At 59.5% G+C, this 109,387-nt stretch overlaps 6 protein-coding genes and 2 non-coding genes across 16 annotated transcripts; 4 read left to right on the top strand and 4 right to left on the bottom strand.

Moving 5' to 3' along the window:
- The first annotated feature begins 2,296 nt into the window (after positions 1–2,296).
- On the top strand, positions 2,297–52,219 carry DCTN1 (dynactin subunit 1). Of its 7 annotated transcripts, none has more exons than XM_066185145.1 (32): positions 2,297–2,358; positions 14,703–14,948; positions 17,503–17,581; positions 19,995–20,026; positions 21,867–21,887; positions 28,251–28,268; positions 32,210–32,230; positions 35,069–35,257; positions 36,765–36,962; positions 37,655–37,859; positions 38,164–38,242; positions 38,820–38,979; positions 39,458–39,562; positions 39,723–39,914; positions 40,521–40,637; positions 41,673–41,825; positions 42,993–43,153; positions 44,052–44,220; positions 44,586–44,654; positions 45,059–45,121; positions 45,862–46,011; positions 46,725–46,886; positions 47,648–47,779; positions 47,906–48,034; positions 48,346–48,488; positions 48,771–48,937; positions 49,334–49,348; positions 49,662–49,795; positions 50,286–50,475; positions 50,970–51,046; positions 51,293–51,382; positions 51,854–52,219. In XM_066185145.1, exons 2-32 carry the CDS (start codon positions 14,721–14,723, stop codon positions 51,989–51,991), a joined length of 3,786 nt encoding a protein of 1,261 aa, XP_066041242.1. In that variant the 5' UTR covers positions 2,297–2,358; positions 14,703–14,720; the 3' UTR covers positions 51,992–52,219. The 7 variants fall into 7 exon arrangements, with proteins under 7 accessions (XP_066041242.1, XP_066041238.1, XP_066041240.1 ...); XM_066185141.1 differs by lacking the exon at positions 2,297–2,358 and adding an exon at positions 9,374–9,490; XM_066185143.1 differs by lacking the exons at positions 2,297–2,358; positions 28,251–28,268 and adding an exon at positions 9,374–9,490.
- Positions 52,220–52,912: 693 nt separating this feature from the next.
- NOP56 (NOP56 ribonucleoprotein) lies at positions 52,913–57,212 on the top strand. The gene is made up of 12 exons (XM_066185168.1): positions 52,913–52,930; positions 53,149–53,238; positions 53,391–53,505; positions 53,580–53,741; positions 53,905–54,103; positions 54,369–54,556; positions 54,634–54,785; positions 54,973–55,073; positions 55,252–55,400; positions 55,672–55,793; positions 56,355–56,492; positions 56,612–57,212. The coding sequence occupies exons 1-12, from the start codon at positions 52,928–52,930 to the stop codon at positions 56,840–56,842; spliced, it is 1,650 nt and encodes a 549-aa protein (XP_066041265.1). The 5' UTR covers positions 52,913–52,927; the 3' UTR covers positions 56,843–57,212.
- On the top strand, positions 55,484–55,556 carry LOC136291559 (small nucleolar RNA SNORD56). The gene has a single exon (XR_010721623.1). It is a non-coding gene; the product is annotated as a small nucleolar RNA SNORD56 (small nucleolar RNA).
- Positions 56,216–56,284, top strand: LOC136291568 (small nucleolar RNA SNORD57). Its single transcript, XR_010721632.1, has one exon. It is a non-coding gene; the product is annotated as a small nucleolar RNA SNORD57 (small nucleolar RNA).
- Positions 57,213–57,289: 77 nt separating the features above from the next.
- IDH3B (isocitrate dehydrogenase (NAD(+)) 3 non-catalytic subunit beta) lies at positions 57,290–70,122 on the bottom strand. Of its 2 annotated transcripts, none has more exons than XM_066185172.1 (12): positions 70,041–70,122; positions 69,205–69,285; positions 67,875–67,967; positions 66,932–67,052; positions 65,395–65,461; positions 64,624–64,756; positions 62,969–63,102; positions 61,896–61,998; positions 60,392–60,538; positions 59,004–59,098; positions 58,862–58,922; positions 57,290–57,416 (listed from the first exon to the last, which is right to left on the bottom strand). In XM_066185172.1, exons 1-12 carry the CDS (start codon positions 70,074–70,076, stop codon positions 57,336–57,338), a joined length of 1,152 nt encoding a protein of 383 aa, XP_066041269.1. In that variant the 5' UTR covers positions 70,077–70,122; the 3' UTR covers positions 57,290–57,335. The 2 variants fall into 2 exon arrangements, with proteins under 2 accessions (XP_066041269.1, XP_066041268.1); XM_066185171.1 differs by lacking the exon at positions 57,290–57,416 and adding an exon at positions 57,597–58,415.
- A 604-nt stretch (positions 70,123–70,726) lies between these two features.
- Positions 70,727–90,669, bottom strand: VPS16 (VPS16 core subunit of CORVET and HOPS complexes). Its single transcript, XM_066185153.1, has 24 exons — positions 90,523–90,669; positions 88,444–88,532; positions 88,268–88,362; positions 87,202–87,330; positions 86,754–86,898; positions 86,062–86,177; positions 85,205–85,327; positions 82,564–82,619; positions 82,357–82,446; positions 81,050–81,144; positions 80,291–80,367; positions 79,756–79,887; positions 79,532–79,659; positions 79,418–79,453; positions 78,321–78,429; positions 78,025–78,159; positions 76,155–76,263; positions 75,193–75,290; positions 74,190–74,294; positions 73,275–73,352; positions 72,432–72,601; positions 72,028–72,124; positions 71,274–71,377; positions 70,727–71,029 (listed from the first exon to the last, which is right to left on the bottom strand). The coding sequence occupies exons 1-24, from the start codon at positions 90,573–90,575 to the stop codon at positions 70,885–70,887; spliced, it is 2,514 nt and encodes an 837-aa protein (XP_066041250.1). The 5' UTR covers positions 90,576–90,669; the 3' UTR covers positions 70,727–70,884.
- Positions 90,670–91,076: 407 nt separating this feature from the next.
- NAT8 (N-acetyltransferase 8 (putative)) lies at positions 91,077–94,289 on the bottom strand. Of its 2 annotated transcripts, none has more exons than XM_066185184.1 (2): positions 93,294–94,289; positions 91,077–92,221 (listed from the first exon to the last, which is right to left on the bottom strand). In XM_066185184.1, exon 2 carries the CDS (start codon positions 92,211–92,213, stop codon positions 91,557–91,559), a length of 657 nt encoding a protein of 218 aa, XP_066041281.1. In that variant the 5' UTR covers positions 92,214–92,221; positions 93,294–94,289; the 3' UTR covers positions 91,077–91,556. The 2 variants fall into 2 exon arrangements, with proteins under 2 accessions (XP_066041281.1, XP_066041282.1); XM_066185185.1 differs by lacking the exon at positions 93,294–94,289 and adding an exon at positions 93,066–93,087.
- An 880-nt stretch (positions 94,290–95,169) lies between these two features.
- Positions 95,170–108,094, bottom strand: CPXM1 (carboxypeptidase X, M14 family member 1). Its single transcript, XM_066184896.1, has 14 exons — positions 107,482–108,094; positions 107,263–107,367; positions 106,654–106,763; positions 105,363–105,502; positions 105,201–105,285; positions 103,292–103,442; positions 103,018–103,106; positions 102,791–102,914; positions 102,052–102,248; positions 101,333–101,512; positions 99,325–99,622; positions 97,421–97,560; positions 96,002–96,104; positions 95,170–95,456 (listed from the first exon to the last, which is right to left on the bottom strand). The coding sequence occupies exons 1-14, from the start codon at positions 108,092–108,094 to the stop codon at positions 95,206–95,208; spliced, it is 2,586 nt and encodes an 861-aa protein (XP_066040993.1). The 3' UTR covers positions 95,170–95,205.
- Positions 108,095–109,387: the final 1,293 nt, after the last annotated feature.

Raw genomic sequence — 109,387 nt, 5'->3', positions numbered from 1 at the left:
CCGCAGGCTGAGCTGGCGCAGGTGTGGCAGCAGCAGCAGGTGCAGCGCCGCGCGCGACAGCCGCCGGCTTGTCCCCAGCAGCTGCAGCAGCTCCTGCACCAGCCCGCCGGCTGGGGGCAAACGGGGAGGGGGTCAGCGAGGAGGCCTGGCACCCCCAGCTGCCCCCACGGGGGTCCCGGTGGCCTGAAGCACCCCCTACACCTCACCCAGGTCGTTGAAGGGGCCCACGACGAAGCGGAACTCGTACTCGTCCAGGTAGTTGTCGCTGTAGTCCTTGGCCCAGAGGCTCTGCATGTGCTGGGCCAGGCTCTGCAGGCACAGTGTGGTCAGCGTGGGCACTGCCCGCCGCTGGGGCATCCCTGCAAGGGGACAGGGACAGTCAGGGACAGCCACCGTGGGCACTGCCTGCCGCTGGGGAATCCCTGGGACAGGGACAGTCACCATTGCCCCAAAATCTAAGTTTCCAGGTTTCAACACATGGGCACTGCCCACCACCAGGGTATCCCTGCACAGGGACAGGGACAGGGACAGTCACCATGGGCACTGCCCGCCACCAGGGCACCCCTGAGACAGGGACAGTCAGGGAAGGGGAAAGGGACAGTCACAGTCAGGGACAGCCAGCAGGGCACCACTTGGGGATAGGGACGGCGACAAGGACAGTCAGGGATTCCCTGCTGGGGCACTGACTGGGGACAGGGACAGACAGGGACAGCCACCGCGGGGGGATGGGACACTCAGAGACACGACGAGGCACCGCCACCCGTCACAGCCCGACCTCATTTTGGAGTCGCCTCCCCCAAACCGGCTTAGAAACCGCCCGGTGCCGGTTCCCGTTCCGGTTTCACTCAATTCCCGGCGGGAATCCCGCCGCGATCCAGGGATGAACCGGCACCGGGTACCGCGGCTCAGCCCCCGGCAACTCCTGCGGGACATCCCGAACCTCCTCACCCGCAGCTCCCGGCGGGCACCGGCGGCTCCGGGACGGGATCCCTCGGCTCCGGGAGTTATCCCGGTGTTAACCGGGACGGGGGACGCCGGGGCGGTGGCGCTGGCTGTGGTGTCCCTGGAATTCAGCAAGAAACGAGGGGATGAATCCTGATGGGATAATCAAAACCTCAGTCCGACACCAAATCCCGGTTACTGGGTCCCTCAGAAAAAAAATCCCAGTGGGGTGGGGAAGGGTAACTGGGATGGGGAGAGGGGCTGGAAACCGGAGAAAGGGAGCCGGGGACCGGGAAAAGACCCTCCGGGATGCGGAAAAGATCCCTGGGATCACGAAAAGACCCGCTGGGATGGGGAAAAGACCCTTTTAGGATAAGGAAGAGGTCCTCGGAGACTGGGAAAAGAGCCCCGGGGACGGGGAAAAGACCCTGTAGAAAAGGAGACGCCCGCGGACTGGGAAAAGAACGCCGGGAAATGGGAAAAAACCCCTCAGGTACAGGAAAAAGACCCTCAGGAACTGGAGAAAGTCCCTCCGGGAGCAGCTCAGGCACGCAGCGGAGGGAACGGGAGGGGCACGGTGAGTAATCCGGGCAGGGCAGGGCAGAGCTGTGTCTCCCCGTCACTGTCACTGTCACCCGGGCACGGCCACCGGGGCACTGCCGGGGACAGCAGCGGGACGCCGGGATGTCACCGCAGGGGATTGGGAGAACCGGGATGGGACACCGGGGAGGGCGCGGATCCCGGGGGAAGAGGCCAGACCCTTCCCGGAGGGACCGGATCGGGTCCAGCGGGGAAATTCCAAGGGAGGGGATTCCCTCTTTTCCATCGGCGGCTTTGGGGACCCCCTTCCTTGGGGACCCCTCCTGGAGGCAGCATCTCCTTGGGGATCTGTCCTCCCTGGGGGACCCTCGGCCACCCCCTCTGGGGATCGCCTCTCCCCAGCCCCATTCCCGAGACCACGTCCCGATCCCAAGCAACGCCAGGAGGTGGGAATAAAACCACCCCGTTTCCATGGCAACACCTCCTCTTACCACCACCTCCCCCTTCCTTTGCTGTCGGCGGGCGGTGCCAAGTCGGCAGCGCTCACCGAAGGCTCCCAGCCGCGTCCCGTCCCGATCGATCCCGTCCCCGTCGCGCTGCTTCCTCCTCCCTCTCCTTTTCCTCCTCATCCTCCTCCCCGGGCCTGGCCCCGCCATGACTCGCCCCTCCCTTTCCCTTGGCTTCACTCTGCGCACCGCGCATGCGCAAACAGCGAAGCCCCTTCCGCCCTTATTGCCCCCGCGGGCTGCCCCACGCCGTGCCTGACGCCCAGCGCGGCCGTACGGCCGCGCTGGGCGTCAGGCACGACGAGCGGCAGCCCGTGGGGGGCCTTTTTATCGGGCGGGGTCGACGGTACCGGGAGCGGCCGGGCCGGAGGTACCGGGGGAGGCCTGAGGGGGTCGGGGGCTCCCGGAGCGTCCCGGGAACGGGGCCAGATGTGAATTCGGGGCTGGGGAGAGAGAGGGAGGTGCCGCGGTGTCGGCGGGACGCCGAGCGTCCTTCGTTGTGGGGGTGTGAGGGATGCGAGGGGGATGTTTGGGGGGGGGGGTCTGTGTGAGGGGGTCGATGGAGATTTGGGGGCGTTCGAGAAGGTTTGGGGGTTTATGGAGGGGATGCCTGAGCGGTTTGAAGGGAGTTGGGGGCTCTGTGTAGGATTTCTGGGGGTGTCCGTGCTCTGTGGGGTGATGGGGGGGTTTTGTGTGAGGCATTTATGGCGCTCTAAAGGGCTTTGTGGGGTGCTTTTGGGATGATTTAGGGGCGTACGGGGTGGATCTGTGGGGATGTTTGGGGTCCGTGAGCAGTTTATGGGGGTGTAGAGGTGTCTGTGGGGGTGTTTGGGGGGGGATTTGGGGGTGTTTGAGGGCATTTCGGGGTCTGTGGGGGCGTTTAGCGGTCTATGGGGTGTTTGGGGGAACTTAGGGGTATTTGGGGGGGATTTAGGGGTCTTTGGGGGGATTTAGGGGTGTTTGAGGGCATTTCGGGGTCTGTGTGAGTGTTTGGGGGGGATTTAGGGTTGTTTGAGTGTTTAGGGCATTTAGGGGTTTATGTGGGTGTTTGGGGGCGTTTTGGGGTCTATGGGAGCGTTTGGGGGGGCATTTGGGGGTGTTTGGGGGGCATTTCGGGATTGGGGGGGTCTGCAGGGGTGTTTAGGGATGTTCGGGGAGGATTTAGGGATGTTTGGGGGGTTTAGGGGTGTTTTGGGGGGTTTAGGGGTGTTTTGGGGGCGTTTCGGGGCTCTGTGTGAGGAGCGCTCAGTGATGGGCTGAGGGCGACACTTCCCCCTCGGGATTTCGGTGTGGGATCGGGAAGGTTTGATCCCGAATGACTCAGCCCCCGGGGGGTAATTAACGCCCGGGCTAATTATGGGGGGAACTCATTAAGGGTAAGCAGGATGGATATTCCCGATCCTGGATGCAGGAAAAGCTTCCCAGGATCTTCCAGCAGGGGATTCTGTGTGCTGGGAATTGTGGCAGAGCACGACCCGCCCTCATTAGCATTAGTATGAATAATTAATGAATTGATAATGATTAATTACGGGGTGGAATGCAGGCGGAGCCGTTTATTTACCTGCGTGAGGTGCGTTGGTCCTGGTGGCTCCGCTGGTGCCATCCCCTCACTCTGGACTGGTCAGGGAATTCCAGAATTCCCGAATTCCCGTCGGGAGGGACCTTTTCCCGGGCTGTTCCACTGCAGACTGGCCCCGATTTCACGCAGCGTTTTTGGGTTTCCTTGTCGGTTTTTAAAAATCCCTGCTCTCATCGGGAATTCTTGGAATGTGGGGCTCTCCTGGCAGGTTCTGTGCCGGGTGTTTTTCACCTGCCCAGGTGACCTTGGAGCGGTTTTCCTTCCTCCCTCCATTCCCGAACGCGGAGCTGGGTGGTGGCTTTGGGAATAAAAACAAGGATTCGGTTCCTTTGGTGTATTTAAGGAAGAAAAGGAGGGATTTTCGTGGATTTCAGTGTCGGGAGCTCTGGATGCTGGGGTCGTCCCGGGGTGGGGTCACGTTGTGCTGATTCTCCAGAGCCTCAAATCCCACCCAGGAACAGCTGAAGCAAAAATTTGGGAAGGTTTTCAGTCTCAGAGGAAAATGCCTAAAGAATGGAAAAGAGGGAAGGGCAGGGGGTGGTGAGGATGGCAGGGATGTGGGGACTGCTCTGGCTGAATTGTCCCCTTGGCGTGGTGCAGAGAGCTCTGCTCCCAGCTTTTCCAGGGATTGGGAAAAGGATTGGATGGATCGGGGTATTTTTGGAGGGAATGGGGTTTGGATGGGTTGGAGTTTATGGATTATGGAATGACTTGCAGCCCTGGATATTCCTCCCCGCCCCGTGCTCCATGCCCTCGTTTTCCAGCCCTCTGAGGGAAGGGGGCCGCTCAGGAATTCCATAAGGGAATAAAGTTTAAAGCTGGGAATCGCTGGGAGCAAGATCCGAGAGGGGTTTGGGATGGTGGAAATCCAGGGATTTCGAGCAAAGTCCCGCTTTGGAACGAGCAGCTCTGTCTCACCCATTCCCCGAGCTGGGTTAAATCAGCTTTTCCCGGGAACAACATCCCGGTTGGGATCAGCCGGCAAATCCCGCGGGCTGCCGGAGAGGTGGGGACGAGCTGAAAAATCCAAACTGACCTCGGCGTCGTTGTCCCGGCGTTGCTGTGGCTACGGAGGAGCAGCTCGGATCCCAGGGGCGGCGGGAAGGAGCCGGGAACGCGCCGGGAATGCGGCGGGATGATCCCGCGGGGTCGGGGGTGGGAGGGAGGCGGCTGCGGGGGCTGCGGTGCCGCGGTGCAGCCGAGCAGGGCGCAGGCTCCAGCGCCGGGTCCTAGCGCCGGCACCTGGAATGAGGTCCCCGAGGGGGGAAAAGGGGGATTGGAAGGGAGCTGCTGGTTCTGCACGATTCCCCTTGGAGGAAGGGTGGAGTCGGGAAAAGTCGGGTTCTGCTGGCAGGGAACGGCCTCGAGTTGTGCCGGGTTCAGGTTGGACACCGGGGGAAATTCCTTCGTGGAAAGGGTTGTCCAGCCCTGGCAGTGGGAAACTCCCCATCCATGCCCGCGGGGATTTAACACCCTGTGGATGTGGCACCCGGGGACATTCCCCCAGCACTGCCAAGGCCACCGCTGACAATGGTTGGACTCTGAGGGGTTTTCACCCTAAACCATTCCGTAATTCCATGGGAATTGGTGTGAGAGCCCAGTGGGTGTCACTGTGTGTCCCCCCCTCCTCCAGTTTGTGTCGTTCCCAAGTGACCTGGCTGGGTGACCTCATTTTGGGTGGAGGATCTCCCTAATTTGGGGTGGAGGGAACTGGTCAAGCTCTGCAGAGGGGGACTTGGCACAAGGGATGGAGGGACAGGACACGGGGAATGGCTTGCCACTGGGAAAGAGGAGACTGGGGTGAAATATTGGGAAGGAATTCCTGGCTGGGAGGGTGGGGATGTCCTGGAGTGGAATTCCCAGATTTGCTGTGGCTGCCCCTGGATCCCTGGCAGTGTCCAAGGCCGGGCTGGATGGGGTTTGGAGCACCCTGGGACAGTGGAAGGTGTCCCTGATCATGACAGAGGGAGGCACTGGATGAGCTTTGAGGTCTCTTCCAACCCAAACCATTCCATGACTCCAGGATTTGGATTCCCCTCCACAGGGAGACTTTTGGGGTCCCCTCGGAGTGTTCAGGGCTTGGAGCAGGATTTAAAAAGCCTTAAAAGCCTCTGCTCTGGATTGATTTTGACTCATTGAAGACCAAACCCCAAATGCTAGTTTAGGATTTCTCTCCCTGAACTCAGTTTCCTGACAAACTCAAGCTGCCCCCCAACCCCAAAATCAGCTTTTGTGGAGGAATTTCCACTGGGAGATTTGTGTATAAAATAAATCCAAATGCAATAAGGTGGAATTTTGCTGCTGCTGGATAAACGGTGGGAACTTCTAAAAGTTTTTTTCATCTCCCTCCTCCTCCTCGTGCTCCCTGAGCTGGGGGTGTTCCAGCTGCTCAGCAGGGGGCTGGCGTGTATCCCAGATCCCAGGGAAAAACCTGGAGGTTGAGGGGGGATATTTCTGGACATCTTTTCTCTGTGATAATGAATTAGACAGAGAGTTTGGGCAGCAGGAAATCTGTGTGGAGCCTGCAGAGCTATGGCTGGGCTGGTTTGTGGGGGGATCCGTGGCCTGGGATGTGACGGGGCTGGCACTGGGAATCCCTGGAGGTGGAAGGGGTGGCACTGGGAATCCCTGGAGCTCTGTGACACTGGGTTCTTCCTCCCAGGAGTGTGAGGATCGCTTCAGCCCCAACCAGGTGTGACCCTGAGGATGCTCTGGGCTGCTCCATCCCAGTGTCCCTCCCAGTGTCCCTCCCAGTGTCCATCCCAGTGTCCATCCCAGTGTCCATCCCAGTGTCCATCCCAGTGTCCATCCCAGGACACGGCTCCGGAGACTCTCTGAGCAGGAGCACAAGGCAATGCCTGTGATATTCCTGCTAAATCCCAAAATACCTGGGAAGGGGCTGGGATTTGGCTCCTGCTTCCTTTGCCAGGGGTCCCCTGTGCCAGTCCCATCCCTACTCAGTGCACCAGGAAATTTATTTCAGAGGTTTAATCCCATTTTGGGTGTGTTTCCCTGGAAAAGGGGATGCTGGAGGTCCTGGAAGGCCCAGGAGGGTTTGTTTATCCTGGGGATTTTTTCAGCTGGAGCAGCAGTTTGTCCCAGTGTTTAGGGGAAAATTGGGATTGTTCCCCTTTGTACAGAGCAGGTTTAGCCCCAAATCCGTAGGTTGTGGCGAGGGTGGAGCAGCCAAAGCCCTGTTGGAGGTTGTGGTGTTCCCAGAGGGCTCTGGGTCATCTCACGGAGTTTTAATTACCAAAACTTCCCAAATCCCAATAATTCAGGCACTGACAAAGCTCCTGCCCCACCTCAGCTTCTTGTTTAAGCACAGGATCCTCGTGGGTCTTTCCCAGCTCAGGATTTTCCAGGATTCTTTCCCTCGGGGGTTCATTTTCATCCCAAATCCAAGCTGTAAATAAAGCAGGAGGTGGCAAGTGGTACCTGTGACTTTGCTGTGCCGAGAAATGGGATATCCTGGGAGGTGCCAGTGGGATATCCATGATTTGAAAAGGCTTTTCCAACTTAAAGGATTCCACCATTCTATTCCATGATTTTCAACACAGATTTCTCAGAGGTAGCTGTGGCTGCTCCTGGATCCCTGGAAATATTCCAGGCCAGGTTGGAGGGGACTTGGAGCCACCTAGAACGGTGGAAGGTGTCCCTGCCCATCCCAAACCATCCCACGATCCTGTGAAATTGTGTTGGTGTGGAAAAAAAAAACCCCGTAAATTCAGTTAAACGTGGAAAACTCCGACTGAGGCGGAGGAGGAGGAGCCGTGTGACGTTTGTAATTTTCTTTTTAAATTAACAACTCCTCTTCTGCTCCACCTGGGAGCAAAGCCTGGCTGGTTTTCCCTGATATTTTCCTGGTTTTCCCTGATATTTTCCTGGTATTTTCCTGGTTTTCTCTGGTATTTTCCATGTGTTTTCCTGATTTTCCAGGTATTTCCCTGGTATTTCCTGGCATTTTTTTTGGTTTTCCCTGTCATTCCCTGGTATTTTTCTGGTTTTTCAGGTATTTTCCTGGTTTTCCCTGGCATTCCCTGGTATTTTCCTGGCATTCCCGGTGTTTTCCTGGTTTTCCCTGGTATTTTCCTGGCATTCCCTGGTATTTTCCTGGTTTTGGGTTTGTTCCTGCTATTCTCTGTGGGAAGAGCAGTGAGGAGTTGCCGTGCTCTGAGGGGATGCTCACCCTTCCTCCCATCTGAATTCCTGCTGAAATTCCGTGGGTGTTTCCCGGTTTTCCTTGCTCTTAGAGGAAGCTTTCTTGAATTTTGAGTTCCCTCTTGGCGTTCCAGCCTCTCCTCGGAACACAACCCGCGCCGTCGCTCCGTGGGCTGAGCACCTTCCAAGTGTTTGTGTCCACGGCTCCTGTTCTGCTCCCAGGATCCCAGAGGGGAGGATCCTGCAGGGGAGGGGAAGAGCAGAAATCCTTTAGAATTTAGGAATTAGGAAGAAATCCTTCCCTGTGAGGGTGCTGAGCCCTGGCACAGGGTGCCCAGAGAAGCTGTGGCTGCCTCTGGATTCATGGAAATGTCCAAGGTCAGGGCTTGGAGCAACCTGGGATAGTGGAAGGTGTCCCTGCCCATGGATGGGGTGGAATTATTGGGATTTAAGGTCTTTTCCCACCCAAACCATTCCGTGAGTCTATAAATAGGTGATGATTGCTCCCAGATTCTGGCAGGGAAGCACGGTGAGCTTCCAGTGCTGGAGGAGGTTTCTCCTTCTGTGGGTAAAATAATCCAGATTTTCTAAATCTTCTGAACTGGTTTAGAATTTGAGCCTGAAGGGAAGGAGCTCGTCCTCTTTGTAGCTTTTTGGAGAAGTTTGTGTGGATTTTGGGCGTGTGAAGTTTCCTTTAAACCAGCGCGGAGAGGGGAAGCCGCTGGAGCACCGATGACCAGCAGATACCTGAGGTGACTCTGGTGGAGTTCCTCGTGGTCCCAGTGAGAAATTCCCAGTTTCCAGCTGGGTTTGGTGGTGTTTATCCCAGCTGCGCCTTGTTAAAGCTCCTTGAGGAGCATTCCCAAGGCTGCCAGAGCTCCAGGAGTGTTTCAGGGACAGGGTGGGATTGTTGCGGTTGCCCTGTGCAGGGAAGGAGTTGGATCCCTGATCCCGTGGGTCCGTTCCAACTCGGGATATTCCATGTGTTGGGATCCCGGGCTTGGAATGTCGGGCAGTGGCCAATCCCGGTGGCTCCCAAATCCCCCTCGGTAGCCTGATTAGCCCCGGGAACGGTGCCAGAAAAGAGGGCTGAGGGCGTTAATTTGGGATCTGTCAGCTGGGCCAGGAACAATGGCACACGGTGTCACCTGTCACGGCCAGGAGCAGGACAATCAGCGATCATTCCAGCCGCCCCTGATTAACCTCTTGGGCTCCATCCGCGCACGCAGGTGCCGCTCCCGGGGGATTTGGGACGAACCCCCCGCTGCAGGGCGTTGTTCTCCCTCCAAATTCCTCCGCGAAGGAGAAGAGCGACTGGGGGCAAACCTTGGCTGGGGTCACCGTGCGGGAGGAATTTGGGGTGTCCCTGCCCGGTGGCCACCACAGGGCGAGCCGGAGGAGAGTGTGGCCGTGCCCGGTGGCCCGGTGCCTCCTCCTGCTCGGGGAGCTTTAGGACCCAGCGAGCCGCCGGCGCCGTGACAAGTCTGGAGCGGCACTGGCGCAGAGTGGCTCCATCGGCAGCGCTGGAATTCTCTGTATCCCTCCCTCGGAGCATCCTCGCCCAGAAAAGGGGTTCCCTCCCTCTTGTACCGCCCGGGGGAGAGGAGGGGTTGGGGGGGGGGGGTGATGCTGGGATCGGTCGGGACGCTGGGAAGCGCCGCTGGATGCTGCCGGCCGTGAGCTGGGAGAGCTGCTGTCTGCACATCGGGAATCTCTGGAGCGCGGCAGCATGGCCCAGGGCAGGAGGCACGCGTCCGGCCGGGTAAGGGAGGGGATTGGGGGGGGGCTGACTCAACACCTCCTGCCTCTGCCGGCTCCTATCGCGACAGATCGCGACGCTGTCGCAGCGAAAACAGCTGGGGGTTTGGTTTTTTTTTGTCGGGGAAATCTCGATTGTGCTGCCGTGTGCCTGGAATGTGGCACCTCTCTCTCGCTGACAATAATGCCGGGAGGGGAGGTGGATGCTCCGGCTTGCACCAAGGGCCGGGTTTTTTTTGGCCGGAGTTACCTGCCCGCGTAAGGTGATTAGCCCAATTCATCGCTGCGATTAATTACCCCCGCGGGGCGTTAATTACTCCGTCTCAGCCCCTTGGCGGGGCTCCGGCACAGCCTTGGCGGGCACAAAGATCCCGGCGTGTTTTCCTGCCTGCCGCGGGCTCCCCTCCCTCCTTCCCTCCCTCCCTCCGGGTCGCTTTTCCAGGCGGGCCTGGCAAGCGCTTCCAGGTTTTTCCGTATTGCAGCTACCCCTGGGCTGTGCGGTGCCAGCGGCCCCCGCGGGCCCGGGCCAGGCCTTTCCCGGGACTTTCTCTCCCTGTCGCTGTGTCCCTGTGTGGCCGCCGCGGTGACATTGTGTCCCGGCCACCCGCTGGCGCGTTTGGGCCTGACTGTGCCAACTTGGCAGAGGCTCCAGGATGGGGAGCTGGGGAGGGCAGACCCTTCCCACCTCTCCAGGGAAGCCCCAGACCCTCCGTGGGCACCGTGTCGTGCCCGCTGTGAGATATTCCAGGCCCGGAGCTGGAGGGATTTGGGTTGTGGCCGAAGGGATTTGGCTGCTGAGGGAGCGGCTCAGGAAAACTTCCCAGCCTGGAGGAGCCTTTTTTGCCCACCCCAGCAGGGTCTGCCTGTGGCTCCAGATGGGTTTTTGGGGGCTGGAAGCCCCCCAACCTGCCCGCCAAACCTCCCTGTTTTCCATGGGGGAAGTGAAATTCCAGCTTGAGTCCTGACAGCTCTGTCACAACAACCTGGGAGGATTTGGGGGCTCCAAGGGGGTGGGAGTGCAGGGAAGGAGCCAAACGCTGGCTCCAAGGAAGGGCTGATGGAGACGTGGCTGAGGGAGCAGTGGCAGGACTGGGAATCCTGGGGGTTCCAGGGGTGCTGGGGGGTCCCAGGACAGCGCTGTGAGTGGATTATCCCTGTTTGGCTCACATGGATTGTGGAATGGGCACTGCAGGGACCAACGCTGTGCTGGCCTTTCCTGGCCTGGAGCCACTGGCCACCCTGGCTATGTCCCTTCTGAGTTTTGGGGACACCCAGACCCTCCCAGTTTGGCAGCCTGGAATCCAGTGCCACCGTGGTGCCACATCCTGGTGTCACCCACGGCAGCCACCCTCAATGCCAGGGTGTTCCCTCCTTTCCGCAGGGATGTTGTTGTGGCAGCAGCACCACTGACTCGGTGCTGACCAGGCTTAAACCCGGAACTCTTCCCAAGTCTTTCCCTCCTCCAGCTTTGTGGGATGTGCCTGGAATTTGGATCTTGTCAGAGCTGGCTGCTCGGGATTCTCCCGGAACTTTTTTGATCTGAGCTTTGAGTGGCAGTTTGAGGCTCCATCAGTCTCACCTGCCTGGGGGAGGAGCTCCTGGAGGAACCTCTGAATATTCCTGGGATGGAGCGGAATGCTGAAGCCCTCAGGTTCAGGTGGAGCACGGGGCTGACCCAAATCGCTGGGAATTCATCCCATTTTCAGTGCCTTGGCACCAGGAGCTTCACACAGCAGAGCAGGCAGTCTATGGATGTCTGTCACGCTGCAAAAAACGAGGGAAAATGGGAAAAGGCCGGATTTCGGAGCGGCGCCAGGCGGGAAGTTGTGGGGAGCAGTCTCTGGTGGTGGTGGCAGCACAGCCACGTGCTTGTCCCTCACCTGGTGTCCCTGGAGTGGGATGGGAGCTCTGGGATGGGGGACAGGCTCCTCCTGTGCTGGTGGCTGCTCCAGGGGTTCAGCATTCCTGGTTGTTCCTCTGGCTGCCCCATTCCCAGCACCTGTGCCCCACGTGGATCTCCTTAGCTGGTCCCCAGTGCCTTCACTGTGAATCCCTGGATTTCTCATCTGCTGGGATTTAGGAGCTTATTCCCCTTCCAGATCGTCACCGTGAGTGGCCTCAGCCCTTCTCTCTTCCCACAGTTCTGCTCCTCCATGCTCTTCCTTTCCCAGGACTGGGGTATCCCGAGTGTGTTCCGCTGGGAAGGAAGGTCGGCGTGGCAGAGGGGATCCACGAGGAGCTGGCCTGGGAAGCCGAGGGAATTCTGGGCTGTGGCACCAGCTGCTGTGCCGTGGTGTCCCCACGTTTGTCACCACGGCCAGCAGGTGTGACCACAGGCGTGTCCGTCTCTCCTGGGGTGGCCACCAGATCCCCAGGCATGATCACGTGGCTGGGACAGTGGCTAGGAATGCCCATCCCACCAGAGGGGACAGTTCTTCCTCTTGTAAAACCTGCATTAATCACGTTGGGTTGAATCTCTGTGGGAATTCCAGTCGGGGGTTTATCCGTTGGATTGGAGCTTCCAGGTGTCTCACAGCCCCAGTTTCTGATGAGCTGGAAACAGAAGGTGGAGACTCAGTGCCTGGTCCTGAGGGATGGGGTGGGGTGGGGGACTTTCATTCTGGGCTCTTCTTCTTTTCCCAAGTGCAGAAGACTCGGGAAAAGTTTCCATGAAATTAGTGTTGGTTGGCAAATGTCCATCAGGAACAGGCTGGGAGAGCTGGGAATGTCCAGCCTGGAGAAGAGGAGGCTCCAGGGAGAGCTCAGAACACTTCCAGGACATAAGGGGCTCCAAGAGGACAGGACACAGGGAATGGCTTCCCACTGCCAGATGTACCCCCAGGGCTTGGAATGTGTCACATCCAAGGGATTTTACCTGGCTGCAGGTGCCAAATGGACACCAGGAGGGATAAAAACTCCTGCTCCAGGAACTTTCCCATTTACTGGGGATTTGGGATTTTCCTTTGGGCTTCTTGTTTTCTTTGGGCTCTGCTCTCATTTTCTGGAACACCTGGAGCACGATTTCCCAGGGTGTTGCTCCCAGAACTTTGGGAGATATTTGCGTCTGGAGCATCAATTTTTCTCTTCAGGTCTTGAGTTTCTTCGTTGTTTGATGGATTTGGGGTGTTAATATAACACTGTTTTGTGACTTCTGCCAGTAGTGTTTGGATGAAACCTGGAATTCGGGCTTGTGGGAAAACCCTCATCCCTAGTTTTAGGCACAAAACCCCAAACTCTGTGGGTTCACTCTGCATTCCAGCCTCAGGAAGTGATGTGCAAGGGAAGGGGGTGGTTTGTTAGGATTCCAGGAGTTTCCAAAGTCCCCTGGGTTCTTCCACAGGCTGCGGATTCCCTGAATCTCCCAAACCCCCTGTGGTGTCCGGCTGTCACCGAGGTGTGTCCTCAGGGCCTTCCCAGCCATTCCAGATGAAAGAGGCTCTGTTTTTGTGGGATAAAGAAAAACAGAGCTGAAGCCAGGCCCAGAGCAACCCAGAACTCCACATTTCTGCACCATGACCACAACCAGTGACACGTGGGCTGGGGGAAATGCCAAACTGGTCCCGTTTTGGGCGTTGCTGGGAGGTTGGGATGAGCGGGAAGATGGAGCGGAGCAGGACAGGGGAACATCTCTGTCCCCTCTGGGATTGAGGCAGTGGGATTGAAAGGTGTCAGGGTTTCGAGGATCTCCAGAAGATCTGGAGAGGGGCTTTGGACACAGGCTTGGAGTGACAGGACACAGGGAATGGCTGGTGAAGGAGAGATTTGGGTGGGATATTGGGAAGGAATCCTTCCCTCTAAGGGTGGGGAGGCCCTGGCACAGGGTGCCCAGAAAAGCTGTGGCTGCACCTGGATCCCTGGAAGTGTCCAAGGCCAGGCTGGATGGGGCTTGGAGCACCCTGGGCTAGTGGATAGTGTCCCTGCCCATGGCAGGGGGTGGCACTGGATGGGCTTCAAGGTCCCTTCCCACCCAAATCATACCAGAATTCCATGGCTAATCTGTTTTCCTCAGGCTGATTGCAGAGCAGGAGGCATTGGGGGTGGATCCCAACAAATTCTCCTGGGATTTCAATAATCCTGAGGGTCTCCATGGACTTCCTCATATCCATCACCTCACTGCTGCTCCAGGATCAGCTGGGTGACCCCACCTGAGCCCAGGTGCATCCCCGGATGTCACACTTGGAGTGTCCTGGTGCCCGCTGAAATATAAATATGGATGTAAAGTTTATGACAGGATCATGGAATTGTTGAGGTTTTAAATCCCTCCAAGGGAGGGGACTCCACCACTGCCCTGGCCTGGAGAGCTCTTCCCAGGAGGAATTTTCCCAATATCCAGTCTAAACTTCCGCTGGCACAACCAGAGACCGTTTCCTCTCTCCTGGATAATGACAATCCCACCTGGAAAGCTGCTGGACTTTCCCACCCGCATTCCAAGGTGGGGTACCCTGAGTCTGGCCACAGAGGCCACCAGATCCCAACAATGTGAACAGATGGGACAACGACCTGTGTCCCAAACAACCACAGGATTCCCGGGCTGAAAAACATTGGGAATGCTGATAAAATGGGAAAAGATGGTGAAGGCTGACCGACCGTGCTGCTCTTGTGTTTTTTGTGTGTTTTTTTTTTTTTTTTCCCCCTCAAGGCTTATAAAAATATTATAAAAGGGGATAAATCAGGTTTGTGAGGCACTGACGGTGGCCATGCCATGGTCTGTGTATCCTGTTGGGCAGCGGAAGGAATTACCCCAAATAAAAAAGGGACGGAGGAGGCGAGCGGGGACGGAGGGAGAAGGACTGAGGGAGCTGGGGTTGTTTATCCTGGAGAAAAGGAGACTCAGAGGTGACCTGATCACTCTCTACAACTCCCTGAAAGGTGGCTGTAGACAGCTGGGGGTCGGTCTCTCCAGGCAGCACTGACAGAGCCAGAGGACACAGTCTTAAGCTGCACCAAGGGAAGTATAGGTTGGGTATCAGGAAGAAGTTTTTCCACGGAAAGAGTGATTCAATACTGGAATAGTCTGCCCGGGGAGGTGTGTTTAAAACGAGACTGGATGTGACACTCGATGCCATGATCTAGTTGAGGTGTTGGGGCTGGGTTGGGCTCGATGATCTTGAAGGTCTCTTCCACCCTACACACTCCGTGACTGTGTGAACCACCCCGATATCCCACCCTTATGTCCATCCCACCTTTCTGAGGCAGGCTGTCCCCTGTCCCCCCAGGCCTCCAGCACGCCCAGGATGAGCTCCGACGGCGGCAGCAAGCCCCTCAAGGTGGGCTCCCGCGTGGAGGTGATCGGCAAGGGCCACCGCGGCACCGTGGCCTATGTGGGGGCCACCCTGTTTGCCACCGGAAAATGGGTCGGGGTCATCCTGGACGAGGCCAAGGGCAAGAACGACGGCACGGTGCAGGGCAGGAAATACTTCACCTGCGAGGAGAACCACGGTATCTTCGTCAGGCAGAGCCAGGTGGGTGGGATCCCTGGATCCCTCTTGTTGATTACAAGGGAAACAGCCCCCGGGGGATTTGGGGAATCTCCATCTCTCTCCAAACCTGGGTGGGATCTCACGCTCTGCACAGGCCTTGAGGTTCTGGAATGACAACAGGGTGGTGAATTCCCAGTTGTTCCATTCTGCCTCCCAGTGAAGTGCCCAGCCCTGGGGTTACCACCTGCAGCAGGTGGATTTTGGGATTGATCTCAGATGTTTACCTGGAAGTAGATCCAAGGAATTTTAATTAAATCGTATTTACCCGGAAGGAGATTAAACACATGGTGTGGGTGTAGCTCCTGAGGTTTGCTGCAGCAGGAGCCAGGAGCTCCCTCCAGAGCAAACATCCTCCAAGTTAATTCCCTGTGTCCCTTTCCAAGGGCAGAGAGGTGACACCAGAGCCCCCCAGGACAAAATGAGGGCATTTAGGTCCTGGAGTCCATCCCAGCATCTGCTCTCCCATCCATTGGAAGGGCCTTTGGATCATGTGTAGTCAGAGGCTGCAGCAATGGCTCATCCAGGAGAGATTCCAGGAATCACTGAGGTTGGAAAATGCCTTTAAGAGCAGTCCAGCCATTCACTGCTTCAGTCCCTCTGTCACCAGCTCGAGGCAGAATGAGAGAAAATGATCCCCATCCTTTAAATAACGGGATAAACACAGAGCTGAACCCACCAGAGCTGGAGGCAAACTCACCAGGAAGCTTTTCATGTTTTCATCCAACCCAGACGTTGTTGGTGTGTAGGAATTGCTGGATGGAGCTCTGCTGCTCTCCTGGGATCACCATGGGATTCCCAAATGTAATTCCACCACACTCCCAGTTCCCCACATTAAAACTGGACATGGATCCAGCTCCTTTGTCCGTCTCTCTCGGCTTCTCCTGCCAGCTGGGAGAGGCTTTGAGGGCTCTACAGGGAAAAAGTTGGGTCTGCAGGACCAGGAGGGACCTCAAAGCCCACCCAATGCCACCCTCTGCCAGGCAGGGACACCTTCCACTGTCCCAGGCTGCTCCAAGCCCCATCCAACCTGGCCTTGGGCACTTCCAGGGATCCAGGGGCAGCCACAGCTTCCCTGGGCAGCCTGTGCCAGGGCATCCTCACCCTCACAGCCAGGAATTCCAAAAATCCCACCCAAATCTCCCCTTTCCCAGTGGGAAGCCATTCCCCTTTTTTTGTCACCTCGTCCTCTGGGTTGGGTGTGCAATGAGTGACGCTTAACCCCCACACCCAAATTCCAGAGCTGGGGAATGGCTCGGGACACCCCTGGAGCAGAGACAGGAAGCAGGACGGACAAACAGCCCCCAAATCCCCCAAATCCTCCGTCCCAGAGCAAAGCTGTGGGTGCAGGGCTGTCCCTGCAGGTCCAGAGCTGGCCCTGAGCCACCCCGGGCCACAGGGAGGGTCCCCGGTGTCCCCAGCCCCCACCTGGAGGGCACAGAGGGGGGACCCCGCCCCTGGCACCCCTGGGCAGGGGCAGGGAGGGGCAGAGGGTGCTGGCACAGGGCTCTGGATGCATCCCCCATCCCTGGAAGTGTCCAAGGTTAGCTGGGATGGCACTTGGAGCACCGTGGGACAGCGGGAGGTGTCCCTGTCCATGGCAGGGGTGGCACTGGGTGGGATTTAAAGTCCTTTCCCACCCAAGCCGTTCCAGGATTCCCTGATGGTACCTGGCAATTCTCAGCATGGCAGTTCCTTTTTCTGGTGTGTGGAAATCCCCGGTGCTGATTTTGGCATCACCTGGAGCTGCCTTTCAGCTCCTGCCTGGCAGAGCGGCTCGATGGCCACGATGTGCCCAGTCTGTGGTGGCAGTTCCCAGTGTCACCCTGCATCCAGCCCCTCTCTGTCCCTGTCCCCAGTCTCTCCAGCAGCTCTGGAATTCCCTCCTAGGCTGTACCCGCTGGGTGATCCCCAGACCACTCAGAATTCCCACCCTGCATGGCTGCAGGTGTCATGATTCCCTCGGCATCATCTTTTCCTTGGTCTCCTTGTGGCTTTTAATTCAGTTCTCATCATTCCTGGTGTTGGGGATCTTCCCAAAATGGAATTCCTGTCTGACAGCTTCCCAGGTTATTTTGATTTTTGAGCTGAGCTCGCAGGTGGGAGGTGGTGTTGGATCAGGCAAATTCCTGCAGGAACGATTCGGGAGGTGCTGATCTGAGGCACAAGGATGGTTTTCTCTCAGGGATCTAATCCCTCCCAACCTCATTTTCCATGTTTATCCAGCAAAAACGCGTCCAAAAATAGTTCACAGAGAGAAATCCCTGAATCTGGTACGGATGTTCTGGGCTGTCACATCCAGAGCTTTGACTTTCCTCATTGCCTGTGTGAATATTCCACGTTCCCAGTGGGAATAAGGATTTGTGTGGCTGTTTTCAGGGAGGTTGATGGCAAAGCCAGAAGGGTGAAATTAAAAATCTGTGCCAAAACCATGGGATCTGCTCTGCTGAACCCACTCCCGGAGGGATTTATTCCCTGGTCTCCCTGTTTAGGAATTTTGGGCGAGGATGGGTTGTTTTTGTTTTTTTTTTTTTTCCAGATCCAAGTGTTTGAGGATGGAGCGGACACAACATCCCCAGAAACTCCAGAATCTGCTGCCATGAAGGTCCCTAAGAGAGGTATGGCCCAGCTGGGAAATCCTTCCCAGAGAGGTGGAAATCCTCACTGGAGGGGATGGGAAATCTCTCCTGGAGGATTGTGAAATCCCTCCTGGAGGGATGGGAATCCTTCCTGAGGAAATGGGAAATTTTTCTTGGAGGAGTGGGAATCCCTCCTGGAGAGATGGGGGAATCCCTCCTGCAGAGGTGGGAAATCTTTCCCGGGTAGAGATGGGAAATCCTTCCTGGACAGACAGGAAATCTCTCTTGGAGGGGTTGGGAATCTCTCCTGGAAAGCTGGGCAATCCTTCCTGTAAGGAAGGGGGATATCATGGAATATTTAAACCCCCCTGAACTACTCTGAACCTGTGGAATTGCAACATTCCTGTGGAACTGGAGCATCCCTGTCTCCAGCCTCTTGCTTTCCCATTCCCAGCCGGGAGCAGGGATCCCTTCCCGCTCTCCTCTGAGCATTCCTTCCCCCGTTTCCCACATCCGCCGGCCCCGCCAGCCCTGGCTGCGGGCCCAGACAGGCTTCCCTCGCTCCCCCTGAGCTCTGCTTTGTCGGGAATGTTTTCCCCACGCGCCGCGGGATCCCGGGAGCTGCCGGAAGGGGCTCTGCCAGCTTCCTGCCTTGGCTGCTCCCTCGGTTCCCTGTGCCAAGCCGGGGGGAGCTCCGTGGTGTGGGAAGCGTTTGTGGGATCGGGGCTGGGCTGGGGGTTGGTGGGTGTTGCTTGTGGGTGGGATTTCTCCTCTCCCGGGAAGCGGGAGGTAAAATTAGGTGGGAAAAAAAAAAAATGGAACGGAGCCTTCCTTGCTCTCTGCTTTGGATGCTGCAGTCGGAGTAGAATCGTGGAATTGCCATGGAATCATTTAGGCTGGAAAAGCCCTCGAATTCCCCAGAACTGCCCAGGCCACCAGTGTCCCTTGTCCACAAGTGCCACGTCCACAGGGCTGGTAAATCCCCCTGGGGATGGGGACTCCACTCCTGCCAGTCCATGGGGAGAAATGGTTCCCAAGCCCCGGCCACAGCAAAGGAATTAAAGGAATTCCTGAATTCCTGCGGCTCTGTCAGCTGCTGGTGAGCCCCAGGAGGGGTTGAGTGGCCCAGAGGGGTCCCCAGGTTTGGAATGTCACCATGGAACTGTCTGGGGGCAGGTTGGGTGCAGGGCAGGGACTCACGGAGTCATGGAATTGTTTGGGTTGGGAAAAACCCTCTGAGATCATCGAGTCCAGCTCTGCCAAGGCCACCAGTGTCCGTGTCCCCAAGTGCCACGTCCACAGGGCTGGGAAATCCCCCCAGGAATGGGGAGTCCACCCCTGCCAAGGCTAGACAGCCCTTTCCAGGAAGGAATTTTCCCAGTATCCAATCTGGCACAGCTTGAGGCCGTTCCCTCTCCTCCTGCCCCTGTTCCCTGTGAGCAGATCCCAACTCCCACCTGGCTCCAAAAATTCAGGGAGTTGTGCAGAGTCACGAGGTCCCCCCTGATCCCCCTTTTCTCCAGGCTGAGCTCCCTCAGCTGCTCCTGGAGCTCCAGCCCCTTCCCTGGACACGATGGATGCTGGGTCGGGACAGATGGATACCAGTCCCAGCCCCCCCATCCCGGCATCCCGGAGCAGGAGGAGCCCGGGCTGCAGGTGGGGTGTGGGATGGTGCTGTCAGGGATGCAGGGCTGGGATGTGGCTGCCTGCCAAGGGTTTCCATGGAAACAGCAGCTGCTGCAGCAGCACTGCAGTGGGGGGAGCAGGGATGGCTCTGCCACGGATCCAGCACGAGAGGGGACACGTGGGGGGAGCTGCTGGTGACACCTGGGTGAGGGTGGGAATCCAGACACACCTGCCACGGAGGGACAGGACGCAGGGACTGGCTTCCCGCTGGAAAAGGGGAGATTGGGAAGGAATTCCTGGCTTTGAGGGTGGTGAGGCCCTGGCACAGGTTTCCCAGAGAAGCTGTGTCTGCCCCTGGAAGTGTCCCCTGGAGCAACCTGGGATAGTGGAAGATGTCCCTGCCCGTGGCACGAGGTGGGGTTGATGGGATTTACTGTCCCTTCCCACCCAAACCATTCCATGGTTCTGTGTCCCCAAGTGCCACATACACAGAGGTTTCAACTCCCTCTGTGATGGTGACTCTGCCACTCCCTGAGCAGCCTGTGCCACTTCCTCTGGAACCCAGGAAATCCAGGGATTCAGCCCAAGGAGAGCACTGGAACTGCCCCAGCTCCGAGGTGTATCCGAGTGTTTGCCTTCCTCAGCCAGCAGCTCCCAGAAGGAATTCCCTGTTCCCCCACACTGCCATTTCCTGCCAGATCCTGACTCTGCTTCACTCCCACTTTCCCAAAATTCTCCTGTCCCCCTGCTGGGTGCCCTCAGGGACACTGAGATGGGGACAGGGGTGTCCCTCAGGCTCATGGCTCTGTTTCTGCTCTCTCCACAGATTCCCTTGATGCCACCAAGGCCAGCAAACTGGTGAGTGACCCCGGCACGTTGTCACCTCTGAGAGGTTTTCATCCCTTTGGGAAGAGCACACGGACACTCTTTGATGGGATAAAATGCTCACGGAGAAGTGAATTTCTCCTGAAACCCATGGGGAAACAAAGTGTAAAAAATGTTATTTCCAGCTACTGGCCAGGAATCAGTCGGTTCCTGAGGGATTATCCAGCGCAGGTCCCGTGTCACACATTTTGGTCTGAGTTCAGCAGCATTCCCTGGCTGCTTCCTTCAAGCCCTGACCCTCATGGAATCCTGGAAAGGATCTCAAAGCCCCTCAGTTCCTGCCGTGAGCAGGGACACCTTCCACTATCCCAGGTTGCTCCATGCCCCATCCAGCCTGGCCTTGGACACTTCCAAGGATCCAGGGGCAGCTCTAAGGACCCTCCCCTCTGAGTGTCTTCGTCCAGGAGCTCCAGTGGCTCCTGGGACATGGATAGGATCGTGTTGTACCCAGATGTGAGGGGTATTTCCTAAGGAATGGGAATCTGGAGCGGGTTCCTGTCCTCGGGAACGGCCATACAGATGTGGGGTAGTGAGGAATCATGGAATGCTGAGGCTGGAAAAACTCCCTTGTGACCCATCAGGTCCAGCTGTTCCCCCAGCACTGCCCAGGTCACCCCTCGTGGGGGCCAAGGATGGAACTGGGTGATCCTGGGTGGGAAGGTTTGTGTGTTTTGGGGTAGAAACTGGATTTTCCATGGGGATAAACTGGCCCAGCTGGGATGTGGGCAGTGTGGGAAAGGAAATGGTAGGGACAAGGGGCTTTTGTGCGTGTGGCACCTGCCGGGCTGGGTTGGGGCACTTGGGAGCCCAGCCTCCTGTGCTGCCATTCCAGATAATTCCCAGGAGTTGGAATTCTGCTCCCCACCCTGCTGTGGATGCTGGGTGTGGGAACAGCACCTGGAGGTTCACTGGGCTCAGATCCTAGGGAATGTGAGCTCCAGCCAAAGGGGAAGATGGAAATGGATTCCCGGCCCTGTGTTAGAGGGATTTGGGAAGGTTTTTGGCTTTTCCTGCTGTGTGGGGTGTGATCCATCAACCCCCGGCACTGCTGGAGCCTGGGTTCTGTGTGCTCCCTGCCTGCTCCTCCTGGTTTAATTCCACCCTGGAATTCATTAGGAGACAAAGAGAATATTTAGGAAACCTCAGTGTTCTTGGAATCTGGGAATGGGGATTGTTCTTGGAATTTTTCTGTGCTGCTGGTATGGAGATGGGGTCAGGACAGGAGCTGCTGCTCCATGTGCAGCCACATTCCAGGGCATTCCTGCTGGTTTATCATGGAATCCTGGAATGGTTTGGGGTGGGAGAGACCTTAAAGCCCATCCAGGTGACATTTTTCACTATCCCAGGTGACTCCAAGCCCCATCCAGCCTGGCCTTGGACACTTCCAGGGATCCACGGGCAGCCACAGCTTCTCTGGGAATTCCATCCCAGCCCCTCCCCACCCTCACAGGGAGGAATTCCTTCCCAATATCCCACCCATCCCTGCCCTCTGGCAGAGGGAAACCGTTCCCCCTTGTCCTCACCTCCCCTTCCTCCTGCATCCTGGGAGATCCTGGCCCCCCAATCCCTCTAACCCGTCTTTGCACCATGAAATGATTTACTCCCCTCTGGATGTGTCCTGACTCCCCAAATTCTCCGTGCCGGGGTGAGCAGGAGGTGAACCCGGAGCGAGGGGATGACTCCAGGGCACTTTTCTCCTTAATTTATTGAACTTTCCCTGATTATATTTCCCCTCCTGCCTTTCCTGCAGCCTGGGGGGTGTTGGTTCCTAGGAGAGCCTGTCTAACGTTCCTTCTGTTCCCTCCTCACGCAGCGCGGAGCGAAGCCCAAAAAGGTGCCGTTTGTCCCTTTCCCGCGCGCGGCCGCATGCCGGGGCCATCGTCACCATCCTCACTGTCCCCATCCCGCTCCATCCCAGCGCTGCATGGCTGTCCCTGCATGTGCTCCCAGCCAGGGAGGGGACATCACATCAACGTGGGATCCTGGAATGTCTGGGTGGGAAAAGCCGCCGAGGCCAGCGAGTTCCCCCTGGCGCTGAACGGTGTCCCTGAGTGTCACACCCGCAGGGCTGGGAAATTCCTCTGTCCCCCTGCTCTGGGCAGCCTCTTCCAATGCTTTCCAGCTCTTTCCATGAAGGAATTTTCCCCCCGTCTCCAAGTTGAATCTCCCCCGGCACAACCTGAGGCAGCTCCCTCACAGATATTTTTGTAAACCCTAAATCCTTCTGGTGACTCGGGGACAAGTGGCTGTCCTGTCCCTGGGCTCCTCTTGGGGACACTCAAACCCACCTGGTTTGTGACAATTATTGAAGCCAAAAATCTTTTGGGCAAGGATGAGCTGAAACTCCAAAGGTCTTGGCAAAGAATCCCAGAGTGGTTTGGGTTGGAATGGATGTTAAAGCCCATCTCATTCCGTGTCCCCACCACAGGCAGGGACACCAAATCATCATTCCCTGCAGGAAATCTGGGGATTTTCCCCCCGCCCCGGGGAATTTTGCCAAGAGAAAAGCCAAGGTGGGCGCTGGAGACGTGGGAGAGGGGAGGGAGGTGATACCTGTGCACCCTTTGGTCCAGATTTGCTTTCCAGCCGCTTCTGTGTCGATTTTTGGATGGAAAAATGTTCCAGAGAGCTCTGTTTGTCCATGGGAAGTCCAGAGGAGAGGAGCAATGTGGAATCTGCTGGGAGTTTGTGGAGAGAGGCCGGGAGCATCTGCCCCCACGAGTCCCCTCCTTGTGTCCCCCCACATCCCGGTCTCTGCACGTCCCCGAGGCTTCAGGGTCCATGTGGATCCCTCATCCCAGTCTTGGCAGCTGCAAGGGGCTCTGCTGGGATGAAATTCCTGTTAGGAGTGTTGGGTTCTTCCCTCCCTGTCCTTGTTCTGGTGGGTTTGCAGCTGCTCCGTGTCCCCGCTGTGTCCCCGCTGTCCGCTCGGAGCTGCGGCGGGGATTAGGATCATGGGGGTGTGACAGTCACTGTCCCGAGGATCATGGATCTGTCACTGCCCTGGGCATCTGGGGCTGTGACTGTCACTGCCCTGAGGATCATGGATTTGTGACTGTCACCGTCCTGGCAGTTATGGGGGTGTGACAGTCACTGTCCCGAGGATCATGGATCTGTCACTGCCCTGGGCATCTGGGGCTGTGACTGTCACTGCCCTGAGGATCATGGATTTGTGACTGTCACCGTCCTGGCAATTATGGGGGTGTGACAGTCACTGTCCTGAGGATCACGGATCTGTCACTGCCCTGGGCATCTGGGGCTGTGACTGTCACTGCCCTGAGGATCATGGATTTGTGACTGTCACCGTCCTGGCAATTATGGGGGTGTGACAGTCACTGTCCTGAGGATCATGGATCTGTCACTGCCCTGGGCATCTGGGGCTGTGACTGTCACTGCCCTGAGGATCATGGATTTGTGACTGTCACCGTCCTGGCAGTCATGGGAGTGGGACAGTCACTGTCCTGAGGACCATGGATCTGTCACTGGGGATCTGGGTCTGTCACTCTCACTGTCCTGGGGTCCTGGATCTGTGACTGTCGTGGAGATCTGCATCTGTGACTGTCACTGTCCTGGGGATCGTGGGTGTGTAACTTGTTCTGGGGATCCTGGTTGGGTGACAGTCACTGTCCTGAGGATCTGGATCTATCAGTGTCCTGGGGATTGTAGTGACAGTCATTCTCCTGAAGATCATGCATCTGTCACTGTGACTGTCCTGGGGATCTGTGACTGTCACTGTGACTGTCCTGGGGATCTGTGACAGTCACTGTCCTGAGGATCTGGATCTATCACTGTCCTGAGGATTGTAGTGACAGTCATTCTCCTGAAGATCATGCATCTGTGACTGTCACTGTCCTGGGGATCTGTGACTGTCACTGTCCTGGGGATCTGGATCTGTCCCAGTCCTGACCCTCATCCTGGCCATGCGGGCACACCTCACACAGGGACGTCCCCATTGAGGGACAGCCCTATGTCAGGCCCTGGTGTCCCCTCGTTATTTAACCTTTTCAGCCATTAATGACCCCGAGAGCCCCTCCTGCCTGAGTGGATGTGCCATCCAGGGGGGGAACCTGGCTAATGAGAGTAATTAGCGGGTAAATCCTCGTTCCGGAGATTACCCTGGCTCTCGTGTGTCAAATATAGACTTTAATCGTGTCCAGAGCTGCTGCCAGATGGGCCTTGCCCCCCTGCTGTGGTCCTTCCCTGTTTTCCATGGATTTGGGAGTGGTGTGGCCACTGTGGCTTTTGGGCCCTGCTGTTCCCAGGGCTCGGAGCAGGGGCCACGGGACACTGGGGGTCCTGTCCCTTGGCTGTGACACTGTGTCGAGGTGTCCTTGTTCTTGGACCAGGAGGTCCAGGCTGTCCTCAAGAGGTGCTGGCCTCTGTCCTGGGCCAGGCTGGCTGGGAAGGACCCCAAAATCTGGCTAAAGAGCAGGAAAAGGGTCTTTCCCAGGTAATTTTTGGGATGAAACGGGTTGTGTTGTCTTCATCCCCGTGACAACGTGTCAGTGGTGGTGACAGGCCAGGCCCTTCTCCTGCTGCAGTGCTGAGTGACACTGGGTTGTGGATGTCACCTCCCAGGGACACGGAGGTGGCAGGGCTGTGGTGGGAGCAGAGAGCTCCCAGGGATGCAGGGAAAGGATCCAGCAAAAGCTCTGCCTTGCTCAGAGGTGTCAGGGTGAGCTGCTGGCGTCCAACCCACTTCTGGGATTGTGGAATTGTGGAATATTTAGGTTGGAAAAACCCTCTGAGACCACTGAGTCCAGCTGTTCCCCTGGCACTGCCGAGGCGATGTCCCCAAGCGCCACATCCACAGGTGGCATGTTGCTGGTGCTGTGACCCTGCTGTTAAATCCTGTCCCGTCACCTCAGGTCTCACCTGTCCCCTGCAGCCAGTTTGATCCCCGGGATTTTCCCTCGGATGGATCAGGTTTGTCCCCCTCCAGTGACATCCCTGTTCCTTTCATCCTCCCAGCGGCATTCCATGTGCCAGGGCTGGATTCCCACGGTGTGTCCTGAGGCTGGACCTCCCTCTCTGCTGGGCACCTGCTCTGATCCCATCCCAGGGTGACCGGTCAGTGGCTGGGTCAGTGTCCGGTTGTTATCCCAGTGTATCCTGTTCTCCATGCAGGAGTGGCCCGGTCAGTGTCCGGGTTGTTATCCCGATGTTATCCTGGTTTTATCCTGGTCTCCATGCAGGGGCAGCCAGGTCAGTGTCCCGGTTGTTATCCCGGTGTTATCCCAGTCTCCATGCAGGGGCAGCCAGGTCAGTGTCCCGGTTGTTATCCCGGTGTTATCCCAGTCTCCATGCAGGGGCAGCCAGGTCAGTGTCCGGTTGTTGTCCCGGTGTTATCCCGGTGTTATCCCGGTCTCCGGGCAGGAGCAGATGGCCCATTCCAGCCCGGAGCAGATCCCAGCTGCTCTGCAGAACGCAGAGGGGCCACCCCAGGCCCCGTTAATCCTTTAAAGGAACAGATAATCCGATCAGCTCCAAAAACCCACCTCATCCCAGCTGCCCCAACCGTGTCCCATGGCAGGGCCTGGAGGAGCCCAGAGCTGATTTTCCAGGCACTGCTGTTCCTCAGGCCAGGTGACACCTCTGTGGCAGCTCTTTGTGTCCCCAAGGGAGTCTGTGGCGGTTATTTTGATGTGACCCTCTGGGGCCAGGAGCTGAGCAGCATCTGGTGCTGCAAATGGATAACTCCATGAAAAAGAGCTGGAGTTAACCCTGGCATCTCTTCTCCAATCCCCCCCAAAATTCTCCCATCTGTGGTGGAGCCCCAAGCTCCTTCTCATGGATTTAGGGTAAAAAACCTCCCTGTCCCTGGGGAAGTTTCAGGGACAGCCCAAAGCACCCGACACCATTTTCCCAGGGTTAAATTGCATTTTCTCTCTGCTGCCGCATTTATTGGATCTTTGTGTGGGAAGAGTTGATACATTCTGGATTTAGGGAGCGGAGCTATGTGCGGGGAGAGGAGCTGGTTCATTAGAGCAGCTCTAATACCCATAATTATCTTAAACTTAAATCCCTGTGAGCCTGCACGTGGCTCCTCCAGAGATGGACACAGCACTCGGATCATTCCGGGGCTTAAAGCCACGGATCCAGGATGATTTCTGCTGGAAATGCTCCATAAAGGGTTCCTTTTCCCGGTGGTTTGGGCGAAGGCTGGTGGGAATGGGAGAGGGATTCTGTTGGAATGGATTTGGGTGACGCCAAGAGCTGGGTCTGGGTCAGCTCTGGCTCCTGAAGGGGTTTGTGGTGTTCAGGGTGATGGAGCTCGGGGTTTCTTCGTTAAGAGATGGGATCACAGCTCCCAGAAATGTCCCTTGGGAATGCTCCCCTGCCCCCAGCGCCTGCCAGCAGCCAGAGGGAGCTGCGGGAGAGCAGACCATGGAATGGTTTGGGTTACAAGAGACCTTCAAGCCCATCCATGGACACCTCCCACTATCCCAGGTGGCTCCAAGCCCCAAAGTCCAGCCCAACCTGGCCTTGGACACTGCCAGGGATCCAGGGGCAGCCCCTCCCCACCCTCCCAGCCAGGAATTCTTCCCAAGATCCCAGCAATGTCCCCTTTCCCAGTGGGAAGCCATTCCCTGTGTCCTGTCCCTCCAGGCCTTGTCCCAAGTCCCTCTCCAGCTCTCCTGGAGTCCCTTTAGGCCCTGGAAGGGGCTCTGAGAATTCCCTGGAGCCTTCTCCAGGGGAACATTCCCAGCAATCCTGACTCCAGAGCAGAGGGGCTCCAGATTTATGGAATGGTTTGGGTTGGAAGGGACCTTAAAGCCCATCCAGTTCCATCCCATGCCACAGGCAAGGACATCTCCCACTATCCCAGGTTGTTCCAAACTCCATCCAGGCTGGCCTTGGACACTTGCCCCACAGCTGCTGGATTCCCTGATCCAGGCTTTTTTCAGGAATCAGATCCCAGCACAGATCAGTTGGACATAAGATTTCCCCAGCATGAAAACCTTGGCGGGCTGCTTCCAGGGAATGTCAACCCTTGTGAAAAAAAAAAAAGAGAGGCCTTTAAAGGCTTTTTCTGGGAGATTGGCAGGATTGTGCTGAGGGTCTGGGAATACTGGAGGTAAAATTCCCTCTGGGTGTGGAGGGTTGGGTGTGCAGGGGAGCCTGGGGCACCCTGAGCTCCTCTCCCCTCCAAGTGTGGGAATATTGGAAAATAGCACAGTTGGAACGGGAGCCGGATGAGGTTTGTGTTCATGTTACATAATGTAAGATAATATATGGATTTTAAGGTTCGTGCATGTAAAAGGGAGCTGCTGTCCTGGTCTCCAGCACTCCCTGGGGCAGGACAGGGATTCATGGAGAATTTGGAGCCGGTGCTTGGTGACATCCTGTGGGTTCCCTGCAGAGTTCTTGGGAATGCCGGGCAGAAATTGCAGGAATGGTCCTGGCAGGGCAGCGAGGCTCAGGACGTGCTGGACACCACCCTGAGTGCCCAGCGCGTTCCGGAGGGGCGTTTTTAGGGCAGGGATTTTGGGGCAGGGGCTCTCCGAGGCCCGGGGGGGTCTCTCCGCACCCTCAGCCGTGCGGGGCTTCCCTGAGCTCCCGGCAATCCGCCCGTGTCGGCCGGAGGTGCGGAGCTGGCGCTGGATGGCAGCGCGGCAAGATGGTCCATCTGTCCATCTGTCCATCCCCCCGGGCTCGGCGCCCTCCATCTGTCCATCCGGGCTCCGCTCCCTCCGTCTGTCCGCTCCCGGGGGATTCGCCCGGCGCTCGCAGCCGCCGGCGCGGGGCGGGTTTGGCTGGGGGGGATGCCGAGCGCAGCCACGGAGCCGCCCGCACCGCGGAGCATCGGGCTCGCCCCCGGCGGCTGTCGCGGGGGTCTCTGAGCCGCTGAGAACCCCCCCCCATCCCCTCCCCGAGCGCAGCATCACATCCGCACCATCCTCATCCCCATCCTCATCCGCACACCGCCCGGCTCGGTGCAGCGCCCGGCGGTGCGGCCCCTCCGCGGTGATGTCATGAGCCGCCGGGGCGGTGGTTGGAGCCACCGGCGGAGCGGGGACGAGCGGCCGCGGCCGGGGGGGGCTGCCCTGGACCCCCTGAGCCCCCGCCGAAGCCCCGGGCAGGACCTGGCGAGCGGCCGGCGGCGGCCGCGGCCATTTGCCGTGTCCGGCCGTGCCGACTGACCCGCTGCTCCGTCTCCTCCCGCTCCGGCCGTCCCTGCGCGACGATGAGGCAGGCCCCGGCCACACGCAAGGTACGGTCCGCGCCCGCATCCCCCGGCATCGCATCCCCGCTTCCCAGCCGCCTCCTCGCTCTTTTTTTTTTTTTTTTTTTTTTTTTCCCCCCCGTTTTCCCCGTGTTGATGCTGCCGGGCTGTAATTGGGAGCGTGACGGGCTCGGGGAGGAGGGGGGCGGTGGGTGAGCATCGGCTCATGGCTGGCTTTGCCTTCCGAGCTCCCGGAGTCCCCTCTCCGTGTCACCCGGCCAATGCAGCGGCTCTGCGGCTCTGCCGGGGCCCTGTCCCCGCTGCCGGTGCCATCCCTGCTCTTGGGGATGCTGATGCCATCCCTGGCCCCGCTGCCGGTGCCATCCCTGCCCTGGGGGATGCTGATGCCATCCCTGTCCCCACTGCCATCCCCTCTGCCTGGGGGTGTCACTGCTGTCCCTGCCGCCTGTGGTGTCCCCGCTGCTGGTGTCATCCCCACTCCAGGGGTGCCAGTGCCATCCCTGCTGCTGTCCCTGTCCCCAGTGCTGGTGCCATCCCCACAGCCTGAGAGTGTTAGTGTTGTTCCTGCTGCCGGTGCCATCCCTGCTTCCAGTGCCACCGGTGCCCACCCTGGGGAAGCTGCGTGTCCATAATCCCGGTTTTCCTGCCGGCCAGGCTGTTGGGTTCAGCCTTTGGCATTCCCAGAGGCTGGCAGTACCCGGGTCCCTGCCAGGCTGCCATTCCCGCAGGTGACAGCGTGGGCACTGGCCTATATGTTTATTTTTAGTGTAACCACCGTGTCACTGCTCAGCTTAAAGAGAAATCCTGGGAATTTCTGGCTGATGGCAGGGAATAGACCCGAGTTGGTACCTGGCAGTAAATGCTCCTGGTTTACGCCTGCACCTCCCCTGAGCTCAAACACCAACGCTCCTCGTCACGTGTCCCCGTTAATCCTCTTCCCCATGGAAAGTTTCGCGGATGCTGCTTTCCCTCTGCCCCATTGGAGTGGGGTGTGGGGGCTGCTGGTGCTCAGCCCCACGCCTGGATTCCATCCTGCTTTTCCTTTTGCTCCTTTCCTCACCCGTGGAATGACACCTGTGAGACCGGGTGCCTGCTGGGTGGTGCTGGTTGTTTAAAATGCAGAATTCCCAGCAGTATCCCAGGGAACCACACCCTGAGGGGCTCATCCTGCTGCCGGGGGATGAGGCAGCTCCAGCAGAGGGGAGGTGCCTCCGAGGGGCCAAATTCCCAGGAATTGAGTGGGTTGGCATCAGCGTGGACCAGCCCTGGGTCAGTGCTTGGGCATCACCTCTGGCACTGCCTACCCCACTCAGGAGCTGCTGCCAGTCGGAATCCTCCTGGAAACTCTGGGAATCCTCCACAGCAGCAGCCACAGTCTGTGAAGTTCAGACTTGAAGCCTTGAAACCGAATCCGGGAGAAGGCTCCAGTGACACCTCCCCTGCCCTGCCTGCTGGAAGGTGACATTCACACATTCCTGCTCATCCATCCTGGATCGGGATTCCCACACCTGGAGCAGAACCAAATCAGGAGGGACTTGTGGGACCCCACGTTCAGGGGGCAATGCTGACCCCACCACAGCCAATCCTTGGTATCCAGGAGGATTTTTCCAGAGTTCCTGCTGCCACAAGCTGAATCCATCTCGGAAGTGCGCCAGTTCGGAGCCCCCAGTGCTCCCCTGGGAGCAGAGGTTTTGCAATTCCATCAAATATTGATGCAGCAGCATTACACAGCAGAGCCTGGAACCTCCAATGGAACATCCATCCTCAGGGGAGGGGTCAGAGCATCCTGGATCCAAGAAGGTCCAGGTGAAGTTGGAGCCTCTGTTCCCAGCACTGGCACAATGCCAGACACCAGAAAATCCACGTCCCATCCTGTCACCGGCTTTTCCAGAGCTCAGGGATAACCAACTGGGGACAGATGGATGGACAGGAAGGTGCCACCATGGAGGGGAGCCCTGCCATCCCCCATTCCTGATGGAGAGAGCAGCTGGAGCATCCCAGAGCATCCCTTTGCCACAGATCCCGGGGGTCTTGGAGCTCCAGCTTTCAGTGGTCTGCATGTGGCATCACATGGAGGGAACCGAAACTGCGAAGGATGCACAAAGCAGGATTACTCCCTATCATTCCACGCGGCTTTAGGGATGGTTACCAGGAGGCTTCTCCCTGGTTTTAGGGTTTGGTGTGGTTTGAGTAGGGCTTTGAGTTGGTGTCCCCCACCCCATGGCCAGGACAAGACTCAGTGTCCCCTAGGAGAGGACTTTGTCATCTCGGGTGATACTTCCCCCATCCAAGGACTCGGTGGTCGGTGTGGGCCCCCCTCAGCCCTCCTGAGTCCCCCCACGTGTGAGGGGACATCACCTGTGGAATTCCTGAAGAAGGCGTTTTCCAAGTGTTTCCCAGATTTTCGTTGCTGCTCCATGTTGCTTAGTTGGACTTTGGGAAGATGCTGGAGAGCTCCTGAAGGGCATCCTGAGGGTTTCACCTGAGGGTCTGGATCTTCTGCTGCTGTCATTCCATTTTCCTGACAAATTTGGTCACGCAGGAGATGTTGTGGAAGATGGGAGTGTCTTCCCTCGGGATTGACATGGAATGCAGCCTTTGGGAAAAGGCTGGAAGTGAGCAGAGCAGGATTTAGCTGAAGCAATGCCAGAGGTGATGGGAAGTTTGGAAGTGCAAACACATCCAGGTTTACGTTGAAAACAGGGAAATAGATCTCCGAGGTTTCCCGAATTCTCAGGAGGGTGCACGGCTGTGTTGGATATCGGCTGGAGCTGCCGGTCCCTGGTGGGCTCCATGTGCCTCATGTCCCCATCCTGGACAGGGGATCATGTGGCAGCGCCATTATCCATCTGTTCTGCTACTGCTTATTCCCAGCTGGGATTAGGTCATGGAATCAGAAATGAGGGAGAGCATGGAACTGCTCCAAGGCTGCAGCTGGACAGATGTTCCCAATGCCTGTGCCAGGGGCTCCTGCCCACCCGCTGTCCCCCAGGACCAGCCTGGTCACTCCTCTTTTTCCATCCATTAGGGATTGTCTTTAAGGGGAAAAATACTAAATAATTTCATTTGTCTCTTTTCTGGGCTGGGCCCCGTGGCCTCCCCTCCCTGAGCTGCTGGGAGCTGCTGCATGTGCATGGAGGGGTGGGGGGGGTGGGGGGGTTCTGCCCCAAAATCATGGATGATTTAATTCTAGCCATGAAAGGAAAAGTTGGGAGTGTGGGATCAGCTCTGTGGTGTCCCTGGAATTTTTGGTTAAACAAAGCAGAGCCTGGGGGCTCTGGGGCAGCTGGTCCAGGGTACTCTGGGCCCTTTGGAAAACCAGAGGGGTGAGGAGAGGAGAAAACTCATGTTTAAGATTAAATCCTTTCCACCTTCGGCTCCGGGGGTCTCTGGGAAAAGTGTGGGAGGTCAAACCCCCCATGCCCAGGGAGCCTGGAATGCCCAGCCAACCCAAACCAGGCTTTGCCTCTGAAGACCAAAATTCCTTGGAAATACAAGATGAATCTGCCCTGGGGTATCCGTGGGGTCGGGATGGGGGTTCAGGATGTGCCCTCTCTCCCCACACCAGGAGGGATGGGGGTGACCAAGGGCTGTCCTGGCTCTGGGCTCTGCTCCGGTGGTCCCATGGGAGCTGTGCCAGGGGATCCCACAGGAACTGTGCCAGGGGATCCCATGGGAGCTGTGCCAGGGGATGCCATGAGGTCTCTGCCTGTGGATCCCATGGGAGCTGTGCCTGTGGGTCCCACCCAGAGCAGCCCTTGGAGCAGATTAATGAGTCCCCACGCTAACGAGGCCGCACACACCCGGTGCCACTGGGCACGCTGACGATGCCGGGCGCACTAACGATGCCGTGCTGTCTTTTGTCTCCTTTCCCTGCTCTGCCGCTCCGGCCGCCGCCGGCTGTTCTCTGCTCCTCTGTCCCTGTGTGACTGTCTGTCCTCTCTGCTTCCGCTCCCGCTGTCCTCCAGAGCACCGCCCGCCGGCCCAAGGTGAGCAGCCATGGTGGGGGCACCGAGCGTGGGGGGCACCGGGCACCCACGGCCCCCTGGGTGCCAACGCCACTCAAGGCATTGGGTGTCATCCCTGTCACAGGCGTGGATCACCGGGTGCCAACAGCACCACCAACAGGATCCATTGGGTGCCAACCCCACTCAAACACAACCTGTTGGGTGCCAACACCGTCTCAAACACGGCGCATTAGGCACTAACCCTACACAAACACGACCTGTTGGGTGCCAAACCCACCCAAACATGACCCGTTGAGTGCCAGCCCCACCCAAACATGACCTGTTGGGTGTCAACAGCACCCAAACATGATCCATTCATTGCCAACCCCACTCAAACACCAACCACTGGGTGCCAGTACCATCTCAGACATGGTGCATTAGGTTCCAACCCCACTCAAACACAACCTGTGGGGTGCCAGCACCATTCAAACACGACCTGTTCATTGCCAACCCCACCCAAACATGAGTTGTTGGTTGCCAACCCCGCTCAAACACAACTCGTTGGGTGCCAATCCCACTCAAACATGATCCACTGGTTCCCAATCCCACCCAAATATGATCCGTGGGGTGCCAACACCACCCAAACATGATCCATTCATTGCCAGTCCCACTCAAACACAATTCATTGGTTCCCAATCCCACCAAAACATCATCCGTTGGGTGTCAACACCACCCAAACATGATCCATTCATTGCCAATCCCACTCAAACGTGGCCATTCTTGTGGATGCCGACTCAAACCGCAATCCACTGTGTGTCAACCCCACTCAAACACAACTCGTTGAGTGTCAGCCTCATTCAAAAACCATCCATTCATTGCCAGTCCCACTCAAACTTGATCCGTTGGGTGCCAGTGCCACCACAAACACGATCCATTTGATACCAACCCCATTCTAACAATCCATTGGACGCCAGTACCACCCAAACACGATCCACTGGGGGCCAACCCCACTCCAACCCAACGCACTGGGTGCCAGCCCCACTCAAACAGGACCCATTAGTTTCCAACCCCACTGCGCACTCCCATTGTATTTCCACCTCATTGTGCGGAGCCCAGAGGAGCTCACAGGGGAGATGGACTCCTCTGGAGCAGGTCCAGATCTTTGGGGACTGTTTCCCAGGATGGAACAGCCGTGGAACAGCGTGAAATCCATGTGGCAGTGCCCAGGCTGTGCCAGGGGGTCCCTGCAGGGGTTGCTGCTCCTTGACTGTCCCAGCTCGTGCCGGGTGTTTTGGAGCAGGATCTGAGAGAGCCTGAGGTGTCAGGTGGGGCTATGTGGTCCCAGCTGGCCCTCAGGGGCTGCTCCAGCCAGCAGGATTCACCTTGGGATGGGACTTGTGGCTTGAAGGGAGGAAATGTGGGAGAGAAATCCTTAAGGATTGAGTTTGGGAATGGAGAACTCTCCTGTGCCCGGGCGCGGCAGGGAGGGCTCCGTCCTCACCATCAGCACCTCCGCCCAGGCAGGGATGGATTCCATCAGCCCCAGGGCTCTGGGATCCTGTCCCATTCCCTAGGTTTGAATGGTTCTTGTTGATATCTCTGCAGGGATGTCCTGTGGGACCTCCTGCTCCTTTGGCCTCGCACCTGCGCTGGGCAGGGAGATGGAGTTGGGATCCTGGAGTCGTGGAATGGGTTGGGTTGGAAGGGACCTAAAGCCCATCCAGCTCCACCCAAGAGCACCTCCCACTATCCCAGGTTGCTCCAAGCCCCATCCAGCCTGGCCTTGGACACTTCCAGGGATCCAGGGGCAGCCACAGCTTCTCTGGGCACGCTGTGCCAGGGCCTCCCCACCCTCACAGCCTTGAATTCCTTCCCAATATCCCGTCTAACTCCGCTCTCTCTGAGGGATCTGTGACCCCAAAAGCATCAGGAACAACAAAGATCTTTGTTTTGAGTTGCATCTGGAGAAAGCGTGTGGGGCTGGGTGCCACCCAGAAACTCCCTGTTCTCTGTGCCTGGGAGAACTGGGATCATCCCAGGAGGGCAGGCTGCGCCTATCCAAGAGGTGCTGGACTTGCTGCAGTCGAGTTAACTTGGATTTGCCTCAATTTTGGGGAAAATAAGGGCAGAGGGTGAATGTTTCTCCTTCCCAGCTTTGCCCGTGGGTGAAACCACACACTTGGTGAACCCTCATGGCACCAAAAGTCCCATTTCCAGGAATAAAATTAAGTCAGGAAATGTAATTTACACAGTCAGAGGTGAGTGGTCCAGAAATAGGGTCGGTGAGGAGACCAGTGGAGGGCACCTGCTGCTTCCCCCACCCCTTTTCCCACTGCCTGGGTTCAGACAGTGATTAATTAACAGCCTCATAAGCGCTAATGAAGCAGCATCAGGCCCCACTGGACTCTGGCAACTCACTCCTTGTTGATTTTCTCGGTGCTCCCCTGAACTGGGTTCTTACCTTGGTGGGGTCTGAGGTTTTGCTGTCTTGCCCTCTGGAGCTGGGACCTTTAATCCAGGAATCCTGGAATGGTTTGAGTTGGGAAGGACCTTGGAGATCATCCAGGGACACCTCCCACTATCCCAGGGTGCTCCAAGCCCCATCCAGCCTGGCCTTGGACACTTCCAGCCACAGCTTCTCTGGGAAACATGCGAAGTCCTTCCCCGATGGATTATCCATGAATTCTCTCCCAGTCCAGAGCAGAATTCCTGGGGAGGTGGTCCTAGAGTGACACAAGTCAGGGAGTCCCCACTGTCACCACACTCCAGGTTTCCCCTACTGGAAATGGGAATCTGGGGTGTCGGGGCGGGAGGCTCTGGGAGCGGCATCCCTTGGGATGTCCCCCCCGACTCCCCGTCACCCGTGCCGGTGTCTTGCAGCCCACCCGGACCCCCACGTCATCGGCGTCCGGCGGCACGGCCGGGCCCTCGGGCTCGGCCTCGGCGTCCGGCGGGGAGATGAGCAGCAGCGAGCCCGGCACGCCCGCCCAGACCCCGCTGGTGGCTCCCGTCATCCCCACGCCGTCCCTCGGCTCCCCGGGGGCACCCCCGGTCCCCTCGCCCACCAAGGTGAGCTGTGCCCAGGTGAGCTCTGCCCTGAGCGGGGGTTTGCTGCCCCCTGACTGTCCCGGCTCCTGCCGGGTGTTTTGGAGCGGGATCTGAGAGAGCCTGAGGTGTCAGGCGGGGCTGTGTGGTCCCAGCTGGCCCTCGGGGGCTGCTCCAGCCAGCAGGATTCACCTTGGGAAGGAATTTGTGGCTTGAAGGGAGAGAAATCCTTAAGGATTGAGTTTGGGAATGGAGAACTCTCCTGTGCCCAGGTAAGCGCTGGGCTCTGTCAGTGCTCCCCAGCACTGGGAGGAGGAGGAGGAAGAGGGGAGGAAGAGGTGCCCTGGAGGGTCACTGGGCTGTGGGAGGAGCACTGGCACATTTTGGAGCTGGCCGGGACAGAGGCAGAGGCAGCACGGTTGGGAGGCCACTCCCAAAGAGAATTCCCAGTGCACCTCCATCCCTTCCCAGATCCCTGTGGGACACGGGTGGCATCAGAGCAGTTTGGCAGAGTTGAGGCTCTGAGTCGGAGCTTGATCCTGTGAAATCCAGAGGGCCCAGTTGGCAACACCCACTAGTGCTGGGAGAACTGGGGTGGAGGGACAGCAGGGGTGCACTGGGGGCCCTCCTGCCTTGGGATGCAAAGCCCTCCTGGAAAGATCCAGGATTTCCCAAATTCAGGGATTTTTAATCATTACAGAGTTATTCTCGTTTTGATCTTTAAAATACTTTTTCATCATTTCCATCCTGCTTTGATTAATGAATTAATTAAAGCTTAGGAGTGATTTGGGGCACAAGGCCAGGGAGGGAAGAATGGGACAGGACAAGGCTTTGGGATTGTGTGTGGAAGGGAGAGCTGGAGAAGGTACCCCGGGGTGGGAATAGGGGATGTCCCCACCCCTGTGTCCCCATTCCCAGGGCTCTCTGGTAACTGGTTTCTGGGACTGGGTGCAGAAGTGGCTTTTTTGGGGACATCAGAATGTCCAGCCTGGAAAAGCAGCAGAGGAGGAATCCATGGCATGTTCTGGATTTTTCCAAGACCTGTTCCTTGCTGTCACCCACCTTTGGGATTTGAAGCTTTAGCCCCTGTGGCTGCTGCCAGGGAGGGAGGTCACATCCCTTTGTCCCTGCAGCCCTTCCTGTGGGAATGCTGGCATCAGCCTTCCCCTGCCCCGGGAGCTGAGCTGCTGGAAAAGGACCTGGATCAGTTTTCCCTGGGGGGAGATCACCTGGAAATGATGTGGATGCTGCAGTGGGATCAGGCAGCCATGGCTTCTCTGAGCAACCTGCGCCAGGGCTTCACCACCCTCAGAGGCAGGAATTCCTTCCCAATATCCCATCTAATCCTGCTCTCTGCAGTGGGAAACCATTCCCCCTTGTCCTGCCACTCCAGGCCCTTGTCTCTTCTCAAACTGCCCCAAATATCGATGACAAAAGTCAGGCCAGGTTCCTTGGGCTTCCAGGAACATCCCCGGAGTTCTGCCTAAAGGATGTCTCCACTTCTTCCCTAATTCTTGGCTCGGTGTTGTAGGAGGAGGAGAATCTCCGTGCTCAGGTCAGGGACCTTGAGGAGAAGCTGGAGACGCTGAAAATCAAGCGGAATGAGGATAAAGCAAAGCTCAAGGAGCTGGAGAAGTACAAGATCCAGCTGGAGCAGGTGCAGGAATGGAAGAGCAAAATGCAGGAGCAGCAGGCTGAGCTCCAGAAGCGCCTGAAGGAGGCCAAGAAGGTGAGTGAGTGTCCCTGGGCATGGGGCAGTGCCCAGAGAGGTGACTCCAGGAGGAATTCCAGCCTTGACAAATTTTTCTGGGATGAAATTATCCAACTAAATCTCCCCTGGTGCCACTCGAGGTCCTTTCCTGTTCTCTAAATCGACATCAGATGTATTTGGGAATCAGGCTGAGCCAAGGTGGGACCTTGGATTCCTTATTCCCTCTCTTCCCAGGTGCTTCCCTTGTCCTTCTGTCTCCAGATGTTTCCCTCTTCTCTCTGTCTCTCCAAGTGCTTCCTTCTTCCCTCTCTCTCTCCAGGAATTCCAGGTGCTTCCCTTTCCCCCTCCCCTGTGCCTGCAGCTCTCAGGACTCCATCCAAGCAGCCGAGGAGCATTCCCTTCTCCCTGCCCTACTTTTCCACGGTGGATTCCTGGTTTCTTTCCCCAGGGATTTTTCTGTCTGCTCCTGTATTCCCTGTCTCCTTACCTTTGTCCTCACCTGCAGATGGTTTTCCTGCCAGGTTCTCTGGGTGTGGAGCAGGGAAGGAGAGGAGTGGGACACCCTGGAGCGCTGGGCCATCCCCTCCCATCCCAGATAAACCGGTGTCCATTGGATTTGGGAAAGCCTTGAGGAAGAATAATTTCCTGAGGGTTGTTGTGGGGTCTCTCCAGCGTTGTGGGGTGCCCTCACCTGCTGTCCTTGCCCACAGGAAGCCAAGGATGCCCTGGAAGCCAAGGAGAGGTACATGGAGGAGATGGCGGACACGGCCGACGCCATCGAGATGGCCACGCTGGACAAGGAGATGGCCGAGGAGCGGGCAGAGTCCCTGCAGCAGGAGGTGGATTCCCTCAAGGAGAAGGTGGAATACCTCACCATGGACCTGGAGATCCTCAAACACGAGATCGAGGAGAAAGGTGGGAAGGGAGAGGGACTTTGGGCTTGGAGAATGGGGAATGGGGCTGGGGTTAGGTGGGATATTGGGAAGGAATTCTTGTCTGTGAGGGTCCTGAGGCCCTGGAATGAATTTTTTCAGAGAAAAATGTGGCTGCTCCATCCCTGGAAGTGTCCAAGGCCAGGTTGGATGGGGCTTGGAGCACCCTGGGATAGTGGAAGGTGTCCCTGCCCATGTCAGGTGGTGGGAATGGGTGGGATTTAAGGTCCCTTCCCACCCAAACCAGTCTGGGATTCTGGGATTCTGATTTCTCCCTTCCTCCACAGGTTCTGACGGAGCAGCATCCAGCTACCAGGTCAAACAGCTGGAGGAGCAGAACGCCAGGCTCAAGGAGGCTCTTGTCAGGTAGGAGCCCACCTGTGCTTCCCAAAATTCCTTTCCAGGCTTCCTGTGCTCCCTAAGTCCCAGAGCACCAATCCCAATCCTTCTCTGGAGCAGCCCATGTCATTCCTGCTGATGGATCTGAGATTTTTGCTGAGCTCTTAAAGCATCCACAGGGAAGGGAGCGTCCCTTGTCACAGGGGATCAGTGGGGATGGGGACAAAATGAGCCACTCCAGACCTTTCCCGTGCCTCATTCCCTATGGGTGTGGTGCTTGGTATCCCAGCACTGTTCTCCACACCTGCCCAGCCCTGAGATCTGCCTTTCCCTGGATGATCCCGCTTTCCAGGGCTTGAGGCTCAAGGGCTTTTCATTTGGGAATCCACAGTCAAGAAGTTCAGCTGGGACCCATCCCTTGCTGTAAATGAGCTGAATTTTGGGAACGTTGCTCATGCCCCCACCAGGGAGAGGTTGATGGGGATGGAGCTCTGTTATCCTGGCTGGAGCAGGTGGGGGCTCCTGGCTCTCCTGGTGCCCCCCACAAGCAGTATCCAGGTGTGTGCTCCTGGGCTGGCCCTGAGGGGATCTGTGGCTGTCCCAGGATGCGAGACTTGTCCGCCTCGGAGAAGCAGGAGCACGTGAAGCTCCAGAAGCAGATGGAGAAGAAGAACACAGAGCTGGAGTCGCTGCGGCAGCAGCGGGAGAAGCTGCAGGAGGAGGTGAAGCAGGCGGAGAAGACGGTGGATGAGCTCAAGGAGCAGGTGAGGGACAGGTGGGATGGGATATTTGGGACCGTTTGTGGACATTCGTGGCAGTTTGGGGACATTTGGGGCGTTGAGACTCCTGGAGAGCCACGTGCAGTGATCCCACTGCAGGGACCAACACTCCTGGTCCCGTATTCCCTAATTCCAGACCCTACTCCAGCAGTGGGGCTGTGCTGGGCTCTGCCTGGATGTCGGTGACTCCTGAGCACAGGGCATGGACAGTGTTCCGTGCCCACCCATCCCACCTTCCTGCTGGGATGATGATGATGATCCTTCCTCAGAAAGCCCCTGGGAAGGATCCCTGTTCCTGCAATCCCTCCAGGCTGGGTCACACCTGCCATGGTTCAGGTGGGCTCTTGGCAGGGCAGAGCCCCCAAAATCCCCATTTCTCCACTAAAACTGTGCCGCCACATGCCGGGATGGATTGGGATGTGTGTCCTGGTGCACGGATGGATTGGGATGTGTGTCCCTGCAGGTGGACGCAGCACTGGGAGCCGAGGAGATGGTGGAGACTCTGACAGAGAGAAACCTGGATCTGGAGGAGAAGGTCCGGGAGCTGCGTGAGACCGTCGGGGACCTGGTAAGGCAGAATTCCCTGGGATAACAGCTGCTCCAGGGGGTCAGGATGAGGGGCTGGAATGACGGAGCTGCGCAGCCGGAGGGATTTGGGGACGCTGAGTGCTGGGACACGCCTGAGCCGCGCCGTGTGACTTTGTCCCCGCGGGGCCACCTCCCGGCAGGAAGCCATGAACGAGATGAACGACGAGCTGCAGGAGAACGCCCGGGAGACGGAGCTGGAGCTGCGGGAGCAGCTGGACATGGCCACGGCGCGCGTGCGCGAGGCCGAGAAGCGCGTGGAGGCCGCGCAGGAGACCGTGGCCGACTACCAGCAGACCATCAAAAAGTACCGGGAGCTCACGGCTCACCTGCAGGTGAGGCCCCCTGGGGACACCCCCAGCTCCTCCTGGAGATCACCTGGTGGCCAGGAGAGACAGGGGGAGCATCCTCTGGGAATGTCTGGTGGACCTGGGCACGGGAGGACACGGCTTGGAGCTGAGTGGGTTCCTTGTGGAGCTTCCATGAGGACCCCCTAGTGCCTTTTCCAACAGGGACAGGCTGGGACAGCTGGGAATGTCCAGCCTGGAGAAGGAAAGGCTTCAAGGAGACCTCAGAGCCCCTTCCAGGGCCTTAAAGGGGCTCCAGGAGAGCTGGAGAGGGGCTTGGGACAAGGGTTGGAGGGACAGGTCACAGGGAATGGCTTCCCACTGGAAAAGTGGAGATTTAGATGGGATATTGGGAAAAAGTTCTTCCCTGTGGGGGCTATGCCAGCCCTGGGCTCGGGTGTCCTGGCAGGGAAGGGAGCTGGGGAATGAGCCTGTGGATATTTCTGGGCTGGAACACGTTTGGTGCCTCTCCCTCTGCCTTCAGTGGGTGTTGCACAAGGAGCCCCCCAAGGAGGAGGTGCTGGGAGGTTTGGGGAGGGCTTTGCTGAGGGTCCCTGGTCTCCATGTCCCCGTGTCCCATCTCCTTGTGCCCAGGACGTGAACAGGGAGCTGATGAGCCAGCAGGAAGCGTCTGCAGAGAAGCAGCAGCAGCCGCCCCCTGAGATGTTCGACTTCAAGATCAAATTTGCTGAGACAAAAGCCCACGCCAAGGTAGGGCCAGCAGGAGACCTGGATGGGCTTATCCATGCCCTGGGACAGGCTCCAGGGTACTCCCAGAGTTGTGGCTGTCTCTGGATCCCTGGAAGTGTCCAAAGCCAGGCTGGACAGGGCTCGAAGCAGCCTGGGATAGTGGGAGGTGTCCCTGCCCATGACATGGGGTAGCACAGGATGGGCTTTAAAGTCCTTCCAACCCAAACCATTCCATGATTTTGGAGCCCTTCTGCTCGGCAGCCAGGCTGGGAGAACTGGGAGTGTTCACCTGGAGAAGGGAAGGCTCTGGGGAGACCTCAGGTCCCCTGTGAGAGCTTAAAGGGGTTCCAGGAGAGCTGGAGAGGGCCTGGGGACAAGGGGATGGAGCTCCAGGACACAGGGAATGGCTTCCCACTGCCAGAGAGCAGGGATAGATGGGACATTGGGAAGAAATTCTTCCCTGGGAGGGTGGGGAGGCCCTGGAATGGATTTCCAAAAGAAACTCTGGCTACCCCACCCCTGGAAGTGTCCAAGGTCAGGCTGGAGCACCCCGGACTAGTGGAAGGGGCCCATGGCAGGGGGTTGTCGTCGTAGGACACGGAAGAAAGATGAGAGACTCCAAATATTTCAGAAGGCAAAGAGCATGGAAAAAAAGCTTCATTGTCTAATTGTACCTACCTTTTATAAGGTGTTCCCATACAGACTTAACATGCTTGGTGAATAGGAACAGCACCTCTCTAATGCCGTTGGTTAAACTAGAGAAACAGCAAAAACTCCACCTGGACAAAGACTGTTTTGAGAAAGGAGAGTTGTTGGCCAAGATTCTTTTGAGAAGAAGCTTTCTTGGGAAGTTTTTCCTTGGGAAAAAGTTAGCAGCTGCTAGCAGGCGAAAATCTCTCAGACCCAGAAATATCAGGCCCACGGGGGGTGGCCCTGGCTTGGTTGGGAGATCCCAGACAGGCATTGAGGCGTTCTCCGAAGGAACAGCATCCCATGATTTATCCCCCCTGAGCTGGGGAGGCTCCGGAGCAGCCGTGTGACCGCGTGTCCCCTCAGGCCATCGAGATGGAGCTGCGGCAGATGGAAGTGCAGCAGGCCAACCGCCACGTGTCCCTCCTCACCTCCTTCATGCCCGACAGCTTCCTGCGGCACGGCGGCGACCACGACTGCGTCCTGGTGCTCCTGCTCATCCCGCGCCTCATCTGCAAGGTGGGACAGGCTGGGGACAGCCCAGGCTGGGAAAGGACACCTTTGTCCCCAGGGGGATGTGGTTCTCCCATCCCACATCCCTTCTTTCCACGCTGCTGAGCTGTGGAATTAAGCACCACCAGCTCTTTTTGGGGTGCTGTTGTTACTTCCGTTTAAAAAATGGAATTCCCGGGGGAACTGGGGGTTTTGAGTGTTTACTGTTCCCAAAGTTTTGAGTGACTGGAGTCGCCATGCCTGGAGGGGTTCAGGTGGGATATTGGGAAAATTCCTTCTGGCAAGAGGTGTCCAGCCCTGGCACAGCTGCTCAGGACAGTGGTGGGGTCCCCAGCTCCGTGAATGTGGCACTTGGGGACATTGTCAGTGGTGGTGCTGGGGGAACAGCTGGGCTCAATGGTCTTAAGGGACTTTTCCAACCTAAATAATTCCGTGGTTCCACGACGATGAAGTGGTCTGTGTGGGAAACGGATTTGTAGAGAATTCTCAAAGCCTGACAGAAGGCTCCCAAAGTTTACATACAAATACATACAATGTGAGTAGGTACTGCATCCTGCATTCTTTTATTCCGTTTTCAGTCTCACGTGAAGGGTGAGACAATGCAGATGTTATAATTCACGCCATTATAATCAGAAGCCAAACTATTTCCTAATCACAACACATTATAAGCATTTCTTGGCCTATCAGCTTCTGCCACACAATGTTGTTGATGCCCTAAAGCCAATCATCTAAAATTACCCCTCGTGCGTCCTACTACAATGCACCTTTCGCAGTTCTATTTCTCCAAAGCATCCAGTCTTATTTGCAAGGCCGGAATTTGAAACTTGTTTCCAGTTCCATTTCTCTCTCGAACAATGCCTGTCCTATTCCATGGTATTTCTAAATCAGCATTTCTTATCTCCAAGTTTGCATACAGATGCATCCTATGTGAGCCTTCCGTCAGGCTTTCAGAATTCTCTACAAATCCATTTCCCACATTCTGGGAGAAGAGAAGGGGAGGAAGCAGCCCCGGGGCGGTGACTCAGCGGTGGGAGCGCTGCTCCACCGCCGTGCCAGTGGTCACTTTACAAGGACACGTCACTTTTTGGGGGCTGCAGGGGCTGTTATCCGTGGCTCAGCGGGACACAGAAGGGAAACATGGGATGCCCTGAAGGATTTCCCTGTCCCCCGCAGGCCGAGCTGATCAGCAAACAGGCGCAGGAGAGGTTCGAGCTGAGCGAGAGCTGCGCGGAGCGGGCGGGGCTGCGAGGAGCCGCGGGCGAGCAGCTCAGCTTCGCCGCCGGCCTCGTCTATTCCCTGAGCCTGCTCCAGGCCACGCTCCACAAATACGAGCAGTGAGTGCCCGCCCCGGCCCGTCCCTTCCCTCCCTCTGCGCCCGGAGTTCCAGGGATTTGGGGAGCCGGGCTGGGAAAGGGGGGTGGGATGGATTTTATTGCCTCGCCATGGGGTCATTTCTCTGTGACCCTCCTCGTGTGTCTGTCCCAAGGGGTGACATGGAAAGGGAGTTTGGGAGCTGGGCTAGGAAAAAACGGAAAACCAGTGGGATCCCTTTCTCCGTGACCTCTGTGTGTCCCCCAAGAGATCACACAGGATCCTGGGAGCTGGGCTGGAACAAAGCTGGGGGATCTGTCTCTCCAGGACCTCTCAGTGTCCCTCTCAAAGGGTGGCAATGGAACGGATTCTGGGGGCCAGAATCCCCCTTATTCCCTTGTGAGGATCCACTTCTCCATGGCCAGTCTGTGTCCTTCCCAAGGGGTGACATGGGAAGGGATTTTGGGAACCAGGCTAGAAAAAAGCGGTGGGATCCCTTTATTCCCTTATGAGGATCCTCTTCTCTGTGTGTCCTTCCCAAGAGATGGCACATGAAGGGATTTTGGGAGCCAGTCTAGAAAAAACCAGCAGGATCCCCTTCTCTGTGACCTCTCAGTGTCCTTCCCAAGGGGTGCCATGGGAAGGGATTTTGGGAACCGGGCTAGAAAAGAAGGCTGGGTTCCCCTTCTCCTTCCCAAGAGGTGACACATGAAGGAATTTTGGGAGCCAGGCTAGAAAAAACCAGCAGGACTCCCTTGTTCCCTTGTGAGGGGTCACATCTCCCTGAACCTCCCTGGGAAGGAGCCAGTGCTCCAGCACCAGCCAGGTCATGGCTGTGTCCCTGTCCCCAGGCCGGCAGGGCTCCAATTTGCCATGTCCTGCCCGGAGACACACTCATCCCCTTTGTCCCTGTCCCCTCAGGGCCCTGAACCGCTGCAGTGTGGAGGTGTACAAGAAGGTGGGGACCCTGTACCCCGAGATGAGCGTCCACGAGCGCTCCCTGGACTTCCTGATCGAGCTGCTGCACAAGGACCAGCTGGACGAGACCGTCAACGTGGAGCCGCTCACCAAAGCCATCAAGTACTACCAGGTGGGGCTGGGGGGGTGACACTGAGGGCAGGTGACGCCTCACCTGTGGGATATCCAGCCCCTGGGCCGTGGATCAGCTGGGATTTAGCTCCTTTTGGCGGCCCTTTCCTTTGGGTGATGTCCCCTGCTCTGTGTCCCTGGGGGATCTGGTTTTCCTGTCCCACATTCCTCCCTTCCACGCTGCTGACCTGTGGAATTAAGCACCACCAGCTCTTTTGGGGCACTGTCGTTACTTCCATATTAAAAATGGCCCAAACCCTCAAAATTTGGGGTGGGTTGGTTTGGTTTTTTTTTTTTGAGTGTTCCCACACTGGATTTTTCCGTGTGTGCCAACACCTGTGGGTGCTGATCCTGCCATTCCCACAGCACCTGTACAGCATCCACCTGGCCGACCAGGCTGAGGACTGCACCCTGCAGCTGGCCGACCACATCAAGGTGAGTAGGGACAACCCTTCCCTGATCCCTCTTTTCCACCTTTGTGTCCCCCAGGATCCCTGTGGGAGGGGAGGTGCCCCTGCTGCCGCTCCCCAGTGCAGCCACTCTTCCCCAGTGGTGGCACTGGGGTCAGGGAATGGGGACATGGGGACGAGAAGAGCGGGAATGGGGATGTGGAGACCCTCGTGTCTCAGGGTGGGGGTTGTTTCCTGGATTTCCCAAGGGAAGAACCAACATCCTGCATCCCCTGGGTAAAACCAAAACAGACCAAAAGTTACCTGACTGCCTCAGCCCGTTTCCCTGCTCCTGAACATCCTGGGGTGGTGGCAGGCTCCATCCTGGAATTCCTGGGACCCCTCCTGTCCCTGTCCCTTTGCTGAGGCTCCCTGTGCCTGTGCCCACAGTTCACCCAGAGTGCCTTGGACTGCATGGGGGTGGAGGTGTGCCGGCTGCGGGCCTTCCTCCAGGTAGGATCTTCCTCCAGGTAGGATCTTCTCCAGGTAGCACCTGCCAGGATGGCTGGGCACGTCCCAACTTCCTGCTGTCCCCGTGTCCCTCTGTCTGAGATCCCTTCTCATCCCTCTGTCTGATGTCCTTCTCTGTCTCCATGTCCCTCTAAAATCCCTCTGTCTCCTCATGTCCCTCTGAGGTCCCTCTCTGTGTTTGTCAGAGCTCCCTCTGCCTAAGGTCCCTCTGTGTCCCCGTGTCCCTCTGAGGTGCCTCCATGTCCCTCTCTCTCCCTGTGACCTTCTGAGGTCCCTCTGTCTACAGTCCCTCTTGTCCCCATGCCCCTCTGAGGTCCGTATGTCCCAGTGTCCCTCTAATGTCCCTCTCTCCCTGTGTCCCTCTGAGGTTCCCTCCATCTGAGGTCCCTTTGTGTCCCCATGTCCCTCTGTCCCCATGTCCCTCTGAGATCCGTCTAAGTCCCTCTGTCCCTGTGCCCCTCCCTGTCCCTGTGTCCCCTCTGAGGTCCCCATGTCCTGATGTCCCTCTGAGGTCCCCATGTCCCTCCATGTCCCTCTGAGGTCCCTCTCTCTCCCTGTGTCCCTCTGAGGTCCCTCTCTCTAAGGTCCCTCGTGTCCCCACGTCCCTCTGTCCCCATGTCCCTCTGAGATCCGTCTAAGTCCCTCCGTCCCTGTGCCCCTCCCTGTATCCCTCTGAGGTCCCCGCGTCCCGATGTCCCTCTGAGGTCCCTCTGTGTCCCCAGGCCGGGCAGGAGGTGGCCGACCTGGCCATCCTGCTCAAGGACCTGGAGACGTCGTGCAGCGACATCCGCCAGTTCTGCAAGAAGATCCGGCGCCGCATGCCGGGCACGGACGCGCCGGGAATTCCCGCGGCCCTGGGATTCGGAGCGCAGGTGAGCAGGGCAGGGACGCCCCTCAGGCACAAACTGGGAGCTCTGAGATGCACTGGGCTGGCAGCAAACGCCCCGGGACAGCTGGGCAGCAGCTCAGGGTGGAGGGAAGTGGTGGGAACTGAGCTGGGATCGTGGAATCAGGGATTGGTTTAGGTTGGAAAATCCCTCGGAGATCACCGAGTGCGACTACCCTGCCAGCACTGCTGAGGCCATCACTGACCACGTGATCCGTGTGGATGTTAAACCCCCCAGGGATGGGGACTTCCCCCTGTCCTGGGCAGTTGTGCCAGGGTGGGACAGCCCTTCCCAGGAGGAATTTTCCCAATATCCAAGCTGGCACAGCCTGAGGCCGTTCCCTCTCCTCCTGTCCCTGTTCCCTGGGATAAGATCCCAAATCCGCTCCCCGGCTGCCGCCTCCTGTCAGGGAGTTGTGCAGAGCCACAGGGTCCCCCCGATCCCTCTTTTGTCCAGGCTGAGCCCCTTTCCCAGCTCCCTCAGCCGCCCCTGGAGCTCCTTCCCTGGACACAATGGATGTGTCATCTGGATTTTGTGTTCCCATCTCGGATGGACACCTGGATTCCCACCCAGGACCTGGTTCCCCTCCACCTTCCCGTTATTTCCCCCAATCCCAGCGACGATCCCGGGGCACGTGTGGATTCCAGGAGCCCACAATGTCCGTGTCGTTCCCTCTCATCCCGTTTTTCCCCTGCCAGGTGTCGGACACGCTGCTGGAATGCCGGAAGCACCTGACGTGGGTGGTGGCCGTGCTGCAGGAGGTGGCGGCGGCCGGGGCGCAGCTGATCGCGCCGCTGGCCGAGAACGAGGGGCTGCCGGCCCCACGCCTCGAGGAGCTGGCCTTCAAAGTCAGCGAGCAGGTGGGACATCCCTCCTTTTCCTTCCCATTCCCTTTCCCTTTTCCTTCCTTCCTTCCCTCCCTCCCTCCCTCCCTCCCTCCTCCCACCCTTCCTACCATTCCCAGCTGGAATGCTGCCAGGGAATGCCACGTGCACGGTGCCTCGTCCTGCAGCTCCGTGGTTCTCTCTGAGGGCATGTGGTGGGGTTTTGCCAGGTGTTTGCAGGGTATCCCATCCGTATTCCCACATTCCATCGCCATTCATAGGGAATGATCGTGGGGAATTCTTGTAGAGAGAGGAGAAGTCCCCCCCTGAGCCTCCGTTTCTCCAGGCTGAGCCCCCTCAGCTCTCCAGAGCCTTTTCCATCTCTTTCCCTGGGCACAATGGATGTGGTGTCTCGGGATTTTGTGCCGATTTTGGTGTAATTGCGGTGAAGGGACAAGGGGTGGGGGTTCGTGTAAATCGTCCACTTGTGGTCGGTGTTACGTTGATTTTTGCGCGTGGAATTTTTTTGCGTTCTGTCGGTTGGATTTGTTGATGGAAGTGAAGGTTTTGTCTTGGATGTGGATTTTAAGGATGATTCTTAAACATCCGAGGGACACCCTTAAACATCAGAGGAACATCCTAAACATCCGAGGGACACCCTTAAACATCAGGGAGACACCCTTGAATATCAGAGGAACATCCTTGACCATCAGAGGGAAACACCAGTCGTGGGATGTGGGTCAGGGGCTGTGAGCCCGGCCCAGGGCCACCACCCACATCCTTCCCATCTTTCCCAGATTTACGGCTCCCAGGGCATCAATCCCTACGAGTGCCTGCGCCAGTCCTGCAGCATCCTCATGGCCACCATGAACAAGATGGCCACGGCCATGCAGGAGGGCGAGTACGACGCCGACCGCCCGCAGAACAAGGTGGGTTGGGCTCTGTTCTGTCACTGCCCACGGTCACCAGGGGGCTGTGGGTGACCAGCACAGGGAGCTGGGCAGCTGCAGGGTCTGGGATTCTTCCTAAAATCCCGATTGTCCCCGCTGGTCCAGCCCACGCCGCCGGCGGAGCTCCGGGCGGCCGCGCTCCGGGCGGAGATCACGGATGCTGAGGGGCTGGGGCTGAAGCTGGAGGACAGGGAGACGGTCATCAAGGAGCTGAAGAAGTCCCTCAAGATCAAGGTGAGGTGCTCCTCACTGATCCCTGCCTTCCTGGCTCCTCCTCACCCATCCCTGCCTTCCTGGCTGCTGTGGGATTCACCTCCACACTCCTGGTGACATCCTACCTACGGAGATGCCGATCCCAAGCCCCCATCCAGGTCTCCTGGGGATGTTTTTCCCGTGGGCAGGGAGGCGCTGCCATCCAGATCTCGCCCCCACCGTGTCCTGGGGTGCACGGGGTGGGAGCTGGGAGCTGTTGTGGGTTCCAGCTGTGGGTGCTGGTGATTTGGGGGCTCCCCGGAGCTCCCTGATTCCCTTGCCTGCCGCTCCAGGGCGAGGAGCTCAGCGAGGCCAACGTGCGGCTCAGCCTGCTGGAGAAGAAGCTGGACAGCGCGTCCAAGGACGCGGATGACCGCGTGGAAAAGATCCAGACCAAGCTGGATGAGACCCAGACGCTGCTCAAAAAGAAGGAGAAGTGAGTTTGGGGGTGTGCAGCTGGTGGAGCTCATCCAGAGGAAGCCACGGAGCTGCTCCAGGAGCTGGATTCCCTCTGCTCTGGAGCCGGGCTGGGAGGGCTGGGAATGTTCCCCTGGAGAAGGGAGGGCTCCAGGGAGAGCTCAGAGCCCCTTCCAGTGCCTAAAGGGGCTCCAGGAGAGCTGGAGAGGGACTGGGGACAAGGAAATGGAGGGACAGGATGAGGGAGTCCTGGATCAGGAGCATCCCTGGCCTCACACATCCCTCCGTGTGCTCCTCCCAGGGAGTTTGAGGAGACCATGGACGCTCTCCAGGCTGACATTGACCAGCTGGAGTCAGAGAAGGTGGAGCTGAAGCAGCGCCTGAACAACCAGTCCAAGAGGACCATTGAGGGGCTGCGGGGGGCCCCGGCCTCGGGCGTGGCCTCCATCGTGTCCGGCATCGCCGGAGGTGAGTGACCAGCGGCCCTGGACACGGCTGGAACGGGGCTGGGCTGTCTCCCTGGCACAGGAGTGACCAAGAATTTGGGAAAATGCTGCTCCCACTGCAGCTCCTGGCTCTCGTGGAGCCACAGCCTCTCCCACATTCCCCCAGTGGTGGCTTCCAGGAATGTTGCTGGCACGTTCTCATTCCCAAAGGAGCAGGAGCGGCCTGGGAGCTCCGTGCCAAACCTCTGGCTCTGGGGGAGCATTGCAGGGGTGCTGCTTGGGTCACTCCCAGCTGCTGGGAATGGGGTCAGCCCCAGATTGTCCAGTGGGAGCTCCAGCCGCAGCTCTTCTCCTGCCCAATCCGGGCCTTTAATCCTGATTTTTCTTGTCTCTCCTGGCCCCTCTCTCTGTGCTGCAGAGGAACAGCAGCGAGGTACGGACACACCCTGCATGCAGCCCCCAGTGCATGGAGGGGAGAGGAAATCCCGGGACACCCAAACCCTGGGACACGGCTCCGTTTGGGAGCCAGGGAAGGATCCAGGTCCTGCTCGGATGCTGCTGGCCCTGGTTGGAAAGGGAGGGATGAGCATGGAACTGTGGTGGATGCGGAGTGGGGTGACCCCCACCTGGAGAGCCTGGGGAAGGGGCACTGGGAGTTGGTGGGACTCCTCCAGGGAGGTGACAGCACGCTGTGTCCCTGTGCCACCGTCACGGGTGGCACCGCTGACGTGGGCGCCCCTCCGCAGGTGTCGGTGCCGGGCAGGTGCCGGGAGGCGGCTCCGGACCTGTCCAGGTGAAGGATTCACCCCTCCTGCTCCAGCAGATCGACGCCCTCCAGCTCTCCCTGAAACACCTCAAGAACGAGAACAACCTGCTCAAGGTCGGGGGGGAATGGGACGGGATCCCTGTGGGATGTGTTCCCTGTGGGATGGAATCCATGTGGAATGTGGGATGTGATCCCTGTGGGATATGGGATGAGCTGGAGAACAGGCTCTCATCTGGAGGGTTCCAGGGGAAGGGGCTGAGAGCGGGCTCAGCACTGGGAGCTGGGAATGCCGATGGAACTGGGGGATCTGGGGGTGCTGGTGATGTCCCTGCCAGCCCTGGTCCCCTCGGTCCAGACACCACTGAATCGGATTAATTGATTCATTGATTAATGAACACCCCACGGGGCACAGCAGCAGATAATCCAATTACCCAACTCTTGTAACGGATATTAATTCATGGGCGGGATGCAGCAGCTCGTTAACAGCTCCCAGCTCCAACCACCCAAAAGTGCAAGCCCCGTGTCACTTCCATGGCCGTCCCAGGGCCTTTTCCTGGCGTTTTCCCTGTTCCCCGTGTCCCTGACTCCGGTTTTTGGCTCCCAGGGCGCCCAGATGAAGATGGAGCTGGCCAGCCTGGCCCCGCTGCAGGTGCCGCGGGTGGCCGTGGCGCGGGACCGGCCGGGCGAGGGGCTGCCCACGCAGAGCCTCTACCGCAAGACCACGCAGCTCCTGGAGACCCTCTACCAGCTCAGCGCCAACGCCAAGGTGGTGGACATGAGGCAGAGCAAATCCAGTAGGTCCTACATTAAATTCCTTGGGCTGGGGACGGGTTGTGGCGTCCCCGTGTTGTCCTCCTGCCCGCAGAGGGGTTGGCAGCGATGTCCCATCCACTGCGGGGTGGGATCCAGGGTGAGGGGTCTGCTCTGGCGGCACGGTTGGGGTGTCTGGGTTGAGGGGGACAGCCCTGTGTCCCCACAGAGCCCAGCCCTGTCCCCCTCAGGGCTGTTGGTGTGTTGGGGACGTGGCTCGGTGTTCAGGGGCTGAGCTGCTCTGGGGTGGCTCAGCCTGTCCCTGCTGGGGAGCCCCCAAACCCCTGAAACCCCCCTGGAACTAATCCAAGGAGGTCAAAATCCCCCTAAACCCACCCGGTACCAACCTGAGGAGATCAAACCTCCTGAAATCCCCCGGTACCGACCTGGGGAGACCAAACCCCCTGGTGCTGACCCAAGGGGGTCACAGCTGTGTCCCTGTCCCCACGGCTCATCCCTCCCTTCCCGTTTCCCGCAGCGAGGAGCTCGTCGGCGCGGCTGCTGGAGCAGACAGCCCGGCTCTGCGCCCTCAAGAACTCCATCGACGCCCTGAAGGTGAGGAAGGGTCTTCTCCGGGGTGGGGGACCTGGTGGCACCCCCAGCCCAGCCCTCCAGACCCCCAGGCTGAGGCTGGTGGCACCTGGTGGCAGTGAGGGGACAAGGTGCTGCCTGTTCCCGTCCTCCTCCCAAACCATTTGAGTTTGACCCCTCTGCCTTGTGACCTGGGTGGGCGAGGGGCTCTAGGGGGTGACGAGGGTCTCCATGGGGTGGGTTTTGGGGTGACCTTGCTGTGCCCCCCAGGACGACACGCTGAGGGAGATGGTTCAGCAGCAGCCGGGCGCCGGCGTCTCCACTACCTTCGGCACCTTCCCGTCCTCTTCCTTCCTGAAGGTGAGACCCCGATCCCGAGGGACCCCCAGCTCCAAGGGGCCCCAATCCTGAGGGACCCCAATCCCAAAGGAGTCCCCCAATCTCCAGGGACCCCCGTTCCTGAGGGAGCCCCGATTCCAAGAGACACCAGTCACAAAAATCCCTCATTCCTCAAGTCCCCCCATTTCCGAGGGACCCCAATCTCAAGGAACCCCCAATCCTGAGGGGACCCCAATCATAAGAATTTCCCATTCCCAAGGGGCCCAAATCAATCCCAAGGAGCTCCTGTTCCTGATCCCCAATTTCGAGGGACCCCTGCTCTGACAATCCCCCAATCCCGAGGGATCCCCCATTCCCAAGGGATCCGCCAGCACCCCGTGACCCACAACAGCCACCACATCCCGTGCCTTGGGGACACGGTGGCGGGGTGGGGACGCCCAGGAGAGCAGCGGGTGGCCCGGGGACACTGAGGGCGTGGCGCTGTCCCCGCAGGCCAAGCAGGAGCAGGCGCAGGGCCCGGCGCTGTGCGGGCGGGTGACGATCCCGTGCGCGCCGGGGCACGGCCAGGCCCACCGGGTGCTGCTCACCCCCGACCTGCTCCAGCACCTCCGCCAGCACTTCGTCGCCTGAGCCGCCCCCGAGGGACCCCGACCCCGCTGTCCCCACCCTCGGGACTCTCCGCTTCTCCCCCAGCCCGGCCCCACTCGCGGGTGGGAGCCGGAGCCGCTTCCCCCGGGGGGATCCGGGCCTCCCCCCGCGCTGCTCTCGGACACTACAGACCCCCCCCGGGACCCCCGCGGGGCCGGGGCTGCGGCCCGCCCGTGCTCCCGACATCCAATAAAACTTCCCTGGATGTGCTTCCTGCGCCTGGAGCTGGGCACCGCCGCGGGGACACCGCGGGGGACACGGGAGGGGACTGGGGGGACACGAGGGGCTCCGGGTGCGACACTGGGGAGCGTTAAAGGGGACCGGGGGGGGGGGGTCACAGGGAGTCCCGGGAAGGGACTGAGGACCCCGAGGGTCACAGAAAACCCCAGGATGGAAGCACGGGGACATTTGGGGATCCTGGGATGGCACCGGCAGCACCGGGAGACATTTGGGGGTCCCGGCTGGGACCAGGGGAACACTTGGAGGGCACTGACGGTCCCAGGAGGGGATCGGGAGGGCTCTGGGCGCCCCGGGAGGGGACACGGGGCCATTGGGGGGTCCCGGGATGGCACCGAGGGGACACTGGGGGTGCCGGGTCCCGCCACGTGCGGCCGCGCGCGCAGCGAACAGCGCGGGAAGGGGCGGGGCTGGGGCCGCGCGCTCAGCTCCCATTGGTCGGCGCGCAGGAAAAGGCGGAAAGAAACGCCCCCTCCCGGCTCTGATTGGCAGGAGCCGCCGAAGGGGCGGGGATCAGCCCCTCCGCTGCCTGATTGGCTGCGGGGCGGGCCCATGGAGGGTGGCCCGCGGTGATTGGCGGAGGGCGCGGCGCAGTGGGCGCTGACTGGTGGAGGGAGAAGGAGGCGGGGTTCCGGCGGGAACAAGCCGTCAGTTCCGGGCAGCGGCGGCGGCGGGGGCACCATGGTGAGTGCGGGACGGGCCCGGGCCGCATCCGCCGCCATCGGGAGTTGGGGGTGGTTCAGGGGCCCCCTCCGACCGCATCGGGCCGGGCCGGCACCCGGGGGAGGCCGGGGGAGCCGCATCGGGCCGGGCCGGGCGCTCCGGTGGGGCGGCGGGCGCGGGGATGGGCGGGAGCGCGGCCGGGGTGCCGCCCCCGGTGAGCGGAGCCCTCGGTGCCGCAGGTGCTGCTGCACGTGCTCTTCGAACATGCGGCCGGGTACGCGCTGTTCGCCGTGCGAGAGGTGGAGGAGATCGGCCTCCTGCTGCCGCAGGTACGGGAACCGGAACGGGGGAACCGGGGATCGGAGCGGGGGAAGGACGAGGACGGGCAGGGGACGCAGCGGGAACGGGGAGAGGGGAAAGGCCGGGAGGGGTCGGGGCACTCCGGGGCTCGTTCCCCGTGGTAACCGGAGCCCCCGCGCAGGTGGAGGAGAGCGTCCTCACGCTGGGCAAGTTCCACAACGTGGTGAAGCTCGTGGCGTTCTCGCCGTTCCGCTCGGCGCAGAGCGCGCTGGAGAACATGAACGCCGTGTCCGAGGGTGAGCGCGGGGCCGGGGCACCGGCACCCCCCGGGGGGCTCCCCGGGCCGCCCTGAGCCCTCCGTGTCCCGCAGGAGTCCTGCACGAGGACCTGCGGCTGCTGCTGGACACGGCGCTACCGCCCAAGAGGAAGAAGGTGGTGCTGGGGGTGGGCGATGTCAAGATGGGCGCGGCCGTGCTGGAGGAGCTGGGGGTGCAGTGCCAGACCGGCGGCGTGGTGGCCGAGCTCATGCGCGGTGAGTGGGGACAGAGGGGACGGGGGACATCTCGGTGGGGTCCTGGTTTGGTCAGGATTCGTCTGGGAGGGGCGAGGAGTGGCGGGGACGCGGTGGCATTGTTGTGAGGTGTGCCGTGGTGGCAGCTCAGTGTCCCCACGTGGTGAGCCCCGTGTCCCCGCAGGGATCCGGCTGCATTTCCCAGCCCTGGTCCGAGGCCTCACGGCGCAGTCGGCGGCCAAAGCCCAGCTGGGGCTGGGCCACAGCTACTCCCGGGCCAAGGTGAAGTTCAACGTGCACAGGGTGGACAACATGATCATCCAGTCCATCAGCCTGCTGGACCAGCTGGACAAGGACATCAACACCTTCTCCATGCGTGTCCGGTCAGTGGGGACAGATCTGGGGGGGGGGGTTAAAGGGTTTGGGGGTCTCCCCTCCCCATGCTTACCACAGGCAGCTGACACTGCTCCAGCCGCCTGTACAGACCGGGGAGGGACAGCAGCTCCCCAAGGGCCACTGGCCGGGCCACAGGGCCACGGCACGGACCGGGGGGGACATTTGGGAACGTGGTGGGGTGGCCTGGGGACGCACAGAGCCGTGGTGGGGCTCTGTGTCCCTGTGCTGGTGACCGTGTCCCTGTCCCCGCAGGGAGTGGTACGGATATCACTTCCCCGAGCTGATCAAGATCGTCCCCGAGAACTCCACGTACTGCCGGGTGGCCAAATTCATCGGGAACCGCCGGGAGCTGAGCGAGGAGAGCCTGGAGGGGCTGGAGGAGATCGTCATGGACAGCGCCAAGGCCCAGGCCATCCTGGAGGCCTCCCGCTCCTCCATGGGTGAGAGGGGCTCTGAGGGGCTCGGGGGGGGCCTGGCCGCGTGGTCAGTGCTGCCGCTCACCCCGTGCCGCCCCCAGGGATGGACATCTCCCCCCTGGACCTCATCAACATCGAGAGCTTCTCCCGCCGCGTCATCTCGCTGTCCGACTACCGCAAGGGGCTGCAGGAGTACCTGCGCTCCAAGATGAGCCAGGTGGCTCCCAGCCTGTCCGCCCTCATCGGGGAGGTGGTGAGTGTCCCCGGGGTCGTCCCCCGCCCCGTCACCTCCTCAGCCGCGGAGATGATGTCAGAGTGAATCTGTCAATCCACTGAGCTGTGCTGCTGATGCTTCCACTGCTGATCCCCGGCCCGTGGAGGGCTCTGTGTCCCCTCAGGGGTTTCAGTGCCACCTGTAACCCCCCCGTGCTGTCCCCTAGGTGGGCGCCCGCCTCATCTCTCACGCCGGCAGCCTGACCAACCTGGCCAAGTACCCGGCGTCCACGGTGCAGATCCTGGGCGCCGAGAAGGCGCTGTTCAGGTACCGCCGGGGAGTCGCGGTGATGGCAGACGCGGGCTCACGGCTGTGACTCTCCCGGGGCCGTGAGCAGCCGGCCCCAGTCTGAGCGGCCCCCGGAGCACGGCGGGCTGGGGAGGGGCTCTCCGTGGGTGGGGGCTGCGTTCAGGGGGGTGCTGACCACCGCCCCGGCCCCTCGCAGGGCGCTGAAGACGCGGGGGAACACCCCCAAGTACGGGCTCATCTTCCACTCCACCTTCATCGGGCGCGCGGCCGCCAAGAACAAGGGGCGGATCTCGCGCTACCTGGCCAACAAGTGCACCATCGCCTCGCGCATCGACTGCTTCTCAGGTGGGCTTGGGGGGCGCTCCTGGGGGGCTTCAGTGGGGCACAGACATGGCCAGAGTGGGCACCAGGGGGGATTCGGGGTCGCTCTGCAGTGATGGGAATATTTTTCGTCAACAGCATCTCACCCTGTGTGAATGGTGACTCCTCTGGGCTGAGCAGAGCACGGGGGGGGCTCTGGGAGGATTTGGGGGTGACTCGGGGGGGTTTGGGGGTGACTCTGGGGGGTTTGGGGGTGCAGGGTGAGTGCTGAGCCTCCCCCGTCCCCTCCCTGCAGAGGTCCCCACCAGTGTCTTCGGGGACAAGCTGCGGGAGCAGGTGGAGGAGCGCTTGGCCTTCTACGAGACCGGGGAGCCGCCCCGCAAGAACCTGGAGGTGATGAAGGAGGCCGTGGTGGAGGTGAGGAGGAGGAGGAGGGGATGCTGAGGGATGAAGAAGAGGGGTGAGGGAGAGATGGGGGAGGAGGTGGTGAGGTCTTGGGGGAGATAAAGATGGAGGTGAGGTGCTGGAAAGGTGAAGAAGGTGACTGAGGCGAGGTGCTGATGTGAAAATGGTGGAAGTGTTGGGGTGATGAAGATGATGGAGTTGAGGTCTTGAGGGAGATGAAGATGGCAGTAGCGAGGCACCAGGGGATGAAGGTTGTGAATGGGAGGTGGTGGGGGGCAGTGAAGGTGGTGGAGGTGATGAATGTGATGGTGAGGTGCTGGGAGCTCTGGGAGGCTGATGATGATGGTGAGGTGCTGGGGGATGAAGGTGATGATGGTGAGATGCTGTGGTGATGATGATACTGAGGCGCAGGGGATGAAGCCCAGGGCCCGTGTCGGAGGTGATGTCACTGTGCCATCCTGACCCGCTGTGGAGGCCAAAGACTGATTTAATGAGTCTGATCCGACCCGTGCCGGGTGTGGGGACAAACCCTGTCACCTGTCCCCTCGCTCACGTCCCCACGTGTGTCCCCAGGCCAGCGAGGTGGTGGCTGAGGTGAAGAGGAGGCAGGAGAAGAAGGAGAAGAAGAGGAAGAAGAGGGAGAAGCGGCGGCTGGAGGCCCTGGCAGCGGCCGCCGAGGAGCTGGCGGAGAACTCCCTGATGGAGACAGAGGTGAGGGGGATGAGGGTGGGACACTTGGGGGGCCTGGCCGTGTCCTGGATGCTCCTGGTGCCAGGGGGGTCCCTGTGCCCCTAAGGGATGGGTCAGAGCTGATGGGGGGCTCCCCACAGGACAACGACGTGGGGGCCAAGAAGAAGAAGAAAAAGAAGAAGCAGCAGCAGCCAGAGGAGTCAGAGCCTGAGGAGAACGGGGTGGAGGAAGAAGAGGAGGAGGAGGAGGAGCCACTGCCCAAGAAGAAAAGGAAAGTCGTGGCAGAGCCTGAGCAGGAGGAGGAGGAGGAAAAGAAGAAGAAGAAAAAGAAGAAGAAGAGGGCAGCAGCTCAGGACTCTGAGGAGGATTAGGAGCAGAGATCAGTGAGCACACGGACTGACAGACTGACGGACAGGCAGGAGCCAGGAGCGGCCACTCGCCCATTCCCGTGGTGGCCCCAGCTCCGTCCCGTGGCACTGTGGCCACTCGGAACCTGTCACAGCCCCTCGTGGCCGGGGCGAGCCCCTCTGGCCGCCAGCAGCCCCTGGACTGTGCCTTACACAGTGGAACTTCCAACCCCGTGTCCCCTTCCCCGGGGACCCTGGGCTGCGCGGGGCTGTCCCCAAGCCCTGTCCCTTGGGGACCCTGGGCTGTCCCCAAGCCGCGTCCCCTGTGCAGCGCAGGGGGCCCGGCCCCGCTCGCGGTGCCCAAACCCCAATAAAGGGCTGAGGTTGTTGCTGATCCCTCCTGTCCTGCTCTGTGGCAGGGGGTGCCCAGGCTGTCCCCAAAGGGGTCACCCTGTCACCGAGGGACACCGACACGGTCACGCCTGAGGCCGCTTTATTGGAGTCAGCGGGGCCGAGGTCACTGCACCTCCAGGGCGTCTATGACCGCCTCGGTGAATTCCATGGAGGTGGAGTAGCCCCCCATGTCCGCCGTGCGCACCTGCAAGGAGACGGGAGGTTAGGGACAAACGGGGACCAGGGACAGCGCCGTCCCCTGACCCCAGTGCCGTGGGGCCGAGCTCCCTGGAGCCCTGTGCGCCCCTAAAACCATCCCTGTGCCCCCACGAGTCCAGTCTGGGCTCTGGTTCCAGCGTTGCCCCCCCAGTTCAGCCCCGGAGGGAAGCGTTGGACCCTTTATTAGCAAAGCAGGAGTACAGAGCACGACGCGGTGACACCGCCCCGGGGTGGCACCAGGCCCGGCCCCGCGGGGTTGTGGGGTCAGCTCCCAGGTGTGGCTCAGAGCCAGGTAATCCCCCAATTCCCGTGGATTGGGGGGCACAGAGTGCGGCCCCTCCCCGCCCTGTCCCAAATCCGGAGTGTTTCCAAGGTCACCCCGTGCCGGGATTGTCCCTGCACGGGGACCCTGTGCCAGCAGCTGCCAAGGGGGAGCAGGGTGGGGATGGCACCCTGGTTATTGCTGAAAGCTGGATGGGATGGCTCCCATGGGAATGGGGGCACGGGGATCCCACAGTCACACTGGTCCCACAGTCAGAGGGATCCCATGGGAACTTGGGATCCCACAATCCTATTGGTCCACCAGTCACAAGAAGCCCACAGGAATGGGGTCCCAAAGTCCTTTCTTGCATGGATCCTACAGGAATGTTTCTCCATTAACAGGCATCCATCCCGTGGGAATGGGGGTCCCAAAGCCATGCTGGGTGGTCCCAATGTCCCCATGAGCTGCCGATGAGTTTGGGGCGCTGCCCCATCCCCCCCCAAACCACCCCAGTGAACCCCAAAATCCACACTGGCCGCCTCCATGGAGTGATCCCTGCTGGGGGATGGGGTAAAGGATTCCTGGGGGGCTCTGGGGGGGCAGGGAGGGGGCCTGGGGGGGCTGCCGGGGGTCCTAAGCCCCATAGTGGGGGTGCAGGTTGTCAATGACGGACTTGACGAAGTCGGAAGTGGTGGAGTAACCGCCCAGGTCCCGAGTCCGGACCTGCAAATCCAACACAGGGAGGGGAGAAATGGGAGAGAGGAGCTGGTGAACGGAGGGGATCGCTGGGAGAGGGACAGGAGAGAGACACAGGAGACCCTCCGCAGCCCTGCCAGGACCTGGCGTGGAGATGGGGACATGGAAAAGTTCCCTGAGAGCCCTGCCGGGACCTGGGATGGAAACGGGGCTGTGGAACATCCCTGAGAGCCCTGCCAGGACCCAAACAGGGACAGGGCCATGGAAGATCCCCCAGCCCTGCCACAAGTCCCTCCCTCGCCAGGACACGACCACAGGGGCTGGACACAGCTGTGGGGCCGGGATTGTAGCTGGAGAGAGAGGAGAGGAGCCAGAATTCCAGTTGGGAAAAGGAGAGGAGCCAGAATTCCAGCTGTGCAGAGGAGAAAAGCCAGAAAGGTGACACCAGCCCTACCCATTTTCCCCACACTCACTTTTCCACCTTTGATCACCTTCTTCACCGCGTCCGAGATCATGTTGGAGTGGTATTCCAGGCTGGAAAAGAGGCGGAAACAGGGAGTCAACCCCTCAGAAACCCCAAAAAACCCACCCCCCCCTTTAGATCCCGGCACGTACTTGAGGTGCCTCAGCATGTTGGAGGCGGAGAGCAGCATGGCCGTGGGGTTGGCGATGTTCCTGCCCACGGCCTGGGCGAAGGGGTGCCGGGCTCCCTGTGAGGGGACAACAGGGCACGGTGACACGGTGACAGTCCCCATGTCACACAGTCACGGAGTGTGTAGGTTGGAAGAGACCTTCAAGATCCATCGAGTCCAACCCAGCCCCGACACCTCAACTAAACCATGGCACTGAGTGCCACATCCAGTCTTGTCTTAAACACCTCCAGGGATGGTGACTCCACCACCTCCCCGGCAGACCATTCCAGGATTTAATCACTCTTTCCGCGGAAAAACTTCTTCCTGATCTCCAACCTAAATTTCCCTTGGTGCGGCCTGAGGCTGTGTCCTCTCTTTGTTCTGTCAGTGCTGCCTGGAGAGAGAGACCGACCCCCAGCTGTCTACAGCCACCTTTAGGGAGTTGTAGAGAGTGATCAGGTCACCTCTGAGTCTCCTTTTCTCCAGGATAAACAACCCCAGCTCCCTCAGCCATTCCTCACAGGGTTTGTGTTCCAAGCTCCTCACCGGCCTCGTGGCCTCCTCTGGACATGCTCAAGTGTCTCAATGTCCTTCCTAAACTGGACACAGCACTCAAAGTCCTTCCTAAACTCAACAACACTCAAGGTGTGTCACCCTGCCAGCCTTGGCAATCACCCCGCGTGCGTTGGAACCCCGGAGGCTGGAAATCTCAGGCTCTCTGAGCTGAGGGGTGCTGATCCTCGGGCAGGCATCTCATTTGACTCGAGGCCTTGGAACAGACTCCCGAAATTGTGTGCTAGCACAGGGATGTGGGTGTGTAGTTGCAATGGTGGTGTGTGATCTCAGTTTGGGGTTTTGGTACACAGCAGTGTGTGTAGGACAAGATGGAAGATTCAAGGTGATGTCTGTTCTTCACGGATCTGAGCGGCTTTCTGCAACTGACTAAAAGATGTCTGCACTGCGAACACCGAATAGTTCAAAATGGGTCAAAACCATAAATAATGTGTCACTTCAGTATTGAGTAACGATCTCTTAAACAGCCTTGGCGAAAGCCAGAGACGCTCCGTTTTGTCTCGTTCCTCCAACCGCCAAGCTGCAGCTCAAGCTGGAAATACAGTAATTAAAGAAGATACAATAAACTGTCGCCCTGATCCTTTTCAGCCTCCTGACGTTTGCATTTTCCCCCTGGAGTTTCTCACGGCTTTTCCCGTCAACCAAAGTCACGTTTTGGTACAAAACCGGATCCCGCATTTCCCGTGGCTCTCACCCTGACCTGGGGCCGAGATAAACCTTCCCGCGTCATCCATCCTGAGATGAAGCAGGTCAAACTGCGCTCCCAGTGGATTGGGAAGGGCCCGGGGTGCTGCTCACCAGCTCGAAGACGGCGTACTCGGCGCTGTAGCTCTCGCCCGGCACGACGCCGGCGCCGCCCACCAGCCCGGCCGCCAGGTTGTCCACGATGTTCCCGTACAGGTTGGGCATCACCAGCACGTCGAACTGGTAGGGGTTCTGCACCAGCTGGGAATGAATAATGGGAATGATTAATGGGAATGATTAATGGGAATGATTAATGGGAATGATTAATGGGAATGATGGGGAGGGCTGGAGCACTGGGGGGAAGGTCAGCCCCAGCCCAGGACAGGGGTGGCGGGGATGGGTGAGCTCCGAGGTGAGCCCAGATCCAAACTGCGCTTGGCACGACTGCCTGGAGCGGCAGTGATGGGACTGGGGGAGGTTTTTAGGGATGTGAAAGGGAGTTTTGAGGGATATGAAGGAGTTATTAGGGATTAAAAGGACTTTTTAGGGATATGAAGGAGTTATTAGGGATTAGAGGACTTTTTAGGGATATGAAGGAGTTTTTTAGGGATATACAGGGGATGTGAAGGGGAGGGTTTTGGGATGTAAAGGATGTTTTAGGGATATAAAGGGAGTTCTTAGGGATGTGAAGGAGAGTTTTAGGGATATAAAGGAGAGTTTTTGGGGACAAAAAGGAGTTTTTATGGATACAGAGGGAGGTTTTAGGGATATACAGGGGAGGTTTTAGGGATAAAAAGGACTTTTTAGGGATATACAGGGGAGTTTTTAGGGATATAAACTAGTTGTTAGGAATAAAAAGGACTTTTTAGGGATATATAAGGGATTTTTAGGGACATAAAGGAGTTTTAGGAATGTAAAGGGGAGTTTTTAGGGATGTGAAGGGGAGGTTTTAGGGATATAAAGGAGTTTTTAGGGATATAAAGAGGAGGTTTTAGGGATACAGAGTTTTTAGGGACACACAGGGGAGTTTTTAGGAATGTGAAGGGGAGGTATTAGGGATGTGAAGGGGAGTTTAGGGATAAAAAGGAGTTTTAGGAATATAAAGGGAGTTTTTCAGGATATACAGGGGAGTTTTTAGGGATATAGAAAGGACTTTTTAGGGATTAAATGGAGTTTATAGGGATATAAAAAGGACTTTTTAGGGATTAAATGGAGTTTTTAGGGATATAAAGGGAGGTTTTAGGGATGTACAGGGGAGTTTTTATGGATATGAACACGCCCAGCCCCAGGGAGGCTGCAGGAACACAGATGTGCATCACCTAACCCCCCTGGATTCCCACAGGGAGCAGCACTGGGATGGCCCCGGAGCCACAGGTGAGCCAGAGGTGGGAATGTTGGGAATGCTGGGAATATTGGGAATGCTGGGGGGTCTTCTGCCTGGCACAGGGACAACCCTGGGGTCAGGTGGGCTCGGTGTGTCCAGGCTTGGAGGTTCCATCTCCTCAGGGAGCAGCAGCAGGGGGGATGGGGGAGTGACCAGGGATGGGGACACACCCATGGGTGTGGCCCGAAGGGGCGTGGCCAGCCCGAGGGCGTGGTCCGAAGGGGCGTGGCCCACCTGCATGCAGCAGTTGTCGATGATCATGGTGTCGAATTTGATCTTGGGGTAGAGCTCGGCCACCTCCTTGCAGCACTGCAGGAACAGCCCGTCGCCGAGCTTCCTGCCACGGGGAACACCGGGAGGGGTCAGGGCAGAGCAGGGAAATCCCAAAAGCTTTTCCTGCTTTTCCCCCCCTCCTCTCCCCACCCGGGGATTTGTCCCAGGGGAAACACGGGGTGGGAGGTGCAGGAGGAGCTCTCCAGGTGCTCCCACCAGCAGGGCTGATTCCAGAGCTTTGGGATTTTTCCTGCAGGGATGACCCCGAGCCAATGATCCCACAACGCACGGGGTGAGGTGACAGGGTTGTTACGGAGGTGCTGCACTGGGAATGGCTGGTTAATCAATAAATCACGAATTGATCAATAAATCTGATCAGCAGCAGCTCCAGAGTCAGGGATTCCAGAGGCAGCGAAAAGCCCCAGTTCCTGGGAAATCCTGGTGTCCCTCACCCACAGCAGGATCACAGAACTATGGCATAGTCTGGGTGGGGAGGGACCTTGAAGTTTATTGATTCCATGAGCAGGGACAGCTCCCACCATCCCAGGCGGATCCAAATCCATCCAACCCGGCCTTGGACACCCCCAGGGATCCAGGGGCAGCCCCAGGAAATCTGGGAATTCCAGCCCAGGCAGGAATTGCTGCCCAAGATCCCAGCCCAATGTCCCCTTTCCCAGTGGGAAGCCATTCCCTGTGTCCTGTCCCTCCAGGCCTTGGCCCCAGCCCCTCTCCAGCTCTCCCGGAGCCCCTTTGGGGACTCTGAGCAGTCCCTGGATTTTTCCCTTCTCCATGTGACCATTCCCAGCTCTCCCATCACCCCTGACCTCACCCCCCATCCCTAAACTTCCAAAACATCCCAAACTCTGGTACTTTTGGGGGTGGGAACGACCCTTTTCCGGAATAAGGCAGTCATGAACATCCCATCCCAGCCAGGAATTCCTCCCCAACATCCCACCCCAAATCTCTCTTTTTTTCCACCTCGAAGGGGAAATCCTGGAGCCCCCGTGTGACCCTGAGGTGACGGTGGCACTCACATGATGTTGGCCTTGTGCACGGCTGTCACCTTGGCCCGGCCCTTCTTGGTGGCGTAGTCGAAGGCGAACTTGGCGATGCGCTGGGACTTGGCCCTGGTGATGATCTTGAGGCACTCGATCACCCCCTTGGCACTCTGGGGACACACACGGGGGTGACACCCAGGCCAGGCCACCCCAGAGTGTCCCTGACACCCCTGCCCTGCCTTGGGCTCCCTCTGCTTCCCAGCAGAATTCCGTTTATTATGTTAAACGTGCTATGGTGTGTGTTACTCTCACACGGGTTTGTATTATCATCATCGTTATTTTTTTATATTAAATATTTCTTATCGTTGTTTTTTCAATTAAATATTCCTTATCATTATGATTCTGTCCCTATTACCAAATATTTCTTATCATCACCTTTTAATGCCAATTATTAAATTGTTCTTAGCGTGGTCACCATTTTGTTTCCATTATTAAATTGCTCTTATCCTCGTGACCATTTCGTGTCAATTATTAAATTGTTCTTATCATCACAACTATGTTCCAATTACTAAATACTTCTTATCAACATTCTGTTTCAATTATTAAATTGTCCTTATTATCACCCCCTTTTAATGTCAATTATTAAACTCCTCTTATCATCACAATTTTGTTCCAATTACTAAATATTTCTTGTCACCACCTTTGTATATCCATTATTAAATTGTTCTTACCGTGGTCACCATTTTGTTTCAATTATTAAATTGTTCTTATCACCACCTTTTCATGTCAATTATTAAATTGTTTCTTATCTCAACCCAGGTTTGCCTTTTCTTTCCAATTCTCCTCCCCACTGGGAAGTGGGAGGGAGGTGTCTCCATTCCTGGCCAGGGTTAACCCAGGATAAGATCCCTGTGCCAGGAATTATCCATTATCCAGGTATTGTCCCCCCTGCGGCCTCCCTGGGGGCTGGGAGTGTTCCTATCCCATAATAATCCCCCAATTCCACTGCTCCAGGCAGCTCCAGGCTGTGCTGAGCAGGGAATCAGGGAATGGGGTGGGTTGGAGAGACCTCAGAGCTCATCCCATCCCACCCAGGGACAGCTCCCGCCAGCCCAGGTGGATCCATGTCCATCCAGCCTGGCCTTGGGCATTCCCAGGGATCCAGGGGCAGCCCCAGCAAATCTGGGAATTCCAGCCCAGCCAGGAATTCCTGCCCAATATTCCACAAAAATCTCCCCTTTCCCAGTGGGAAGCCATTCCCTGTGTCCTGTCCCTCCAGGCCTTGGCCCCAGCCCCTCTCCAGCTCTTCTGGAGCCCCTTTGGGGACTCTGAGCATTCCCTGGATTTTTTCCTTCTCCAGGGGAACATTCCCAGCTCTCCCAGAGCAAAAGAGCTCCAGAATCTTGGAATGGTTTGGCTTGGAAAGGACCTTAAATCCCATCCCATTCCACTTCTTCCATGGACAGGGAGAGCTCCCACCATCCCAGCTGGACCCAACCCGGCCTTGGACACCGCCAGTGATCCAGGGGCAGCCCCAGCAAATCTGGGAATTCCAGCCCAGGCAGGAATTGCTGCCCAAGATCCCAGCCCAGTGTCCCCTTTCCCAGTGGGAAGCCATTCCCCGTGTCCTGTCCCTCCCCTGGAGCCAGGATTCCCGGGATTTTCCCTTCTCCAGGATTCCCAGCTGGCACCTCGTGCTCCAGGGAGCTGTACTCGCCCTCGGTCTGCTCCCGGATGATCACCAGGTCCAGGTTGTTGTGCCGGGTCTGGTAGCCCGGGAGGCTCTTGACGTGCACCACGTTGGCAAACAGGTCCAGCTTCCTCCTGGGGGACACGGGGACAGCGTCAGCCTGTCCCCTCTGGGGGTGGGGGACACCCCTGGGGACACCCAGGTGAGCAGGGACAGCTCCCGGCCATGGACGGTCCCTCAGGAGTTTGGTTCTCCCAGTAACTCATTAATTATTAATTAATGGGGTTTTCCATGTGACAGGTTCCGGGGGGCCACCTCATCATCTCCAGAACTTCCAGGGAAGAAGGATCAATCAAACAGGATCAGCTCCTGGTCATGGATCATCCCTCAGGAGTTTTGCTTCCCAAACACTCGTTAGTTATTAATTATTAATTAATGAGGTTTTCTCATTGACAAGCACTGAGGGTCACACCACCATCTCCAGAATTCCCAGGGAAGAAAGGATCAGTCACCTTGGGGACATCCCGGCCGTGGCTGGTCCCTCAGGAGTTTACCTCCCAATAACTCATTAAGTAATACTGAGTTATTAGTTAATTAATCATGAGTTAGTAATTGAGTGTTCCCTGCCAGCCCCAGGGGACACAGCTGGGGTCACCCCCAGTGCAGGACCCCACGGTGAGCAGGGACAGCTCCCAATGGCCCCTCCGAGGTTTTGGCTCCCAGCCTCATTTTCCTCCCCTCCCCCAAATTCATTAACGATTAATTAATTAACCTGAGCCTCATGTCGTAGGACGCCAGGTCTCCCTTGTGGGACATCTCCATGGGAGTGTGGATCTTCCCTGCAGGACAAGGAGCGGGGTGAGGATTTGGGGGAATTGCCCCAAAATCCCAGAAAACCTCCCCGGGGACAAATCCCAGCCCAGGGTCCCCAGCGCAGGGGGAGGACAAGGCCAAGGCCACTCAAAAATGGGGTTTTATACTAATAAATGTTGAATAGAATGTTATATATTAAAAATATTTATTTCTAGTCATAATTTTCTTATATAATATATAATTTTTCTTAATATGTATTAATTAAACGATCTCTTAAATTAAACCTATTTTACCTTTTTCTCCCCCTGGAAAAAAAAAATTAAAGACTAAAACCAGTCTGCTAAATTTAAATAAAATGAAATTGAAATAAGATAAAATTGAAATAAAGTGAAATTGAAATAAATAAATTGAAATAAAATTGAAATAAAATGGAATTGAAATAAAATAGAATTTCAATAAAATAAAACTGAAATAAATACATTGAAATCAAATTTCAATAAAATAAAATTGAAATAAAATACAATTGAAATAAAGTGAAATTGAAGTAAAATAAAATCAAATTTCAATAAAATAAAATTGAAATAAAATACAATTGAAATAAAATACAATTGAAATAAATGTCAATAAATAAAACTGAAACAAAATGGAAGTGAAATAAAATAAAACTGAAACAAAATAAAATTTCAATAAAATAAAACTGAAATAAATAAATTTCAATAAAATCAAATTTCAATAAAACAAAATTGAAATAAAATAAAACTGAAATAAAATCAAATTGAAATAAATTTCAATACAATAAAACTGAAACAAAATGGAAGTGAAATAAAATAAAACTGAAACAAAATCAAATTTCAATACAATAAAACTGAAATAAATAAATTTCAATAAAATCAAATTTCAATAAAATAAAATTGAAATAAAATACAATTGAAAGAAAGTGAAATTGAAGTAAAATAAATTTCAATACAATAAAACTGAAATAAATTGAAATAAAATAAAATTTGAATAAAATAAAATTGAAATAAAATACAATTGAAATAAAGTGAAATTGAAATAAATGGCAATAAAATAAAATTTGAATAAAATAAAATTGAAATAAAATACAATTGAAATAAATAAATTTAAATAAAATAAAATTGAAGCAAAATCGAATTGAAATAAAATAAAACTGAAATAAATAAATAAATCGAAATAAAATAAAATTTGAATAAAATAAAATTGAAATAAAACACAATTGAAATAAAGTGAAATTGAAGTAAAATAAAATAAATTTGAAATAAAATGAAACTGAAATAAAATGAAGCTGAAATAAAATAAAATACAATTGAAATGAAATAAATTTCAATAAATTAAAATTGAAACAAAATCAAATCTCAATAAATAAATAAATTTCAATAAAATAAGATTTCAATAAAATAAAACTTCGATAAAATAAAACCTCAATGAAATCCAACTTCACCAACTAAACTGAAATCAACTCAAAGGCAGGAGCTCACCGATGAGGGCCACCTTGCTCTCCTTCATGGAGTCCACCACGCGGTCCAGCTTCTCCTCGGACGCCGTGTTCTGCACCTCGCTCAGGTGGTGCTCGTCAAAGATCACGGGGACATTGCCCGCCTGCCACGGGGACAGGGCCACCCGCGGTCACCTGGGAGCCACGGGGACACCGCACAGGGGACACCACGGTGGGGACAGCGCACAGGGGACAGCACAGAGGGGACAGCGCACAGGGGACACCAGAGTGGGGACACCAGAGTGGGGACACCACAGCCGGGATGGCACAGAGGGGACACCACAGACACCTCAGTGGGGACACAGAGCTCTGGGACAGCCAGGGAGTGCTCGGGGACAGGAGGGGACAGAGATCACTGGGGACTGGGGTCACTGGGGACTGGGGTCATCGGGGTCATTGGGAATCGGGGTCACTGGGAATAGGGGACTGGGGTCATTGGGGACTGGGGTCAGTGGAAACTGGGGTCATTGGGGACTGGGGTCAGTGGGGACTGGGGTCACTGGGAATAGGGGACTGGGGTCATTGGGGACTGGGGTCATTCGGGACTGGGGTCATTGGGAATTGGGGTCATTGGGGACTTGGGTCATTGGGAATTGGGGTCACTGAGAACTGGGGTCACATCGGTGCCACTGGAACACAGGACATTCCAGTGACAGTGCCATTGTCACTGGAACAGTGACACTGATGGGATCGTGGAATGGTTCCCTCGGGAAAACCCTCTGAGGTCCCCTCAGCACAGGCCAGGCCACCACCTGGGATGTCCCCAAGTGCCACATCACAGCAGGGCCGGGAAATCCCTCTGGGCATGGGGACTCACCCTCTGCCCGTGGGGAGCAGCACTGGGGACAGAGGGCACAGGGACACTCAGGGACACACAGGGACACTCAGGGCCAGCTGCTGCTGGTGTCCCCTGGATGTGGCCGTACCTTGAAGACCTCCTTGACGGCGTGCATGAGTTCGGGGCCCACGCCGTCCCCCGGCAGCATTGTCACCTGGAATGTCCCCTCGGCCTTGTGGGACTGCGGGGACACAGCGGGGTCACCCCAAACCCAGCCCCAAACCCTGAGCAACGTCACAACACAGGGACAGGGACATCTCGGAGCTGTGGGGTCACGGAATGTTTGGGTTGGAGCGCCAAGGCCACCTCTGAGTGTGTCCCCAAGTGCCACATCCCCGGGGCTGGGAAACCCCTGCAGGGATGGGGACACTCCACCCTGTCCTGGCCAGCTCTTCCCAGGAGGAAAATTCCCAATATCCAACCCAAACCTGCCCTGGCGCAGCTTGAGGCCATGTCCCTTTGTGCTGTCCCTTGTCCCCAAGTGTCCCCTCCTGTCAGGGTCCTCCCTGATCCCCCTTTTCTCCAGGCTTTTCCTCCACAACCTTCCCCAAATCCATTCTTTTCCCTGGACACGCTCCAGCCCCTCCCACTCTTGTCCTGAGAGGCCCAAAGCCAGGCCAGGATCGAGATGTCCCCTCCTGCCCCTGTCCTGAGGCCACCCCGGGGGTGACACCAGCCCTGAGCACACCCGACACCCCCGAGAGCCCTTCTCCTCACTCAGCACTTCCAGAAATAACCTCTCCCTCTGAACTCTCAGAGGAATTCCCGCCAGCTCCCGGATTCCCTCACTCCTGCTCCCTCAGGATCCCACGGAGTTTTGCCAAACTCCATTTCATTCCTGGCACGTTCCGCACGTCCCCTTTCCCCCCTTCCCATTCCAACACTCTCCACTGATCCCACTCTCCCGAGGCCAAAATTCCACAGGCACAGGGAATTTCTCCCAGCCACGCCAGGGAAAACTCTGGAATCCCAGCGGGAGCAGGGAAAGGGAAAGGCGAGCTGAGAGTCACCAATCTGGGAGCTTTAAATACCCCGGAATGGAATTTCCAAGGCACAACCCGAGGCTTCTGAGCAGGGATTAAATATCAGCAGGGAAGGGCAGGGCTCAAGGTCAGGCACACACTCGGGGCTGAGCTCTTCCCTCTGGAAATTTCCCAAGGAATTAGGGAATTTTCTGACTGGGAAAAGCCTCAGAGATCCCCCCGCAGCACTGCCAGGGCCACCACTGAGCGTGTCCCCAAGTGCCACAACCCCCCCAACAACGGGGACTCCACCTTCCCATGAATCCCAAAATCCCACCCAAACCTCCCCTGGCACAACTCGAGGCCGTTTCCCCTCATCCTTTCCCTTGTTTTCCTGCCAGGGAGTTTCCAGACCCCTTTTTCCCCCCCAAAAAACCCCCCTCAGCCCCTGCTCACCTTGGCCTGGGCTTGCTGCAGGAGGGCGGCCGAGCTGCCCAGCCCCCGCCAGGCCCCGAGGCTCTGGGCACGCAGGAGGCCCTGGAGGGGCCGGGGTTGGGGGGTTCAGAGGTCACAAAGCCCCGTCAGGGGGTGTCCCCCGCCCCCCAAAATCCTCCCAGAGCAAAGTGACCCCGGAGCGTCACCCCGCCAAAACGAGCCGCCACATAAACCCAGACTGAACATCCCAGCCCGGCACTGATCTCACAGTCTGCCCCAGGCTGAGCCCCCAGACCCAAAATGAGTCCCCAGACCCCGTCTGACTCCGCCCGGCCCTCACCGACCCCTCCCGGCCCTCACCGACCCCTCCCGGCCCTCACCGACCCCTCCCGGCCCTCACCGACCCTTCCCGGCCCTCATCGACCCCTCCCGGCCCTCAGTGACCACTCCCGGCCCTCACCGACCCCTCCCGGCCCTCAGTGACCCCTCCCCGCCCTCACCGACCCCTCCCGGCCCTCACCGACCCCTCCCGGCCCTCACCGACCCTTCCCGGCCCTCAGAGACCCCTCCCGGCCCTCAGTGACCCTTCCCCGCCCTCACCGACCCCTCCCGGCCCTCAGTGACCCCTCCCCGCCCTCACCGACCCCTCCCGGCCCTCACCGACCCTTCCCGGCCCTCAGAGACCCCTCCCGGCCCTCACCGACCCCTCCCGGCTCTCAGACCCCGTCTGACCCCTCCCCGACCCTCCTAAGCCGATGTCCCACCCCCAGAGCGATCTCCCGCCTCATCCCGTCCCCTCAGCCCCCACCGCTGAGCCCGTTCTCCCCTCAGCGCCCCTTGTCCCGGTGCCCCCTCACCGCCGCCGCCGCCCGTCCTGCGCTGAGCGCCGCCATCTTTACGGGCCCACAATGCACCGCGGTCTCGGCGAGGCGCGGGTCACGTGACGACAAAGGGGCGGGGCCTCGCCGGGCCTGCGGCGCCCCCTGCCGGACGAGCGAGACAGCGCGGGGAGCGGACCCCCCCCAATGTCCCCAAAGGGACTCCCAATGTCCTCCCCAATGTCCCCCAAGGGACCCCCCAGTGTCCCCCCAGGGACCCCCCAAATATCCCTCCAGGGACTCCCCGATATCCTCGCAGGAATCCCCCCAAAGTGCCCCAAGGGACTCCCAATGTCCTCCCTCCAGGGACCCCCCAATGTCCCCTCAAGGACCTCCCAATGTTCCCCCCAATGTCCCCCCAGAGACCCCCCCATGTCCCCTCAGGGACCCCCCAATATCCCCCCAGGGCCCCCTCAATGTCCCCCCCTGCAGGGACCCTCCAGTGTCCCCTCAGGGGCCCCCTAATGTCCCCTTTGATGTCCTCCCAGGAACACCCCCCAAGGTCCCCAAGGGACCGCCCAATGTCCCCAAGGACCTCCCCAAGTCCCCAAGGGACCCCCAAGGTCCTCCCAAATCACCCTTGGGGTCACCCTTCCCTGTGTGTCCCCTGACCGTCCCCTCCCACCCCCTCCCGGTGTCCCCAAAGCCCCCAGGTGACACAGGACTCGGAGCTCTTGTCTTTATTGCACCAGAAGGGAGGGGACCCCCGTGTCCCCAGCGGTGTCCCAGTGTCACTTTCCAGCCTCCAGAGGCCACAACCACCCCGGCCACCGCTGGGGCCGTCCCTGGCGATGTCCCCAGCGGTGTCCCCGAGGCTTTGGTGTCACTTTTTGAGCAGCTGTGCCCGGGCCCTGTTGAGTTTCTCGGCCACGGCGCCGTCGGTGGCAGCCGAGCACCGCGACAGCACCAGGCTCATCTCGGCCTCGTTCTTGCGCTCGATGGCCGCCTCGGCCGCCTGCTCCAGGTCCCTGCCGAGCGCCGGAGAGCCGTGTGGGGACACCATGGGGACACCACGGGGACAGGGGCCACCCCCAGGGTCCCATCACTGCGCCACCACCCCCCAAAGCGCCACCCCGGCGGCTCCCGCTGTCCCCAGCCCCTCCAAATCCCCGTTGCTGCCACCCACCCAGGGGAGTTCCGGCTGTCCCTTCCCTGGTGGCAGCGTCCCCTGGGGGTCCCCTGGGTGTCCCCAAGCCCCGGGACGGCACGCACCCCACGAGGACGAAGGCCTTGACGCGCTGCTCGGGCGGCACGCGCGGCGCGTACTTCCGGGCCTCGTAACGGTTGTGGTGCTTCACCGCCACCTCCACGAAGGGCTGGGGAGGGAGAGGGGTGAGGAAGAGCAGGGAGAGGGGAGGAAGAGCAGGGGAGGGAGGGAGAGGATGGGAGGGAGAGGGGAGGAAGAGCATGGGAGAGAGGGAGAGGGGAGGAAGAGGATGGTGGAGGTGGAAAGGGGAGGAAGAGGATGGGAGAGATGGAGAGGGGAGGAAGAGGGTGGGAGGGTCAGAGAGAGGAGTGAAAGGATGGGAGAGAGGGAGAGAGGAGAAAGAGGATGGTGCAGGTGGAAAGGGGAGGAAGAGGATGGGAAGGCGAGGATGGGAGGGCTGGAGAAGGGAGGAAGAAGATGAGAGGGTTGGAGAGGGGAGGAAGAGCATGGGCGGGCTGGAGAGAGGAGGAAAAGGATGGAAAGAGGGAGAGGGGAGGAAGAGGATGAGAGAACTGGAAAGGGGAGGAAGAGGATGGAAGGCAAGGATGGGACCTCTGGAGAAAGAGGATGGAGAGTTGGAGAAGGGAGGAAGGAGGTGGGAAGGGCAGGGAGGGGAGGAAGAGAATGGTGGAGCTGAAGAGGGAGAGGGGATGGCATTGGGAGGAAGAGGATGGGAGGGCAGGGAGGGGAGGAAGACGCTGGGGGGACAACAAGGGGGTGACACTGCTGTCCCCCCCCTGAGCAGCCCCCAGCCCTCACCAGGTACCCGATGGGCGACTTCTTGCTCTTGGAGAACTTCTCCACCTCCTCCCAGTCCCCACGGGTGGCCAGGGCGTTGATCTTCAGCCACCAGTACCTGGGGACAGGGGACAGGGGGACACTCAGGGCTGTCCCTGGAGCCCCCCCCAGACTCCCCGGCACGGGTTGACACAGTTTGGGGTTTAAAAATTCCTCTTTTTCTTCTCTTTAGTGCGTGTTCACAAAACCAACCTGGTTTCCACTTCCCAAGCCGAGCCCGCTTTTGCCCTTTTTTATCCTCCCCAAAATCCCATCTCCCAGCCAGCCAACAAAATCCAGCGAGCGTAAAAACCACCACCCAAACGGTGCCAGGACTCGGAGAAGCCAAACCCACCCCACGACCACCCCCCCGAGCCCGTCCCCACCTCTTGTCTGGGATCCTGAAGTCCCGGTAGAGCTGCTCGGCGCGTTTGTGGTGCCCGTCCAGGATGAGCGTGGCCACGGTGTCGTGCAGGGACAGGTCCACGTAGGGCTTGTCCAGCTCCTCCTGCAGGTGCCTCTGCAGCCTCAGCAGCTTGATCTGCTCCTCCGTGGCCTGGGACACGGGGACAACCCCGGGGTCACTGTGCCAGCCTCTGTGTCCCCGGCCCTGAGGTCCCTGTCACAGCCTTGGGGTCCCTACCCCAGCCTCACAGTCCCTGATCCAGCCTTGGTGACCCTGTCCCAGCCCCAGAGCTCCTGTCCCAGCCTCAGTGTCCCCACCCCAGCCTTGGTGTCACTGTCCCAGCCCCAGAGCTCCTGTCCCAGCCTCAGTGTCCCCATCCCAGCCTTGGTGTCACTGTCCCAGCCCCAGAGCTCCTGTCCCAGCCTCAGTGTCCCCATCCCAGCCTTGGTGTCACTGTCCCAGCCCCAGAGCTCCTGTCCCAGCCTCAATGTCCCCATCCCAGCCTTGATGTCCCTGTCCCAGTCCTGAGGTCCCTGATCCAGCCCTGTCTCAGCCTCCGTGTCCCTGTCCCAGCCCTGAGGTCCTTGTCCCAGCCTTGGTGTCCCTGTCCCAGCCTTGGTGTCCCCATCCCAGCCCTGAGGTCCTTGTCCCAGCCCACAGTCCCCAGCCCAGTTCCAGCTTTGGGGTCCCTGTCCCAGCCCCGATGTCCCCATTCCAGCCACGCCCCTGGACGGCCACCCACCCCCAGCCAGCCTTGTTGTCATCCCCGGGGCAGGGTGAGGTGACCTCGGGTTTGTCCCTGGTGTCCCCGGGGCGGTCTCACCTTGGCAGCGAAGTCGTTCTTGGCCTTGTAGAACTCGTCCAGGGCGCTCTGCAGGGCGGCCACGCGGCCCTCGATCCGCTGGGAACGCCACGGGCACGGACACGGACATGGGGATGGCATGGCACAGACGTGGCACCCGTGTGGCACGGGTATGGCACGGCATGGGCACAGAGATGGATCCTGAGCCCCTGGGTGGGATCCCTGGACAAAACCTGACCCCCTGGGTGGAATCCCTGGACGGATCCTGATCCCCTGGGTGGAATCCTGATCCCTTCGGTGGGATCCTGATCCCTTGGGTGGAATCCTGACTCCCTGGACGGGATCCCTAGATGGATCCTGACCCCCTGGGTGGGATCCTGACCCCCCTGGGTGGGATCCTGACCCCCTGGGTGGGATCCCTCGATGGATCCTGATCCCCTGGATGGGATCCCTGGACAAAACCTGATCCCCTGGTTGGGATCCCTGGGCAGATCCTGACTCCCTGGGCAGGACCTCAGGATAGATTCTCATTCCCTGGATAGATCCTGACCTCCTGAGTGGGATCCTGATCCCCTGGGTGGGATCCCTGGATAAATCCTGACCCCCTGGGTGGGATCCTGATCCCCTGGGTGAGATCCTGATCCCCTGGACGGGATCCCTGGATGGATCCTGATCCCCTGGGTGGGATCCTGATCCCCTGGATGGGATCTGGATGGATCCTGATCCCCTGGGCGGGACCCCAACCTCTTTGGCACACTTGGCACGGGATGGGCATGGCCCCCCCAGCTTTGGGGAGCCCCTTGGGAGTGTTTTGGGACCGGGGAGAGCCCCTTGGGGACATTTGGGGACCCGGGGGAGCCCCTTGGGGACATCTGGGGACCCGGGGGAGCCCCTTGGGGTCACTTTGGGGTGTGTGCGCCCCCAAACGCCGCTGACCTTCTCAGAGTAGCCCGAGTGCACGTGGAGGTTGCCCAGCTCCTGGTGGTTGTCGTCCTGGTTGTACAAATCCTTCAGCGTCTCCCGCTCCTGGTGCCGGCAGAACTGGGGGGACAGCGGGGATTGGGGGGGCTGGGGACACCCAGGGGACACAGGGACACCCAGGGGGACATGGGGACACTTCGGGGGACATGGGGACACCCAGGGGGACATGGGGACACTTTGGGGGTCATGGGGACACCCAGGGGGACACGGGGACACACAAGGGGACACAGGGACACCCAGGGGGTCATGCAGACACCCAGGGGGACATGGGGACACCCAGGGGGACACGGGGACACCCAGGGGGTCATGGGGACACCCAGGGGGACATGGGACAGTTTGGGGGTCATGAGGACACTCGGGGTCAAGAGGACACCCAGGGGGTCACAGAGACACCCAGGGGGGACAATTTGGGGGTCAGGGGACACCCAGGGGGTCACAGGGACACCCAGGGGATCCTGGGATGATTTGGGGGTCATGGGGACACTTTGGGGGTCAAGGGGACACTTTAGGGGTGAGGGGGACAGGGCTTTTAGGGGATTCAGGGCTGTTTTGGGGTCTCAGGCTGTTTTGGGGTCTAAGGGCTGTTTTGGGGGGTGTCTCAGGGCTGTTTTGGGGTCTCAGGGCTGTTTTGGGGTCTCAGGGCTGTTTTTGGGGTCTCAGGGCTGTTTTGGGGTCTCAGGGCTGTTTTTGGGGTCTCAGGGCTGTTTTTGGGGTGTCTCAGGGCTGTTTTGGGGTCTCAGGGCTGTTTTGGTGTCTCAGGGCTGTTTTTGGGGTGTCTCAGGGCTGTTTTGGGGGTGTCTCAGGGCTGTTTTGGGGTCTCAGGGTGTTTTGGGGTCTCAGGGCTGTTTTTGGGGTCTCAGGGTGTTTTTGGGGTCTCAGGCTGTTTTGGGGTCTCAGGGCTGTTTTTGGGGTCTCAGGGCTGTTTTGGGGGTGTCTCAGGGGTTTTGGGGTCCCTGACCTGGCGGTACAGGCTGAGGGCCACGGGCTGGTTCTGCAGCGTCATGAAGAAAGTGCCGCGGTTCAGCTCGTTCTTGAGGTGCAGCACCACCGTGTACACTGGGGACAGGGACAGGGGACACAGGGGGGACACAGGGGACACAGAGGACACACAGGGGACACAGAGGGACACAGGGGGACACAGGGGGACACAGGGGGACACAGGGACAGGGGGGACAGGGGGGACAGAGGGACAGGGGACAGAAGTGTTTTGGTTGAGTTTTTTCCTGCACCTCCGGATCCCCTCTGTGCCCCCCTGACCCTCCATGTGATCCCCCAGATCCCAAAATGTCCCCAAGGGGCTCCCTCAGACCCCAAAATGTCCCCAAGGGGCTCCCCCAGACCCTGGAACTCTCCCAAAAAACTCCCCCCGACCCCAAAACACCCCCCAAAAGGCTCTCGCAGACCCCAAAACGATCCCAAGCAGCTCCCCTGGACCCTATAACTCTCCCGAGCAGCTTCCCCTGATCCCAAAATGCCACCAAGGTGCTCTTCAAGACCCCCCAACACTCCCAAGGGGCTCCCCAAAGACCCCAAAATGTTCCCAAAAGGTTCCCCCAGACCCCAAAACGTTCCCAAGGGGTTCCCCCAGACCCCAAAACGTTCCCAAGGGGCTCCCCCAGACCCTAAAATGATCCCAAGGACTTCCCCCCGACCCAAGAACATTCCCAAAGGTCTCCCCCAAACCCCCAAAAAGTTCCCAAGGGGTTCCCCCAGACTCAAAAACATTCCCAAAGGTCTTCCCCAGACCCCAAAATGCTTCCAAAGGGCTCCCCCAGACCCCAAAATGTCCCCAAGGCGTTCCCCCAGACCCCAAAAAGTTCCCCAGGGGCTCCCCCAAACCCCAAAATGCTCCCCCAAACCCCAAAACATTCCCAAAGGGCCCCCCCAGCCCCCCGAGGCCCGCGGTGTCCCCGGGCTGACCCAGGTCGGTGTCCCCGCTCTCGATGGCCTTGCCCAGGGCCAGTTTGCTGCGCTTCATCTTCAGCAGCAGCGGCACCTGCTCCCCCGAGCGCGGCTCGTACTCCAGCAGCTGTGGGGACAGCGCTGTCACCTGGGCTCACCTCACCGGGACACCGCTGTCACCTGGGGTCACCTCAATGGGACACTGCTGTCACCTGGGGTCACCTCACCGGGACACCGCTGTCACCTGGGGTCACCTCAATGGGACACTACTGTCACCTGGGGTCACCTCACCGGGACACCGCTGTCACCTGGGGTCACCTCAATGGGACACCGCTGTCACCTGGGGTCACTTCACTGGGACACTGCTGTAACCTGGGGTCACCTCAATGGGACACTGCTGTCACCTGGGGTCACCTCACCGGGACACCGCTGTCACCTGGGGTCACCTCAATGGGACACTGCTGTCACCTGGGGTCACCTCACCGGGACACCGCTGTCACCTGGGGTCACCTCAATGGGACACTGCTGTCACCTGAGCATGGTCTGTGTCCTCACCGGGACACCGCTGTCACCTGGGGTCACCTCACCGGGACACTGCTGTCACCTGAGCATGGTCTGTGTCCTCACCGGGACACCGGTGTCACCTGGGGTCACCTCACCGGGACACTGCTGTCACCTGAGCATGGTCTGTGTCCTCACCGGGACACCGCTGTCACCTGGTGTCCTCTAAATGGGACACCGCTGTCACCTGAGCATGGTCTGTGTCCTCACTGGGACACTGCTGTCACCCAGTGTCCTCTCAGTGGGACACTGCTGTCACCTGGTCATGGTCTGTGTCCTCATTAGGACACCATTGTCATCACGTGCCCCCTCTCCAGGACAGCTCTGCCACCTGGTGTCCCCTCAATGGGACACTGCTGTCACCATGTGCCCCCTCACTGGGACAGCGCTGTCACCTGGTGTCCCCTCACGGGGACAGCGCTGCCACCTGGGGGTGGCCTGTGTCCCCATGGGACAGCACTGTCACCTGGGCATGTTCTGTGTCCCCACCGGGACAGCACTGTCACTTGGGGTGGCCTGTGTCCCCACTGCAGTGTCACCTGGGGTGGCCTGTGTCCCCTCACCGGGACACCACTGTCACCAGGGCATGGCCTGTGTCCTCAGTGGGACAGCAGTGTCACCTGGGGGCAGCCAGCTTGTGTCCCCAGCTCATGTTCCCAGCTGTGTCCCCACCCTGATGGCCACCCCGTGTCAGTGTCCCCCGTGTCCCCACCCTGATGGCCACCCCGTGACAGTGTCCCCTGTGTCCCCACCCTGACGGCCACCCCGTGACCCCTCCCTGACGGCCAGCCCGTGTCAGTGTCCCCCGTGTCCCCACCCTGACGGCCAGTCCGTGTCAGTGTCCCCCATGTCCCCTCCCTGACGGCCAGCCCGTGTCAGTGTCCCCCGTGTCCCCACCCTGATGGCCACCCTGTGTCAGTGTCCCCCATGTCCCCACCCTGACGGCCAGCCCGTGTCAGTGTCCCCCGTGTCCCCTCCCTGATGGCCACCCCGTGTCAGTGTCCCCAGCCCGTGTCAGTGTCCTCCGTGACCCCACCCTGATGGCCAGCCCGTGTCAGTGTCCCCAGCCCATGTCCCCAGTGTCCCCCGTGTCCCCACCCTGATGGCCAGCCCGTATCAGTGTCCCCAGCCCGTGTCCCCAGTGTCCCCCGTGTCCCCTCCCTGATGGCCAGCCCGTGTCAGTGTCCCCCGTGTCCCCACCCTGATGGCCAGCCCATGTCAGTGTCCCCCGTGTCCCCACCCTGATGGCCAGCCCATGTCAGTGTCCCCCGTGTCCCCACCCTGATGGCCAGCCCGTGTCCCCAGCCGGTGTCCCCCGTGTCCCCACCCTGATGGCCAGCTCGGCGCGGCCGCAGTCGTAGGCGCGGGTGGCGATGTCCGAGTACGAGATGCCCGCGGTGTCCCCAAGCTTCTGGTTGATGGCCTGGGCCACCTCCTCGTCCGACTTGTCCTTCTGCTGCACCTGTGGGGACAGCCAGGTGTGTCCCCAGGTGTCCCCGAGGCAGACCCAGCCTGTCCCCAGGTGTCTCTGAGGTGGGTTCAGCCTGTCCCCAGGCTGTCCTCACGTGTCCCCAGGCTGCCAGCTGTCCCCGTGTCCCCCCAGGTGTCCCCGTGTCCCCTCACCTTGTAGCAGGCCCAGTGTGCCAGGATGCGGCTCACGCCCTGGATCTCCGGCAGCCGCAGGAACTCGCAGATGCGGATGGCCAGCGGGTACAGGCGGCGCAGCACCAGCCTGGGGACAGGGACATCAGGGAGGGGACACGGGGTCAGGGGACATCAGGGGGACACCAGGGACATCAGGGGGATCAGGGGACACCACGGGGACAGGGGACACTGGGGGATCAGGGGAACATGGAAGGGTCAGGGGACACATGAGGGGTCAGAGGGACATGGAGGGGTTAAGGGGACATGGAGGGGACATGGGACACATGAGAGTGTCAGGGGGACATGGAGGGGACGGGGGGACACAGTGGGGGTCAGGGGACATGGAAGGGGACAGGGGACATGGGGACATGAAGGGGACAGGAGGACATGGAAGGGTCAGGGGAACACATGAGGGATTGAGGGACATGGAGGGGACAGAGGGATGTGGAAGGGTCAGGGGGACATGGAGGGGACAGGGGACAGCAGAGGGATCACGGGGACATGGAGGGGTCAGGGGACATATGAGAGTTCAGGGGACACGTGGAGGGGACAGGGGACACCAGGGGGGTTTGGGGGACATGGAGGGGACAGGGGGACACAGAGGGGACAGGGGACATGGAGGAGTCAGAGGGATACACTGGGGGCCAGGGGGACACAGGGGGCGTCAGGGGGACACATTGTGGGTCAAGGGACATACGGTGGGGGTCAGGGGACATGGAGGGGACAGGGGACACATGAGGGGTCAGGGGGACACATTGAGGGGGTCCCCAAGGGCTTGGCGCTGCTGAGCCCCTGGATATGGGAATGGGATGGGAACTGTGGGATGGGGAATGTGGGACGGGGAATTTGGGATGGGGAAGGTGGGATGGGGAGTTTGGGATACGCACTGTGGGATGGGGATATTGGGATGGGGACAGTGCCCTGCAGAATGAGGGATGGGGAATGTGGGATGAGGAATTTGGGACGGTCAGTGTGGGATGGGGAATGTGGGACGGGAACACTGCCCTGCAGCACGAGGGACGCCGAATTTGGGCTGGGAAGCACGGCAAGGCCGCGGATGCTCCCGGCGCTCTCACCTGTCCAGCAGCACCTCGATGGTGAGCTGCTTGTATCTGTAGGGACAGTCAAGGCACATTCGGGATCACGGGCACCCCGGGCAGGGCCTGACCCCGGGATCTGCAGGAGGATACTGGGTGAAGGTGAGCGGGATCCCGATCTGGTAGTCCCGGATGGCGTTGAGCACCCGCAGGTCCTGGCACATGCGCACGAACCCCTCCGGCGGGAACTTATCCAGGAAACACTTCCCGAAGGAAGCTGCCTGTGGGATCGGGGAGAAAATCAGAGGGAAAATCCTTCACCTTCAGCCTCCCTCCTCCTCCTCCTCCTCCTCCTCCTCCTCCTGCTGCTGGCTCACCCTCAGCAGGGATTTCTGGGTGTCGGGCTCGTGCTCGTAGCCCGCGGCCTCGATGCACTGGCCCACGGCCTCGGGGAGCAGCTGCTGCTCCCGGATCTCCCGCAGGTACTCGTCGGCTTTCTGGCTCTCCTTCTGCAGGGAAAACGGGAATGGGGGAAGTCCCGGGACAGGGAGCACCCCCAGCTTCTCCCCTATCCCAGGTGGCTTCAAGCCCTGCGCAGGACGTTCCCGGGGATTTGGGGCAGCCCCAGCTGTCACTTTCCCCTGGATTCTCCCCACATCCCAATAAAAGATTTGGGGTTTCCAACACCCCGTGGAGCTCAGCGGGATCCGATCCCGAATCATCCCAAAATCACAATCCCAGGGCTCGGAGTTTTCCCCTTCTCCAGGTGAACATTCCCAGCTCTCCCAGAGCCTCTCTAAAATCCTGGAATGCTTTGGCTTGGGAGGAGCCTTCATCCCAAATTTCTAGCTCTCCCTCTGCAGGAGAAAAGGGAATTGGGGATCCCCGGGAGTGGGAAGGGGCAGGAGGTACCTCGTACTCCTTCTGTGCCTCCAGCAGCAGAGCGCCCGGAGCCATGGAGGCGATGCGGAAAATCTCCTGGCTGGCTTCTGCAGGGATGGGGAGCAAACCGGGATGAGGAGGGGCTGCTCCAGCCCCTGATGTCACCCTGACATCACCCTGATGTCACCCTGATGTCACCCTGGTGGCCTGGGAGCATCCTCCAGCACCGGGATTGTGGAATGGGTTGGGTGGGAAGGGACATTAAATCCCAATAATTCCACCACATCCATGGGCAGGGACAGCTCCCACCAGCCCCGGTGGATCCAAATCCACCCAACCCGGCCTTGGACACCCCCAGGGATCCAGGGGCAGCCCCAGGAAATCTGGGAATTCCAGCCCAGGCAGGAATTGCTGCCCAAGATCCCAGCCCAAAGTCCCCTTTCCCAGTGGGAAGCCATTCCCTGTGTCCTGTCCCTCCAGGCCTTGGCCCCAGCCCCTCTCCAGCTCTCCTGGAGCCCCTTTGGGCACTCTGAGCATTCCCGGGATTTTTCCCTTCTCCGGGGGAACATTCCCAGCTCTCCCAGCCTGGCTCCAGAATCCTGGAATGGTTTGGGTGGGAAAGGACCTTAAATCCCATCCCAATTCCACCAGGGACACCTCCCACCACCCCAGGCTGCTCCAAGCCCCACCCAACCTCATCCGATTTCGGGATGGAGCATCCAGAGCTCCTCTGGGAACTCCTGTGCCAGGATCCCACATCCCAGGAGCTGGGAGGGCAGGGATCCTCACCTGGGATCTCGTGCAGGAACTCGTGGGAGGAGCGGGACAGGATCCGGACCCCGTCCAGCTCGGGCACCAGGTGGGAATCCTCATCCAGGACAAAGCTGGGCTCCTGCTAAGGGCTGGGACACGGACACGGGGAGGGAGGGAGGGAGGGGAATCCCACGGGATGGGGGAAGCACCTGGGAACATCCCCTGGGACAGGGAAAGGACCTGGGAGCCACTGCGGGGAATGGGAACATCCTGTGGGACAACGAAAAGGACCTGGGAGCACCCCGTGGGACAGGGAAAGGACCTGGAGAATCAGAGTGGGGCTGGGAACATCCCACGGGACAGAAAATGACCTCGGAACATCCCACGGGACAGGGAAAGGACTTGAGAACATCCCACGGGACAAGGGAAAGACCTGGGAGCCTCCCTGGGGCCAGGGAAAGGACCTGGGAGCATCCCATGGGACTGGGAAGGACCTGGGAACATCCCATGGGACAGAAAAGGACCTGGGAGCTTCCCACGGGACAGAAAAAGATGTGGAAGCCAGAGTGAGGCTGGGAGCATCCCCTGGGACAAGAGAAGGACCTGGGAACATCCCAGGGAACAGAAAAGGATCTGGAAGCCAAAGTGGGGCTGGGAACATCCCATGAGACAGGGAAAGGACTTGGGAACATCCCATAGGACAAGGGAAGGACCTGGGAACATCCCATGAGACAGGGAAAGGACCTGGGAACCAGAGTGGAACTGGGAGCAATCCATGGGACAAGGGAAGGACCCGGGAACATCCCATGGGACAGAAAAGGATCTGGGAACCAGAGTGGAACTGGGAACAATCCATGGGACAAGGAAAGGACCCGGGAACATCCCATGGGACAGAAAAGGATCTGGGAACCAGAGTGGAACTGGGAACAATCCATGGGACAAGGAAAGGACCCGGGAACATCCCATGGGACATAAAAGGATCTGGGAACCAGAGTGGGGCTGGGAACAATCTGTGGGACAGGGAAAGGACCTGGGAACATCCCCTGGGACAAGGGAAGGACCCGGGAACATCCCCTGGGACAAGGGAAGGACCCGGGAACATCCCCTGGGACAAGGGAAGGACCCGGGAACATCCCCTGGGACAAGGGATGGACCCGGGAACAGCCCATGGGACAGAAAAGGATCTGGGAACCAGAGTGGACCTGGGAACAACCCCTGGGACAGGGAAAAGATCTGGGAACAAGGCACAGGACAGAAGAGGGCCCGGGAGCCTCCCTGGGGCCCCGTGGGTGCCAGAGGAGGCGGCGGCACCCCTGGGAGCACGGCCTGCTCCCGAAGGATACCGGATGCACTCGGAGGAATTGCCCACCACCATCAGCTGCCGCTCCCAGGCCAGCACCACGGCGCGCTGCCGGCTCCGGGGCCGCGTGCACCTGCGGGGGGGCCCAGCACCCCATTATCGACCCCGTTATCAACCCCAAAAAAACCCCAAAGCCAGAGCAGGGCCGGCCCCAGGGCTGGGGGGGCCGGGGAAGGCTGGGTGGGCTCACCAGACCATCTGCTTGGGCGGGGAGCGGATGCCGGTGTTGAACTCGCAGAATTTTTCCTGCGGGAGAGGAGGAAAGGGCGCGGTCGGGGGTCGGGGCGGGTTTCCGACCCGGTTGTGTTGGTTGCATTTGGTAAACGAAGGCGATTGCGAAATACCATTTCGATTTTAAGTTAGTAAAATCTAATTTAAAAAATGAAATAAAATTTGAATAAATTGTAATTATGAAGCTATAATTTATATTTTAATAATACGATTAATACATGCTGATAATATTAAATAAGAATGTATTAATATTCTTAATAAAATCATTAACAATATTAATACTTATATTTGTAATATGTCTTATATATAAATAATATATTCATTATATTCCAGAATTAATATTAATGTATAACACCAACTTATTAATATCAAATAATAATTTATTACTATTAATATTTCCATTAATAATATTAATATTTACATCTATAATAATATAGTATATTTATGACATATCCATTATATTTTATAATTACTATTATTATTTAATACAAATTTATTAATGTTAAACAGTAATTTATCAATATTATTAATACCATTAATATTATTAAGATTTAAATTTATAACAATATCGTATATTTATAATGCATCCATTATAGTTTATAATTACTATTATTACTTAATACTAATTTAATAATATTAAATAATAATTTATTAATATCATTAATACCATTAATAATATTAATATCTACATTTACAATAATATCGTATATTTATAATATATCCGTCATATTTTATAATTACTACTTTTATTTAATACTAATTTAAAATTATTAAATAATAACTTATTAATGTTATTGATACCAATAATATTATTAATATTTACATTTATAATAATTTCGTATATTTATAATATATCCGTTGTATTTTATAATTACTATTATTTATTAATACTAATTAATTATTATTCAATAATAATTTATTAAAATTATTGATATCAATAATATTACTGATATTTACATTTATAATAATATCGTATATTTATAATATATCCGTTATATTTTATAGTTACTATTGTTATTTAATAATAATTTATTAATATTAAATAATAATTTATTAATATTATTATCAATAATATTATTAATATTTACATTTATATTAATATCGTATGTTTATAATATATCCATTATATTTAATAGTTACTATTGTTATTTAATACTAATTTATTAATATTAAGCAATAATTTATTAATACCATTAATACCATTAATATTACTGTTATTTACATTTATAACAACATCGTGTATTTATAACATACCCGTTACATTTTAAAATTAATATTTCTATTTAATACTAATTTCTTACTGTTCAACAACGATATTTTGATATTATTAAATTATAATTTAGTCAATTTAGCCGGTTAAACTCGGCTCGGGGACTTTTGGAGCGGCGGATTTCTTTTAGGATTTCTCACGCGCTGTGTAACTCTTTTTTCTGTGCGACTACATCCGGGCTGCGGACTTGCCGGGGGGTAAATTTTAAAGACAAATTACTTCCAGGGTAAAGGACCGTGGTGGTCTCACAGCGGTCGCCTGGTTTTCCTCGGTTAATTTCAGTGCAGTGGGTCGAGCGTCTTTTTTTTTTGTTGTTGTTGTTGCTGTGAGATAGGATCAGGAGAAAAAGGCAAACCAGGCTGAATTTAAAGGTTAAAAAGAGAAAATGGATTTGTTAATGTAGTGGGAGGAGGGGTTGATTTGGAAGTTTCACTCAGGTTTGTTTTTTTCTCTTTTTTTTTTCTCTTTTTTTTTTTCGGTGCGTTAATAAATCCGTTTGTTTATCTTTGAGCCTGCTTTGCTTCTCCCGATCCCATCTCACAGGGGGAAAAGAGAGCCAACGCTGAAACCACTGCACTGAATTCGGCAAAGAGAAACAGGTGAAGGCGAAACCACGACAACACACTGACAGAAGGGGGGGAAAAAAAACCCCCCAAAATCCCCAAATTTGGCATCCCTCCAACCCCTGGGGCTCCCAAATTTGAGCCAAACCCCCCAGTTTGTGAGCCTGTAACACAGACAAGAATTAATAAACATCTGGCGTGTTTAATCCTAATTCTGGCAAAAGAAAAAAAAAAAAAAAGAATAATAAAAAAGCTACAAAACCTCCCCAGAATCCTGAAATTTTGGGGGTAAAACATCCCCCCAAAAATCCCCAAATCCTCCAGCCCCTGGGGCTCCCAAATTTGAGCCAAACCCCCCAGTTTGTGAGCCTGTAACACAGACAAGAATTAATAAACATCTGAGCCTGAACAAGAAATAATTGTTCAAGTATTTAATCCTGACTGCAGCAGGAAGATAAAAGCTACAGAACCTCCCTAGAACCCTGAAATTTTGGGGGTAAAACATCCCCCAAAAAACCCCCAAATTTGGGACCCTTCAAACCCCTGGGCCTCCCAAATTTGAGCCAAACCCCCCAGTTTGTGAGCCCGTAACACAGACAGGAATTAACAAACAGCTGAGCCCCAACAAGGAATATTTGTTTAAGCCTTTAACCCCGACCGCGGCAGGAAAACAAATGAAAAGGTTCTGGCAGCACGGGGGGTGGCCTGACCCCTCGGGGACCCCCCAAAGAGCCCCCCCGGAGCCCCCCCGGGGCAGCTGGGCTGACCTTGAGCGAGGCTGCGCCCATCCAGACGGTGCCCGAGTCGCAGAAGAGCGCCAGGTGCCGGTGGGTGAAGGACACAGCCACGGCCAGGAAGGGCCCCGCCGAGGGGCTCAGCCCGGGGGGGCTCTGGGGACAGGACAGGGGACACTGGGCTCACGGTGACCCCCAGGTGACACACAGCAGGGCAGGGGACACTGGGCTCGGTGTGATCCCCCAAGGGACACAGGGCAGGAGTCAGTGGGGCTCAGTGTGACCCCCAAGGGACACAGGACAGGGGACACTGGGGTTGGGGTGACCCCCAGGTGACACAGAGCAGGACAGGGGTCACTGGGCTCGGTGTGATCCCCCAAGGGACACAGGACAGGGGTCACTGGGCTCAGGGTGACCTCCAGGTGACACAGGGTGGGGGGTCAGTGGGGCTTGGGGTGACCCCCAAGTGACACAGGACAGGGGTCACGGGGGTCGGGGTGACCCCTAAGTGACACAGGACAGGACTGAGGGGTCACTGGGGACACCCCAGGGGCTCAGAGTGACCCCCAAGTGACACAGGGCAGGGCAGGGCAGGGGTCACTGGGGACACCACAGGGAGCTCAGAGTGACCCCTAAGTGACATGGGTGACACAGGGCAGAGGTCACTGGGCTCAGGGTGACCCCCAAGTGACACAGGGCAGGGCAGGGGGGTCCCGCTCAGCCCACGGTGCTTTTCCACGTTGGTGCGTGGGGGAGTGGAGGGAAGTGGGTGGGAGAGAGTTTGGGGGGGCTGGGAGGGCCCCAAGGGGTGGGAAAGGAGCTGGGAGCACCCCAGGGGACAGCGGGGACAGCGGGGACAGCGGGGACAGCCCCATCCCAAGGCCCCTCACCACCACGGAGCACGAGGTGTTGTCCAGCAGGAAGAGCTCCTGTCCCACGGCCAGCAGCACCACGGTCACCCTGTCCTGGGACAGCACGGCCCAGCACGGCGGCGGCTTCTGCAGGCCTGGGGACACGGGGACACCGTGGGGACACCGTGGGGACACCGTGGGGACAGAGTGACCCCCACCGGACACGGCGACACCGTGGTGACACGGGGACAGGGGAACAGAGTGACGGCCCCTGGACACAAGGACACAGGGGACACCATGGGGACAGAGTGAAACTCTCGGGACACAGGGATAGAGGGGACAAGGAGGACAGGAGGCAAAAGGGACAGTGTGACACCTCTGGGACACAGAGACATGCGGGACACTGTGACACCCCGAGGACACAGGGGAGAGAGGGCACAGTGTGACACCCCCAGGACACGGGGACAGTGTGACACCACGGGGACATGGGGAAGGGATGGACAGAGAGGGACAGGGGGACAGCAGGGACAAGGGGGGACAAAGGGACAGGGGGGTGGGAGGGACAGGGAAGCAGTGGGGACAGAGGGACAGAGAAGCAAGGACAAGGGGACAGCGGGGACGGGGGACAGAGGGACAAAGAAGCAAAGACAAGGGGACATGGGGATGGGGGGCGAGAGAAACAGGAGAACAGGGAGGACAGAGGGGACAGAGGGGACACAGGGGACACCCACCAGGGACCTCGGGCAGGCGGCGCAGCTTGAGGTCGTCGATGTTGGTGGCCAGGGAGAAGCGCAGCGCCCCGGTCAGGATGGCCACGCCCGTGCCGAACTCCGTGTGGAAAACCTGCGCCTCCAGCACGTGGTTCTGCAGCACCTCCTGTCACACACCGCGGGGGTGGCACCCTGGGGACACCGCCGGGGACACCGCCCGCCGGGGACACGCAGGCGCAGGCAGTGGGGAGGGGAATGTTCTGCCCCACCCCGGGATGGATGCCAGCTCTTCCCCGAGGGATGGGACGGCCTCCGGGTCACCCTGTGGTGTCCCACGGGGAGGATTCTGTGTCCCTTCCCACCTGCCCCACCCCAAACACCACCCCAAAAACGCCACCCCAAAAACGCCACCCCAAAGGCCACCCCAAAGGCCACCCCAAAGATGCCACCCCAAACGCCACCCCCTCACGTTTCCCATGCTGAAGTGCCGCTTGAACTCGCAGAACAGGTTGTAGACCAGCACCGTCCCGTCCTCCTGGATGCACAGCAGGTCCTCCCCCGCCGTCCAGCCCAGGTGCACCAGGCGGCCGCTCTTCCACTGGGGATGGCACGGCATGGGTCACCCCGGACAGCCCCGGGACACGGATGGCCCTGCTGGGACACTCCTGGGGACAGCGGCCCTGCCTGGGGGCTGACAGCTTCTCCAGGGCTCCCACACCTCATCCAGAGGTCGCACACCTCATCCAAAAGTCCAACACCTCACCCTGAGGTACAACACCTCACTCTGAGGTCCAACACCTCATCCAGAGGTCGCACACCTCATCCAAAAGTCCAACACCTCACCTTGAGGTACAACACCTCACTCTGAGGTCCAACACCTCATCCAGAGGACAGACACCTCACCTGGAGGTCTGACACCTCACCTGGAGGACTGACACCTCACCCAGAGGTCCCACCTCATCCAAAAGTCCGACACCTCATCAAAAGGACCAGCACCTCATCCAGAGGTCCAGCACCTCACCAGGAGGTCCAACAGCTCATCCAGAGGTCTGACACCTCACCCTGAGGTCCAACACCTCACCCGGAGGTCCAACACCTCACCTGGAGATCCCACACCTCATCCAGAGGTCTGACATCTCACCCTGAGGTCCAACACCTCACCCGGAGGTCCAACACCTCACCTGGAGGTTCCACACCTCATCCAGAGGTCCAGCACCTCACCCTGAGGTCCAACACCTCAGCGGAGGTCCCACACCTCATCCAGAGGTCCCACACCTCATCCAGATGTCCCACACCCCACCTGCCCTGGCTCTGCAGGTCCCTGCAGTCCTGGCACTGTCCCTCCACTGCCCCGTGTCCCCACCGGGCCCTGGAGGGGGAAGGGAGGATGTTCCCTGTGGCTCTCACCTCATCCTCTTCTCCCATCCCTGGGCAGCAGGGAAAGGATTCTCCTGCTCCAAACCCATCCCATTGTCCTCTCCCATGTCCCCCCACCCGTCCCACACCCCGGGGGTGTCCGTCCCCTCCCAGCTCACCGGGACACTGGCCAGGAGCAGCCCCGAGGCCGAGTAGATCTCCAGGAGCGGGCGGGCGCTGGGGGTCTTGTCCCGCCGGGAATTCCTCAGCAGGGCTGGGACAAGGAGGGGACAGTCCCTGAGGCGTCAGTGCCACAGCCCCGGCTCGAGGGGCGGCTCAGGGGGGCTGAACCCACCGATGGGACCCCCGTATGGGGCAGCTGCCACCACGCAGTCACGGAGGTCCTCCCGAAGGCCCCATTCCATGGAGTAGAGCTCCAGCTTCCTGCAGGGACACGGATAATGGATGGATGGATGGATGGATGGATGGATGGATGGATGGATGGATGGATGATGGATGGATGATGGATGGATGGATGATGGATGGATGATGGATGGATGGATGATGGATGGATGGATGATGGATGGATGGATGATGGATGGATGGATGATGGATGGATGATGGATGATGGATGGATGACGGATGGATGGATGATGGATGGATGGATGGATGGATGATGGATGGATGATGGATGGATGGATGATGGATGGATGATGGATGGATGGATGATGGATGGATGGATGATGGATGGATGGATGATGGATGGATGATGGATGATGGATGGATGATGGATGGATGGATGACGGATGGATGGATGATGGATGGATGGATGGATGGATGGATGATGGATGGATGATGGATGGATGGATGATGGATGGATGATGGATGGATGGATGATGGATGGATGGATGATGGATGGATGATGGATGGATGGATGATGGATGGATGGATGGATGGACGATGGATGATGGATGGATGATGGATGATGGATGATGGATGGATGATGGATGGATGATGGATGGATGATGGATGATGGATGGATGACGGATGGATGGATGACAGATGGATGGATGGATGAATGATTGATGGATGGATGGATGGATGATGGATGGATGGATGATGGATGGATGATGGATGGATGATGGATGGATGGACGATGGATGATGGATGGATGATGGATGATGGATGGATGATGGATGGATGATGGATGGATGATGGATGGATGACGGATGGATGGATGATGGATGGATGGATGATGGATGATGGATGGATGATGGATGATGGATGGATGATGGATGGATGATGGATGGATGGATGATGGATGATGGATGATGGATGGATGACGGATGGATGGATGATGGATGGATGGATGGATGGATGATGGATGATGGATGGATGGATGATGGATGATGGATGGATGATGGATGGATGATGGATGGATGAGGGATGGATGAGGGATGGATGAGGGATGGATGAGGGATGGATGAGGGATGGATGATGGATGGATGAGGGATGGATGAGGGATGGATGAGGGATGGATGATGGATGGATGAGGGATGGATGATGGACATGCAGCAGGCACAGGGATGGGGCAGCCACAGACGGTGCCCACCCCTGAATTGGCCCTGGGACACCCCCGACAGACCCCAGAAGCACCAAGATCCCCCCCAGGAACCCCAGAGACCCCCAGGAATGCCCCAAAGACTCCCGGGGCCACCTCAGGACCCCCCAGCAACCTCCCAGCCAACCCCAAGACCACCCTAAGACACCTCAACCACCCCTGGGACCCCTCAACCGTCCCCGGGACCCCCTTCCCAGCCAGCCCCAAGGGCAGCAGGAGACCCCTCCAGGAAACCCCCAAACCCCACAGACACCCCGGGACCCCTCCCAGCCCGAGGAGCCCCATCCCCAGCCAGCCCCAAGGGACCACCAGGGACCCCCCCAACCACCCCGGGCCTCCCGTTCCCGCCAGCCCCATGGCTACCCCAGGACCCCAAACCAGCCCCAGGACCCCAAACCAGCCCCAGGACCCCAAAACAGCCCCATGGCTACCCCAGGACCCCCAAACCAGCCCCAGGACCCCAAACCAGCCCCATGGCTACCCCAGGACCCCAAACCAGCCCCAGAACCCCAAACCAGCCCCATGGCTACCCCAGGACCCCAAACCAGCCCCAGAACCCCCGAACCAGCCCCAGAACCCCAAACCAGCCCCATGGCTACCCCAGAACCCCAAAACAGCCCCAGAACCCCAAAACAGCCCCATGGCTACCCCAGAACCTCCGACCCAGCCCCAGAATCTCGCCCCAGCCATCTCCAGGACCCCTTTCCCAGCCCTGCCATCCCCTCCGCCATCCCTGGAATCCCCATTCCCATCCCTGGCATCCCCCAAAACACACCCGCGACCCCCGAGCGGCCCCGGGCCGCTGCCCCTCACCGGTAGAAGGTCTCCTCGCCCAGCGGGTTCCAGTTGGCCGTGTAACAATCCATGGCGCGGCCGGGACGGGGGAACCGGGACCCAGACCGGGATCGGGACCCGGCGCTCCCGGCGCTTCCCTCACGGCGCCGCGCCCCGCACGTCGCGCCCTGACGCCGGGCGGGGCGCCGCCATCTTGGGTGAGGGCACGGGCAAGTGAACGGGGAACAGCCGCCATCTTGGGTGAGGGCAGCGGGAAAGGGGAACCGCCGCCATCTTGGGTGAGGGCAGCGGGAAAGGGGGACCGCCGCCATCTTGGGTGAGGGCACAGGCCTTGTCCCCCGAAGTGTCGCCTGTCCCCAAAGATTTCCCCCCTCCCCCAAAATCTCCGTTGTCCCCCGGTGTGTTCCCAGTTCCCCAAGAGGCCTCTTATTCCCAAAGGTGTCCCCCAAGACGCCCCCCCGTTCCACCAAGGTGTCCCTCAAGGTACCCCAAAGTGTTCGCCATCCCCCCAAGCCGCCCGTTACCCCCAAGGGATGTCCCCCAGTCCCCAAGACGTCCCTTGTCACACGCAGTGTTCCCACAGGTCTCTCTTTATTTCCTGCTGCTGGAAATCCGGGGAGGGGTGCCACGTGCCAGGGTCGGAGTGCTGTGGTGGAGTCCTGGAGTTGGGGGGGGGGTGCCGAGGCGGTGCCACACGTCCTGGGGTCGCGGTGCCATGGCAGCGCCACACATGCCATGGCGGTGCTCGGTGTCCTGGGATCGCGGTGCTGTGTCGGTGCTGCTGTGCCGGGATTGGGGTCGGAGTGCTGGGGTGACGCCCGGTGTGCCGGGGCCGGCTTTGGGGTGCCATAGCAGTGCCAGGGTTCGTGTGCCACACGTGCCGGGGTTCGGGTGCCACGGCAGCGCCACGGCAGCGCCTCATGTCCCCGGGCTCACGGGGTCGGGGCTGGAGCTGGGGGTGCCATGGCAGCGCCAAACTCGGGGTGCCGTGCCGGATCCTCAGCCCCGGGGCCGCGCCATCACGGCACCGCCACCACTCCAGGCCCCCCCCTTTACTTGGTGCCATCCCCTAAATCGCAGCGGTAGTGAAAGATCTGGAAGTTGAGCAAGGTGCCCAGCAGCGAGGGGTACGAGGAGCCCACCTTGCGGAAGCCCTGGCCCTCGTAGAGCCTCTGCGCCGCCACCTGCACCATGGAGGTGCTGAGCACCACGGCGCCGTAACCGCGGGCGCGGGCGAAGGCCAGCACCTCCCGGCACAGCGCCCGCGCCAGCCCGCGGCCTCGGTGCTCCCGGCTCACCGACATCCTCTTCAGCTCCAACTCACCGCGACCCGCCGGCACGGCCGCCACCATGCCCACCACGGCGCCGCCTTCCTCGGCCACCCAAAAGCAGCGGTCGGGGCGCAGGTAAGTGCCGGGCACGTCGCATAAATCGGTGCCCAAGGCGTCCCGCACGTACTCGGCGCTGAGGGAACGCACCAGCACCCAGAGCAGCACCAGCGCCACGGCCACGGCGCCCAGCCCCAGCACCCAGGAGCCGGCGGCCGCCCGGGCGGCCACGAACACGGCCAGCAGAGCCAGGCGCACCCGGGCCGAACGCAGAATGTGCCGGAAACCGGCCGGGGCGTGCTCCAGGATGCCGCGGGCGAACAGAGCCCGCACGGCCTCGTAGTCCTGATCCTGGTACTGCCGGATGCGGAATGACGCCATGGGGGAGCCTGCGGGGTGGGCAAAAGGGGGGTCAGGGCGGTGTCAGGGATGGGGACCCCCAGATCCCATCCTTGGGGTGGCACGGGTGGGGGGTCAGGGCAGTGGTCACCTTCACAGGGACCCCCAGGGTACCCCCAGACCCTTCCCTGGGGTGAGACAGGGGGGCCAGGGCAGCGGTCACCTTCACAGGGACCCCCAGGATAACCCCAAATACATCAGTGGGATGGCAGAAGTGGGTCAGGGCAGTGCCCAACTTCAGAGGGATCCCCAGGATACCCCCTGGATATCCCCAAAAACATTCTTGGGATGGCACAGGGGGGTCAGGACAGCGGCCCACCTTCAGAGACCCCTGGGGTACCCCCAGACCCATCCCTGGGATGGCACAGGGGGGTCAGGGCAGCGGTCACCTCCACAGACCCCCTAGATATCCCCAAATACACTTTTGGGATGGCACAGGGGGGGTCAGGGCAGTGCCATGGATGAAGACCCCCACGATACCCCCAGGATCCCATCTTCGGAATAGCACAGGGGGGTCAGGGCAGTGCCCACCTTCACAGGGACCCCCGGGGTGCCCCCAGACCCATCCCTGGGGTGGCACACGGGGGTCAGGGCAGTGCCAGCGCCACTCCCACCCCGGGATCCCCCAAAAAGCAAAGGGTAAAAAACCGGGCGGGGGGGGGTCCCTTCCCCGCCTTGATGAGCCCTCGGGGGTCCACCCCCGACCCCGGCCGGGCAGGGGCTTTAACCGGGACACCGGGGGTGGGCAGCAGGGACAGTGGGGGGGGGGGCACGGGGGGACGAGCAGCAGGATCTGGGGGTGCCCCACTCCCTCCCCGAGAACCCGGCACTCACCGGGAACCGCGTCACGACCCGCCCCGGGCAAAGGTGTCCGTGGGCACCGAGACAGAGCGGGGCAAAGGGACACGGCGGGGGCGGCACGGGGACAGGAGGGGACACCGGGACAGCCCCCCCAGGGGTCGCTCAGGGTTTGGGGGGGGGGACTCAACCAAGGAAAGGGATCCCCGAACTGTCCCCCCTCCCCAAAAATCCCTCCTAGCCCCCCCCCCGGCCCCCCCCCACCTGCTGCTACCGGCGCTGTCGCTCCTCAAAGCGGGGCCGGCGGCTCCTCGGGGCGAACCGGGGGGTCCCTCAGCGGGCCGTGGGGGGCTCGCTGACCCCCCAGCACCACGCCGAGGGGTTGGGGTTTTTTTGGGGGGGTGGGTGGTCTTTGTTTCTGGCAGCCCGGCCTGTGCCGGCGGCTCCCAGCGCTGGAAGATGCCGGCTGCGCTCAGCCCATTGTTTCCTGCGGCGCTTTGGGGTGGGGGCTCGCTCAGGTTTTTTGGGGGGGGGGGCTCTGAGGACAGCACGGGGGGGGATAACCCCCAAATTCGGGCCGTGCTCAGACCCCGGTGGAAGAAGCTCCGGCGGAGCGGCGAGCGCAGGCGCCGAGCGGGAGGGAAGTGCTGCCCCTGCCGATGCTGGGTGATGCCATAAACCCATCCCGGGAAGGTTATGGGGTCACCCAGGGGGGTTTGGGGGTCGCGGGAAGCGATGGGGGGACACTGCACGGGACCTCTGTCCCCCCGCCCCAAAACCGCGGGGATGGGGCAGCAATGGATGGCTACGGGCGTGGGGTGGGGGTCCAGCCCCTCCCCACTGTAGGGACCCCCAGGTCACCTCAGGGGGATGGGGGGGGTCATCTTGGTGATCACCGCCCCCCCAAGCCCCGTGCTGGAGCCTCCCCATGGGGCTCCCGGTGGTTTTGGGGACCCCCATGGTGCTGGGGCCCGCCCCCCGAGGCCTTTATTTGGGGAGGGGGGCCAGGCGCGGGAGGGTCCCTTTGGCAGCCCCCTGTCCCCCGGGGGGACATGGCGACATCAGGGCCGAGCGGGGCACAGCCCCCCCGCCCTGGCAGCGCCCCCGGAGGGTTAAAGGGGAGGGGGGGTCACCCCAACCCCTATTTTGGGGCACGCTGCAGACCCCCCTGTGCCCCCCTGGCTTTCCCTGGCGCTCGGGGTGCCCCCCGTGTTCTGGGGGCTCAGCGGGTGCTGGCTCTGATCGCTCTGACCGTCACAGCCCCCAGACCCCCTCTCGTTGTCCCCTAAACCCCCCCCCCGAGTGTCCCCCCACAGTCCGGACACCCTCCGGACCCCCCACCCTGGAGCCCCCCGCATTGTCCCCAAGGTCCCCAGGACTTCGCGGGGTCCCCCCGGGTCCCTCACGGTCCGGCAGCCCCCAGACCACCCCAGTGGCCCCGTCGCTCTCTGGCCACCCCACGCTGCAGGTCCCCGTTGTCCCCGAACCCCCCTCAGTGTCCCCCAGCACCGCCCACTTCGCGCTACCGAGAAATGTCGCATCCTATTGGTCCGCACCGCCGCTATGCCCCGCCCCCCGCTAGCAGGAACCAATAGGCGCCCAGAGATGACGTGAGGGGGCGGGGCCAGATGATCAACTGGAGGGGTGACAAAGGGGGCGGGGCCGTGGGAGTAATTGCTACCGGGAAAGGGCGTGGTTTGGTGGGCGTGGCTTATGGCATTAACCATTATGGCCACGGAACGGGGCGTGTCCTACAGAGGGGCGCGTCTCGGCGCGGGATTTCTATTGGTCATCAATCAATGGGCGGGGCTTTCAGGGAATGGGCGGGGCGTTACCGCGGCGTTGCCGTTGATTCACAGGGAAGGGGCGTGGCGTGCTGAGGGGCGCGTCTCGGCGCGGGATTTCTATTGGTCATCAAGCGATGGGCGGGGCTTTACCGTGGAGGCGCTGTTGCTGCACAGGGAAGGGGCGTGGTTTGTCGAGGGGCGCGGCCGTCGGTGCCCGGGGCAGGATGGGGTCTCGTTCCCGTTCCCGTTCCCGCTCCCGCTCCCATTCCCGCTCCCGGCCCGCAGAGTCGCAGCGGCAGCACAGCCATTCTTTACTGTGGGGAGCCGTCCCAGCCCGGCGCCCCGATCCCCCCGGCCGAGCCCGCGGCCCCGGGGCCGGCCCCGCCCGGTCACTGCCCGCGGCCCTGGGCGCGCAGGCGGCGGAGGCGCAGCCGCTGCAGCCGCAGGGCCGCGTCGGGGCCCGGGCGGGTTTTCCCGGGCCGGTGGCGGTGCCGTGCCCGCTCCAGGCGGAAGCTGCACGGCGTGGGCACGTTCTCGAAGTAGACCCGGCACGGCTGCGTGAACGCCTCGTAGCCCTCGGCCCGCGCCGTCACCTCGTACTCGCCCGGGTTCAGCAGCCGCCAGTAGTCCCCGTCCGAGGCTGCGGCGGGGCGGGTGTCACGCTGCTGTCCTTATCCCTGTCCCCGTTCACATCCTGACCCCATCCCTGTCCTTGCCCCAGCGCCGATCCCGTTCTTGTCCCATCCCTGTTCCCATTCCCGTCCTCAATCCCATTCCTGTCCCGATCCCATCCCCAGTCCCATTCCTGACCCCATCCTATCCCCAGCCCCGATCTAGTCCTGATTCCATTGCCACTTGCAATCCCCAGTCCCACCCCCCCCTTCCATCCCTGTCCCCAGCCCCGTCCCATTCGTACCCACAATCCCATCCCTGTCCCCAGCCCCTTTCCCGGTCTAATCCCATTTCCATTCCCATCTCCAATTCCCAATCCCATCCCCAAATCCCATCTCATTCCTTCCCCTGTCCCCATCCCCAACCCATTCCCACCCCATCACCGTCCTCATCCCACCTTCACTCCCACCTGACCCCATTCCCACCCCAAATCCCGCCCCAAGCCCCCTCCCGGTGTCCCGGTGTCCCGGTGTCCCGGTGTCCCGGTGTCCCGGTGTCCCGGTGTCCCGGTACCGGTGCGGACGTCGTGGTTGATGCCGTCCACGGAGATGATGGCGTTGGGGATGCCCTGCCCGGTGTCACTGTCCCGAACCACGCCCTTGATCCCGCGGTGCACCTGCAGCCAGGGGGGTGGGGCAGGTGGCACAGGTGTGTCCCCCCCTTCCCGGTGCCACCCTCAGTGTTTGGGGACAGCCGTGTCCCCGTGCCATCCTGCCGTGCCCGCGTCCCCCTTGCAGTGTCCCCAGTGTGTCCCCCCACAAAGGCTCATGGAGATCCCCCAGGGCTTCCCTGGGCCTGACCTGCCCGTGACCTCCCCAGTGTCCCCAGTGTCCCCAGTGTCCCAGCATCCCCAAACCGTGCCCGGTGTCCCCATTGTCCCAGCAACTCCAGCGTCCCCCTGGTCCCAGCACCCTGAACTCCCCCAGTGCCCCCCTTGACCCCAGAGCCACCTGGACCACGTCAGTGTCCCCAGGTCCCAATCCCCCCCAAATCCCCCATCCTGCATCCCCCTTCCCCAGGGTCCCCACCACCAAGACACCCCCAAATCCCCCACTCTGAACCACCTGTCCCCACTGTTCCCATGATTCCTGAATCCTCCCCCCACACCCCCCAGTGTCCCCATATCCCAAGACCCCAAACCCTCCATACTGAACCTCCCCTTCCCAGTGTTCTTGTGACCCCAGAACCACCTGGACCCCCCAGTGTCCCAATATCCCAAACATCCCCAGACCCCCCACTCTGAACCCCCTTCCCCAGTGTCCCCATCGTCGCAGCACCCCCAACCCCCCTCCCAGTGTCCCCGTGTCCCAACCCCCCCCCAAATCCCCATCCTGGAACCCCTCCCTTCCCAGTATCCCCCTGGTCCCACTGCCCCGAACTCCCCCAGTGTCCCCACGTCCTGAACATCCCCAAATCCCTGATCCTGGACCCCTTTCCCCAGTGTCCCCAAATCCCCCACTCTGTCCCCCCTCCCCATGATCCCAGAACTCCCCCAGACCCCCCAGTGTCCCCATGTCCCAACGCCCCCAAATCCCCCACCCTGGATCCCCCCTCCCACTGTCCCCATGATCCCAGAACCACCTAGACCCCCCAGTGTCCTCGTGTCCCAAAGAATCCCAAATCCCCCATCCTGGACCCCCCCTCCCACTGTCCCCATGATCCCAGAACCACCTGGACCCCCCAGTGTCCTCGTGTCCCAAAGAATCCCAAAACCCCCATCTTGGGCCCACCCTCCCCACTGTCCCAAACACCCCCAAATCCCCACTCGGAGCCCCCTTCCCCAGCATCCCCCTATCCCACCACTCCAAACCCCCCACTTCCCCCATTCCCACCCCCCACCTCACGGCCAGCCCCTGGGGCGGTGTCCCCAAGGCCCGGGTGTCACCCCCGTGTCCCACCCCCCGAGTGTGTCACCCCCGGGTGTCCCCACACCTGCTCCATGAAGAGCAGCAGCGACTCGCGGTTGTTCTCCCACTCCTCGGGCAGCTCGGAGGCGTGCGGGAACTTGTCACACGACAGCTCCACCGTGATCTCGAAGCAGTTGGTGTGCAGGTAGCTGAAGTCGTTCATACCTTCGCGTTTTGAAGAGATTTTTAAGTGTTAGGGTTCGGAAGGGACGGTTCGGCAGAGGGTGAGGACAGGAGCGAGAGGTTTGTCTCTAGAAACGATCTGCTGGGAGATGAAACCGGCACCGAGAGATAAAAGGAATAATGGGAGAAGATTCCACGGATGGGTGAGTGGAAAAGATGAGATTTGCCTTGACCTTTCTGCCTTCTCACGGCTCCAATTATATTTTATTTATAAAATAGAATATTTATAATACTTGTTGTATTTTATTCCATCCTAAGTGATTTATACGGATTTTATTACGTTCTAAGCCCTGAGAGATAAATGGAACAACAGGAAGGATTCCATTGATTGATGAATGGAAAAGAAGATGTTTGCCTTTAACTTTCTGCCTTCTCACTGCTGCATTTATATTTATACTTATATTTATATTTATATTTGTATTTGTATTTATATTTGTATTTATATTTGTATTTGTATTTATATTTATATTTGTATTTATAGTTGTATTTATATTTGTATTTATATTTATATTTGTATTTATATTTATATTTATATTTATATTTATATTTATATTTATATTTATATTTATATTTATATTTATATTTATATTTATATTTATATTTATATTTATATTTATTGTATTTTATTACATTCTGAGCGATTTATATAGATTCTATTACGTTCTAAGCTCTGAGAGTTAAAAGGAACAACGGGAAAGGATCCCACGGCTCGATGAACGGAAAAGAAGATGTTTGCCTTTACGAACAAACGGTGGGTTTGCTGAGAAATGGAATTGGATATTGAAAGATGAAAGAAACAACGGGGGAAACCCATCAATTCCCTAAGAATTAAAAATCAAAAGGGGAATTCGACCTTAAAGGGGAGTTTTAGGTGTCAGGCACTTGGGGAAGTCTGTAACTCTCAAATACCTCAGCCAGGGGGGAAAGAGAGAGGGAAACGAGGCCGGGAAATCGGGATAAATAGGAGGCTCCAAATAGGAATCCAGATTAGGATAAACAGGAGTCCTCCAACGATTTGAGAGACCCCCGGAGGAAACGCCCCACGGCCACTCCCCTTATTCCAATAAAATCAAACCACTCCTCCGGCTCCTTCTGGGAGACAAAGAGAACCACAGAACCGTGAGGTCGGGAGAGACTTCCAAGATCACCAAGCCCAACCTCTGGATCAACATCTCTAACGGTGACAAACGGGTGACACCGAGGCCACCCCGCACTCACTGCCAGCCACCGTGTGGTTCATGGATCAACATCCCTAACGGTGACAAAGAGGTGACACCGAGGCCACCACAGATCAACATCCCTAACGGTGATAAAGAGGTGATACCGAGGCCACCATGTGGTTCACAGATCAACATCCCTAACGGTGACAAAGAGGTGACACCGAGGCCACCACAGATCAACATCCCTAATGGTAATAAAGAGGTGACAGCGAGGCCACCATGTGGTTCACAGATCAACATCCCTAATGGTGACAAAGAGGTGACACCGAGGCCACCACAGATCAACATCCCTAACGGTGACAAAGAGGTGACACCGAGGCCACCACAGATCAACATCCCTAATGGTGACAAAGAGGTGACACCGAGGCCACCACAGATCAACATCCCTAACGGTGACAAAGAGGTGACAGCGAGGCCACCACAGATCAACATCCCTAACGGTGACAAAGAGGTGACAGCGAGGCCACCACAGATCAACATCCCTAACGGTGACAAAGAGGTGACAGCGAGGCCACCCCGCACTCACTGCCGGCCACCGTGTGCCAGTCGGCGCCGTTGATGATGTTGCCGAGGCGGGCGAAGTCGTCGTGGTGGCAGCGGCGGCGGTGGCCGCTGGCCATGGCCAGGTTGGCGGTGGCGTAGACGGTGGCCAGCCAGCGGAAGACGCCGTCGTCGGGGGTCGGGGTGGCCTCCCGCGCCTTCCAGTAGGTGCGGGTCATGTCGAAGGGGTAGGTGACCACCAGCTCGCCGCCGTGCAGGTTGGCGCCCAGCATGAACGGGTACCGCTGCATCCAGGCGATCACCGCGCGCGTCTCCGGGGCCACCTGGCGGGGGACGGCGCCGTCACACACGTGGGGCCGTCGCCCGCGCGGTGTCGCCGCTGTCACCCGCATGGTGCTGCCGCTGTCACCCGCGCCACTGTCACCCATGTGGGACTGCCGCTGTCACCCACGTGAGCCCACTGCCGTCACCCACATGAGGCCACCGCTGTCACCCACATGAGCCCACTGCCGTCACCCACATGAGGCCACTGCCGTCACCCACACGAGGCCACCGCTGTCACCCACATGAGCCCACTGCCGTCACCCACATGAGGCCACTGCCGTCACCCACATGAGGCCACCGCTGTCACCCACATGAGATCACCGCTGTCACCCACATGAGCCCACTGCCGCCACCCACATGAGCCCACTGCCGTCACCCACGAGCCCACTGCCGTCATCCACATGAGGGCCACCGCTGTCACCCACATGAGGCCACCGCTGTCACACACGTGTTTCTATTGCTGTTAAGCTCGTGGTGCCATTGCTGTCACCCACATGGTACCACCACTGTCACCCACGTGAGGCCACGGCTGTCACCCATGTGGAGCCACCACTGTCACCCATGCAGTGCTGCCACTGCCACCCACGCGGTGTCACCGCTGTCACCCATGCAGTGCCACTGATGTCACCCACATGGGGTCACTGCTGTCACCCGTGGTGCTGCCGCAGTCACCCGCGTGGTACCACTGCTGTCACCCACACGCTGTCACCCCTGTCACCCACGTGAGGCCACGGCTGTCACCCACGAGGAGCCACCACTGTCACCCATGCGATGCTGCCACTGTCAACTGTGCGTTGCCAACGCTGTCACCCATGTGGTGCCACTGCTGTCGCCCACATGCTACCACTATTGTCACTCATGCGGTGTCACTGCTGTCACCCACATGGTGCCACTGCTGCCTCCCACATGGTGCCACTGCTGTCACCCACATGGTGCCACTGCTGTCACCCACATAGTGCCATTGCTGTCACCCACGCCTGGCGGTGTCTTGGTGACACCCCCCGGGTTGGGCGGGGTTCAGCCCCTGTGGGTGGGCAGCACCCATCTGGTGCTGGCGTGGGAGGACTGGGAGGGGATTTGGGGGGGGCTGTGAGGGGATTTGGGGGCTTCAGGGGGTTTTGGGGGATTTCAAGGGGATTTGGGGGTTCTACGGGGGTTTGGGGGGTCTCACCACAGCATTGCCATGAGGGATTTTGGGGGTTCACTGCGGTGCTGGTGCAGGAGGATGGAGAGGTTTGGGGGGGGTTGGGGCAGTTTTGGGATCTCACAGTGACATTGGCACAGGATGGGAGGGTTTGGGGGTCTCACAGTGATACAGACACAGGATGGGAAGGTTCTGGGGTAGTTTTGGGGTCTCACAGTGATACTGACACAGGATGGGGCGGTTTTGGGGCAGTTTTGAGGTCACACAATGATGCTGACACAGGATGGGAGGATTTTGGGGCGGTTTTGGGGTCACACAATGATGCTGACACAGGATGGGAGGATTTTGTGGTGGTTTTGGGACGGTTCTGGGGCAGTTTTGGGACAGTTCTGGGGCAGTTCTGGGGCAGTTCTGGGACGGTTCTGGGGCAGTTTTGGGACAGTTTTGGGACAGTTCTGGGGCAGTTTTGGGACAGTTCTGGGGCGGTTCTGGGGCAGTTCTGGGGCAGTTTTGGGGCGGTTCTGGGGCGGTTTTTGGGCGGTTTTTGGGCGGTTTGGGGGCTCACCGTGGCGTTGGCAAAGGTGTAGTACTCGGGGATGGGGATGTAGTGGTTGGGGAACTGGTGGGGCACCAGGTCATTGTCCTCGGCGTCCCACAGCGCCGTGTTCAGGTCGGCAAAATTGTGGTTGAGGTCGATGCCCTCGTACGTCCAGCGGCCCATGGCCCATCCCGCCAGCTCCGAGCCCTGCCGGGGACACCACGGTGGGCACCGGGATAGGCAACGGGGACACCGGGATGGACACTGGGGTGGACACCGGGATGGACACCGGGATGGACACCGGGATGGACACTGGGGTGGACACCGGGATGGACACCGGGATGGACACCGTGGTGGGCATCGGGACAGGCACCGGGGACACCGGGATGGACACCAGGGTGGACACCGTGGTGGGCACCAGGACAGCCCTGGGATGGGGACCGGGGTGGACACTGGGACGGGCACCACGGTCACCAGGATGGGCACTGGGAGGGGCACTGGGAGGAGCAGCAGGAGGGACACCACGGTCACCGGGAGGGAAACTGGGATGGACACCGGGACGGAAACTGGGAGGGGCACCCAGAGGGACACCGGGAGGGGCACCGGGATGGGCACTGAGATCGCCAGGACGGGCACCGGGACAGGCACTGGGATGGGCACCGGGGTTTCTGGGATGGGCACCGGGATGGCCACCACTGTCACCGGGACGGTCACCGGGACAGGCACCGGGCTGTCCCCACCCCTACCAGCTTGTAGGCGGTCTCGTAGCCGTCGGGGTTCATGGAGGGCAGCAGGTGGATGCGCGTTTCCGTCACCAGCTGCACCACGCGGGGATTTCCCCGCCGGAACTCCCGGCACAGGAATTCCATCAGGTTCAGCAGCAGCTCCCGGCCCAGCACCTCGTTCCCGTGCATCCCGGCCACGTAGCGGAACTCCGGCTCTCCTGAGGGCGTGGGGATGGGGCTGGAGGGGGCCTGGGGACTGTCCCCGTGTCCCTGCACCGGTCTGGGTGTCCCCGTGTCCCTATTCCTGTCCTGGGTGTCCCTGTGTCCCTGTCCCCATCCTGGGTGTCCCCAGCCACCCTGTCCCCATCCTGTGCCAGGCCGGGTGGCCCAGCCACCCCATCCTGAGTCAACCAGGGCATCCTTGGGGACTGTCCCCGCCATCCTGCACCAACCCTGGTGACCGTCCCCACTGCCCTGCACCAGCCCTGGTCACTGTCCTCGCTGTCCCCACCAGCCCTGGTCACTGTCCCCACTTCCTGGGTCATCCCGAGTGACTGTCCCCACCCCCTGGGCCATCCCTGGTCACTGTCCCCACACACCCCTGGGCTATCCCTGGTGACCCCTCCGCACCCTGGGCATCCCCAGCCACCCCGTGCCACCCCGGCCATCCCTGGCCACTGTCCCCACGCCCATCCCGCCCCACCCCGGCTGTCCCCGGCTGTCCCCTCGGCTGTCCCCGGCTGTCCCCGGGGCCACGCACCCACTTCGTGCCGCCCGGGGCTGTCGGAGATCTCCATGGCGTAGAGGCGCAGGCCGCGGGAGCTCTGCCCGATGCTGTACACGCGGGTGATGTCGGGGCACTCCTCGCTCACCCTCCGCATCAGCTGCGGGCCGAGGGGGGTGACAGCGTCAGGGACACCCCCGGCGGGACACCCCGAGGTGGCACGGCCCCGTCCCCACGCCCCGCCGGGGCCCCGGGCGCGGCACCTTTCTCATCTCCTGGTAGTTGTGGTGGCGGAAATCCAGGTGCGGGTCGGGAGGGGGCGGCGGGGGCCAGGCGTGGGCGTCGCTGGGGTCTGCGGGGACACCGAGGGGACACCGGGGGACACCGGGGGACAGCGGTTAGGGACAGCGAACAGCCCAGAGCGCGACTCCGCGCCCGTGCTGGGGGCTGCCGGGGCGGCGTGTGGGACAGCCAGAGGGTCCCCGCGGGGTAGGGGACAGCCTGGGGACATCCAGGGGACACCGAGGGGACACCCACCGGGCAGGGGACAGCCCAGGACCTCGGCCCGCAGGCAGACGGTGCCGTTGGGGAACCAGCTCTGCGGGTTGATGCGCAGGAAGCGCCCCACCAGCGGCGAGGGCAGCAGGTTCAGCACCGGCGTCTCGGGGTCTTTGTTGGCGGGGAACACCTGCAGGGGACAGCGGGGGACAGCGGGGGACAGCGGGGGACAGCCGGGGTCAGGGGGCTGCAGCAGAGCCGCCCGTGGGGCTCAAGGGTCCCCCCAAGCCCGTAGTGAGGAGCCGGCATGGTCGGGGGGCACAGCCCGGGTGGGGCTGCAGGTGCCGCCCTGACCCCAAAGTCACCGGCCCCAAATCTGCTCCTGGACCCCAAAACCCGCCCCTGGCGCGGGGATCCCCAAAGCTGATCCTGTAACATCCCAAAACCCGCCCCTGGCGCGGGGATCCCCAAAGCTGATCCTGTAACATCCCAAAACCCGCCCCTGGCGCGGGGATCCCCAAAGCTGATCCTGTAACATCCCAAAACCCGCCCCTGGCGCGGGGATCCCCAAAGCTGATCCTGTAACATCCCAAAACCCGCCCCTGGCGCGGGGATCCCCAAAGCTGATCCTGTAACATCCCAAAACCCGCCCCTGGCGCGGGGATCCCCAAAGCTGATCCTGTAACATCCCAAAACCCGCTCCTGGCACGGGGATCCCCAAACCTGATCCTGTAACATCCCAAAACCCGCCCCTGGCGCGGGGATCCCCAAACCTGATCCCTTAACACCCCAAAACCCGCCCCTGGCGCGGGGATCCCCAAAGCTGATCCTGTAACATCCCAAAACCCGCCCCTGGCGCGGGGATCCCCAAAGCTGATCCCTTAACACCCCAAAACCCGCCCCTGGCGCGGGGATCCCCAAAGCTGATCCTGTAACACCCCAAAACCCACCATGGGGATCCGCCCCTGGCACGTGGTGCCCAAATCTGTCCCAGCACAGCCCTGGCGCGGGGATCCCCAAACCCTCCCCAGTTCCCCGTGTCGCCCCCCGGTGCCAGACGTGCCCAGGAGCGTCCCTGTCCCCGTGCCAGGGGGTGGCAGTGGCCGGGTGGGGACAAGCAGCCTTTGTGCCCTTGTGCCGGGACAGGAAGCGCCGCAGGGAGCCCGGCCAAGGCCAGCAGGGCCCGGGCACGGCGACAGCTGGCACGGGGACAGCTGGCACGGGCAACCCGGGGTGGTTAACCCGGTGTGGTTAACCCGGGGTGGTCAGTGTGGTTATCCCACCTGGGTAACCCCGGCACAATTAACCCCCAGTGTAATTAACGCTACCCTAATTAATCCCCCTGGCACGGTTAACCCTTGGAACGGTGAACTCACGTGGCACGGTTAACCCCAGCATAATTAGCCCCCAGTGTAATTAACGCTGCCCTAATTAACCCCCCTGCCATCATTACCGGCCTGGCACAATTAACCGCCGAGCATAATTAACCTCCCCGCCCCACTTCCATCGTTCCCGATCAACGCCCCCCTGGCACTGCCACTCCTCCCATGTCCCCAACGCTGGCCGGGGGCGTCACCCCTGGTGTCACCACCCTCTGTCCCCACCCTGCTGTCCCCACTCTGTCCAGGGGTGCCACCCTGGTGTCCCCAGCCCGGTGTACCCACCCCGGTGCCACCCCCTGGTGATCAGCCACTCCTGTGTCCCCACGCTGTCCGATGTCCCCACCCCGGTGACCCCATCCTGATGTCCCCACCCTGCCAGGGGGTGCCAGCCCCGTGTCTCCATCCCAGTGTCCCCACCCCGGTGCCATCCCCGATGTCCCCACCCTGCTGTCCCCACGCTGTCCGGGGGTGCCACCCCGGTGTCTCCACCTTGGTGCCACCCCCGGTGTCACCCCCCGGTGTCCCCACCCCCGGTGTCACCCCCGGTGTCCCCCGGTGTCACCCACCGCCTCCTCGGTGCCGTTGCGGCTGGGCCGCCACTCGCGGGTGTCGTTGCTGACCTGCACCTTGTAGGACGTCACCCAGTCGTACCTGGGGGGCCCAGCGGGGGGTCAGGCTGTCCCCAGGGCTGTCCCCTCCCGCGTCCCCGTGTCCCCGTGTCCCCTTACGTCCAGATGGAGTTGAGGCCCTGGGTGATGACGCCGGTGAAGCGGGTGAGGCGCCGCGCGTCCACCTGCAGCCACTGCGCCGTGTCCTCGTGTCCTGCGCACCAGCCGCCGTCATAGGGGTCACCGTCATAGAGCCCCGACTGCGGGGACACGGGGACACCAGTGGGGACAGGGGTCACCGTCATAGAGCCCCGACTGCGGGGACACGGGGACACCAGTGGGGACAGGGGTCACCGTCATCGAGCCCCGACTGCGGGGACACGGGGACACCAGTGGGGACAGGGGTCATCGTCATAGAGCCCCGACTGCGGGGACACGGGGACACCAGTGGGGACAGGGGTCACCGTCATAGAGCCCCGACTGCGGGGACACGGGGACACCAGTGGGGACAGGGGTCACCGTCATAGAGCCCCGACTGCGGGGACACGGGGACACCAGTGGGGACAGGGGTCACCGTCATAGAGCCCCGACTGCGGGGACACGGGGACACCAGTGGGGACAGGGGTCACCGTCATAGAGCCCCGACTGCGGGGACACGGGGACACCAGTGGGGACAGGGGTCACCGTCATAGAGCCCCGACTGCGGGGACACGGGGACACCAGTGGGGACAGGGGTCATCGTCATAGAGCCCCGACTGTGGGGACACGGGGACACCAGTGGGGACAGGGGACACCGTCATAGTGCCCCCACTGCGGGGACACCAGTGGGGACAGGGACAGGGGTCATCGTCATCGAGCCCCGACTGCGGGGACACGGGGACACCAGTGGGGACAGGGACAGGGGACATGGTCAGGGGACAGGCACAGGGGACAGGGGACACACACAGAGGACACGAGCAGGGGACAGGCACCGGGACAGGCACTGGGGACAGGGGACAGGGACAGGAGACAAGGGACAGGGGCACACACGGGGGACAGGCACAGGGGACACATCCCCACTGCCCGTGGGGTCCCCACTGCCCGTGGTGGCACTGTGGTGGCACCGGGGTGACGGGGAGCCCTCGCGGTGGCCGGGCTGGACGGTGTCACTCGTGTGCCACCGAGACGCCACCAACGCGCCACAAAACGCCACCAACGCACCAGGAAGATGCCACTGACACCGTGCCACACCTGCCCTGAGTGTGCCACACCCACGTGTCACACCCACATGGCACAAAGGGGACATCAAACAGTCAACCCCAGACTGGCACACCCCTGGCACTCCTGGCACGCTCCCGGCAGTAACTGGCACACCCTCACACACACCTGGCACACCTGGCACACCTGGCACACCTGGCACACCTGTCCGTACCTGGATGTTGAGGCGCCCGCGGTGCGCCCCCAGCCCGAGCCGCCGCTGGCTGGACGCCCGGAGCTGCGTGTCCTCGACCCGCAGCGACTCCAGCCCCAGGGGGGGACACGCTGGGGACACGCGGGGACAGCGCCGTCACACAGGGCACCCCGACAGCCTCGGGGCCGCACCGCAAACACCCCTGGGGCCACCCCGAAATGCCCCCCCAGGTGTCCCCAAGGTGGCCCCACAGGTGTCCCCCCCAAGTGTCCCCTTAGGTGTCCCTAGATACCCCCAAGGTGTCCCCACAGGTGTCCCCCCCAGGTGCCCCCGAAGTGTCTCCAAGGTGTCCCCCAGGTGTCCCACAGTTGCGCCCCCTGATGGCCCCTAGGTGCCCTCCGGGTGTCCCCAGGTGCCCCCAAAGTGTCCCCAAGGTGTCCCCCCAGGTGCCCTCCTGGTCCACCCCTGGTGCTCATCAGGTGGCCCCCAGGTGTCCCCAAGGTATTCCCCAGGTGTCCTCCAAGGTGCCCCCCAGGTGCCGCCCCCAGGTACCCCCCAGGTGCCCCCAGGTGTCCCCCCGGTCCCCGCACAGGTGACAGTGGCCGCGCCACCCGCCCCCAGCGCACGCACGGGGCTCCTGCGGCTCCGGCTTCTTCCTCAGCACCTTCTTCTTCCTCACCACCACCTTCTTCCTCAGCACCTTCCTCCTCAGCCCCGTCCCCTCGCTCACCGCGGCTGGGGGGGACAGAGGGTGACAGGGGAGGGGGCTGGGGACACCCCGAGCCCCTGGGACCCCCAAATGAGCCCCCCCAGTCCTCCCCGAGCCCGCCCGAGCCCCCCGAGTCCTACCGGTGGCCGCGGGGTCCCGGTCCCGCTGCCCTCCGCTGGCGGGGGTCGCGCTGCCCTTCGGGGGTCCCGCCGTGGTGGTCCCCAAAGGGGCGGCCGTGGTGGCCTTCGGAGGGGACACCCGGCTGCTTTTGGGGGGTCCCGTCGCGGTGTCCTTTCTTGGGGACACCCCGCTGGCTTTGGTGGGTGCAGCCGTTGTTCCCTTCCAGGGGGGCGGCTCGCTGCCTTTAGGGGGTCCCCCGGCGATGGCCCTCGTTGGGGACACTCCGATGGCTTTGGGGGGTCCCGTCGTGGTGTTCTGTCGGGGGGACACCCCGCCGGCTTTGGGGGGCCCTGTCGTTGTGTCCTTCCTTGGGGACACCCCGCTGGCGATGTCCTTCCGGGGGGACACCCCGCTGGCTTTGGGGGGTCCCGTCGTGGTGCGGTTTCTTGGGGACACCCCGCTGGCGATGTCCTTTCGGGGGGACACCCCGCCGGTTTTGGGGGTCCCGCCGGCCGTGCCCACCCCGGTGTGGCGGGCCTGGGCGGGCTGGGGGGGCGCGGCGCGGGCGGGGGGCGCCGGGGGGCCCAGCAGGAGCAGCAGCAGCAGGAGCGGGGCGGGGGGCAACCCCGGCATGGCCGCGGCCCTGCGGGTCCCTGCTGGTCCCTGCGGGGTCCCTGCGGGTCCCTTCGGGTCCCTGCCCGCTCCTCCCGGTCCCTGCGGGTCCCGGCCCGCTCCTGATCCCGGTCCCTGCCCGTTCCTCCCGGTCCCTGCCCGCTGCCGATCCCGGTTCCGGCCCCTCCCGCGACCCCCGGCCGCTCCCCGCCCTCTTCCTGCCCGGGACCCCCGCCCGCCCCGCCCCGTTCAACGCCCCCGTTCCTCTCCCGGTGATCACCGGACCCCTCGAAGGGGGGACACCGCGTCCCGCCCGCTCACCTGCGTGTCCCCGCCGTGTCCCCCCCGTGTCCCCGCCGTCCCCTCACTGTACCCCCGCTGTCCCCAGCCCCCGCGGTGTCCCCAGTGTCCCCTGGCCACGTCCGGGAGGGGCGCGGGGCTCCGCGGTGCCGCCGGCCGAGCCCGGGGACCCCGGAGGTCCCGGAGCCGCCGGTGCGGGCGGAGCGGGGCCGGAGCGGGCGGGGAGGGGCGGCCGCGGCCCCGACCCCTCGGGGGTGCCCGGCTGGGGCTCGGGGGGCGGCCCGGGGTGCCGGGGAAGGGCTCGGGGTCCTGCCTGTCCCCCCGCCCCGCGCGGGGCCTCGTTTTCCATCCCGAATGAACTTTCCCGGTTTGACTTTCCCGTCTTTTATTGGGATTTCCCGCAGGCGCGGAGCGGCCGCCGGTGCCATCCCCGTCCCTTGTCCCCATCGCTGTCCCTCCGGGCGTGGCACGGTGCCCTGCCCGGCTGCGGGAGGAGGGGACAGGGCCACCACAGGTGGCACCGCCCCGGGATCCATGGCATCCGCATCACCGGGGGATGCTCCTGGGCCACCCCGGGGGACAGCGGGGACAGCGGGGACAGCGGGGACAGCGGGGACAGAGGGGACAGCGGGGACAGCGGGGACAGAGGGGACAGCGGGGACAGAGGGGACAGCGGGGACAGCGGGGACAGCGGGGCCGGCCCCGGGCCCGGAGCGCTCATTCCCTGCCCGGTCCCAGGGCAGGATTCCGTTGCCTGCCCAGAAGGGGCGGCCGTGCTCAGCCCCGCGTGACGGCTCCTTCGAGGGTTGCGGAATTCCCGGCGCCGCTCCAGGGCACGCACAGACACACACACACAGAGACACACACAGAGACACACTCATGCACACACAGACACGCACAGACACACACACATGCACAGACAGACACACACACACAGACACGCACACACAGACACACACAGAGACACACTCATGCACACACAGACACACACACATGCACAGACACACAGACACA

Source organism: Chamaea fasciata, unplaced genomic scaffold (genome assembly GCF_029207755.1).
Source record: "Chamaea fasciata isolate MVZ Bird 193981 ecotype frontalis unplaced genomic scaffold, bChaFas1.0.hap1 SCAF_6, whole genome shotgun sequence".
Taxonomy (NCBI): Eukaryota; Metazoa; Chordata; class Aves; order Passeriformes; family Sylviidae; genus Chamaea; species Chamaea fasciata.
Note: the sequence above shows the minus strand (reverse complement) of the source record. Positions and strands in the feature narration are given on the sequence as shown.

Excerpts from the sequence above, each read along its gene's own strand:
- IDH3B (XM_066185171.1), bottom strand. The coding sequence starts at position 70,076 with ATGGCGGCGCTCAGCGCAGGACGGGCGGCGGCGGCG. Across the intron at positions 69,286-70,040 it reads CAGGACGGGCGGCGGCGGCG|GGCCTCCTGCGTGCCCAGAG; the intron begins GTGAGGGGGCAC and ends CGGCCCCTCCAG. Across the intron at positions 59,099-60,391 it reads AGTACGCCGTCTTCGAGCTG|GGAGCCCGGCACCCCTTCGC; the intron begins GTGAGCAGCACC and ends GTCCCCTCACAG.
- NAT8 (XM_066185184.1), bottom strand. The coding sequence starts at position 92,213 with ATGGCGTCATTCCGCATCCGGCAGTACCAGGATCAGGACTACGAGGCC.
- CPXM1 (XM_066184896.1), bottom strand. The coding sequence starts at position 108,094 with ATGCCGGGGTTGCCCCCCGCCCCGCTCCTGCTGCTGCTGCTCCTGCTG. Across the intron at positions 105,286-105,362 it reads GGCCTCAACTCCATCTGGAC|GTACGACTGGGTGACGTCCT; the intron begins GTAAGGGGACAC and ends TGGGCCCCCCAG. Across the intron at positions 103,107-103,291 it reads CCTGGGCTGTCCCCTGCCCG|ACCCCAGCGACGCCCACGCC; the intron begins GTGGGTGTCCCC and ends GTGTCCCCGCAG.
- VPS16 (XM_066185153.1), bottom strand. The coding sequence starts at position 90,575 with ATGGATTGTTACACGGCCAACTGGAACCCGCTGGGCGAGGAGACCTTC. Across the intron at positions 88,533-90,522 it reads GGCGAGGAGACCTTCTACCG|GAAGCTGGAGCTCTACTCCA; the intron begins GTGAGGGGCAGC and ends GTGTCCCTGCAG. Across the intron at positions 78,160-78,320 it reads CACACTGGGCCTGCTACAAG|GTGCAGCAGAAGGACAAGTC; the intron begins GTGAGGGGACAC and ends CTGTCCCCACAG.
- DCTN1 (XM_066185141.1), top strand. The coding sequence starts at position 9,458 with ATGGCCCAGGGCAGGAGGCACGCGTCCGGCCGG. Across the intron at positions 41,826-42,992 it reads TCCCGCGCCTCATCTGCAAG|GCCGAGCTGATCAGCAAACA; the intron begins GTGGGACAGGCT and ends TGTCCCCCGCAG. Across the intron at positions 47,780-47,905 it reads CCGACCGCCCGCAGAACAAG|CCCACGCCGCCGGCGGAGCT; the intron begins GTGGGTTGGGCT and ends CCGCTGGTCCAG.
- NOP56 (XM_066185168.1), top strand. Across the intron at positions 53,506-53,579 it reads CATGAACGCCGTGTCCGAGG|GAGTCCTGCACGAGGACCTG; the intron begins GTGAGCGCGGGG and ends CGTGTCCCGCAG. Across the intron at positions 54,557-54,633 it reads GGCCTCCCGCTCCTCCATGG|GGATGGACATCTCCCCCCTG; the intron begins GTGAGAGGGGCT and ends TGCCGCCCCCAG.